The following is a 124105-nucleotide window of genomic DNA, read 5'->3' as shown; positions in this document are numbered from 1 at the left end:
TTAGCTATAAAAGTTGAACATTTTATAAATTTTTAACTACAAAATAATTATTAAATTATAAATTTGATAAATTCTGTCCAAATTTGATCTTTAAATGCTTATAAAAAAAAACTGTGCCTATGTATTTTCAATATTTTTCAACTGCTATTGTAAAAATATATCAGGAGTCTTGTATTAAATTTTTACACTTTTTGGCCCAACAGATAAAACTTTATTGATATTTATAGAAAAAAAAACTAAAAAAATTGAAAACTGAAAATGCCCGTAAACAGCTCAAAAAGTGTCAAAATATTTTCAAAATTGTATGGTGTATAGGAAATGCTAATATAAACATTCAGTGAAATTTTCATGTATCTACAGTTATTCGTTTTTGAATTACAAGAAAATAAGGAAATCGGTACATGAGAAATCGAGTGAATATCTAATGTTGTAAAAATATGAATTTAAAACGCTCATAAAAATTTAATTTGACTTTCTTGTAGACATTTTTTTTTTGATAAAGTTAGACAAACTTATGAGGAATCTTGTATTAGATTTTAAAATCTTAGATTTAAAAAGAAAATTTTTTATGAATTTCTAACTCAAAATAATTTGCAAATTTTCGTGATTTTTCCGTATTTTTTCAAGATTTGAACTTTAAACGTGTATAAAAAAAAACTGTGACTAAGGATTTTTAATTTTTTTCATCTGCCTTTGAAACAATAACCTAGGAGCCTTCTATTAAATTTTCAAGCTTTTTTACCCAACAAATAAAATTTTATTGATATTTATAGAAAAAAAATTTAAAAAAACTGAAAACTGACAATGTCGGTAAACAGTTCAAAAAAAGTCAAATTATTTTCAAAATTGTATTGTGTATAGAAAATGCAAATATAAACAACCAGTGAAAATTTCATGCATCTACGGTCATTTGTTTTAGAGTTACACCAATAACCAAAATCGATTTTGTTAAAAATCGATTTTGCGTAAAAATTCCCGTTTTTCCTTAATTTTTCTTTTGTTTTTCACATCGCTTTTGAAAACTACTGGGAAATTAAAATTTTGACCTCCCCAATGCACCAACGATATTCACTTTCCCATCGAACAAGATACTGAAGTCGAAAATCGAAGCATTATTTCGACTACTTATCGTGTACACAGACACAAAAATAAAAAAATAAAAAAAAAATAAAAAAAAAATAAAAAAAAAATAAAAAAAAAAAACACACATCATTGTAAAATCAATACATTCATCGTTTCACTCAGAATCTAAAATGTAGAATGTAAGAAATTTACATATAACACCGTTTAACGATATTATTTTGTTTTCATAATTTTATTATTCGATGTAGGTACCTATAATCGCGGAATCAATTTCGCGTGGATTCACGGGCAACGCACGTAACAATGTCATATAATACGAGGCACTAAAAATAAAAATAAGACATAAGCATCTAAATATTATAATGTTTTTATTTTAATTATTTAATTTACTATATTGTACACTGTAGGTGGTGCATTCAAAATTAAACTGTACATGAATGTTAATGTTATTTCGAAAATAATTTCCATTTTAATTTTAAATGTTAACCTTCATACATTCGCTTTCTAATTAATAAAATATATTTAATTTCTAGGTAATTTGTCTAGATAATAATATGATTCAAAACCATTTTTACATAGGTCGATAATTTTTTCCTAATTTTAATATTTCATGGTAAATATTCTCACATAAAATTTGAAACTCACTGTATGTAAATTGCTATTGTTAATGTGTTATCATTTATTTTTTAGCTCCGATTTTAACTTCCTAATTTGGAAATGTAGAGCAAATTAATTGTCTGAATCAAAAAATATTTATAACAAAATATTAAATTGTAATTAACAATCTATGACTGACGTAACATTTAAGTATTCTAAACCATCCACTAATAACCATAAAAAATACATTTTTAAAAACTTTAAATTAGGTACTTTAAATTACTCACAACTATACGTTAACTTTTCATTTAAAATCAAATATTGACAGACTATAACTATTGACCTAAAATTCCTAAAATTATCTATCATAATTTTAAATTTGTTTGTTCGTTGATTAATATTATACTATATTTATAATATAGGTTCAACAAGTAAGCTGGAACAAAATATGGATATAATATTAAAAATACAAATTTAGAGTTTTCTTCTGATTTTAGTTTGAATCAAGGTAATCAAATGCATTATACTTTTTATATTATATATTATTATTGTTTAATTTGTATTTACATCAAGTATGATCTACTTTTGTATTATCATTACTCTTCTTTGAATCGATTAGTTTCTTCAATACGTCACTGCAGTTTTTTGCCGTTACATCCCAATTTTGTACTGAGGCTGTAGAATTGTATAATTGTAGAAATTCCAACACGATTCCGTTCGACCAGCCAAAACCATCTTGGATTTTATATTCTCCCGAACTTTTTCCTATTTCACCGCCTGCATCCACTCGGTACTGTCAAAACATTTGGCGAATTAGTATACACGATAACCAACGACAATATGATTTATTTAAATAGGTCTGCAGATATAGTAACAAGTATTAAAAAATGTAAAGTCTACCAGGGGCTAAAATACTATGTCCCCTGAATGATAAATCTGTGTCCCAAGTTGTATAACGTGTTTTTTTAGTTTTGTAGAAATAACAAACATTAATTATTTAATATTTTAATTTACTAATTACCTATTCTGTTAACTTAAGTTAACTACCTACTTATTTTATTTCTATACTATGGACAAGTTTGTTATAAAAAAAAGAAGAAATGATAATGGGGAATTCAAAGTATTCTAAACTGTGTCTATTGAAATACAATATTGTTTACAGTAATACCTATTGAAAAGTTAACTAGTAAGTGAATCGTAATTTATAGAATATTTTAATAATATTATATAATTAGGTATAGGTACTATAGCATATTATAAATATGTATTGTTGTTTATTTTAAGTCTAAAATATGTTAAAATATTAAAAAAATTAAAGTTTAAACTGATGATTCTAATCATAAATAGGATTTTATAGAAATAGATAGTTATTTTGTTTTATAATAATAATTATAAAAGTTACCTCGATAACACACTTACATGGTAAGTGGTATATAAAAGTAGTGGGAGGGGGGATTTTGTGTGTTTCAACCCTCAAAGGTTTTTTTTGATATAGAAAACTGTCAAAGCCCAAATGTAACAGTGAAATTAATAAGTGCGTGGTGTGTCCACTGAAATCAGATGTATTTTAGACCCTACAGTCTACAATTCACCCGAAACCTGCCTATCAGTTAAACCACCTATACCATGTTCAATTACTGTCCTGCAGACCAATTGATATGTTTGTGCACACATTTTTTTAGCAACTTTAAGCATTTGCCTCAAATAGTTATACCCTTATGATGGTTATGTACGTTGTGAATTATTAATATAAATTGATAGTCAAAAACAGCCTAATGAAATGTACCTATATTTATAATAAATTAAAATAATATTGTTTACACTGCACAGTATCCCCTTTCTACCCTATAAATTGTTTTATTCAGCTGTTTCATCAAATCGGACTTACTTTTTCATACATCTTAGAAGTGTTGTAAAATGGAACATAATTTGTGCATAACCATTTGGACGCAAGTTCTGACGCAATTTTTTTCGCGTCTTTATGACCAGTGCTCTCTAACGCCATAACTGTGATGTATTGGAGTGGGGGCCAAGCATTCGGCTGGTCCCACTGTTCATCCGATTTGCTAAGTGTGGTTGGTATGCCGCCAAGAGTCTTCAGTACATCCGCTTGGTTCAAATAGTCAAGCACTCTTGTGACGAAGTATTCGGTTTGATTTTTCGCATAACACCCAGTCCATAATGGTGATATGTTTGTAGGATAAAAATATTTACGTTTGATAATTATTAATTACATCAAAGTCTAACCATACTCCGATTTCTTCATCCCAAAGAACAGCTGTCACTGCTTCGTTCCATTCCAAAGAAATTTTTTCGTATTTCAAAGCCTTTACAGTGTTATTCATCTCTCGGTAAAAATCACTCAATATTTTTGCATTCCAAAACATTAAGGCATTTAACTCTACAGGGACAATTGACCTCGTTTTTGTATTTGTGATGTCTCCTGCAATCATACAATGACATCAGTTATTGTATGCAACTTTTTTGACCACATCGTAACCTAAGACAATACCTATTATCCGATTTAGTGACACTTTATCTCACTCCCCTTTCCCATTTTATAATGATACACACATAAAATATATTTACATATTTAGTACATCGCTCGTTTACCATTGAGTTCAAATATTACATTTTTTAATGCAAATTAGATAAAAAAATAAAAATAAAAATTATAGGGTAACAAAATTAAATCATTTTCCAACCGATGTGGGGAATATTAAAATCATATATTATCTTGATCAGAAATGAAGTACCTTATTATATTTTATATCATTGAGACGTCGTATACTATCAAATTCGGGATCAAGTTTTAATTATGTGTATGACAGATAAAAGTAAAATAAAACTAATATTATGCTTTATATTATTCGTTGTGGACATGTTTCTAGAAAAAATATAATAAATAAAACCTTTACCAGTTGAGTATAATAAACGTGATAATACATTTTAGGTACACATCATTTATGACATAGACTTTAGAAAGTATAACTATAAGTTAAGCCTACTGTAATTCGAATAAATTTTCATACTCTATACATTAAATATATAGTGAATGAAACTATGTTGAAATAGTGCACGAAAAGAGAAAAATATTGGTAATAATGGTAATATTTATAATTGTAATAATGACCACATCATACATAGACATAACATTCTGACATTATATTCTTAATATCTTAGTATTTACGATAGTTCTTTATATAATTGACATTTTATCATATACAATGCAGTATTGTAGTTTTGTCGGTACCTACTAATCAATACTTTAAGCTTTGTTTAAACTTATAAAACAGTCTTAAACCAATAAATTGATTTTATTTTAACAAATAAATTAGATGAAAATATATACCGATGTTAACAAAAATAATGCAACCATCCACCGTGATCCTATATTCGTGATATAATTGGTGACTAACAAGCTGCTTAATAAGCTTTAGTTAAAAATATTGTAATATACAGAAAAGCCTATTGAAGGCGACGAAAAATGTATAAGCTATGCTTTACATTTTATTTATGACGCGCAATTATATATATTATATACATTTTTATCCAAGCTTAATTCGTCATCTGCGTTAATTTACATGCCAACTTCACTCCCATTTTTAGAAAATTTAAAAATGTTCAGAAATACAACTATATGTACCTACAAGTTTTATAATATATTTTATCATTAAAATTGTTCATTAAATTAGTGATATCTTATTATTTTTTAAAACACATGATATTTTTGAAATAAAATAAACTGAATTATAGACAAATATTTTTATTTCTATACTTTTTGTTTATATTTTCTCCCACTAAAACGCTTTAAATAAATTAAGGAAAAGTGGTCTTAAAAAGAAAAACTTTTTCGTAAAGACTGAAGAGTATATATTTTGTTTCAAATTTCATAATGTTTAAGTAGTTTTTATCGTAGTAGGTATATATTAGCAAGGCTGGGGATTTACGAGTTAAAGTTAAAATTAAGTTAAAACGTGAAGTTAATTTTAATTAAATTAATTAACTTGTTAATTTTTTTTTTCAAATTAACTTTTAACTTAATAAGTTACCTTTTTTTCAAGATTAACGTGTTAATTTCAAGTTGATTTTATTTCAAAAGTATCTAAATTAAGTTAATTTTTGTTCGAAGAATAATGACAATTTTGAATGGGTTTTTACTTTGATGTATCATTTTAAATTCTAATAAAGCATATTATGTGTCTGGAATTTTTTATTTTTGATTAGCAAATTTTAACTTTACACTTCGCTAAGTTTTTTTTTTCAAAGTTAACTTTTAACTTAATGAGTTAACGAAAAAAATACGAGTAACTTTTAACTAATCCATCTCAATTTAAATCCCATTGAAGTAATATTAACATTATGTAACTACATTAAGAACCGCTACAAAGATATTTGTTATCTCCATCTTACAAGTATGTAGGTAAAATTTCAAATTTACGCTCAGCAGATCACATGAGTTATTTAAATTTTATATATATATTTATAAATATATATTCAGTTTTCAAGTGAGTTATAAGCATTTATAATTTACACCATCTTATATACGCATAACTTGTTAAAAAAATTAACCATCTTAAAAACCTACACACAAACACAGATAATATTCTTTCCATCAAGTTTAATAGTAGGTCAGTCACCCTTATTTTTAAACTAACGAAGCTAAACGTGATCTGCTTACGCACTTTTAAGACGGAAACAACAAATGGCTGTGTAGCTGTGTGAGACTCAATATCTCAAACTTATTTCTGTTTCCTCCGAGTTTGACCATAACGAGATTTATACAATCTACACACTTACCGCTATATATAGCTTCAACTCATCAAGTTAAGTTAATTTAAGAAGATGTAAGTAAAGTAAAGCTAAAAACAACTAATATATTTTTTGGACGATTTTGGATTTTAGACGAATTAACTTAGATGAAATTAATTTAAATCATAATGTACTTATGATTTGGGCCCATATAATATGAGACATAGCCGCAAGTAGTATTTACAGAGAATTTAGGGCCGGTAGTTGACAAATCAACTATTCACTTAACTATTCCCCCAATAATTAAATAAGTGGTCAGCTAAAATAGTATAATTATAACTGAACCTACAAGTTATAGTACTTAGTTATATTAATATATTTTATAATTTTCCATTTTGGATAATATTTTCGATTTAAATATCTACATATTTTTAAATATTATTTTCCTATTAGTAAATTTTAATTTTAATCATTCCAAGTAATGTGTGTGTGTGTAATATGTGTGTAATGGCGACAAGAACACTACCTAATTAATATTTATAGGTACACGAATACGCAGTAGGTACATATTAGATCCATATTATAATGTACGAAATCGGAAATTGTATTATATGACTATACATTTTAATTATTATTATATTACATTTTTATATCAATAAATAATAATAATATATAAGTATATGTCCAATGTTGTATTGAATAATCTGTGTTAGACCTATGTTCATAATTTTACAACTATTATTTAAATAATAAATATAATAGGCGGCCAAAGTTATAAGCTACCTATTTTGTTTGTCTCATGAACCAGCTAGGATCATAAATTAGTAACACCCACTATATAGTCACTACCCTGCAACTCGTACTATTGTAAATTAACTTACCTATACGACTATATTATACTATACATACCTAATAATATATAGTAATACCTATTATATATCAATAGAAAATAATTATAAATCTGCACAAATCATTAATATTCTTGGACATTTTTATAAATTATAATATTTCATAACGCAACAAAATTATAAATAAATGGTTAGTATACAATTAATAATTTAAAACAATTAATTAATAAAATAAGCTCGAAGGTAACACGTCAAATTTGTTAAGAATACAATAGTTAAGTTAAAAATTAGTTACAACAAAAATTAACGAATTATTTAACTTCGTTACTATTAACTTAAAATTTTAACTTAATTTTAATTTTTAACTCGTTAAAGTCTTGCCTATAGGCTATAATATGTAATATGATGCTTGGTACGATTTTTAAACTATAGTTGATATACTATATAAAAATATCATTATTTTATTCAAAAGGATTTAGATTTCTATTTATAAAACCCACCTACTCAACAATTTCAAATACGTATATTTCTATAAAAGTAATGTAAATACAAAATTAACAATTTTAAAACCAACATGCATTTTTAATTTATAATATTTAGGTAGTTTTTAAGTATTCCGATTGAATTAATGAATTTAACACTACATGCAAGATTTTTTATGTAAACTAGTTTGGATCAAATTTATTAAATAGTTATAATTAAGTAATAATATGTATAATAGGAAGGCCACAAATGCTCAAATAAAATTTGTAATTATATGAAAGAAAGAATACGATATAATGTTATTTAACATATTTATTCAGAGCTATACATCAAAGGTGATTTGAGAAATGTTCGGAAGTTAATTTGTTTGTGTCAAATGAACATACCAGGTAAGTATTTTTTAAGAAAATAACAAAACTGAGATTTTTTCGAACTTAAATCACTATTTAATAGTAGGTAGGTATTGCGAATAATTTTTCAAACTATAGATTTATTCTACAGGTACCTAACTATAATATTAATGTATTGTTATACACTACCTACACATTTTCCGCACACGCGTGGCAAAATAAAGTGTATTTTGTAAAATAATATTAATGATAGTAAGAATTAAAAAACATATATACATAATATTCGCTTGAGCTATAGATACAAGGAAAAATGTCCGGTAGAGTTATAAGTACATAGAAGTAAGTACGCTGAGCCCAAATCTATTGTTTTAAAATAAATGGCGTTTTTATTTTATTTTGTTGTTACTTTTACAGTATCTAACAGAGGAAACTTTTTTTACCGATAATACGCAGAAAGCACAATTCATTTTGAAAGATTTTAAGTGTCGTTGGAAACATTTATAATAAATACAAAAACTAGTAAGTTATTTACCTTTATTTGTTCCATTTAGGATGAACCAACGGCTCGAAAAGTCCCAACCCGATTCCGCTGCAGCCTTGATCTCGGAGTAAAAGTTTTCTCTTTCACTTTCAGTTTTAAAGAATTGTGCCCTCGTGATGTCTTCCCTGTTATACAAAACATATTTTGAAATGTATAGATATTTACTAATAACCCAAATTACATATGTATGATTCGTAGGCAAATAGGTAGTACCTAATATACACTGTGCCACAGAAAAATTAAATAATTTTAAAATCATAACAAAACGTGAATTATTAATTCCACCCATGCTAGTGTTCAATCAGAAATAATCAGTAACATCAATTAATATTTATAAGCCCATAAATTAAACTTGAGATAACTTCTATGAAATACAAAACTGTATTTACCTGTATGATTCGGGCCGTGGTCCTGTTGAATAATCCCTGTATACTGCAAGCGTGTAATTTTTTCCGTTTTTGCTAATTGTTACGTTGTGCTGTGTCATCCAGTACTGGAATTCAATTTCTAATGCATGAATATTTTCTATCACAAATGTCATGTCATTTGTTGCATCGACATAACTTTTGATCATGGGTGTAATCATAGGGGGCTGAGATCGCTTAGCATAGTAAATTCTACCTCCGTTTGGTACATGTCCAAACGTTTTAATCATTGAGATATAATTACTTATCATACCTTTTGCAGTTATATGCATTTCGCATATTAATAAGCCTCTAATTATCCAGAAAGAGTCCCAATAATATATTTCACGGAATCTACCACCTGGTATTATAAAGGGATTTGGAACGTAGATTAATGAATAATTCGTGGGTTTCAAGCGGACGTCATCTATGATCGTTCTACCGAGTTCTTTCCATATTAGATTTATTTCCTTAGCCCAGCCTTTTAAAACATTATCCTTAATGCTTTCAAGAAATTTTGGATTTTTGACCCAATCAGTAGGAATCCATTTTATTAATTCAGAATCTTCTTTCTCGAAACATGTGTTGATGGTTTCATTCAGTTTGTTAATGTTTGGCTCTTTGCTCCACTCTGTTGAATTGAAGAGTTGTTTAATAACATCATAGTTGCATTTAGTTTTCATGTCCACAAAAGTCTTAGAATCATGAAATAATCCAGACATCTGTACGGTATGCAGAATAGATCCTTGACAGAAAATTTTACTGAAACAAAAATATATTAATATAAATCATTAAATTAAATTAGAATGTTTTTAATTAATCTAATAGGTACTATTAATTTTATCTTAATAATATTCACTGTAACTAAATTTAAATGTCCTTTTTTCAAACTATTAACTACTTTTTTTTATATAAGATATAATATTTTGTCATTTTTGAAGATAATCCGTATTCTTAAAGTTTAAATTTAAGGTATCAAACATAAACTATAAATACAAATTACAAGTACACATTTCATTGAAGGTTTTATCAGGTATTTAATTTCTCAATTTAATAGATGTGAAAATATAAACATCCTTGCATAAAAGTAAGGTGAATTATTAAGATAACTAATTAATTGAAACCACGATTTTTTTCTCGATACATTTTGGTCAGATTAAAGCTTATCTATTTGATGTTTGACATAAAATTAGTAAATAGAACCAATTTTTTTTATTTCAATTATGTGATAGCTATGATTTTAATAAACATCGATATAGCATTATGTAAATTATCTAATGGGGGACGAGGTGGCGATCGGTCTAACGCGACGGATTCGGCATAGCCGGTCCGAGTTCGATCCTCGACCACCGGGTGGCATTTTTCTCCGTGCAAGTCACGGTGTCCGGAGAACAAGTGCCGCCATTCCCCACTCGGGCATGGCAGATACCTACGGGTGCCCAAATTGAAAATTCTGCCAAAACAAATCACGAGTAAACAAAACTACAGTACCCCCCCCCTACAGTACCACAGGCTAATGACCTGAGTAGTCGAAGCCTTAACCCAAATAAAAAAAAAAATTTTAATTAATAAAGAGAAAATAGATTATGAGGATAAAAATCAATGTTTACTGTAGTTCTGAGATTATAAAATAAATGTTCTTAACTTATAAAATGATATATTAATTTAAATAAATATATTTATATGTATTATATTTAAAAAAATTATTAGTATGGTCATATACACGCGTTTAGAATTGTTGACAATGTCGTATTTTCCATAACCCATTTATTGCCGAATTTCAAAATTCTTCTCATAAATCGTAAAGCTTAAAAATAAAACTAATAAATCTGTTCAATTTTACATTTTATTTTTTTTTGTGTTGGTAATTACCTCAAATAATAATATAAAGAGGTATATAATTATACATGTAGTACAAAAACTTTCAAAAACAAAGTGTATTTTGTTTAAAAAAATATCTGGAAAATCTAACTCAATATAGCATTTATGAATTTATGGGTGTAGCTGTGAAGGCTGTAGACCGCCTGAATTTAATAGAACATGTTTAAAAAGTGTTTTATTTATGCATACCATTACGTTATTTATTTCAATTATTATTTTATTATTACTCGTACTTAACTATATTTATCTGAAAAAAATTCCCCAAAAGCATGCCTAATAAATAATTAAAATATACCATAATATACCCAATATATCACCGTCTAAAACATGTTTTATTTATCTTAAGAGGATGTCAGCGCACTATTTGTTTTCTCTCTTTGACCCACGCACAACATAGACAAAACGCATTTGCGCAGAATCGTTTTTTCTAAATGTTTTCAACATTCCGAATGTTTTCAAGCAATCTTACAGTAAAATCACTCATTACAAAAATGATAGAGAATAATATTTTTGAGGGAATGTCATATCGATTTTAGATTGTATTGTTATTTGACTTTGTATTTGAGTTTCAAAATAAACAAAAAAATTTTGTAAATTTTAATGATGTTTAAATTGTTTTGAAACAATATTTAGAGAAAACGATATGACATTTCCTCAAAAATATTATTCTCTATCTTTTTTGTAATGGGTGATTTTACTCTAAGATTACCTAAAAACATGGAAAAAACGATTCTTCGCAAATGCGTTTTGTCATGTTGCTTGTGGGCCAGAGAGAGAAAACCAATAGTGCGCTGACATCCTCTTAAACATTCAAGTTACTCTGTATTTTTTTGTTTGGGTGCATTATCATTCAAAAAATCAATGACAAGTGACAACTAAATGCGCTAAAGATAATAATATGATATAATCACATATAATATAGAGTATAGGAGTGTATCTAATATTATGGATCACTGCAATAGTATATGAAATAATATGATATATTTATATTATAGATAAATAGGTATAAATAAGTAGGTACCTACTATGTATAATCACGCATGATTTATAACGGAAAAAATAAAATGTATAATCTTAATTTATGCTATCACCATTCACCACAATAATGATAATAACAGGTCATAAAATACTTACAAGTATCCAATGTTCTACAAGCTTATTATTATTCTATAATGTGCACACGAGATATTCTACAACACACTCCGTGACTCCGAGGAATGGCCATATATAACATTGAACGTAATTTATAAAATTACTCATTATTAATAAATTTATATCATTGAGTTTAAATGCAGAATGATAATACACCTATTAGATTTTAAATTTTGTTTTAAATATTAAACAAGTTATATACCTAGATGGCTAGGTACGAGTAGAATTTATTCGTTTGTACCCATATTTTGTTATATGAGCGTCTAAAGATTAAATTATAAAGAAATTCGTCAATATTACAAAAAAATTTAATTATTTTGTTGTTAAAATTAATGTATACAAACTTAATTTGTGTAGGTAAGACATTAAAATTGAATACGGATTTCCTCATAGATAGTTCTTTCGAGGACTTGAAACTCTTACGTAGGTTCGTAATATCATTTGACTTAAGGTACACAATAATAGAATTAAAAAAATCATTAGATTAATTTTAAGCTAACTGTTACTTATTAATTATTTATTACTATACTAATTTAATACTATTTTAGTAAACCTTGCTAAAATTCAAAATAATTATTCAGTCATATTTCAGATTATTTTTTGATAATCATTATATTATTTTCAATACAATTAAAATCGAATAAATTGTTTATTTTATATTTTATTAGGTAAGAACCGTTCATTTTATAATTAATAGGTATTAAAATATACACATTTTTATTCATTTATCTGTATTTTTCAATACAATTATTATAAAAGTGTTTTTTATAAGACTGCTGTGCGCTGCAGTTCACATACGCGACCAGTATCAGTTCTTGCGAACCCATTAAAAATAAAAATATGTCCGTATACCAAATAACGTTTAATAAAAAAATTTGCGTCCGCTGTCAAAAAAAATTGAGTCTTTGACCTGGAAAATTTTAATTCTGTAAAAATCTTAAGGTTGACTGACATTAACTTCTAGAACTTAATCGAGGCGTGTTTTTAAATGTAAGTTTCTGACTTAGATAATATAGTTAAGTAAAATTGTGTACAATTTGCACATATTGTTTATTACGATATTTTTTTGACCGACTTTATAGGAACACCTTTAATAAAATACAATATCATTGAAAACATATAACGATATATTGCTGTAATATAATTTTAATTGTTATACTATATAGAGCAGTGGTTCTCAATTTTTTTTTACCGCGACCCAAATTTTCCCCGAAAAATTTTTCACGACCACGTTGGTTTAACTTTTCAAAAAGTGGTTATATAAAACAAAATTTGTTTATTACTTTTATTAGGTATTTATTATTTTATAGGTTTATAATCAATATATTTTTATAAAATAATGTACTTTTAATAATGAGGCGTATTAATACCCATCGTAATAAATAAATATATGACGAATTATTATTTATTACCCACGTAATTTTTGGTACTATATTACTATAATAATATAAGTTTATTTAATAACATAATAATATATTTAATATTAATTTAACATAAATTTCTTGGAATCTATACATATAATTCAAAAAATGTTCACGCCCCATCAAAAATTGACTGAAGACCTATAGTTTGAGAAACGCTGCTATAGAGTATACAATATAAATATATTCATATGAATAACAATTAGATATTTATGTTTAATTTTTTTTGTAAAGATTAATGCCGGATTGCATGAATAATGACTAAACTATTATTGAATTAAAATTGGGATAATTGTTATTTAAACATGATTTAGTGGCCCGTGCAGGTTAGTTGGTTAAATTTTATTGAACGATTAAATTAATCAATATTTCACGAAACCCAGCATAAGAGTTTTTAAAGTGTAATATAAAATTCACCTACCTATATTAAAACATAAGAAAGTAGCGAACATTTTTTAAAATATATTGTATTAAAAACCTTACCTAATTGTATTCTGAAACTTTTGAAACATATCAAACACTTGTCAACGTTGGTATATTATTTTATGTTTTTGTACTTCCGCGATGTTCAATTATTAATATTCTACATTTAAATACTTATGATTATTATTAGTTTTTATCTAGATTACCTATGTTGAAAAATTATTTTTAATCTCACAAGCCTTAAAATCAAAATTGTTCTTAATAAATGTACGTATTCAAAAAACAAATATAATTTTTCAATTATATAATATATTTTATTAAGTTTTAACCATAGACAACCTAGCTCTATCACATAACGTCCAATTGTTTATAGAATGCAAATATTTCAAATTTTCTGCTCCGACAGTCTTAAGAGTAAAATATGATTTTTATTTTTATTTGTTATTGTTACACTTATTCAGGTGTTGATAAAATAAAATAAAATAATTTTTTTTTTTCAGAACTTGGCAATAAATTATTTTTGAATACAAATTATATATTATAAGCTATTATAAGTTTATTACTCATAGCTTATAAATGATAAATATTTAAAATTTTTACATTTGAACATGTGATAAATTTTATAATTATAGAATATCATTTAAGACGGGATTTTTTCACAAAAAAAAATTTTAAAAATGTATTTTATAAAAAATTCTAATTTTTTTTTTTTGTTTTATGACGATTTAACAACAATACATTTATTTAATTTTATATATCAAATTAACTTGTCTTAAGTAAACTGTAATTATTTATATCATTAAATAATTCAAGTATTATTTAAATTAACAATATTATTAATAAGTCCCGATTAACAAACCCGGTAAGTACCATGTCCATGGCGAAAAAATTATAATTGCCATTTATAACATGTATGGTACTTATACCACCAAAAACAAAAAGGATAAAAACTCTAACACAAAATTATTAGGTTTAAAAAATCTTAAAATTGCTCTCCTGTAAAATTTTTACGTTTGTGAATTACAACTGTTACGTCTTACCATCGATATGTGAATTGCTATTTGTACCAAATAAATTAAAATATAACAAAAATATAATTTAAGACCTATTTTACCTGTCACAAGCAGCAGTAGTTGAAACATTTGCCGAAGAACTCCAAGTTCCAAAAGTGAAAAAGACTTGGAATATTATAAAATATTTGGCGTCCATCATTTTGCAGCAGTGTGTACCTTATTTCTGTTGGCTTACTATGTTGACAACCGTGAAACTGACAGCTATCCACAACGTCGTGCGACGCTTTATATAATATGATACATTGATAGGTACCCCACTATATTGTCGTAACTTGAGGAATTCGGTGGGACAATTTTATTTTTTGTCATTCTAACCAAAGATTAGATTTACTATAGGTATCTGTAGTTTAACGTCATATCAGAGCTAAATTTTTAATATTATATTATATCTACATATTTGATAATAGGTAGGTACCAGAGGTGCCTGTATAAAAAAACAATGCTGTAATTTTATGTGGTATCTCCGTTAAAAACATATTTTTACCTATGACTTTAAGTTTTTACATATAGAGTTGTTGACCGAACGTGCTTATTCACATTTTTCGTATGATTGTAAATTTATTCAAATTCTTATTTCGAGAATTTTTTTTTAAATACTTACGAATTTTATACCATTTATAAAAGTTTCTTATGGCGGTAAAAGCTTCATTTTTTACAAATTAAAGCCACAATTTTACACCAAATGGTTGTGAAGCAGATAATTAAAAAAAATACATATGAATATAATTTAAAATATATAAGTAAACACTAGATGGACAGTAATACCTTTTATAATTTATATGTAGGTAATAATATAATATATAATAATCAATGGTACATACGTAATAACTATTAGTATACATAAGATACGAGAGACTTTAACGTAGTTAACTAATCTGCAGCCCCTTTATTTCGATCACTGTCCTCCAAGGGAGTCAAAATCGTAAGTTATCCCACTCAAATCCCCCTCTTTCCAAAATTATTCAAACACCATCTCTCCATCTTGAAATGTAATATACTAATATCTGTATAACTTAAAATATTAAATAAAAAATATGTGGATGACAAATTATAAAAAAACTTTTTAGGTTTCTAAACTTAAGTTTAGAACAACATATATCCCCGTAACCCCGTCCGTCCATTATTGACGGTAACTACAGTTACAATTGTTGATATTAAGATATTAATTTATTGTATAAGTATTTAATATAATATGTAGATTCATACTAGACAATTTAAATTATCGTACAAATATTATTAAGAAACGTGATATTTTAGTTCGTGGTTTTAATTTTTACAAAAAATATATATATAAAATATTTTAAATAAATATAATGTACTTTAAATGTGTTTTTTTTAACAATACACCAAATGTACCTAATATAATTTTTGAATCATAACTGAGATATTTTTTTAGATGTTTAAATATGCTTGTCAACTTCTCTTGGGTGCTACATTGCACTGGTTTCATATCTATGGACCTTCATAACAATAAAATTAATAATTTAAAATTTTTACAACCATATTTTTACTTAATCTGGTGTTGTATCAATCGTAGTATATTCATTGACAAATAGTTTTTAATTTTTGACATACAAATTGTTCTATTAAAATTCTTAATCAACTTAATCTAGAGTTCGAAATATCATGCCTAGTGAAATCAGGACAACAAATAGGCTTCGCTCCCACACCCTCATAAGTGATAAGCCGGATGGCTACTGACAATACACAAATAAATTCATATGATATTAAAATATTTTTATATGTAATTTAATTTAATATTCAATATTAAATCAATACTAATTTTCTATTAGCTACAGCAAATTTGTCAATAATTGTTTTTGTCCCCTAGCTATTCGTTACATCTCTTTCAATATTTATTATTGAAAAATTTAAAAATCGATCTTATTTCATCGTGGTTCTCTGCCAAGTTTTTAATCTCCGCATTGATGAAAACGAACGTTTGCAGGTTTCCGAACTAACAGGTATTGTGAACGCTCCCTGTAGCAATTTATATGTATAGATTTGCGTACACATCTTCAGTGACTACTTGTTTAATATCATCGATATCAAAATTCTCTTTAACTTTAATCAGGCAATTCTTGGAAACAAGCATCTCTGATTTCTAATGTAATAAACACAATGCGTTTAACTCATGTATATTTTGTTTATGGAATGTGCAACATTGATAATAACTGAAATAATAATAATATTTGAATTTGAGATTATAGACGAATTGGAGGTTTTTTTTTATTTAGAAAAAAATGTATTAATTTCTATAATGAATAAAAAATGTGTAAGTCATAGCTTACTTTTTAATTTTTATTTGTACCTATTACGTGGAAGCTGGATAAATATTTGGGGGCCAAGCCCCCCCCCCCTAGCCTCCACCTAATTGCACCTATGAATATGTATTCTGTCATTAAATTAAATATATTCTATAATGAAAAACATACTCATAAAATTTTACACTTCCCTTCCATGTAGTATATCCGTAGAAAGTTTTTAATGTTAAAAGCCAAATATTCACAAAATACCTTGGTTGTATTATATGAGCGATGCATATTTTGTGAAATTAATGTTATTAAATTATAATAAAAATTTATTTTACCATTAAAAAGTAAACAATATACACTAAATTACGTTTTTACATAATTTTATCCATTGACCCTTAGTTTTATATTAATATACTCCTATTTTGTTTGTAAGATAAATTCATATTTTGAATAGTTCTGATTTTCCATGCACTTTTATCATAGATCTAATATTTAAAAAAAATCTTTTGAAATATATCTAGAAAAATAATTGCAGTTATTATTATATTATTGTACCTATGGCATGCCATATTATATTGCTATAAGTATTTTTAAAGTTGAACTTCTTTTCGTAGGTACCTGGGGAAAAAAATAACGCAACGGTTCAGTGTTACGTAAGTAAATAAGTAAGTCCATAGTCAATATCAGGGGTCACTAACTAGTTTCTACGGGGGTCCGTTTAGAAACTTACCAAACTTCCCACGGTCCAAAACATATTTAAATACCCAATGGCTTTTTTACACATTAACAATTAATTGACATTCTTCAGAGTTGTAACATAACGTAGTTTGGAAATTCTTAGATTTCGTTTATTTTGTACATACACGATAATGCAGCGGCACGAGCGTCTAACGTTAATAACGTACATATCAGTCGACTTCTCGGAATTATTTTTTGCACCTATAGGCTTTCAACGTAACGCTCGGTGAAGGAGACACGTATATAATATTATATATGTATATCATACTCACAATATCGGAAAATATTTTCATTCGTAATTTTGTTATATATTTTATAATTACGCAGCCATTAGGGTCCGTAAAAAATGTGTCTGGAGTCCGGATGCGGACCGTGGTCCACCAGTCAGTGATCTATATTGTAGAATATATCTATAGGAAATAATAAATATTAAATTTATTCACAATGATCATAATTCATTGGGCACATCCCATTATCGACCAAAATCATACTCTTCACTTTTCGGGTAATATAAAAAATTTAATATTTACTTTATGTGATATTACATTATAATATATAGAAATTATTAAAAAAATAAGTCGTACTTATACGATTTTTTTATTCTTATCATGGTACATATACCTGCACGGTAGTTCCCGCCGCAATCATACTCGATGACCATCGATTAAATAATTAATGACATCATTATAATATATGTATGTATTTTAGATTCTGGAGCGATGAATGTATTGATTTTACAATGATGTGTGTTTTTTTATTTTTTTTTTATTTTTGTGTCTGTGTACACGATTAGTAGTTGAAATAATGCTTCGATTTTCAACTTCAGTATCTGTTTGATGAGAAAGTGAATCTAGTTGGTACTTTTCGGAGGTCAAAATTTAAAATTCCCAATATTTTTCAAAAGCGCCCGGAAAAACAAAATAAAAATTAAGGAAAAACGGGAGTTTTTACGCAAAATCGGTTTTTGACAAAATCGAATTTTAGTTTTTGGTGTAACTTTAAAACAAATGAAAGTATATACATGAATTTTTCACTGGTTGTTTATATTTGCATTTTCTATACACGATAAAATTTTCAAAATATTTTTATTTGTTTTAAACTGTTTAGAAACATTTTCTGGTTTCCAATTTTGTTAGTCTCTTTTTCTATGAATGTCAATAAAACTTTATTTGTTGGGTAAAAAAACTGGAAAATGTAATCCAAGGCTCCTACTATATTGTTACAATGACATTTGAAAAATATTAAAAATCCTTAGTCACAGTTTTTATTTATAAGCATTTAAAGTTCAAATATTGACAAAATACGAAAAAATCACGAAAATTAGCAAATTATTTTGAGTTGAAATTCATAAAAATTTTCCTTTTTAAATTTAAGTTTTGAAAATGTAATACAAGATTATCTATAAGTTTGTCTACCTTTATCAAAAAAAAAAAAATGTCTACAAGAAAGTCAAATTAAATTTTTATGAGCGTTTAAATATTTATGACATTTAATATTTACTTGATTTGTCATGTAACGATTTTCTTATTTTGTTGTAATTAAAAAACGTATGACTATGGATACTTGAAAATTTCACTGAATGTTTATATTAGTATTTTCTATACACGATTAAATTTTGAAAATAATTTGACTCTTTTTGAGCTGTTTACTGATATTGTAAGTTTTCAATTTTTTTAGTTTTTTTTTCTAAAAATAAAATTGTATTTGTTGTGTAAAAAAGCGTGAAAATGTAATGCAAGGCTTCTGATATATTGTTACCATAGCAGTTGAAAAATATTAAATATATAAAGGCACAATTTTTTTTTATAAGCATTTAAAGTTCAAACTTTGACAAAATTTATCAAATTTAAAGTTTAATAATTATTTTGTAGTTAAAAATGTATAAAATGTTCAACTTTTATAGCTAAGGATAGAAAATTTAAAACAAGGCTCCACGTAAATAGGTCAATATATAAATTTCTTAATACACAGTATAATTTCATCAAATATACTTAGTAATATCATAATAGGCTGACTGACCGATTTCGCTCAGAATCGTTTTTCTTATACAATGATATTATATCAGGTAGGTAGGTACCTATAGTCGTATACAATTATTCAAAAGTTTCGTATTATTGAATATAATTTCTTATTTAGGTTATATGGTATAAAAAAAGACAATATTTAACAGGTTATATTATCAACATAACATAATTGAATTGTGTATTAACGATTACTGATATCAATATGATAAATCGTATAAGAAAACCATACATACTAATATACTATTAATATCATTAATACATTTACAATTAATGTACTCAAATTTGTATGGTAATTTATACTTATGAGGATTCATGTAGTATTTAGGTGTGGGCATCCCGAGTACATCCGTGGTCTAATCGACAAATTATGAGGCAGTGCCCGAGTGTGTCCGTTGTCTTATCGACAAAATATATTGAATAGCCCGAGTGCGTCCTCGGTCCACAGCTATTATGATAAGTACTTATTTTAGATAAAGTAATCGACTAAAAACTTTTAAAACACCGGTCCAACTATCGAATATGATAGTTCAAATGTACAACTATAATACGTTATACCATCTAAGATTTTTGACAACAATTATACAAAAAGCACCAAAATTAAATTAAATGGGAATACTCTATTTGTAAAATTAAACTATATTGCTACACTAATTTAAAATTCAGTAAGTACCATCTACTGAAAAATCAATAAGTATGTATTATTTTATGCCAATATTTCATAAAATTGAAAAAAAATTTTATACAATATGCAACTTGAAAGTCAAAAATTAAGAAATCAAAAAACTAATTTATTTCTTTTGGAGAGCAGTATATAGGTGTACAATTTTCAAAGAACATTCCGATTCATATACTATCATTGTAGAGTATTGTACTGATTATAGGTATCGCTCATATATAAATACATAAGTCATAAACTCATAAAACATAATAAAAATCGTAGGTAGGTACCTATAGTCTGTAGTATATTATACTATATACCTAATCATAATTTTGGTGATAATATATATTATTAATATACCTACTATATTTAAAATGAAAATACAATTATATTGTCACGCATTTTAATGTGTTCCTATATATAGCCTTGTAAAAAAAATATACTGGCATACATTTACTTATATATTTGTTTATTATGAATATTGTAGATACCTTTAAAATATTGTTATAATATTTTGAACACAATTATAAAATGTAATGAATATAATATACCAATTCTATTTCGGTAAAAAACCTTAAAATATTTGGCTACTAATTGCCATCACTTGCGTCTTCATTTTTAAATTAGGCACAAAATGTATTGTTTGCAATAACGACGAGAGGTCCTAAGGTATATACAATAAGCACACGCTACATAATATACGTACCATCATGGCTAGGTATATATAAATTACGGTATACCTATATAATTACAACTAAAATAATATCAACGCGTATTTCGGTGAGCTAACTATTTTAGTCTCTTTTATTTTCTAATTTATATATTAACTAGCTCTCCGAGCGTCGCTGGGGGAGACCCCAAACCCCCCCCCCCCCCGAGTTGGCGAAGAGTTTTAACCGATGTCGGAAGCTGCAGTGGTCTTTAGGTCTGGCCGTCGGTCTATATGGTATGCAATCCGACTGCATAGGATCGCGGACAGCGTTATTTATTACTGTTACCAAACAAGCAAAAATAAGTAATAAATTACGTGAAAAAAAATTTCAAAAATTTCGGGCATCCATGCAAATCATATAGCCAACGAATTTTTTTGGGTATCTAGCAGGTCAGTCACCTCGAATGACGTTCGCCGTAGTATATAACTACACACAATGCAAACGATATACTACACAAACCAAAAAAACATATTGTATATACCTATCTATGATATATGAACTAATCAATACGTACATATCAATATAATATTACAGTTGTCAGGTGAGTTAACTGGTTGTGGTAATCAAATAGCCACTTTCTTATTTTGGTAATTAATAATTTAATGTAGCATACAAATACTGCTACAGTTACTATATAATATATATTAATAAATAAATAGATCCTCATTAAGTCATATAGTATACATGTATAGGTTAGTTATTAATTTGATTTTATGCTCATGATTAAACATACCTATAGTATAGTCGACTCGACTCGAGCTAGGATATTTTATTATATAATTAATATTTATAAGTTTATTTATTATAATATATACATGTACCTACCTACAGACCGATACAGTGGCTATATCGTGTATATTTATGCCAAATCAAATATATAAATACCAATATAAGGAAGCCACGGCGTGACCGAGTAGGCAAAGTCAAATATAATATAATAATAACGCAGTTTATTGAATCAAAAAAAAAACATGTAAATATATCAATAAAAAAAATCGAGCTTTTCGACGCATGTATTTATGCCTGTATATAGTAAAACTCGACTTTTCTAAAAAATTATCGATAAACACGCGCGACGGCGGCACTCGGTTTGCACGTTATCTCCGCCGGGAACAAAGTACGGAGTCTGTACACTATTATATGGTTTACTATTTAGTATTTAGTACCTAAAGATAGTTATAAATGTATATCTTATGTAGGTACCTATATTCAACCTAACTAGGGAAGAAATTACAAATAGAAATGCGTAGGTAGTATAGATGATTATATTTTAGATTAATTGTTTGTAAATTATTTAGTGATTTCCGATAAAACGTGTATAATATTAAAGGTATATGTTCTTCGATGGTTTATCAAAATCAATAATATTTTTGAAAGTACGTTAGTATATTTAGTATAGTTCAGATGAATAATACTTATAATATTATAGTAATATTATAGACGAGTCATATACCTATCGAAATTGAGTACCATTTTATAATTAATTATGGTAATGATTTTTACATACGCTTAAAGATGAATACTTAATGTACCTACTTAGTAAGTAGTAGTAACTTTTAATAGATATATATACATATAATATAATTGTAATTATTATAATACACAGTGATATTTTAATTTTTATGTGAGTTATGATATTTTTTAAATATTTATGTTTTGCATGCTTATAAATTGCTTCATTAATTATCAAAAAAAAAACCCTTTAGAAAACACAGATAATTTACACCCTTTTGTGTTTAATAACTAATCAATTCACTTTAATATAAGAGCAATATAAAAGCTAACCACACGAAATTAGAACTTACCAGTTCCTAGAGAATATCTAAGAACCGAAATCTTTTTTAGTGGAACCATTATATTTTTCATAATCGGAATCCATTTACAAAAACAATAATTTTATTGGTTTTAGGAAATAAATGAAAATTTTCTTTAAATTTAGTTTTATTTTAACAGGTGTGCATTTATCATACCTACATATTTTTTTGTTATAATAACTATAGTTTTTACTTTTTTAGCTCCAAATAATCACGTTATACTACCGACAGTAATATTATTTTTATCTATAAAAATATCATGGGTTGTAATTCTGCACTCGTAACATATCGAACGTGGGTACGAAAAACAATAATGTGTTTTTCCAACGAGTCAGTTTGTAATACCTTCAAGTATTAAGTTATTTAGGTGATTATTTGTTTTGCTCAAAATACGGGCTTATCAACAAAATGCGTTATCGAATGATTTTAGTTTAGCCTTACCTACTTCCTTGGAGGGTATATATATAGAAATAGGCTGAAGTAATGCGTATGACCAAAACGTTCAAATTACGAAAACAATAAATTATAATGTACAAATTCCATTATTATGAAATATCGTAGTAAACAATTGATCTAGATTATATAGAGACGTATAATTTTTTATATAGTAATTTTAATTTAAAATGTGGACACAATAAATTGTCAATTATATTTAAACAGATACCAATGGTTTTTTGTATTAAATGAGTTACCAGCGTTCTTCAGCACAATTTGTCGTAGTTTATATTTTCGCATATAATATTTAACCTATCCAATGAATCCCGGTATAATAATAAATTATAATATATCACTTCAAGATAGTAATACACTAATACCTATGAGGTACCCACCGGCCACCAAATTAGATTCAAATGTGTTGTTCGTTTATTAATTCATCGTATATAGTTTTTACAGTGTGTTTTGATAGAGAAAACTCAAATATATCAACAATTTGTCCGATTACGTCAAAAAGACTCGTGGCTGCCTATAATTTAGGCCAGAATCCGAGAAAATGGTGCATTGGTGTTTCTTTTGACCAACAGAGATTACTGTTGTACTTGGTTCACCAACATAACTATAGCGTGACTATATATTGTTGACACCAGGTCTATAGCTCAGAAAGTCACATAGAAACTGGCAGACGTATTTCGACATGCCTATAGGTAATGGTGGACGTTGGTGGGTGTTAGTGAAGTCTACTGATGAAGTATACAATATTTATTGGCTGATTGTACAATAATTATTATTTACGATGTATTAAGCAGTGGCGTGTAACATAGGGTCCAAGTGTTGCTCGGGCAACACCTTAAATATGGGTGAGTGGGTATTGATACATGAAAAAATAGATCATTTTATAGTGTCAGTATGACAGTATTATGAGGGATAGGTCTCCTAAAATTATTTGAGCAGCACCAATTTCTTTTATGATACACACCACTGGTATATTAAGTGTCGCTTGCCTGAAAGGCGTTTGTGACATTTTCACCATCTGATGCCTGTAAACCCATTTCGTGTGAGATCGTATGATTGGCGATATTCTAAAGTACTTCTATTAATTTATCAGACATGAAAAGAACATAATAATATGGTAACATTAATAATCGCAGTAGCTCAACGCTAAAACTGGCAATGCTGTTAAGTTATTACGTATTTTAACATGACCATAATATATATTTTAAATTTTAATATTATATTAATTCTACTCGGAATTTGGTCGTATTTCCCTATTTACGTACAAAACATACTTGAATATTACTAAATTTTTTAATAATCGCACGTAGCCTGTTATCAATTTATATAAATACGTGAAAAAATATTTCGGCATTCGAGTGTAAAACCTTGTACCTAATCAATATAAGCATACACATTATATGAACGTTTAATTATATCAACAAAACAAATAAAAAAAAATTCATTATAAATAGTATTACTATATTTACTACCTAGACATCTAGCTGTTATCAACTTATAAGTTATAAGTTAATATCTATGCGGCTATGCACCATGTTAAATATATTTAAAATTGTATTGTTTAATATAGTAAATAATATTATATTTAAAATATTATGATTTTATGATATATTGTTATTAGGTGTAGTACGTATCTATTTGCAGCACACTTTGTATAAACATTTTATATAGCGCTACCACAGGTCGACAATGTATACCTAACCGCCGCTAGTAAAAATTTTCCAAACAACTAAAAATATATAAATTACTTAAATAACAAATAACAATATCAAAAAACATATCTTAATGAAATAAACTTAATAAATACCACAAGATGTTTAGATGAATACATTTTAAGATATTACCTATTTAGATCACAAATTTATGCACTCCGTAAATTACTACAGTAATTAGGTAAATAGGTACATGATATAAAAATATACCATTATAATACCTTTAGATATAATATAATATTATAAATGCAATATTTTCAGAATATAATATTGATTCAACGTAAATATTTTTAAAATGTCATTGTGTATAGTACCTAAATAATATAAGATTTATATAGTATTACAATTTATAATAGCGCAAGAAGAAGTATCCTTCATTATTCATTTTTATTATAACTATTAAATAATTCAATAGTTGGCTCTTATTTACTGGAACGATTAAATTTTCTAATTAATACCAAATCCACCAGAAATCAAGAACGTTTTTTAATCAATAATATTTCTAAAACGTACTCAAAATTATCACCTACAAATATAGGTACTCATGTCTATAGGAAACACTATGGATATTAATTTTAGTTAATAATTAATTATGGTTGTACAATTATATACCTCATAATATGTTCTTTTTTATAGATACAATTGAATGTAAATTTTATATTATTCGTACCTAATCCTATTGTATCTGTGTCACTACACAATTTTATATATATTATTTTGTAAATGGAGTTTTTTCCGTCAATAAAGATAATAATAATAATAATAATAATTATAATAACATATTATTATTATTAGTTTTTTTTTATTATTATTATTTCTACACTACTAAGTTGTATTTGTAGAAACTTGAAACTTGCAAAGATAGATATTACTTATTAGTTACATAAATTGAATTTCTAACGAGTGGTTAATTAATATTTAGTTATAACTTTAAGTGTTTAAAGTTAAAGAAAAACCTAAATAATACGACATATGGTAAATAAGTAAATAACCTGCATACTCAATATTATATTAAATAGTTACTAATAATTTGCTTACCTAATTAGAAATAGAAAATAAATAAACATTTTACATGTTATATAACAATCTAAATTACTATAGTAATTACTATATTAAGTACTACCGATACCTCAAACGTAATTGAATTGGACTAAAAGTAGGTATTTGTTTTAAATGGTCGTATTCAACGTTTCTTTCTCCAATAAGTACAAAAACAAAAGTAAAATTTAATGAATGAAATTGAAAAATTGTATAAATTGTTTTATAAATGGGTAAAATCAACGAAATTGTAATACAATTGAAAAAATCTAAAAATTGCACTTGAAAATGTGAACTTTATTATTACCAACTAATTTTTTATATTTTTAATTGTTTTTAAAATATTAAATTATTTATCTACATGCTGCTTTTATAAATACCTACTAGAGAGTAGAGGAGGGTCGAGCTGTTCGAAGTTCAAAAATCAAACCAAACTTTAGGTGTTCGGTTGGAGTTTGAAAGTCAAACCAAGTTTTAAAAAAACCAAACCAAACCGAACTCGAACAAAAAAGTTTGAAAATCAAAATAATTCGAAAATTAAAATAGTTTGAACTCAAAAAATGTACGAACAAGCTGCAGCAAAAAATTCTAACATGTCAAACGTTTTGAACTAAAAATGTTCCTGGTGTTTATTGTTGTGTTTATTTTATCTTTATTTTGTCTATTTCTATATAGTTATATACTATGTGCTTAAATTTTAAATATTATAAAAGTAAAATTAAAACCACGATATTGTCCGGGCATTGATTATTTCTTGTGCCATTGAATTTTTTTTTTTTTTTTTTTATCAGGGTTAAGGCTTTGACTACTAGGTCATTAGCCTGTGGTACTGTAGGGGAGGGTACTGTAGATTAGTTTACACGTGTGTGTTTGTTTTGGAAGAATTTTTAATTTGGGCCTCCGTTGGTATTTGCCATGCCCGGGTGGGGGATGGCGGCACTTGTTCTCCGGACACCGTGACTTGCCCGAAGAAAAATGCCGCCCGCGACTGAGGTATCGAACTCGGGTCGGCCACTCTATCCCCCACCATTGAATTATTTATAGACTTGGATAATTATTTTGGTTTTGTACTATTTATAATTCATAATTTATATAATCGAAATTCGTAACACGCTGAACAATATTAAAAGCTAATATTAATATTGATTATAGTTATTCATAAAATTAAAATATGTTTATCATTAGTATTTATTATCATTTATATGACTGAAATCATTTTATTACATTTTTTAATTTTTAAAACATTTGGTAAAACCTAACAGTTTTTACTCTACACAAAAGAGATGGGTATAAATGTATAATACTATAATACTTTAATTCTAAAATCTAAACTAAAGTGTTCGAACCGATAAGACTTCAATTCAATTAAAATTTGAATAGTATTAAATTGGTTATTACTTATTTTAGTTTGACATAATCATAGGCGTGCGCAGACTTAAATTCCAGTCGAACTTAGGCAATTATAGTGCCCTAATATTTTGACAGCGTCCATATTTTTTTTTTAACACATCAACTGAATGTATTAACCTATTAATGCCTATAGTACCTAGTACCTACTACCTACTATAGTTATTGTATTTGCATAAAGGTTTAATGTTTGTATAATGTTTTTGTTAGATTAATAAAATGTAGATAACGGTAGATACACACAATTTTTTTTGATTTTATTATACTTTCACGACAAACAAAATTTCCATGATCTCTACGAACATATTATTATAATAAAATATATACGCACATTTTACTATGTCCTTACAAAGTTTCAGGTCGAGCATGGGCTTGACCGGCTCGCCCAGTGCGCACGCCTATGGACATAATAACTCACCAGTGTTCAGAATAGGTAATCTTATTAATTTATCTATATAAACTATAAAGAGAAAGATAACTATAATATACTTATAACTTATATGTAAATATAACATAATACATATATTATATAGTATACTTAAACCTACTCATACCTACGACTATAAAGTATAAATCTTTCATATGCCATTTAATTCAAAAGTTTATTATGGGATCAGTTTGGTAATGAAATATAATAGTACTGGTGTGGTCCGATGTTGAATAAAACTATCGGTTCGAGTTCGACATCACACTAAAAAGTTCGGTTCGAGACCATATTTTTGAGTTCGACCCATGACCCACCTCTAATACCTACTAAATGTATAATGTATATAGTTTCAATATTATAGGTAACCGCTCTGCTGAACTAAGAAGGTACTACAGTAGGTGTGGAGTGTATCTCGTAATTGAATAAGTCACTATAATGTATGTATTAATTATAAATTCAATAATAAATCATTGCTCACGAGCAACAATTTTGAGCAAAGATGCTATATTTTATTAACTACTAAATTATTTCATGATATATTATTTACATTGACATTAAAGTAATTTATTTTATTATTAGTGTTGGTGGTTGATAGCTGTCGCAGCTGAACACAATTAATAATATTATGTATAATAATATGCCAAATAAGCTAATTTCGCCAAGATCAGGTCAAGGTCGCGTTTCACGACCATCGATGTCCCGCGCGCCTTTCCTGATCCACCGGTCATTGCCGTATGTTGATTAGCAATATATATAATAATATTATTATATTATCACCACCAACCTTAATATTATTATAATAAGCACCGGTTTATTGTTTTATTATTATTTGAATTATTAGCGTATTTATACCATTGAGATTTCGTGCAACAAAAATTTACTATTTTATACTTATTACTTACACTTTTCACTTCCCATCGTATTGTGATATTTTCACTTTCACTTTTTCCGTTCTCGTATAATATGCAGTCCACTATCATCGCACTGCCGTACATCGCCGCGGGTCAGTAACCGTACGCCGCGGGTCAGTAACCGTACGCCAGCAACAGCCGGCAATACCTGACGACGCCCACTACTCCGTCGATCTGTCACGGCTGCTCAAACCTTGGTTGGTACTGTATTGAGTTTATGTAAAAGTTAATGTAAGCTTTTAACTTTAAATTTGCAGATGCAAATATCTAACTAATTATTCTCTAATCTCTATTAAATATGTAACTGATATTGAGTCTCTATATGTACCTACATTGTTTTAAGTTGTACCTATATAGGTAAGTAGTGGAAATCCAGCAATGAGTGATATTTAGAATTCACTGTTTTATGCCTAAATGATTGGTGCTATATTTTATATAGTTAATGAAATGGTGTTACAGCTTAAAGATTTATTTGTAAATAGTAAAATAAGAATGGATTCCTATTGTATAGTATACCCGTCGGAGGGACGTGACCGCGTCATCCAAAGGCGTGAAGGAGCCGCCCTCGCGACAGTTGGCTAAAGGTGTAAAAACCCCCGAGGGAATGGTCTTATACTCCCCGTCACACAGTGGTTAGTAATGTATAGTATACCTACCATAATATTTTATAGGTCGAGAGTGAACATTTATCTGGAGTGAGTGCGTGCTAAAGGTATAGTATAAAAGATGTCTGTCCATTATTCCAGGCCGCGATCCATCTTTTAGTAGGAACGAAGGAGTGGTCTATCTTTTATTACCTATCTATATGTTTTATACCCGCCCACTTAAACGGCCGATAAACAGATGCACGATGCGTATTAATTCGTCTCTAATCTATTTGTAAGCCTCGCTATAGGAAGTATTCAAATGCAGTCTCGGTTACGGGCTACGAACGTCGATGGCTGGTGCGTGACGATGCCACTTCTCCGTACTATGCCACGCCCCGGAATTTGATGACCACGTAAAATATTCTTTTTTCTACGCGTTCGTTAATGTGAACGATTGTTATAATATATTATTATGACATTTATAATTTATACATTGGTACCTAATACGTAAAATATAATAATATATAAGTATACTTATTATACACATATTACCTATATATTGTGTAAGCTGTACGCATATTTGTAAAATATTCAAAGATTATAATATTTTATTTTATTAACATATTACCATTGATTATAAATAGGTACTATTGATCATGTAATATAGATATAATAATAGTATATAGTAATAATGTAATACCGTTATATAACTGTTCGGGTTTCAATGAACTGCTTCAAATTTCGTTTTTTTTTTTATTTTTAAAATATACTTCTGAAAGTTTCCGCTTAGTTAAGGTAAGTAGGTAGTAGGTACTGCATAGTAATAAGATGCTGAAATTTGTCGTATCCTACACCAATGCCCAAAATTATTATGGATTATCCAAATAGATGACCATGTAAAAAAAATTTAACAAACACTTAAGTTTATAGGTCAATGTTTAATCAGCAGAATTTTTCAGAACGACGATAGACAACGCAAATTATATGTATACAATATTATAAGCGTAATATAATATTATTAAATTAAAACGGTGATTTTTACCAGCTAGATATAGTTACCTACATTTAGCGTTAAGCATCACTGGTGATACTGTAGTATAAGGATTAAAAAATAAAAAATCAAGACTTTATAATTATATAATACAGTAAAACTTCCGTTAACGGTAACCTCTATGTAATGGTCAATTTTTTTGGTCCCGTCGAGTGTTATCCTAGTGTTGTCCTACCTCTGTAGGACGCAGTAGTTGATTTGAGGGGGGGGGGGGGCGACGTGACGACCCCCCCTAGGGCTTTATTTTTTTACTTGAATTATAGCACTGTAAGATATAATGAATATGAAATTCATAAGTCATAAATATAACTTCAAACTTAATAAATTATATAAAAAAGGTATTTTTTTTTTAATATCTTGTCAATTATATTGTTATTTGATTATCAATACAAATTATCAAATTTAAATAACAAGATTATGTTCAAAACAAATTTGAAATTGGTTATAACCATAGATAATAAAAGAATATTTTTTTGGTTATAACCACAATTGACTATTACTAATATGTATATATTGAGATTCTATGATACCAATTCGCCCTCTCCTTATAAATGAGCTTCAGATCCGCTACTGGTAGAACGGATACCTCTAAATAGCGGTCATTATTTACAGTCCCTTCGGCGACTGTTATATGGAAGTTCTACTGTATATAATATTTCTATACTTAAATAAAAACACAGGATAACTAGTGGCGATGGTCGTATGGAATGGGGGTAATTCAATATTTTAATATACATATACACGCAATCCTTTTACTTACACAGTTTCACGCGACACATGCAACACATAAAGTATAATATTCAACACCTCTCCGATCAGACGTTTAGTAAAAACAAAACAATCAATTATCATCGGCGCCAGACGACACCGTTGTAATTCATATACCTACATAATATTATATTGTATTATACTATAAAACCCCCTCGGCCTTCAAAAATTATACGATCAAGACATTCGGTAAAAGTAACACAATAAATGACCAGTGACACCTTTGTCACACATCACAAAATAAAATAAAATCATAAACACATCAATACTTTAACATTACGTATTAATCGATGAATATCAAAAAAAGGGATTACATAAATATCATTCTATAATATAAGGATCATACAGAATCGTCGTGTCAGACGGTCTTTTACACAAGAGGATCCGATGCACACGTCCATGCTAGTATATGCACTTCGACAATATTTTTTGCGATTCAAAGCGAGTGCGTTCATATATTATGTAGGTATGTATATTGAGTTATTCTAGCATGCGGCATGAGTGTAAGACTGTATAATTCTCGCATTATCGAACAAATTCACCTATATATTTACTTTTTGCAATATAAGGTTCTACACTATTACTATCATCGTATTATAGGCCAGATATAGTATTATTACACAGTTATACAATTATCTATTTAGAATATATGTGTAATAATAAATGCTCATTAACTTAAATTGCATTTGGTTGGCGAATTGACATTTGTACTCTATTGCTACGAATGTAAGAATTTTGAGAGCATACGCGCGATTATAGTCACGTCCCAAATCATAGATAACAAGTTCATATAATACTGGTGTTCGAATCATATCAATATCATACATAGAAAAAAATATCCCTTAATATACCTCAGTGGTGATCAAACGGGGGGGGGGGGTGGGGGATAGATCCCCTTCCATGAATTTTTTTCAATATTTATAACAATTTATAATTAATTATATTCTATAATGCATTAAACTGCGTTCTATTTTTTTCTTAAAACAAATTGTCAACTATTGTAAATTTCGACAGAATGACAGAAGATGTTTATACGTGTTTATATGACGTGACTATATTATTATCTAGACTCATATTTAGGAACAGTAGGAACTAGGATACTATTATTATTATTAATATTTAGTTGTTTACACAAAATATAATTTGGGAATTATCCCACTCGATGATCGAGAATTCTCAATAACAACCAGCTCTACACTTTCTCAGAACATTGGCCCATACGGGCGATAGCGCAATCGGTAGGAATATTTTACAATATTACGTAGCTCCAGCCCCAAGTCATTAGTTGGTTGAAAACTTGAAACATCGATTGCTTATTATTTGTCATAACCAGGGCTCGGAACTTTATGCGCTAAAAAACAATGAAATATGTGCTACGTATGCACTAAAAAAAACGCAAATATGCAGTATACTATGCAAATATTATTATTTTATAAAAAAGATATGTTTTAAAGTATAATTATAAAAAAAAAAATATTTTTGAATCATAAATATTTTATTTAAATTTTTTTTTTTGATGACTTGAAGCTGTTATGCTGAATCTATTCCCAGAATCCTAAATTCCTAAATTTAAAAAAAAATAGAATTTATCAAATACAGCGATTATTAAATAATGTTAGGTATTAATATTGGTATTTATCCAACATATTTACAACATTTTCATAGTATTTACAATAATAAAGTAGGGCATTGATCCAGGTACCCTAGCTGGTTATGATTGGTTCTGGAGATAAAGGGATCTCCGGTGCGCAATTTTTGAAAATTTTTATACGTGATGGTGCTTTTTTAAATATTTTTTTTACGTTGAATACGATATTATGAACAGTACCAAACTGATTTCGTACTTCCTTCGATACTCTATGGAGGCCATGAGCAGCACATGTACCATTTTAGAGTACAGTGCGTTCAAAGTTTTCCCACAATTTATATCATATACGGTACTATTTATTTGTAAATCATTTAATTTACAATATTCAACAACTTGTTTATAATTGATTTCTCGTACACTTTAATATAAAATGCATTTATATACTAAAAATCTTTAAATATCCAAAACCATATAAATTTTATAAAATATACAAAAATATACAAAATACATTTTTGTATTTCAATAGTATGGTTCATGAAACGAATTTGTATGGAATCAGACTTGAAATATGCAGCTTCCTGAGAAAGATGCAAATGCATACAGTTCCGAGCACTAGTCATAATTCATAATAGTCATAATATTTAGTTTATTAATTATCACCGTGATTCGTCTTTGTTCTTTCGTACACGTGTTTTCTACTGTGTGTCCGTGTAGACGTTTAGTGCACTAAAGTGTAATACTATATTATACGCCATACGGTCGGTGTCTTTTGTAATATTGACTATTTTGTCTATTTTACATTTTCACAACTACTATGTCTAATAAAAGAAAAATTACTACTAGTAGTAGCTATTTTGATGCAAATTGCTCTACTTCTAAACGCTCCGCGGATGAAAAAATAAGTTAGATCACTAATATCGTTACAGAAAATCAAGTTGTGGACTTAGCGGTAATATTTTTACTATGGCTGTTCATTGTGGGGTTATAAATATAACATCCAACGAAGTACTGTACGAATTAGCAAAATAAAACAAAAAAAAGATTTACTAATATAGGTAATCAAAATATTGTTAATACTATAATATATTTGTAAAGTCTGTATACCTAAGTTATAAATAAAGTTTGTATATACCATATTTTTATAAACTGATATTAGACATAACCATAAATTATATTTTTAATGATAAAATAATACATGTTGAAAAATCAGCCATATCCCTCCTCCCACCACCCCCCGCCCTTCACAAAATCATTCGACCGCCACTGATATACCTAATAAGTGTTAAAAAAATATACAAATCAAAACACGTAACATATACGTATATACGCCGCAATGACATCGGGCGTCGAACTCAACCCCGTATCCACGAATACCTATTATTACATACTCAGGTAAATTAATTATAATATTTCATAATATGTTTTTATTTATACATCATTATAAGATATGAAATATAATAAAGTATATAGTAGAATAATATTATACGTATCTACCCTATAGACTAATGAAATAAAATCACTAATCAACGTTAAATAAAACCAGAACGAGTAAACACATACCTATTTAATATGTTCATCCATAATATATCATACATTTTATTACGTAAACCAATATTAATTTATTATACCGTTTAACACATAAACTTTAGTAGCAGAGCTTGTCGTGGGGTCATCAACATCCCCGTCCATACAATATTGCACGTAGAATATCACCTTATACATTTACACATTTACATTTACCCAATACACTTCATTTTTCTATAATTGTTATTTTTCCATTTCCGTTTATCTTATGGTATTTTTATTCTAGGATATCTAGGATAAGTTCAAAATATAATATAGTTTATAGAATATATACCATTATATACCAACATATTATAACTAGCTACCAGGTTATAACTCATAAGTAGGTATAGTTTATACAAACGATCTGGCAAAATCAACAGAGTGGTTCAAATTGTTTGCACACCTTGGCTAATACGAAAAAAAATCAATATATATAAATATTTATGTTATTTTTTTGAAAATATGTATTGAAATACGTAAAATATTATATAAATGTTATTTGTTTGTAAATATGTATTAAAATACGTGAAATATTAAACAAAAAGTTTTATTTAACATTTATTTTTAAAATTATAGTCATAATAAGGTGGGTAAGTGGTTACCGCTCTGCTGAACATTATGTGCCGTGTGGGTCGCTGTAATGGATACCTATGTTAAATGTTAATTCAATGATATAAAATCATTGTAAGTATACGAAAAACGATTATTACCATTGATTGTAGCTATTATAATAGACTAACTATTGTGCAGATATTCTAAATAAAATGTATTGTAACGTTTAGTTAAGGTTCAATTAAGGTCATTCGTGTATATTAATCTTAAATTTATATTATATTATCGGGTATAGCCGTATAGGTAATGCGCCGCGCGTCAGTGTGCGACACCTCCAACACCACCGTCCGCACACTCTACCACCTCTGGCCGCAATCAAATTTTCGTAAATTAATTATATTATTAACACTATGTATATTACTGACCTCCCACCAATTATTTCGAAGACCGACGACCGGCTAACGACGGACGTCGGTTTACATACTCACTCCTCTTCTCTACCTGCCACCTACGGTGACACATGGGCGCAAATTATTATTGTATATCAACGTTTTTCTTATGAAAACAAAGAGTAGCGATCGTTGAAGTTTTCTCGGCAAGGCCCGTGGGAAGAACGTTTGGTGAAAAATAATGATCAGAAATATATCGATATCGACGGTTGTCTGATCCCTTTTTTTATACTATGCACGTACTATTATTTTTTATGTATCTGGCCGGTACAATCCATATAGTGAATTATACATTTATATATAATATACGTTCTAAGCGAACGACCGGTACAGCCTAGAGGAGCTGTTGGGGATCATCATTTATTCTTACTAGAATTATTACTAAAAATATCATCGTTTGGTCAAATTTTACGATTGTCTTTGTTATTTTATAAGTCCGAGTTTTACGCCCGTTAAGCTTTCTAGAGACCAACTTAATATATTTTATTTACGATTTACCTAAATATTGTGTATTGAGTTCTATTGTGTAATTATTATTACTGCAATACCTGTGGTTCCATCCTTTTGTCCCGGGGCCTCTCATTATATTATTACAGTATAAGAAATCCACGATGCTCCGGCCCTTCGGCTCGTGGTTGGCAACCTTGCTCAAAGCGGTGGGCAACCACATGACTCTCGACTCATGAGCAATATGTCTTGAGTTGTCACAGACCTTGCCAGGATTTTCAAAAAACATACAACGAGTCTCAAAATATAATTTCCTAATATATATAGTAATAATAACATTTGCTCATAGACCACTTATAATGGCATCTGTATATAATATATTATATACAATTTTTCCGATCGCGTAATTAATGACGACGAGAATATGATATTATTGTAACATAAAAGATTATAACGATACCATCGTGTTCGGTGCAAACTATTTAAGTGCGCACGCTATAGCCACGGCATTTCCGCAGCTTTTCATTGAGAATTATAATGATTATAAATTAGGTATAATATTATATTATATTAATACTATATTATAATATTATCCGCTATGCATTATGTCGTGAATATTAGAAAACACAGTACGTCATACTTACGTGCTGGATTGTACAATATAATTGTTTTGCCCAAACGGAATAATGCCTGCTTTTTTTCAGAAATTAATCCACCCAATAATATTGGTCACGGACAATATTTCAACCTCCACATTGATTGCTATAGTTGTGATGGCGTATATTTGCGTCGCAGAGTTGATGTGAACCCGTACTGTCGTCCAGCGTCTACTGCTGTCGTTGAACGGGTGCTGGAGTGCGGTTTCTTCGATGCGGTGGTGATTTTCTGTATTGTTTAAATTAATTTAAGTAAACTGGTACCATGTACATGAATGTTGTCTCTCGAGTAATAACCAATATGTCTCGAGTTGCACAGTATATTATAAAAATAATGTAGGTACCTATATTTTTTTTTTAATTTTGTGCCTCCTGACCTGGGTCAGTCTCGCTAAGTCTTTGCTACAGTTCAGCGTGTCATAATTATACATACTACATAGGTAATCGGTATGAGTATATACCTACATTATAATATACAGTATTATCAACAAGATTATTTTAAGTGGTTTTTTGTTATTATTTAGTATTATTTTACCGTAAGTATTTACGTTTTTGGTCACGCGTAATCGAAATAATTGTAACTTAATTTCGTTGCAATCACAATTTTCTCTCCACAGCTAAATCGACCATAAGTCATAACATTAAACATATTATGTTCTTCCGGCATTCTGTATTTTTTAAACTGCAGTCCTTGGTGTTAGTATTGTTGGGCACGTTCTCAGTAGTCACTATACTCACGATATAGCCTATTATAATATTATACTATAGTCGGTAACATACGGTTTCACACTTCCACCTTCTTCATCGATATGTCCTGACATTGTCGTATTCGTCGATTTTCAATCGATCGTTTTTGATCACATATAACTTGTATTATTCGTGAGTATAAAATATATGATATAATAATATAATATACATTATTATACATTACGTCCATAATTGAATATATTATAAATAATATTATCTATACATAATAATCAATAATAATACGTAAAACATTAACACACCATATTTTGTATTAAGCATAGTGTATATTATTTTCACTATTGTTATAATATAATACAATATATGTATTGTATATAAATATAATATAATACATGCCATTATATATTATATTATAATATTGTTATTAACTTTTGAGTCAATACTTTCTTATCATAGATCGATCCAATTTGGCAATTATTCTATCCAATACTATGAAATGATGATGACAGCTATAGTAAATCTAATAATTTAGGTAGTTGTGTTAAAATATTTCATTGCCAAATTTAAGTCTAAATGCAGCTATTTTTTTATATTATCATCAATATGTTACGGATTGTTATTTATAACATGTATATGTATATACGAATTAATACGTGATAAACGATAGTTACATTACCAGCTATATCGTATTTCATAAAACAAAATATGTACCTATATAGATAATAATAATATCAAATATCTCTTAGATTTTTTCGTATCAGAATAAAATACGCACCACAAGAATAACCTTGATATAAATATTTCATATATACTATCACTAAATATCCGCTAATCTGTGTAAACCACTTATCGTTCGTCAAGGCTCACGCGGCGTTCGAAACTGTCGTTTTTTAAGGTTTAGTTTCTACGTATTTTCAATAGATTGTATATTCGTAAAAACTAAAAATTATGTTATGGCAAAGCGGTCGGCTATACGGGTACGGTGGACCTAGCTCGCAAATGGCATAAGTTCCAGTGACTTTTCGGGGTTCCGTGAGGAGAGTGTCCGATAAGGCACCCGACTGGCGTGCAGCTACCGCATGGTCCCAAAATTCTTACAGTGCTAACCCGGATGCGATTATTCGGTAGCGACAATGCCATGGAACTACATACGAATCTATTCGAAACGAAAACAAAAAAAAAAAAAAACATTTCGTCCGTCCGTTGTGGACGTCGTATTTTCTTCCCGGAATTTATAAAATATTATATTTTATTATAATATCTGAATTTCCATAATAAATATAAATATAAATATAATATAATATAATATATTATAATTATAATATAAATAAAAAAAAATAATAACAATAAAAATAATAATAATATAAATATTATTATTAATTGTGACGTTAAAAAAACATAAACGCGTACGTTCAAATCACCTATAGGGTATAGTATATACTGTGTGTCCGTGTTGTCCATTTATTATGTTAATTATTCTTATAAGTGGCTTGTTATTTTATTTTTCAACTAAATAAAACAATTAATGTGTCATAAGCAAATGTATATGACACATTTATATTTAAATTTAAGTTTACTATCCCCGTGTGCAAAGGGTGAATTTGAATGCGATAACGCGATGTTATTGGTCATAGACTTATAGTGTATATACATTATGTTGATGTGTTCATAATAAGACAAATAAAATAATTTATATAATATTTAAATTTTTATTTAAATTTTTAAAAAAAAATTCTTTCTACTTAATTCACAATGCAGTGGTAATAAGCAATAACATGTTTGTGTATGCCAGCTAAATTATATTAAATCCAGAAATGTGTACTGATTTATTTTTATCAAAACTCATTATGTAGGTACAGAGTAGTGTATACAGCGTGATTGAACAAATTAACATATTAAAACAGATTGATATAGGAGTTACACAATATACATTTAAACAAAATTGTATGTGATATGTGCTATGAAGGGCATTTAAATCCAAGCCCTACTTAAAATTTATAACTATTTTCCAGCCCACAGGGGTGGGTTATAAGTTAGAATCGATAAATATATAATATATGATGCAAAAACATAATCAGGCAGTCTTTGGTGTAAGGTATAAGTGTCAAAAATTACATTTTTTGCTAAAAGTATGATCAGAATCAAACATTTTTATATTTTTATATTTTTTTGATACACATCACGTAAGTCAACTATAACAACTCATATTAGAGAATTTGTTTTGGTCTAAACATTTTAAGTCACATCATATTGGGTACAAAAGTACAAAACACGTATGACTAGTTAATATTTGAGAATCTGACATAAATAATTTTAAAATGGTCTGAATATCTTAAGTCAAGTTATTATTGTCATAGTTATTATATGTTTATAATTTTAAATGCATGCCCTGTTAGTGTAGGTCATATAATATAATAATCCAACTAACTTAAGTCGCTCAAAAACCACGAATAATTTTACGAATTTTACGAACGATTTTAAATTTCTACATAAAATTTAAGATAAAAGTATAGGTACATAAATACATGTATATGACATCATTATCAACGATTTTGAATGATTTTTCAATGTTTTGTTTTCTCTTTCTGAAAACCAGGTGTTTTTGACTTACGTAATTTATACCATATACATCAAATATATATTCATGAGGTTGAGCTCAGGTAATAAATTTTCAAAATATTTTATTTCTATTTCTTCTAGTAGCAAATACGACAAACCGAAAAAATACGTACTTAGGTACCTACCTATGTAATATTACATCAATCTACCAAGAAATTTATGTTTTTATACTCGTGTATAATAATGCACTTTTACTAGTATTCGATATAACCAATGGTTGTCGGGCTGAATTATCTGTAGAACATTGTTACCTACATAGTTTTATTGTGTACGTCATCGACGATAGTTATCTTCTAAAAAAACAATACAATAAACTGGCAAGTAATAACAGCTTAGTAAAATATAATATTTATCAATAAGAAGATAATAAGATATATCGTATATCGTTTAAACACGTAGTACCTATATTATAGTGCACACGAGTGATTACTATTATATAAAATTGTGTGTGGTCTTAAAAGGAAATATTTAAAAAGTGTGCAAACTAATTATTGCCTTTCTGACAGCCGTAAAATGATCTGCAGGCTGTGACGACCAACTTCACGCTAAATCTAGTAGCGCACTAACACAATAGTAAAAGTATTTGTGTTTAACTATCGTCTATCGGATGAGCAAAAAACACGATAAATATGTGATTTTGGTTAGGTTAGGCGATTAAGTGAGCATATAGTTTTAATATTATACAAAAAAAATACAGACACATATAGGTACAATCAATATTGAAAACACGCAGATCCATCCAAAGATGACAAACTTTGTAAAAATTTAAATTTTAAATACTTATTGAAAAATAATGTAACTGCCTATGTGACCAGTTCTGGCGCAGTTAAAATTAAATGTTATCGTAACTACGACAATCACAATATTATGTTTCTAAACAAACGACGGCGGCGCACGGGTCTGTACCTATTATCATAACCGTGGTGTCCCACGATGTCATTCACACAGTGGCGCAACTAGGGCTGAAATGTTTGGGGGGCTGTAGCCCCCCCTGACATTACATGAAAAGTAACCCGTGGAGGCGATATGTGTTGTTATATATATGTTCACTTAAAAATATAAAAAAATCAATTATTTATTTACTCAAGTATTTAATTTACCTTATTTTTTAAGATTTATATTATAATTTTCAAACATTAACAATGATATAATATTTTGCTTAATACATTTATATTAAATATTATAGTATATCCCTGAAATAAAGTATTACGTTTCCTAATAATATTTTACGATATGTATATAATAATAATTATTATTAGAAGTACCTAGATTTTACAAGTTTTACTTAATATAGGTAGATACAATATTTAAAAGATTATAAAATAAAAATATTTTGAATGATCGATATAAGTAATAAGTAATATATAATAATAATATACCTGATAAGTAATCTTTTAAAAGAACTATTAACATATGTTTTTTCAAATCGTGATATAAAACAAAACAATATTATTGTTAATTTTTGAATATTATTTATTATATATTATTTTTTTTAATTAAAAGTATACCTATGATATATAAGTATAACAATTTATTTGTAATTAAATATTAATAATGTAATAATTACACTAATTACGTTTTAAAAATGCCATGTGGTTGTCAGTATAATATTGTTGTCTGGGGGTATTTTTCCTAGGGTCGGGGATTTTTTTCAGGGGATTTTTATTCCGCTATTACCTATCTCAGTGTTATAGTTCATATAGTGCATATAGGTATACTGTAAAATTATGTGTAATAATCTTACCAAATACAAAATAATTTATATCATACCGACATAAATTGTTTCCTTAAAACGAATACAAGCATACAGATTATGATGTTTACCACATATTTTATCATAGGCAATATAAAAATAAAGTTTAAATAAAAATTAAAAAATTAAATAATAAATTACCTTTTTTTCAAAAACAAGAAAATAAGAAATACAGTTTAATTTTCAAAGATTTGTTAATATTTTAGGAAAGAATTGAATAATTTATTTTGAGGAGGTTATTTTTTGGAGGGCTAAGCCCCCCTCCTTTTTGCGCTTATGCCTTCACAACCATATTAATTATTATATATATAGTTATATAGATAATATAATATAATAATATAGATAATATAATATAATAATATAGTTAATATAATATAGATAATATAACATAATAATAAATAAGTCACCAGTATCTATAACGCGAAAATGAACATTTTGATATTTAGGACATTCTGTTTCAAAGGTACTTATCAATTAAATAACAAATAAAATGAATGATAAAACTCCTTGCTAGATTGAGTGCACATAATGCATGCAGGCTGTCTCATCCACAGTCCGAAAAACGGCCTATTTTTTAGTTAATATAGGACTTCCTTATCTTATCCACACCCACTCAAACGGCGACTAACCAGATGCATGAAGCATTTATTCGTCTCTAATCTATTTGTAAGGCTCGCATCCCAGCTTACAAATTCAGTTATTCCTATGCCACACCCGAATTTTAATAATCACGCAAAATCTTATTTTTTTCTCCGCGTTCGTTAATGTATACCTTTATATTTATATAATGTATATTATAGTCGTAATATAGGATGTAACAGAAAGAACTGACAAAAAAAAAAATTGATACTACTTAAACGTATGACAAAAATTGATAAAACTAATGATTAGTAAATAGTTTAAGAAATATACCCATGATGTTAGCAAGTTTCCAAAAAAAATATTTTTAAAAATGTTATTGCGTTTCAAATTAATTTAATCAAAAAAATTTGTTATTTTAAAACATAAGCTACTTAACTTAGATAAATGTTTTTACCATCCAAATTGTTCTTATAAACAGATTCATAAATTGGCTATTTTGAATTTATTCAAAAAAATTTATACAAATTAAAAATTGTTATTTTCAGTAATAAAAAATTAAAATAATTTTTTTTTATTATACGTGTAATGCAAGTGGCCATAAATTATATATAAAAAAAAAATTAAAAAATATTGATTAGAACAAAAGTTATTCTAAGTAACACCCTGTATTATTATAAAATATCAATGCACTTATAAGTTATAAGTATAAAAAATAAAATATACTAGTATCAACATTGTAAAATCGGGCGATGACTATAGATAGTTATTACGTACTAGCTATCCCAGCCGTGTCAAGGATTTTTTTTTTTAAATTTATTTGTAAAAAATTGTATAATATACCATATTTCTACTATTTATAATAGTAATATTAGCAACTAACTATAAATAAACAATAAAGTATTATTTTTTTCGTGAGTTAAAAGAAAAGTCACGTTTGAGATATACGACCCTTTTACATAGAAATAGGTATAGCCGTATAGGGATTGAAAAAATAAACTATAAACACCATCTAAGTTTTAAGGAATCTATTGGTATAACTTTTTATTAAAATCGGTCTAGTAGTTTTTGAGTCTATTAACTTCGGATAAACATACACGGGTTAAAATATAGCTTTCAAATTTCAAAATTTTAAATGAAAATTATTATATCAAATATAAATATAAATATATATTATCATTGATTATAAATACTTAGTATAGTATATACACATGTTGCCACAGGTTATACAATGTATTATATGACATTATGACATTATATTATATTACATTGTATAACCTGTGGCAACATGTGTATATACTATACTAAGTATTTATAATCAATGATAATATATATATATATATATATATTTGATATACGTCCCGTCGTTCAGTATAATAATTGTTGTAGTTCCTATATTCAAAAATCGTTCTTAAATTATATCGAGCAAACGGAAAGATTCATCAATAAAAGAAAAAAGATTCATTATATTTTGATAAAATGGAAAAATGTTCGCAAAGAAAAGCCACATTAATTTTGTAAGCTCCCCAGCTTATATAAAACAACATTTTTCAAAAATCTTACTCAAATTTATGAAAAATGAAAAAAGAACTTGCCTCTTTTTGAAAACAAAAACGAAAAATTACATATAGGCATGGGTCTTAAAAAAAACAAGAAAAAAAAATATTAATTTATAACATTTGTCTTGTTTGATTAGACAATTTACGTGCCAATATGCCCCATTAGCGTTATTTTGGAAGTGGCAAGGTGGGCATTTGTCACTATCTGATTTTAAAAGCAGCCCGATGTGTCGGTGTCCGGTTTTCCATTATATCATAGCGCAAAAACAAACCTTTATTTTTAGGAAAATATTTCATTATGTTGGCTCACTTGGTTCTAACCAATTATTGTCATAATGCGATAAATTAGTAATTACTAATTAATAGTTGGAATATAATATAGACGCATATATGCGTGGACGTGCATGAAAGTTGGTAAGTACCTACCTATATGTGTGTGTGTTTTATGAAATGAAATGAAACATAATTATTATTAATATGTTCTTGCGAGCGAATCAACCGGTCATCTGTTGTTTTATAAGTTACCTATGTTTGGCTGATCAAAAATGTTGCTCCTCTATTAAAAACTAAAATGACGCTACTGTGCATCCAATTATAAGAATACCAATACGAAGATCGAGTAGGTGATTTGAACACTCGCGTGTAAGTATCTGTATAATATAATATTGTGTTAGTCATAAAATATGATTATTATTTATTAGCAGGGATCGGGACTTATCACTTATATCATTTTCTTATTATTATGGTTATTGACACAACATGAAGCAGAGTGTTATGGAAATGTATGTAATATTACAACCCGTTCGATTCACAAATTATGAAATTTGAAAGTGTTTTTTTTTTTTAAAAATATGCTTATTCCCAGTTTTTTAAAAATTATTTTTACTTTTTTGCATTTCTTTGCATGATTATGATTTATGATGATACACGCCACTAACAAAAACCTAGATATTTTAGTTAATTTCTGTTTTTTTTGTTTTTATTTAAGCTATAATCTATTCCCCGTAAGTTGACCCACTTTTATTTTTGTGCACACGGTGTACATGATGTATTGAATATGTTGTGACAATATTATAGTTCACTACGTATACACCGTGGTGTTTCGCGACATGAGACTGTATAACTACAGAAGTGAGCTATATTGTCACAACGTTTTCACCATCATACTCTTGCAGCGTGCGCAAAAAAAAAGTGGGTCAACTTACGGGAAATAGAGTATAGAACTAAAAATAATTGTTCTCCTATACCAAAAGCTTACCGTGTATACCAATCAATCACAGAAAAGTATTTGGTAAAGAACTCATGAACTTAAATAAAAAGTTTAGCATGATTTAAATATATTATTAATTTATTCTTATTAATTTTATTTATGTCTTATAATTTATAAACATTACCTACATAAAAATCATTATTGTATAAAACTATTAAAACTTTATAGATTTAACTACAAATTGTATGTTTCTATATGGGATATTGTCAAAACGGTGCGCAAACGTATAAAGTTGTTATACTTAAATTTATAAATATTTACTATTGATCTCAGTATCTCACTGTATATAGGTACATGTTCATTTATTACGTTATATAAATTCAATATTTTTTCATGAACATTTTTTTGAGCTATTTATAGACATTTGACATTTTAGGTTCTAAGCGTATCAATAAATATATTGGTTTTATACAATGATGTGTGTGTTTTTTTTCTGCCTGTTGTCAACTTTTAGGGTAGTAAAAATGCTCCGATTTACTATAGTAAGTACTTACGCATCTTTTCTGATATAGGAAAGTGAATCAAGTTATTGCATTCCGGAGGTCAAAATTGAAAATTCTCAGTATTTTTTGAAATTGTCAAATGGGGGAGGGGAAAATTCTGCAGCCCCCAAATGAAGCCACTGATAAACTCATATACCCTATGAGATTGCTATTTGATAGCTAAATAATCGTTAAAGCAGGTTGAATAGGATGGTACCGACTTAAACCGACTATAGTATTATTATTATTTATTGACTATTATAATAGTTAGAAGTGAGTAGTGGTACTGGAGAAAAGGGCGGGGCGTGCCGCGTGCCGAACGGCCAATACTGCGGTCTGTAATCTAAATAATGAATAATGCTGAAAGAATATAGTGATGACCGAGATGACTGTGCCGAGAACATTATAATTGCAACTTAATATATATTTAAGAACGGCGTTCGTGAAAAAGGGAATATGTAAATATTTTTATAAAGAAAAATTATAAGATACCTACCTACATTTATTTTGTACATCATTTTACATCGGTACGGCTTTAATACCATTATAATACCAAACTCTATTGTCTATATAATCTATATTATTCATAAATTACGATAACTGCCGATCCCACCTTGTTCACGTAGTTTTTTGTAATAAATATTATTAAATAATGATATGCTAGCAGGTACCTACAAAATGTATTACAATAATGAATAAACATACAATTTTTTAATTACAGAGTACCTTTGTAATGGAGTCTGGCAGAAATAAATGCAAGCTCACCGTGAGTGCCAAACAACTTTGGGAATTGAACATATATTATGTGACTTACACAAAGCTTTTGTACACTACTTCAAAATTATTGAATTGCCTCCATGGCGTATGCAACAAATGTATTGATTTGGGTTTTGACAAAACAGGTAAGGTGTTCTTAATATTCTGCTTATCGGCTTATCTATAATATGTATTATATACATAGTTTTAAATTTTAATCATTAAAGACATAAGACAATATTCATCATATACCTATACAATATCAATGATTATAATATGTAAAGTTTGGTCAACAATTTTAATATTATGTACCTACCTAATTGCAATAGTTTTAACTCGTGTAGCACTAATGTAAGCTGACGGAGTATAGATTATATGAAATTAAAATGTTGAAAAAATTCCGAAAATTTGTTAATTATTTTTCAGTTAGAAATTTATAAAAAAACTTCTTTTCATAGGTGATAGGTAGCTAACATTTAAAAATTTAATAGATGATTCCCTACAGATAACAAGTGTAGGTAACCTTAACCTTAATAAACACGTTACCGGAAAGTAATATTAATTTGTTATGAGTATTTGAATTTAACAGTTTTACGATAGTATACCTTTTTAATGGTAAATTAACGAATTCCAATCAATCGATTTTTTTCAATTTATCAATTGATATTTTACAATACAAAAACAAATAAACTCTTGAAATGTTCACCAAATGTTTATATTAGCATTTATTTTTTATATTATTTAGTTTGATTACTTAGTTCTTACGATAATTACAATCACATGCCCGACAACTACTGTAAAGCAGAGCGGTATACCCACTTTTCCACCTTTTTGTTATATTGGGTGCAGTTTATTTTGAATAGTATTCTATATAATATTATCAATCATGTATTCTAAATATACCTGCAGTACATAGGACATACCTACAACCTATTTATTACGGATAATAAATATGTCATTAAAGAACATATTTTATTAAGTAGATACTTATAATATAATTCTATAAAAAAGTATAACTCTTATTTATGGAATTATGTCTATAAATAACTTTTTGAATACATCAGTTGATCGTCATGATCTATTTAATTTGCGTGTGAAATATTAAAAACACATTTTGAAGCAATGGTTTCGAATACAAACTTTTTTTTTGTTACAAATAATAATATATAGTTATACCTACAACCTATGTCTTATTATATGAATAATATCAAAGACTGAAGGATGCATTTTTGTATGAATAAAAAATATAATATTTAGAATACTTCAATGCAATTAATTGTATTCGAGTTCAAAAAATGCATAGAATTACTTATATTTGATTTACTTTATAACGGTAGTACAAGTTTGTTTATCATGTTTTTTATTGTTTATATAGGTCAATTCGTATGCGATTGTGGAGTGGTAACTGACATTTCAAAAAGACTTAAATTGTACATTATTTTGTGAACAATTTGATGAAGTTATCATAAGTTTTATAATATATATATTATATACCCAGCTTGTACTTACCTATTGTATACTGAGGGTACGTGTGCAATTTAATGGAAAACAATGGCCAGTAGTGGAGGGGTTACTTAATTAGGTAACATTTTAACACGCAGTTATAATAATTACATTTGATGATTAATTGATTTATTGACATCATTTCAATACCTCTTGGCGATACAGCATTAAGTCACACCCTCTCCACCACTCACAAATTGCACCTGTATAAAATATTAACTAAATAAATATACTATTATATTTAATACCTATATTAATATAAGTATGGTTTTAATTTTTCATTCATATTATGTTTTAAGAGTATTTTAAGAAATAATTATATAGATGAGTACCAAAAAGAAGAGTATGGTCAATACACTATATCGAAAGTCCCATGTCCAAATTGCGATGATGTAAGTACAAGTACCTATATATGAATAAGGAATTGTAATATATCTTTGTTTTTAATAAAACACAAATCACGTACAATTACGTTTGACGCAAACGGGCAAACGTCTAATCCAAAATATAATATGTAACAATATTTTTTTCTTTTTATAAAAATGCGTTAACTGTTTTAAGAACTAATTCAATTCTCAAAAATATTATAATAAAAAATACCAATTATAGGTAATCTAATTGAAAATATGTTGAAAATATTTTTCGTTAAGTATATTTTTTGTATAATAATTTATGTTTATTTTAAATGTTTTAAAAATAAATCTTATAATGAGTCGTAACTTTATTGTAATATTGTCATAATATAATTCAGTTTTATAATTATTTACGTTACAGAAATACATTGAGGCATATTGTACTAAATGCAATAACCGCATTGTGCACTGTGCCAATATTAGTGATAGAACTCACCGTTGTAAAACTAAAAGCAAAGTTATGGAGGAGATCCGTTCAAATTTAATCAAAAATAAAGTTAACTTATGGGTTGGTTAAAATGTTTATAATTCAATATAATTAGTTTTTTTTTTAAACCCTATAGTATGCACTTCGACAATATTTTTTGTTATATTGTTTGAATTTTTTACGAATAATATATACCTATATATTTTTTTTAACAGTGAAAAATCAAATTTTACGAATTAAGTAAAATCATGCTTAGCGTTAAATATAAATACGTTAAGAACGCAGAAGTGTGAAATAAAAGAAGAAATACAGAAAAAATTTGTTGAGTAAGCATATCACCTAATGGATAATTCAGTAAAATGTAGACAATTTTAATATTAAGTATGAAATATGAAATATTCGCACTTACATATTATCATATTATTATCTAACTACTATAACCTAACCTACGTAGGTACCCCAGTAGGTACTTGAGTAGACATACCTAACCTATATTATTACAAAATATATTTGAAAAAAATCTAGGTACCTATGGGTATACCCATTTAAGCTCTAATAGCAATTTTGAATTTTCTCAACGTAGGTAATAGATTGTGCGTAAACTAAGATTTATATTCTGCCCTCAAAAAGTTATAAAGTGTACATACCAATACGTAACGGCCGGCGGCTAGCCAAAATAACAACGGTATAGGAATTTTATAAAAATTATAATTTAAATACATATAATATAGGTACTTCAAAACCTCATAATTTTTAAATGTTTGTAATTTTTTATTTTTTTAGAAAAATAAATAGGTTAGGTAGTTGTGAATGCGCTTTTTTTCTCGAACAATAAATACATCTACGAATGAAATTATTTACATCGTTCAATGTTACATTGAATGCGACATTTGATTGAACTATTTCACCCATTAATTTTAATAAGGGTTCAGAATATTATAAATCGGTTCTTTCATTAAATTTTTAAGCAGTGAATGTTCATGTTCGATAACCCATTTTAAAAGAACTTTTACATCTTCACTGATACCTATACTGTTTTGAAGTAGTTTGTAGCTGTTGTAGGTACTATAGGTGGTAGGTACACGACTCCAATGTAGCGTATATCTCCATTTTACACCCACTTGTGTAATTATTGAAAACTATAGTAACATTTTGTCCAGTGGCATAATTTTGATTGTGGTGAGGGAATGGGGGTATATCTCAGCAGAGCCTTTTTTTTAAATAACTGTAAACCATTATCACAGTTAAAAGATAAAACTGATAATAACTTACTACTATTACGACTTCTGATATCATTTTTAACTGCTTAAAACGTATATCTTCTTAATATAAACACAGAATAAATTAAAACTATTAATATAATATTGTTAATAATTATTGTTTTTGTAAAATACACAATTTATAATAAGACCTGAGATTTTAATACCATAAAAAACCCAACAAAGAACATATACATACCTGGCTACCTATAAATATTATATATATACCTACCGGCTACCACAAAATAATTTCTAATAATCATGATAGTAATAATAATAATAATAATAAAGATACATCTCACATATAAAAATATAATAAATGATAATTATTGTCGTTACTCGTTCCTATATCGGTTATCGAAAATGATTACCTATACCTGCCTTCCTGTCATTATCGTACATAGACGCGTCTAAATAATCACCCATTCTGTTAAAAATCTCGTTTTTAATCCAGCTGTGCTATTTAGTTATACCTATAATATTATCTTAGTCATATAAATGTATGTTTTAATTCAATAACTTGTATTAATATTAAACACAGCAGTCAGCAGTGTATTAAGACAAAAATTAGTCTATAATATTATATGTATAAACATATTACGAGTACAAATGCATATTATAAACATGTGTCGTGTAAAATATACACTTGTGTATGTGTTGTACAATAACATAAATTATTATCATAATAATAATTATTATAATAGAATGATAATGTAATGTTATGATAATATTATGATTATGACTCGATTTTCATAAGTGTCGATCTTCTAATTAACAAAATAATATTATACGTTACAGGTTTCGTGGCGAATTGAAAATGAGCGAAGATAAAATGATGGGTTATGTGGAATCGTATTATAAAGTAAAGTTGGAGCATTTGACTAAAAATAAATTGCTAATGGAGGAATTGAAAAAAAAATACGATTTCTATTTGTATTTTTCTGAATCTGCTTTGAAAAAGGAAAATAAGGCAGATCTAGACATGACAAAGTACGCGGCCCGCATATCATTTAAATATATGAAGTACATCTAACATTGTAATTTGTAATAATATATATGTAGGTACTGATGTTTAAGGAATTCAATCTCACCTGTGTTTTCTACAAAAATGTACCCATCTGCCAATTGTTCCGACTGTCCTAGTGAAACAATTCTGAAAACATGTTTAAATTAATTGATATAAAGTTTATTAAAAATTACTTTTTCACTTTTTTGACGCTTAAATACTTCAAAATTAAATTTTTAAATTTTAAAATATCGATAATATATTGATCTTAATAATTAACTAACAAATGTTAGAAAGTTGATTTCAAGTAAACGTCTTCTTAAATATGTTTTTAGAAATGTTATCGGATAACTATAAGGTTTCTATAACTAATTGGGAATTATGCCATTAATAATACTTTTAGACAAAAAAAAAACAAAATATTAAATTAATATGACGTGTGAAGTTCGTTATTGATATAGGTAATATCATATTATAATGTATGCCTGCATTATAAACAAACTTCCAGATTGCAATCGGGAGTAATTTATTACAACTTTTTATCGAATAATCACATTTAGGTATCACACAAATGGTAAAGAACTTTGCGTAGGTACAATATAGTGGTTTCTTATGTTTTTTTTTCTACACCACAATAATAAAACGTTAAAATAATAGTACGTACCTACCACATTCATTCGTAAGAATCGCACAATAATGAAGATTGGTCGAGTTCTAATTTTTTGATTTATTACATTATTAGTACATTATTAGCAGTACCTATATTTTAGCACTTATACCAAGAAAATGTATCAACTTTACAATCACGTTATTTTGGCTATTATAATTTACGGGATAATTATATAATTTATTATAGTTTAGTCAACAATCAACTGTCAAGTGTCAGAAAATGTTTCATATAATTGACATTAGTGGATTGGATTCAACTACTACAAATTGTATTGAATTAACAGTTTTAACAGTTGTGTTTGACGATATACCTGCGTAAGTTAATCGAATGTGAGTACTGAGTATACCTACACTATAATATTATTATACTACCTATATTATATAGTATGATTTTTTAAGCATGCTCGCTCTGTTTGTACGCTTAAATTATGCATGTATTCAAATTCTGATTTTTGGAATTTTTAAATATACATTTGAAATTAAAGACCATATTTCGAATATTTTAGATTCTTTTATACCACTTAAGGATGATCCTTTGACAATGCACACTTTTTTTTAAAAATTTGATGTGTCTAAATCAAAATTCGATTAAGTAGTTCTTAAGTTATATGTAACTTAGGGCTGTATTCATATAGCCGATTCTCAAGAATATAATACGGCTCTTAGTATACAAATTATATACCTACTATTATAGTGTCCAATTCATATCATAATGGGTTAAGTAGATACATACCTATGGAGGCTTAGATGATTTTAAAATGTTGGTTATTACTACTGATCTAACAATATAAATAATCTGTAAGAATGATACCAATAAATACTACATAATTATTTTTATCTACATCTATCTAATATTACATATAGTTTATATTTTTATAAAACCATTTTTAAGGATTATTATCCTTAGCATAAACATTTTAATAACTCAAAAACTTTACTCATTAGAATTTCCGCTAAATAAATTGCAAAAAGGGGAGTTTTCATTTAAAAATTAGATGTTTGTATTGTCTCAAGACATTCCTTAAGTAAGCAGTTGGTACAAAAAATGTCAGAAATTTAATAATATTATGGTCTTAACGGATAATTAAAAATTGTAAAAATAAGAATTTGAGTAAATAACAAAAAAACCAAGGAAATCTAGCTTAAAAAATCACCTGTATATTTTTTAATACCTTATGTATTCTATATTTAAAAACGAAAAGTCTAAAATGCTGTCAATATTAATTGGTTGATAAATGATAATTTAGTTTATAATATTGACTATATATTATTTTGTAGTCGTTAAAAGAATTGCAATTTATAAGCCACAAAAATATATAAAAGCTTCGGGATCTTTCAACAATGTTTCTACAATATGTCAAAACATTATGCGCATATTTTTCCAGAAAATTGTATTATTTATTTATTATTAATCGTTAACTATTTTACTAACCACCTATTTTAGGTACTAATAGAGAAAATAAATTACCAATTTAAATATGGCTACAATATTAGGAATTTAATTGACATTCATAGAAAAAAAAACTAAACATTTTGAAACTAAAATGTCCGTTAACAGTTCAAAACAAATCAAAATATTTTGAAAATTTTATCGTGTATAGAAAATGCTAATATAAGCAACCGATGGAAATTTCATGAATATACGTTTATTTGTTTTGGAGTTAGGTACGACAAAAATCGATTTTGAGTAAAAATGCCCGTTTTCCCTTAATTTTTATTTTGTTTTTCCCAAGCACATATTTTGAAGGGGTGATGGGGGAGATTCCCCCCCCCCTAAATCCCGTTTACAGTCCATCTTAGTATGTCACTTATAACTTTAAGATTCTTAAAAATTGTATGATCTACTATTTTAGATTCTGAGCGGAGCGAGGAAGCTAGTGGTTTGGTGTTTATTTATTTATTTATTTTTTAGCAGTGCTTCGATTTTAACATACTATTGTTTCTTATTTTTTAGCAAATTGGATTACGATGGTACTTTAGAGAGGTAATTTTTCGATTTTCTCAATAATTATTTAAAACCACCGACAAATTACTAAAAACCGCTAACAATTTTAATTTATAATGCTTTGTGTATCACTATAGAAACGAATAAAAAATTATTATAATATTATAATATCAATTCAACTTACAGGCTATAATAAATAATAATAATATAAAATATCCAGACTGAAAAACCGTCTCCGCTCAGAATCGTTTTTCTTATACAATGATACTATATCATTGAATTCAAGTTAAATACAATTCATTATACATTGACCCACTTGGAACCTACTGTACAGCAGAGCGACATCCACTTACTTAATAAATGTGTATAATAATATTACGTATTTACGATTTAAGATAGTATCGTGATAGTTAAATCATGATAATGATTTACACTGAGATAGATTTGGATTTGGACAGGTATTCCTAAACCAAATGAATTGCCCCCCCCCCCCCCCCCCACAGGCTAGGTCCCTGATACGTGCCTGGTTTTTCCCTGCACTTGTGTAAACTATTGGGTATTTAATTTTGACCCCCCCCCCCCAAAAAAAAAAAAAGTACCAACTAGATTCACTTTCCTATCAGAAAAGATACTATTGAAGAAAATTTAATCATTTTTACTGTTCTAAAAGGGGATCTAGGACATTTTGGCGTGGCCGTTTTGGCATGAAACCATTTTGACTTAAGCCGTTTTGGCGTAAATTTCTCAGGTTATTTATAGTATAAAATAAAAATAAATAAAATACAATTATTTATTATTATTTATTCGATTTAAAAAAATTCAGTTGATTAAAAAAATTTAAAAAATACAATTGACATATTAATAAACTTACTAAAAAAACATTATTATTGTAAAGAAATATTATGTGCTACACCTCTTAAATATGTTAAAATGTCTCGTGTATCTGCTTCTTGAACTATGTTTAAAAGACGTTTGTCTGTATCAATATATTTTTTGAGCTTTTTAGGGGGACTCCTTCCTGATTCCGATTGAAATAAATATGTATCTCTTCCAGCTTGAATCATTCCCATTTCAACAATAAATATTAATTAATTTAATAATTTAATAAAATTCACTACTTGTATAAAAGATTTAAATGTATATAAAAAGTAAAAACTCACTATTTGTGTGAAATATTTATGCTGTATCTAGCTAGGAATATTAAAGGACAAGAAATAATGAAATGATAAACTTATCGCACGGCAGATAAGAAACGACAACGGGTACAAATCATTCAAAACGTAGATAATCGATCTAATCGATAGTATACGTTTTGACTGGTCAACTGGTCAATTTTAACTTTAGTTAAAAACCCATAGGGCACAAGTACAGCATAGTAATATAAACTTATCATTAAATTCCAACAATACGTATACAATAATTACTATCAAAAAATAAAAATAAAAAATATACTTATAATGGTAAATTAGTTAATATAATAACCGTTATAATACGCCAAAACGGCTTCACGTCAAAATGGCTTCATGCCAAAACAGCTACGCTAAAAGGGCCACGCCAAAATGTCCCATTCCGTCTAAAAGGTGATGACAGAAACAAATAAAAAAATAAATAACATACATCATTATAAAATCAATACATTCATCGCTCCGCTCATAATCTAAAATTAACAATAATATACCGTGTATTTTGCACGATTTGCATTTGTGAAACTGATTGAAGACAATATGTTTTTATACATAAAAAACGAACGGTTTTACATTTCTTTACTCAATTTAAATTTTTTTTCATTACTATAGCATTATAGCATAATAAACGTATTAAAATGTCAGATCTGGAATAAATGCAAAAAAGCAATGAAAAAAAAAAACACTTTTACATAATAAAACCCAAAATATGCAAAAACAAATTGGTTTATTTGGAATCAGAATGACATGAAACCAATTTATGGATAAAAATTAGATTTCTATATCATATACATATATAAAAAAGAGCATATTATGCTTTAAAATCCGAGCCTAACTTATAAGTTATTACCTATTTATTACTTATGATACCTAAATAAGTAATCATTATACAAATTTTAATTATCTACCAAATTAGATTAATAATTTTTAGACATGTTATAACAATGATATATTTTATGTATTAATTAAGTAGGTAGTAAGTTATAAGTAGAGCACGGATTTGTATGCATTTGCATATTTATTCTGGTTGATCGTATGATATGCTAAGTGAGCACACAATTTGTTTCATGACATGACGATTTAAACAATGAAACTTAATAACGCATATTTTTGCATATTTTGACATTTTTCTATTTTAAGGGTTTATTTTACAATGTTAATAGTATATTTCATATTTTTAGACTTTTAGTGCATATTTTGATGTTTTTTTAGACATTTTTAAAATATATAGTACCTATTATAATATAAGAAACAAATATCATATTTTTATAGTTTCGATTAATAACAAAATAAATTAATATATTAATATAGGTATACTTGTAGGGATAAACGGATTTCCCAAATATGACCTTAGATCAATAATCGGGGTAATAAAATACATAATAATATAAAGATTTTAAAGACTATTAAATAATTTGTTTTAGGATACATTGTTGATATAAATTGATTCCTATTTTTTTCTTTTAGATTAACTACCTAAAAAAAAAAAGTAGATGAGTATTTATATAGTAGGGTTCGATAATTTTTTTGCTAATTTTATTATGCATAATTTTATTTTTTGTGCATATTTTAACATTTTAGTGCATATATTTATGCATATTTAGGATTTATTTAGCGCATATTTGGTTGGTTTTTAATGCATATAAATCCGCGCTCTAATAAGTTATTAAAAAATATAATAACCATTAAGAACCATAACATTAAGGTCACCGAAAAAATGATTATTAATAATTTATTAAGTATTTATTATAATACTTAAGTAGTGTATTGCAGTCATATATTGATAAACTAAAAAAATAATTTTATTTTACAAACATTTTGACTTAAATATAGTAATATTATGGTAAATGATGATAAACCAAATCCAAAAAATCTCTTTCTTATGTTTTGTGTTATTATTGTTGAAAAATTAGGAATTTTTTTTTATTATACCAGGGATTTTTTATTCAAAATATTAATTATTGACAATTTGTTTCATGTTTGATTACCTAAATATGAATTACCTACGATTTTTTATTTTCAGAAAACTGAAGACATCCCGAAATCTATAACTAATGACAATCTAGTGGATAAGGTGCAAATTTTTCTGCACGTGTTTCTTCACATTTAGATAATAATCTAGATAACATCTATTTGCAAAACCAACTAGAGGACATCGTATTCAACAGTGAGTATTATTATAGTCTGTTCTATTGGCGAGTTTGTATAAATGTAAATGTGTTTGTGAAATTTAATAAATTACGTTGAGTGAATGATTTTCAAATATTTAAATATTTAATTCTGTTATAAAATAATATGATGTGATGTGTTTGAAATTTATTATCAGTGTATTTTTCTTTATATTTTAAAATACTTGAAACTACCCATGATTTCCACTAGGCATAATATATAATATTTTATATTATGATTAAAAATTAATTTTTTTAAGAATCAAGTTTGAAATTGTTTTATTTAAATTATATTATTTTCCCCCATAGAAAATGTGTAATGACAATAATATAATATTATTACAAAAATAATTTCATAACTATATCACAATTACGTAATTTACATTTTTTTAGAAATCAATTAATACTATTATTTTAATATTTTTTATATAGGTACAGCAATAATAACGTTATTTAAAAAATATTATAATTAAGGTACTACTACATAACTACTATAATATTTATACTGTAATTAATTAAAAATAATATTTTATTATTTTTAATGTACTGTATAATAATTTAAGTACCTATAATATTTTTGTTTATAATAATAATATATTTATTTTATTTATATACAATTTCATTACAACATTCTCGGCCGTATGATTTTTAACACTAATATAAAACTTTTCTTTCATTTTATAAACTGGACGCGTGTGACTGTAAAACTATTACTAAGAATAATAGATAATACATGTACAACGATAATATTATTTAACACGATAAACGTACATGAACATTGTGGTCACCGACTACAAGGACGTCAGCCTTATCTAATTTATTTAGGTATGCTGGACAGTAAAATAACGATATTGTACATATTTTGTACAATTTGACACATTAACGAAGTGATGCCAGGGAATGTGTAAAATAACTAGTTTTAAAGTATAAATTAAATACATAACCTACACGTTTAAGTTACTTTATAAATTACCTAGTTATAAACTAACTGATTCAACACTTTAACTGTATAAGTTGTATTATTATAGCTGTGTTAGCCGGTAGTATAACTACAAAAAATATCCGTACAAAAAATATCCGTATGGTTAAAAGATTCGTATGGCTACACATAATACAAAATACCAAATTAAATTCGTATACGAATATAAAATAAGAATATAATATATTATAATATTATAATACGCGTAGTCCGTAATAATAATATGCTATCTTATATTGTTCGTTAATCATTGGGAGGTTTTTTAAATTAAAATTACGAATCAAAAATAGTTTCCACTAAACATTTTTTTAAAAAGATTTATTGCCTTGAAATTTAAAATATAATACACTTTATATAATATACTACAACAAAATAATTTAATCTTAAAAAAACGCAATTTTTTACGTAAAATCAGTTTTCTACAAAGTCGGTTTTCTTTTTTTGTTGTAAGTTGGAACTCAAATACAATTAATTTTTAATACCTATCTAAAATTTTCATCAAAAGGTTACATTAGCATTTCCTATATAATAGGTATATTGTATAATTTTCAAAATATTTTTACTATTTATGAGTTAAATATAGGTACATTATTGATATCAATTATCGATTTTTTTTTGTTTTATTTCTATTACCTTATAATGATAAAAAAAGTTGAAAATCATTTACAAAGTTCCTCTCCTCGTAAGCGGTTATTAAAGATATTTAAAAATATACAAGATAGGTACATAGACATATCTATTTTTTTTTTTTAAAGAATATTTGTTGTTTAAATGTTGACAAAATTTATCAATTTTTATATATAATATGCTTGAACATTTAATACAAAGTCCCTCTAAGTCCCTCTAGTTCATAATGAAACCAAAAATCTAAAAATATTAAAGTTCAGCATTTAGAGTTTCAAATTTGGACCAGATAAGATATTTAAACGAAGAACAAGGATTTTAGTTAAATTGTTGTAATTAAAAAATATTAACTGTGGGGACTTGAAACCTTTAACTATTTTTATTATTATACATAATATTAATGATATTATACTATACGCAATGACATTTTAAAAATATTTAGCCAATTTTAAGACCTATTATTAATATATGTATTAAAATAAATAACTATTATATCAATATATATATCATAAAATATATTTAATACAATAGTACCTACCAATGAGTACATCGTAACCGTGTATTTGATCAAAATTGTTGTTTTGTATGCAATAAGTGAGTACTCAATAAGATAACTCACTTATTGCATACAAAACAACAAATCTAACAGAAATATTATAGTGCCTTACTCAATCCCGAGGTACACTATATCAGTTGTTGAATTCGTCATCAGGAGGTGATATTTTATAAGTGGAACCTCCATACTTAATACTCATATAATCCATGTTGTTTATAACATTGCTGATGATAATTAGGTATGTTGTGAAACTAAAAATGTATTATTGTGGTTTAAAGTTAAAGCTATTAGATACCTAAACATACCTACTCCAAATATTTAAATGAATTATTTATTTAAATTTAAACCGACAAAATCAAAATGTATCTTACTTTCTAGTCCTGTGTTGATTAATATTTTTGTAAAATTTTGGTAAAAGACTAGTTTCAATACTATAATAATTTCTTAAAATTAGTCTAGCTCAAGATTATTGATGTTATTATATTTAGATTACCATATTAATTTTGTTAAATTGCTTACGAGACTACTAGTTTATGATTATCGTTGTTATTTGTATGTTGTAGATCAAAGTAATCCAACACGTTTAACACCGCAGAACCCTGCATACGATCAAGTTGATGTAGAGGCCAAAAAGAAAAAGAAAAAATGAAAATTTAAATTTATTATTAAATTATAAATATTTTATACCTATTTAATTTTTGTTTTGTTAATTTAAATATATAATACCATAATAATGATTTAAATACATTTATGTGGTGAATGTTTACATTGTTTTTCTGAAGCAAACTTTTCAATATCGAAATTTTGAGACTCATGATCTATTTAGCGGTATTTAGTGTAACTCTAAGAAAACCGTACCGTAGATAAATGAAAATTTCACTGAATGTTTATACTACCATTTTTGATAGACAATACAATTTTCAAAATATTTTGACTCTTTTTAGCTATTTAAAAATTTTGAATTTATTATTTTTTTTTTTTAAATATTGTCTACCAACATTTTTTTGCTTGGCTAAATACTTAAAAATCTTATACAAGGTTTCTCACAAGTATTTTTTAGTGGAGATTAAACAAAAAATTGAACGTAAATCAACAATATTTTTTATAAGTTATTAGACATTGGATACCTATACCTATTCACCCGTAAATTAACAAAATCTCGTGGGAATTTTCTTATTTTATTGTATTCACTATTCAAAAACTAATCACCGTAGGTACCTACTTGAAATTTTCACAAAACTATTTTATTTTATTATTTTCTGTACATGAAAATTGAAAATAGAAAATTAAAATTAACTATTAATAGAAATATTAATTTTTTTAAGTTTTATTTCTATAATTGTCAATGCATTTCTAGATTTACTTATCTAGACAGAAGACACCTCCCTACTATTCAGCCACTTACCCACTTGAAAACTTGCCAACTTTTTTATATATAATATTAGTGCGGGGGCACTACCTTGTGATTTACCTTAAAAACTATAAATATATAGTCTTCCCCCCCACAATGAAAATTCCTTTCTACGCCACTGGCCATACGATTATTGAACGAATTTATTATTTAAGAACAATGACATTTCTGTATGGGTAGTAGGTACTTACTACTTACCAACCTACAGAATAACCTTAAGATTGTATGAAGTTGAAAAAGTTGTTTGAAAATGTAGCAAGGGCCAGATAAAATTGATTGAATGGTAAATAAACAAATTTGTGTAACTGTAATTTCATATTCGGTGGGTACCTACACTTTGTAAAAATATAATTTGTCAACACATATGTTGTACAGCACATTGTCAACAAATAATGGATAAAATAATGATCTTGGAAGCATGAAAAAATTTGGAATTTGGAACTAAAACGATATCTAAACAAAATAAGTACCTAGGTTACCTACGTTATAATATAATTATTATAACATAGTATATACCTATTGCAATACTGCTGTTATTTGTTATTCATTTATATTACCAAAAATGATAGAAATGATAACAAAGTTGTAATGTGACAAACTATACGTGTTTCGGGCATAATTCTAGTTTAGCAACCTATCGATTTTCAAATTTTTTTCCCCCCAAATTGTGTGTTTTAGGGTGCTTTATAAGAATGTACAAAAAAAAAAGCCCGGACAAATTTAGTTTTGAAGTTAATGATCGGAAACTTTAAAAACTTCATTTTTTGGTAAGTAGTAGATTAAGTACTCAATTTAGTTTAAACAGTCTAAACAGCAAGCGTGGCAATTAGCATGTGAGTTACCTGGCTAAATTTTGAATTTGGTCGAGGGATAATTTCGATTTGCGGAGCGGAGCGACGGCGCCGAGGAGCGTAGCGACGAGTGCCGCAACACGCGTATAGGCATGCCCATTGCCCATACTTCTAAGTATGTTAGGTAAAAATATTCAATTCTAAGTTTTTTTTTTTTTTAAGAAAATGGGCGTAACGAAAAAATTAAGTTTTTGAAGTTTCCGATCAATAACTTCAAAACTAAATTTGTCCGGGCTTTTTTTTTTACATTCTTAGAAAGTACCATAAAACACACAATTTGGGAAAAAAAAAAAATTTGAAAATCGATAGGTTGCTAAACTAGAATCGTTCCGTTTTCCTATCTCCGCACCTATAAGTTTATTTGTGAATTTTAATAAATAAATGTAATTTAACGTAATTACGAGCGTCGAGCACCCCACCATCATCCGGTCGTCATCGCGATAGCCGACGTTTGTTTTGTTATTTTTTCTCTACTCTTATGTCTGTATCCAAACACACAAATAACCACCAACACGTTTTTCTTTCGTCTTTTTATTATTGTTTTCTCGTACGGCACCATCTATTTTGTCATGGCTGGACGTACATTCGTTCGAAGAGCGAAACGTTGCAAAGTATTATAATATTCTTTATCAATTATAAAAAAAATATTTCAAATCATCTTATCAATAAATTATCAACACACAAAATGATAGTGAACACCGAACCTGCATGATACAAGAAATATAATATCAAAAAATACATTATTGAGATTTGACAATTTATATAAGTTAAAACATCGATGACGAGTAGGTAGGTAATGAATGACGTGTTTCTTTGTTTTTTAAGCCTCCATAGTTCAGGCTTCAATAAACATATTTTTAAGCAATGTTTGCTAATCAAATAGTAGTTAAAACAGTAAAAATGTATAACTTAAATATTTTAATTTTAAACAAATATGATACTGTACTGTATTGCCGAATCTATATATTATGGTAAGATACAATATATATTATGTCTTATAGTGTTTTTTATTAATACATATATATTATACTTAACATAATTATACTGATTATTCTGTTTAAGGTGCCAGTATAGCATGCGACACAAAATTAGCTAAATTGATAACATATAAAAAAACACTAACTGTTTACCTATATCAAGTAAAAAACATTTGGATTCAAAATACAATATAAAATATAAACATACATGATTTAAAAGGATCTAGATGTCACTGTTAAAGGTTAATTATTATAAATGCATGAATAGTTATGAATTATAAGTTATATTAAGGGTTTTCAAATTTTCCGCAATTCTATAAAATTTGAAAATTAAATTTTGTATTTTAGTTGCCACCTCAATTATATTATAATTACTTTTCTACTATTCTATTACCCAATACCTATTTAGGGGGGATTGATAGAATGTATTATATCGAGAAAAAAATGACTTCACGGTTATAACTCTCAGACTTTGTAGAATTGTCGGATTTTGATGACTATTTTTCATCTGAAAGAAGAAGACTTGCTACAGCCCGCATCGATCTCTTATTTTGTATTAAATTACAAGTAATTGTATTAAAATATTTGTAAAAAATGCTTTATATCTTATATTTTTTTAGACATATTATAAAGTTTGAAAATAAAATATTGAAAAACAGAGATCGATGCGGGCTGTAGAATATCTCCCTCTAGCAATTATGAAATTTGGTTGATTCCACAAGGCGGTATCTTTATTCCCTCAGAGTGTATTTTTGAGGACAAAATGATATCGGCACCAGGCGTCTTAAGTAAATTAAAAACATTATAATTTCACATTAGATTTTAAAAATCTACAAACAATTGTCAAAACATTTTACTCAACACAAAAATTTTTTTTTTTAAATAAAGTTTTAGTATTTTTCTTAAATTACTTATAATTAGCATTTTAGTAAATTATCTTAGATTGTTGAGAAATGAGGACTTAAACAAAGTATTGTCATTCTTAATTTGTTAGTTTGATGGCAGATAAGATTTTAAAAAGCTATAACTCAAATGTTTTAATTTAAATACAATACTGTTCAATGATTGGTAGCTAAATCTATTAATTTGCTATACAAATAAATTATGAGATTATTATAGGAACATGATAGGTATTTGAATACCTAACTATATTAAATAATGTTAAGGGCGATCACTGGATGTCTTACCTACTCGCATGTGTCAATGTAATTTGCTTATTATACATCAAGCCATTGATTGAAAAATATATTCTCTTATTTTAAAAGCAAAACAAAAAACTAAAATATACAAATAATTGTTACAACCTATTACTCAATTAATCATATATAATTTTTTTTTGTAATTAATACCAATACTTTTACAATTACCTTATGATAGTATTTTAATTTATTTAAATTTTGTCGATAATAGTATGACAACCAAAAATAAGGTGTTCTATTAGAAGCATTATGCGTAATTTATTATTTTAAAAGTTGTTTAAACAGTAGAATTCTATAACATAACTTAATTTTAATTTTTTTCAGTTCTTTACTGCAATTACTGATTTTATAATACACAAATAAGAGCTATCTTATTGTTTATATTGTAAGCTAGTAAGTTACTAATTGCTGTCAGCTGCTAGGTTTGTTATATCTGTTTGCATTAAGTGCAATGTAAACAGATACAGCCAACCTAGCAGCCAAGGCTGGGCATTAACGAGTCAAAAAGTTAATATAGTAGTATACCTACAGTACATACAATACAATTTGTGTGCTTAGTTAAACATTTAATAATTTATATGGGATACTCATAGTAGTATACCTAGTGCTCATAGTAGTTAACTTACGTATATCAACACTATATATTATAATTTATAATATATATGTGAAGCAGTCAAGGCTAGGCATTAACTAGTTACTTTTGGCTTTTCATTAACTTAACTGTTAACTTACTAAATTTCTTTCTTTATTAACGTGAAATTAACAAGTTAATTTTTCATTTTAAGAAGTAAGTTAAGTTAATTTATTTTGTTTTTAATTTTATAATATATCATTATTTCAGTCAATTTTGTTTTCATGTCAAAAAATATGTATCGGAAATTGTTTAAAGTTAAAAATGTATATCATTCGAATCTATATAACTTTTATGGAAATACTGTATGAAGTATTAACACTATATCCTTTAATTAAGTTTTGGGTTGGAAAAAAATTAAGTACCCTAGCATTTTATAAACAAATTAACTTTTTTTTAACTTAATAAAAAGTAAATAAAAAGTGTGTATTAACTTTTAACTTAACTGAGTTTACCTATAGTTAAATTAATTTTTTGTTATTGGTGCATATTAATTTGACTGAGTTAAAAAAAATCATAAACTCGCCCAGCCTCGCTACTAGCTGACAACAATTAGTAGCTTCCAAAATTAACAATAGGACGGTCGTTTTAAATATAATGCTGCGATGCTAAAAAAATTATTATATAATCCATTATAATTTAAGAATCTGTTTATTTTACGGTGTCAATATAAAATACAACACAACCTTGTACTGTAATAAGCTTCCAAACCAATAAAAACAATTGATTAAAAATTCTAAAAAAAAATGTTGGATTCAAATACCAAAGTATACTGAAGCATGTAATATACTAGTAATTGAACAAATTGTCTTCATTAAATGTTTATGTAAGTAATTCATGATGTGTAATGTGTTAGAAAATGATTTATTGTGTGTAGTTGGTATTTAATAAAATATTTTATCTGGTCGATTTTAATCAACTACGTACTAATGAGGAATACGATTACTTTTCTACTTTTTGTTATATTTTTATTTTTGAAATATAATATTCAATTTATTCAAATTACTTATAATAGTTTTTTTAAAATAAATATGTTTTTGGGCTGGATACACGATAAAATGTTAATAAATGATTTTAAAATATACCAGTGGTAGGTAATGTAGCATTAATTTGAACTGTATACCTAATATATTTTTAGACTACAAAATAAATTCCAAATTCAGGTCAATGTATTGAGACAGATATTAAATAATTGCATGATGATCAGTCTCTAAAGAGTCTTAACGTACTAAGATTTTCCTTATTAGTCTCAATTTAGTTTAAGTATAGTATTTAATTTAATAGTTATGTATATTTTTCAATTTTTGTTTATTTTAGGAAGTGCAGTTCTTAGCCCTAATACTAAACTCAATAAATGTGTTGTAATGGACATTAATGTTATGGAATACCTATAAATACCAACATGTTCCTACACATCTCAAATAAAAAGTAAGCAGTTAATATATTTTGTTAAAAAATAACAATCGTAAAATCAACCTACCGTACCAACCTTACTCCTACCACAGTTCATAACCCCTACAACAGCTAATGGCCCTAGTTGCCGAGCTTTAGTTCAATAATAATAAAAAAAAAAAATTATTTTAAATATAGTCTTGCATTGAACAAATTATTCAATTGAGTAGATGAGATATATGGGGATTTGTAGTTGTATAATTCAGGTAAATAATCATCCCTGCGACCTGAAGTTATACAGCTTTATAAAAAATAAAATTTCAAAATACTCATTAATATGGTTAATGCCCTTTTAATTTCCACCACACCATAAAGTCAAATGCTCCTCTGATTTTAAACAATTTTATCTTTGAGGCATTAATAAAGGAAAAATGTGATAGCAATATTATTAGGTACTTATATATTTTATTTAATCTATTTACAGTTGAATTATGATAAGTCTCATAAACATTCAAAACAGAATAATAGTCAAATTTTATTTCTTTTAACTTTTTATTTAAATTTTAAATAATCTCTAATAAACAAATTGATTATAGGTAGGTAGTTGTATTGCTTAATTAAATGTATACAAATACACTACTTTGAAATCATTTTAATTTTAAATGTTTATGGATTATTTATTGATATAAAGATGATCATAATAAATTATAAATTAGTTGAAATATATGTTTAAACATGGATGTATAATAAAATCCGCACAGTCATTCTGTTAATACCGTTATTTAATTTTTACCTTTGATAAATATACACTAGGTGATTATTTTATTATGAACCAATTGTTGGCGCATAAAAAGTTCTAAAGTTGAGATGAGCGGTGTATTGGACCAAAATGTTGTGGGGTAACCTCGTGTGCTCTTCAAAACTTAAAATACTTGTAACTAATAACTTATTATAATCTACTCGTCCTAAATTCTATTTTGTGTATCATGGGATGGGCAGTATCTAAGATACGTATCTTGTATCTTGTATCTCGATACAATTATATGAAGTATCAAGTATCTTGTAACGAGATACATTTTTAGACTATGTATCGAGTATTTCACAAAATAATTTTGTTAAAAAATACTCGATACTTTAAAAAATTAATTTTTTATTAATTTTTACTGGCCTATTTACCAACCGTGACTGTTTGACTATGTTTTAATATAATACTATAATATGTGTAAAATAATATGCACTGTGAATTTAAATTTATAAATCCATAATTTAATTGCAGTGCAACTTGCACGAAATTATTTTTCAACCTATTAGTCATATTAAGTTATATCTGTGTACTGGGACGCATCACACATACACGTTGAATGGGACTTTACGTCTTTAAAAATATGATATGATACCTATCTATAATTTATTTTTATCATTATTTATTTATTTAATTTAACGATTGACTTATTATAATATATTTATACTAATATTTGGAATTTTAAATTTAAATGCATTTGTCTAGATTCATAACCTATCTAATTGTGTATAAATAAAATTTAAAAAAAATCCTATGCGTCATAGGCTTTGACTAATTTTTTCTAATGTATCGCGTATCAAGTATCTAAATACTTAAAATGTAGGTATCGAGTATCTAGTACCTACCTCGATACTCCAAATCCAAGTATCTAGTATCTAGTATCGATTTTTGAGTATCTTGCCCATCCCTGCGTGTTTTCAAATACTTCTGCTTTGGAATATGAAAATAAAACTGTATGTTGTCATAGTTAAAAATTATTCTTTTTTCAAAAACATTTATATTTTTTAAAATAATGAGTGTTAAATGATAAAAGAATTACCCGGTATAATATTTAATTGTGTATGTTTTGTTAAAAGTTTATTTATTCTTGTTCTTAACGTCATGTTTATGACATTTTTTTATAATAGGATATTTTTTATAATTTTTATAATACATTGTGTAATTTTTATTAAAATCGGTTTTTCAATGAATATTTTTACATTTCTAAATATATTTTTTGTTGTGATTTCATTTGATGCAAAAAGGTGCAGTTTATTTAATTTCAATTTTATGCCAGAGACAGAATGACAGGAACAATTACATATTTTTAAATTTTGTTTCTATCGTGGTTTTCACATTTTTATTACCTATTTAACGATAAGATTTTTATTTTTAAATTGTAAAATAAAATTACTTAAAACATGATTTAAGTGGCCTGTATCTTATTTCTAAGCAAATCACTCATGAGTCAACTACATTATGACATTTACATAGTACCTTTATATAGTACCTTTTACAACTAGGTTCCTATTGCACTATGGTTCTATTATAGCCTTACTTTATATGGTAGAACATTAAAAGTAGAAAAATGGACACTTTATAATATTATATAGGTATATAAAGTATATAATATAAATTAGTCTGAAGTCATAAACTCATAACCAATTATATTAAACGTGTTATAATTTGGTATATCTAAGTAGGTAACGTAGGTCTTAGATTCTACATAGGAGGGAATGGTATCTTACTAGGTACCTAACAGTTATAATTGTATCAATATAATATAAATACTCGTATATTTCCCAAGCGTGGTATTGAAAGTAATCATTTTTTTTTTTGTTGAATTAATTAAATTAATTTTAAATTTAAATTTAATAATAATATATTACAACTTATTGTAAAAATAATGTTTAAATCACATCATCCTTTATAAGTTAGGTATAACATAATATATTATATAGAATGTAACAGCAAAACCTGACAAATGAAATAACTTTTGTTCTAATCAATAATTTAACATTTTTTTTATATATATAAGAATTTTGGGTTACAAGTAGGTATCTACTATAGAGTAGTATCTAGAACATGACATTTTTTTTTTATATAAACTGACAATTTTAAATTAGAAATATTCAAAATTACCAATTTATTTGTAAATCTAATTTTTAGATAACGTGACTGTTTACTTTGGAATTTTGGTCTACTAAATGAACATTAAACAGTCTACAGTCAATATGAGTCAAATACTAGACTGTCATTCAGACGATGTTTTACGAACCCCACGCCGCCGCCTCCGTGAATGATACACGTCGCGCGTAATGCGCTGCGGCGGCGACCAACCAAATTTTTGAAAAAGCTCTTCGTCATGCACAATAAATTAGAGCTTATCCTGATTCAGATTATTATATTTTGTTTATTTCTGTACGTTTAGCTCGTTCTCGAGAAATAGAGTGGACAAACATACATAGGGCCGGCTCAGGCGAAAATAGTGAACTAGTCAAAACCAAATTTTGCCGCCCCTAACAATATTATATTATCAGTATTTTGAAAATGCCGCCCTCTTTTAAAGTTACAACACAACATTTTTTTTTTAATTTTAAGTTTACTGATGTTTTATTGTGGTAGAAATAATAAAAATATTTTTGTAAAAATCCGAAGTCAAAAAAATTATTATTTATCCAGATAAGTCAGAGCGGACAAGTGAGCGACCGCCCATGTTTTACGTGTAAAAGTAGTTTGATTTACATAATAATTTTAATAACTTACGATAGTATTTCAGAATTTTGTTTTTCATAATCCTAAGTATATTTATGTGCTTAACACGATGGTGTGATTTAAAATTCAATATATCTTGTATATCCCTGCAACAAAAACACTCCGATAAACACCATGTGAGAAAAAAAATGGCTTCAAAATTTGTATTATAATTTTATAGCTAAGTCTTTGAACTATAGATATCATTTATGTTAAAATAGTCTGCTAAATAATTTAATTTAGCTTGGTGACTTTAAAAGACTTGGTTATAGTAATATACACTGTACATTTTTCAATGATAGTATACCTACCTATAGCGAGTATATGTACTCATTATGCAATAGTATTTTGAAATTTTTAACTTACGTCACCAAGCTAAGTTCAATATTATTCAGCAGATTATTTTAACATAAATTATATCTATAGTTCAAAGACTTAGCTATAAATATCACAACTTTTAAAGCCGATTTTGTATACCTACTTATCGTTTTTTTTTACACGGAGTTTGGCAGAGTGTTTTTATTGGAATATCACATATTTTTTGTTGATACCTTATTATTTGTATAAATCATTGTTACGCGACTAGAAATTAGTAATAACGTGCTTTAATTTTAATAATATGATATCGTGATTGAGAGTGAATGTTGCCGTAGTATGATCAGTAGTGGGAAGGATAAGCGGTGGATCGGGGGGACAATATTATATTTTATGATATTTACGTTGCATACCTATAGGTACAAAAAATCGGACTTAAAAGTACTTGAACATTTTTGGTTGTTACTTTTAAGCCATCCAGGCAATCTGCTTGCGAGTTCCTATCTGCACAATATTTCTGATCGATTAATATCTTATATTATTATATTTATTTTAATTTTGTATCTATTTAATCGCCAAAAAGCATATATTTTTTACCAAAACAATTATATAAAGATTGTACCTAAACATCAATACATTATTTTATTAATATTAACTTAAATAAATTTAACACAAAATAATTATATCTCATGATTGTTAATACCTGGATTAATACTGTTGAGCTCGTACCTTCTTAATTTCAGCACTCAAATGTTGATAACGTTTTAGAACGGTCCTTTTATGTGAAAAGATTACACCACTTAAGGAAAAGATGATTTTATTAAAGAAAGATTTCGGAAAGTTAACGTCTGTTAACTTCGACGTTCGGTTTTATATGATGTTCTGTCTAATTTATTGATGATAGTCAACACAGTATTGCTCTACTCGTCTAGCGGGGGGCACGGGTCGGTGACCCGGTGACGGGTTCTGTCTGTGTATATACCAGAAGGGTTGTGTCAGCACATTCCCGTCCTCGCTGGGCGATTAGTTCATGGAGTTATTGCGCATAAATGTATAATTATATATTATAATAAATAACGCTTAATATATAGCCATATAGGTGTACTATACATTATAGATATTATAGCATTACATTACTATAGTAATGGTATTACATGATTAGCAGTGGTTCCTAACAATACCTACCATGTTTAAGATTGGACTCTAGAATTATAGTTACGAATTTATGATATAGATATATTATAGATAATTGACCTACTGAAAAATATTGGAATTTTAAAATCATGTACAATTTATTATGCGCTAATATTCCTTTTAAAAAGTCAATGCTAACTTCCAAGTCATTTTTATAACTTTTATACGCTTTTAAAATTATATCTGATTATACTTTATATTAGGTTTTGTTGTGACTTCCTGCCGGGTTGGGTTAAGGGTTCAAGGCAGACCTTTTTCTCGTCGCTGGTCCCGAGGTTACTCATCGAAATTTGTATATAATTATATCTAATCTACAGTCCACTTTCCTATATTATGTTTTAAGCACTGCGTGTTTTTGGTTATAGTGTAATCTATTTTATATGAATAACTTCTATCGTGGTATATCCCTATTAACTTACGAAATTATTAAGAATTATCTTAACATTTTTTGATAATCGCACGTAGCGACCGTTATAATTGTATACATAACACTCAAAACAATTTAACCATATAAAATGGTTGGTATAAAAATATTGAAGAGTAACTAACTATAATCAATTTTAAAATATTTGTAACTATAAACATAGGTCATATAGTAATGTCAAATTGTCAACCATCAGAGTTACTGTATTTTTTCATTTTTCAAAATAAACAAAAAAAAAAGGTGGGTAAATGGAAGTCGCTCTACTGTACAGTAGGTTACAAGTGGGTCACTGTAATGTATGGTATTAAATTTGAATTCAATGATATAATATCATTGTATTTGTATAAGAAAAACGATTCTGAGCGAAAACGGTCAGGCAGCCTATGATATTACCAAGTACATTTGATGATATTATTGTGAATAAAGTAATTTATATATTGACTTATTTACGTGGAATCTTGTTTTAAATTTTCAATCCTTAGCTACAAAAATTGAAAATTTTATAAATTTTTAACTACAAAATAGTTATTAAATTTTAAATTTGATACATTTTGTCAAAATTTGAACTTTAAATGCTTATAAAAAAAAATTGTGCTTATGTATTTTTAATATTTTTCAACTGCTATTGTAACATTATATCAGGAGCCTTGCATTAAATTTTCACGCTTTTTTACCAAACTAATAAAATTGTATTGATATTTATAGAAAAAAAACTAAAAAAATTGAAAACTGACAATGTCCGTAAACAGCTCAAAAAGAGTCAAATTATTTTCAAAATTTTATCGTGTATAGAAAATGCTAATATAAACATTCAGTAAAATTTCCAAGTATCTATAGTAATTTGTTTTTTAATTAAAACAAAATAAGAAAATCGTTACACGAGAAATCGAGTGAATATCAAATGTTGTAAAAATATGAATTTCAAACGCTCATAAATATTTAATTTAATTTTCGTGTAGACATTTTTTTTTTTGATAAAGGTAGACAAACTTATGGATAATCTTGTATTACATTTTCAAATCTTAGATTTAAAAATAAAAATTTTTATGAGTTCTCAACTAATTTTCGTGATTTTTTCGTATTTTGTCAAAATTTGAACTTTAAATGCTTATAAAAAAAAATTGTGCTTATGTATTTTTAATATTTTTCAACTGCTATTGTAACATTATATCAGGAGCCTTGCATTAAATTTTCACGCTTTTTTACCAAACTAATAAAATTGTATTGATATTTATAGAAAAAAACTAAAAAAATTGAAAACTGACAATGTCCGTAAACAGCTCAAAAAGAGTCAAATTATTTTCAAAATTTTATCGTGTATAGAAAATGCTAATATAAACATTCAGTAAAATTTTCAAGTATCTATAGTAATTTGTTTTTTAATTAAAACAAAATAAGAAAATCGTTACACGAGAAATCGAGTGAATATCAAATGTTGTAAAAATATGAATTTCAAACGCTCATAAATATTTAATTTAATTTTCGTGTAGACATTTTTTTTTTGATAAAGGTAGACAAACTTATGGATAATCTTGTATTACATTTTCAAATATTAGATTTAAAAATAAAACTTTTTATGAGTTCTCAACTAATTTTCGTAATTTTTTCGTATTTTGTCAAAATTTGAACTTTAAATGCTTATAAAAAAAAATTGTGCTTATGTATTTTTAATATTTTTCAACTGCTATTGTAACATTATATCAGGAGCCTTGCATTAAATTTTCACGCTTTTTTACCAAACTAATAAAATTGTATTGATATTTATAGAAATAAAACTAAAAAAATTGAAAACTGACAATGTCCGTAAACAGCTCAAAAAGAGTCAAATTTTTTTCAAAATGTTATCTTGTATAGAAAATGCTAATATAAACATTTAGTGAAATTTTCAAGTATCTATAGTAATTTGTTTTTTAATTAAAACAAAATAACAAGATATCGAGTGAATATCAAATTTTGTAAAAATAAGAATTTCAAACGCTCATAAAAATTTAATTTAATTTTCGTGTAGACATTTTTTTTTTCGATAAAGGTAGACAAACTTATGGATAATCTTGTATTACATTTTCAAATCTTAGATTTAAAAATAAAAATTTTTATGAGTTCTCAACTAATTTTCGTGATTTTTTCGTATTTTGTCAATATTTGAACTTTAAATGCTTATAAATAAAAACTGTGACTAAGGATTTTTAATATTTTCCAAACGTCATTGTAACTATATAGTAGGAGCCTTGTATTAAAATGTCAAGCTTTTTAACCCATCAAATAACATTTGATTGATATTTATAGAAAATGTCCTTGAATTGTACACTGTTTTAAATGATTAACAAAACGTTTAAAACAAATATTTTTAATTTATGTTTTAAACATAACAACCCTGTCAACCATATAATTTAGTACAAGTATTATAGTACATATTATACATGTATAGTTAAATTAAAAATCTTGTCATTTTTGAACTAAAAAAGTTTGCATAATTTTGAGATTTTGATGAGTTTTGTCTATATGAGATTTGAACATTAAATCCTTATAAAAAAAATAATGACTACATATTATATGATATATCTTAAATATTTTTAAGGGGGATGGTGGCTCTAAGCTATTGGATTTTTCATGCATTTAGACCTATATGAGCTGAAAAAAAAATAAATATACTAGGTATTCTAGTATTCCAATTTTAATTTTGAATACTAATTATTTGAATATTATGTTTGCCTCTTTTCTTTGTAGGGAAACTTTTAAATGTTTTATCTCATTGGCCCTTTAAAGTACCTATACCTAGTACCTACATATAGATATTCATTTTTATAAGTTATGTAGGTAATTTCTTTTGGAACTGCAGTACATAAACTTTCAAAAATATCGTAAATCTATCTCCTTTACCTATACCAAACATAAAAATTAGAACAGAAGTTAATGAATTCAATTTTTTTTTCAAAATTAAAATTAGACTAAAACTATGTTGATTTTTTGCCAGCTTATTAGCATAATTTATTGCCGCGTACTCACGTAAGTACAAAAATATTTTCGATGACATGTGCCGCTTTAGATGTGCGTACGTGTGTCGTGTTCTATAATATTATAATGTAGTCGCCTCGTCCACCCGCAACTGCAGTATGGGTAAGGAATCCACACTCACAAAAATAATCATTAATAATAATTTACGAGTTAATACGACTGACACAGTGGCCACGGGGGACGAGATGATATAGCTGTCTAAAGTTTGCCCCTTATACTATATAGCCACTATAAGAGTCGACGCGGCTCTAAACGATTGAATTTTTCATGCATTTAGACCTCTAAGCTGGTGAAAAATAAACATACTGATACTTCTAGTAGTTCAATTTTAATTTTTAATACTGATTTCAACTCGTTAGCCTCTTTTCTATGTTTTGTAGGAAAAACTTTTTAATTTTTTTGTCTTATTAGCACTTTAAAGACATTAAAGTGCAAGTTAATTTTGAGAAATTAAGTAAAGTAATTTGGAACCGTAATACGTAAACTATCCAAAACGTCCAAAATCTGTTTCCTACAAATCACAGAAAAGAGGCTGACGAATTCAAATATTTTTTCACAATATAAATTGGATCACTATAAGTATGTACATTTTTGCCAGCTTATTAACATTATTCACTGTCGTCTGCAGTGAACAAAAATATTTTTCGAGAGTGCTTTCGTTGACTTGTGCACGCGCACGCGTACGTGTGCTATGGAACATGGTCGTGGCCGTTCGCCCGCACACGATAAATATGAAATCTATTGTTATTGATACGAGTTCGAATATCTTCGAAATAATAATTTTATGTTTTACACATATAGAACCGCACTCACACTAATAATCAATTATGACTAACATAAAGATTACAGGCGATGAAGACAAGATTATAAATTGTCTAAATATTGTTTTAATAAGCCACGAAGAGGCGCCTTAACGTATAATAATTTTATTTTTATTAGCTTCTCACCATAAGTTATAGGTAATATAAATATCTTAATATAAACGAGGTCGTTACGATCGAAAAAAATCGTTCGGTGGTCCGGTATAAATCATATAATATCAGCTATTGAAGTAAAGTAGGATAAAATTATAAAAAGCCCCACAACAATTGGCGTAGTTGTCAAGATACATACAAACTTAGGTTTTTATTTTTTGGCGTTGGTATGATATTTAATATAGATTTATTTATAAGACCAACGTATAGACGTAGACCGCAGTTATTATCTTACGAAATACCTCCTCTCTCACGACACCCAAAATTATTGATTTATGATATTATTTATATTTATATATCATATTATAATATATATATATTTATTTATTAAGTATTAAACGGGCAAGGCCCTGTTACAATATACGACAACATTACAATCATTATGATAATGTATAACAAAAAATTGGGAATCATGAACTAAGAAGTATATATTTCTTCTTAGTTCATGATAGGAATATAAAATTAATAATGTTAATAATAGGTAATAATAGTACTAATCATAGACATATAAGTAAACATGTCTATGGAAATGTGATATGCATGAGCGTCACGGTTCTTTGCTTAGTTGTTAATATTTTTTAATATTTTTGTAGTGTGCAGTGCAACGACATATTATCTTGTTAGTATATTATAATGTGTTAATTTGTACGCCAAATAATTTATAAAGATATTAATTATTACCTAATTATTATTATTATTACGAGCTATGAGATATGACAAATTACACAATACATTATACGAGTAGACACTTGTAAATTTGTGGCAACTACATTTCGAAGCATATACCTATTAATCATTCAATTTTTTTTTGTTGTTATTTTTACTAATATAGCGTAACATTGGTATTAATGTACTAATAGTGTAACATTGGACGATTCCGATAACATCACGTTTATCTTTATTGTCACTCGTATATTGTTTAATGATTGTTTATATTAGATACAACTGATTTTGAAAAAGCAGCGATGATCTCTATTTCAATTGAATTTGGACCCGGTGCAACTTTACTGAATTTTCGGCAATTATTCATTATAAAATTTGAAAATTATGTTTTATGTTTTATTTGCCACCTCAATTGTAATACTTTTCACTAATCTACTGTCAAATACCAATTTAGGAGGGGGTACGGTATGTATTATAATATTATATTCTACAGCCCGCATTGAACTCCGGATTTTTTATTTATTTTAAATAATAATGTAAAATTGTTTTTAAAAAAAAATCTTAAAATTGTCTTTCTTAGACCTATTTTAAAAGTTTAAGATTAAAATATTGAACAACTTTACAACGGAGTTCAATGTGGGCTGTAGTCGTTTAGTCGTGATACCGATACGATTTCTTATTTTTTTTCCAGACGAATATGCAAACAAAATATGATTAATTAGATTAGACTATATGGATTTGTTTGTAACATTATCCTATTGTTTTAGATAATATATAATTACGAGTTTTCAATAAGCACAAAAATATAACCCCTTATTTATTTTTCTGTGTGTATGTTCTATATCAATGGGTTTGAAGCAATTATTTTGACAAATCCATATGCTTTTTCGCATTTATTATGGTCAATCGTCTCTTATTATTAAGTTTTGATATCCACTCCCATTTATTACAAGAAAGTCGTCTTGGAAGTTTTATGGTCTTAATTATCTGAGTCGTTAACTGTACTACACATACGTATAATATTATATATAAAGGAATTACACTTCAAATCAGCACCTATATTACCTATATATAATAATGATATCTTACGCCACTCGGTCAGCTGAATATAGATACTTTAGCCACATTATTGTGTTGTTTTTTATACACTTTTAATAAAATAATAATATGTATAATAATAAATAACAATTATGAGAGAAATCCAACCACAAAAAATTGACACTGAATAAGTGTCATATTTCATAATAATATGATTTGTCTCAAACACGGGTCAATGACACCTAAGTTATATGTACGTAACATATATAGTCACACGATAGCGACGGAAATGATAATATTATATTGAAATATATGCAACTATGAGTGTACGAGTGCAATAAAAGAATTAGTGCAGTTCAAGCATTATAAGTTATAACAATTTAACTAATTATTATACATAGTACCTAACTATATATTGTATATTTCCAAAATATGAAATTATAACTCATATTATTATAATATTAGTATATATACCTATAGCCTATAATCGCAATGCGTATACTCCATTGTATTCGGTGATAGCTATCAGCGTAATTTATTACGTGGGAGAATTTGTCAATTTCGTATGGGAAATTTATATACCCACCCATAAAACATTTATAATTACGCCACCGGTAGCTTTAGAGGATGTCAGCGCACTATTTGTTTTCTCTCTCTAGCCCACGCGCAACATAGACAAAATGCATGTGCGCAGAATCGTTTTTTCTATGTTTTTTAGTAATCTTAGAGTAAAATCACTCATCACAAAAGAGATAAAGAATAATATTTTTGAGGGAATGAAATATCGATTTTTCTAAATATTGTTTCAAAACAATTTAAACATAATTTAAATTTACAACATTTTTTGTTTATTTTGAAAGTCGAATACAAAGTCAAATAACAATAAAATATAAAACCGATATGTCATTCCCTCTAAAATATTATTCTCTATCTTTTTTGTAATGGGTGATTTTACAAAAACATAGAAAAAACGGTTCTGCGCAAAGACATTTTGTCTATGTTGCGCGTGGGTCAGAGAGAGAAAACAAACAGTGCGTTGACATCCTCCGAAATGGATTGTTTATATTGTATAATTGCATGTAAATTATATTACTGTACCAATTCGGAAACATTTTAAAACGATTTTTCTATTTATCATTATATTTTCACTCTGTTTGGTCCGTATTTTTATGGACCGGACCGGACCAGTGCATTTTAATTTAGGGTGACCGCTGACTATATTTAAAAAAATCAAATACAGGATAACAATACTATCATATTATTATATTTTAATAATTTAATAATTAATATTTTTAAATTAATAAGTATTTATTTTATTTTTTTGTTGTCCGATAAGATAACGCTTGTGCACGGCATATAGAGGTATAATTGAGCTATTGTTAATATTTATTTATTTCGAAATATGCTCACATTTGATAATGAGCTGGTCGCGCCGATCGGTAAATATACTATTATACGTACGGTTTACGTCGTCGACAACAATGTGATCCAATTACTAATGGTAAAAACAAAAATACAATTGAAAAGTATAGATTTTTATATTATTCTATTCAATAATGTCATTTCAAAAATTTCAAAAATTATAAATTAACAGTAAGGCAAAAAACGGGATTAATATAGGACAGACTTGAAATTACGGGACAAAAGGCGTCCTGAGATTAGTTTGTCAGGACAACAATACACAAAGCCGAAATAGAGGATAATCCTGTATAAAACAGGACGTATGGTCACCCTATTTTAATTATGATTTATGACCAAGACTGGACTGGATCTTTCTATATTTAAACGGTTGAAAAATACTGAGTTCGGGACGTTTTAAAACAATAGAATAGATACTATTTTTACACAAATATTATGTTGGCCGAATCATAATCATTTGAAAAACAAAATAAATTAAAATGAAATATATATCATTTTTGTTTATTAATTTTGAATATAAATTTTCACAATTTATTAGGTTGTTTTGAATTTTTATTTTTAAGGCAAAATGGCTGTTTCCCTGTTATTGTACAAAGTCCTCCCGGCCGACGAAAATTCTTCAACCAGCCCACGGTCTGGATTGCCAAACATGACTCGGATACTCAATGTATTTTGTCCGAGACCGCTGACCAGCTCCATCAAGTCTCAACCCGAGGAAGCATACCACACCGGCACCTCGTTTTCGACCGTTTTTTCATCGTATCCAATATATTTTGATGCCATCGTATAGTACAACCATAATTACCTGAACAACAACAATAAGTGCCCAGGCGGGCGTAGCAGCGACAAACGACAATCCATTGGATACAAATCAATTCACCTGTTGTCAAGTATACTCTCCCGTATACCTTCCCATTTTTTGCAACGCGGTCCGTTGTATTCAAACAAATATTAAAATATTTTTTCTTACAGAAAACTATACAAATGAATCATATTTTGCGCAATGCACGAGTATCCATTGGAGCCTAAACGCAAAAATACCATAATATTAGCTGTCATGTTAAAATATATCCAGATTTATCCTCATAATCCCCAAATTGTATTATATACAAATGTATTTGCCATGTTGCCCCCAATTATCATATTCCCATGACTGATATTTTATATTATTATTATCCCCCCCCCCCCACCAAAAAAAAAAACCTATTATATTATTTGTTGTTTTGATGCCATGTAAAATAAAACCACTTAATTACCTTTAAGAAAACTCTCTTTTTATTATTATTGGTGTCACCTATTCTCAGATATAATTAATATTATTAATTTCAAATAAAGTCACTACGCAGAAAAAAAATAAAGTACTTTGTCTTAAAAATTTCTTATGTAAATTGACCTGACAACTAAATTATGTTTCTTCAAAATTCAAACAATGTTAAAATTTTAGTAATAATATTATAATAACATTTTTTAAAGATTCATTAAAATTATGATAAAATTATTATGGTAAAAAAATTATGTTTCTATTCATAACATTATAAGCAAAATATAGCTTTCTAACATTTCCACTTAAACATTAATGTTTTAGATATTTTAATAATGTACTAATATTCAGAAAACATTTTCACAAGTACAAAGAAATATAAAAATCAAATATTATATTTAAACAATAAGTTGTAAGTTTAATTATAATATATCATTCTTGTTGATTAATTTTTAATATAAATGAACACAATTTAATTAGGTTGTTTTGAATTTTGAATTTATTTTTAATGCGAAACGTCGCATGTGTCAAGGCAGTTGTGTTATGTTTATAACATATTATGTTTTTTCGGAATATTATTGTACTTGATGTTCGTTATAATTGGCAGTTGCATCTGAACAAATTGTTTATAACTTTTATTTAATTTAAATGTTTAAATATATTATTTGTTGTAGTAAACAATATGGTATTATAATTTATATTTTATATTTATTTTACACAGATGACATTTAATTTATATTAGACATTATTTATGTTATACACAGATAAAATTAAATTTATAGTACCTACACATTTTAAATAAGTTACATTCCTCCATCAAGACTACAATATGCAATTGGAGTTAATTAAATTGGTAAATTTAGTACCATTATTGTGATTTTCTTTATTAGTAATTTTTAATTAAGGCACCCGGTGCTGGCTATTTATTAAGGAGCAAATTATTGGCAACCTAATTGACATATCGTTACGTAGTCGCACGATCTCGTGAGTGTGTACTGTGTGTTTGTGTATTAGTGTAGATGGTTACGCCCACGCACTCGATAGTACATGTCAGGAGGTGATAAAATATAGTTGACCGTTTAGGGTATTTCAGCGGACAATAACAACTTCACAGGAATATGCATAACTCGTGGACAACTGAATATTTTCAGATAATTAAATTCCATCTAGAACACAAAAACAAATTAATTAATTTCAATCAGAAAAGGGTTGATCTATTATTTATTTTTTCCTTAAAAAAATTAATACTATGTGAATAAAAACCATACAAGCAGCTTGGAAGGTTATATTCTTATGACAAAATACATATATAGTATCATAGTCTTATCTTAATATTATGCTAAATACCATGTTTTATTAAAACGTGATCAATTTAGATTTGTATTGTGTTTAACAGAAACTAATCATCATCTAATCCTCTCAAATTATTTGGATTTATATTTTAATTATACTTCTGCATAATAATTAATTAGAGTTAAAAAGTAAATTTGATTTTCAATTATATGAGTAATATTCTAGTAAAATAACGAGAGTATTATTTTAATTTAAGAGAGTTTTTTAATCAAAAATATAAATACATACAACACAACATCCTAAAATTCTAGAAAAAAATAAACATATTGACTTTCGAACATACCTAATTATTATGGATCAATATCGACATAATCGACATACCGTAGGTATCCGTCCAGTTACCGGCTTACCTACCACTCCACAACGGTTTGATACATTATTTAGGAAGGTCATAAATTTCGGAAAATGTACAGTCGAAAGTATAAATTCCGGAACGTATATTATGTCCGGAATATAAAAAAACGTATAATTCTGGAATATTTTAATTCTGAAACGTCTTCATCCGTTCCGATAAACCTGGAATGTACTTGTCCAGACCGTATTGTATGACCGGAATCTAAAAAAACATAACACTGTATTTGTCCGGAATGTATGTATTTCCGGATTTTTTATTCACGTATAATCCCGGAAATTATTTATCCGGACCGTATATCCCGGAAACTAAAAATCTATGACGGATCGATAATATGGAATTTCAAAAAAATTAAGAGGATTTCGACTTTACCACCCAGCACTTTTTGGGATCCAACTCTAAAATTTAGTAGATTGGTGTATTTCGGTGGTGGATGTTTGTCTATCATCCCTTCGGGCAACGGACAGGATAGTGTAATTTTAGTATTTTACTGTATTCGATTTGAATGCAATGATTGCATTCAATAAAAAACGATTCTGAGCGGACGAGGGAATTTTTTTTATTTAATTTTATTCGTTTCTACGGTGATAAACAAAGCGTTTTAAGAACAGCTTAAGAACGATTTATATAAATAGGTAAATTATATAATTATAGTTATAATTTATAATTAAGAAATATCATAAAAATGAAAAAAATATAAAAGAAAAGAAAAAGCTCATAAGTCGCTCAAATATTTTGAAAATTTTACCATGTCTAGGTATGGACAATATAACTAAACAACCCAAATTTCAAGTTTTTACGAATGTTTTTAACCGAATTACAACAAAAAAACTCCCAAAATTAAAATGTCTATAAATAGCTCAAAAGGGCTAAAATTTTCCGAACTTTAAACCGTAAGGAACAAAATCTAAAATACAACAAAAAATATCTCCTGTCATTTTCATTTGAAGTATATTTATGGTAGAAAACGTCGTCCGTAATTATTTAATATTATAAAATCGTGAAATCGTACGTTTTTTCTCCTTTAACCGCTTTCATTTCGAGTAGCGTTTCGATCGTTTATTATTTTATGACATCTATTGTCTATTTATGTTATGCATAATAATATAATATTATATACGAATACCGGAATACAGGTACGTTGTATAGGTATTCAGAACTTCGACTCTTTTAAGTTATTTTCTACTAGACATTTGCTCTGTGTGATTAAATAATTTACATATACATATTCATATTATATTATAACACATTAACTGTTCACTACAAATATTAAAAATGAAATTGGTAGGGCTTCTAAAATAATTGGAAATCATAAATGGAAAATGAGTGCTGTGGTTGACATATTACTATAGTCTATAGTATCTATATTATATGTATAATATTGTGTATTTGTGTAATTTAAACATTTTTGTATGTTTTTTTGCCAGTATACATATGTTGAATGCCATTTTAAATGTATAATACCTACCAAGGGTTAAGTATATTTCTTTTTTTAGATTCTGAGTGGAACGATGAATGTATTGATTTTACAATGATGTGTATTTTTTTAATTTTTTTTTTTTGTGTCTGTTATCACGGTTTGGGGCAGTAAAACTGCATCGTTTTCTTGAACAGTATCTATTGTTCGATGGGAAAGTGAATCTAGTTGGTGCATTCGGGAGGTCAAATTATAAAATTCTCAATAGTTTTCAAAAGCGCTGGGAAAAACAACATAAAAATTAAGGAAAAACGGGAATTTCTACGAAAAATCGGTTTTTGACAAAATCGATTTTGGTGTAATTTTGAAACAAATTAACGTATATACATGACATTTTCATTGGTCGTTTATATTTGCTTTTTCTATATACGATAAAATTTTCAAAATATTTTGATTTGTTTTGAACTGTTTAGGAACATTTTCTGTTTCTAATTTTATTTGTCTTTTTTTCTATGAATGTCAATAAAACTTTATTTGTTGGTTAAAAAAGCTTGAAAATTTAATACAAGGCAACTACTATATTGTTACAATGACATTTGAAAAATTAGCAAATTATTTTGAGTTGAGAATTCATAAACATTTTTGTTTTTAAATCTAAGATTTCAAAATGTAATACAATATTCCTCATAAGTTTGTCTACCTTTATCAAAAAAAAAATGTCTACAAGCAAATCAAATTAAATTTTTATGAGCGTTTGAAATTCATATTTTTACGATATTGGATATTCACTCGATTGCTCTCATGTAGTGGTTTTGTTATTTTATTGTTATTCAAAAACGTATAACTGTAGATACATGAAAAATTTTCGAATTTTATGAATTTTTGTAATATTAGCATTTTCTATACACCATACATTTTTTTTAAATAATTTGACTCTTTTTGAGCTGTTAACGGACATTGTCAGTTTTTTAGTTTTTTAGTTTTATTTTTTATAAATATCAATACAATTTTATTTGTAGGTTAAAAAAGCGTGAAAATGAATGCAAGGCTTCTGATATATAGTTACAATAGCAGTTGAAAATTATTAAAAATACATAGGCATAATTTTTTTTATAAGCATTTAAAGTTCGAATTTTGACAAAATTTATCAAACTTAAAATTTAATAATTATTTTGTAGTTAAACTTTTATAGTTAAGGATTTAAAATTCAAAACAAGGTTCCACGTAAAAAAGGTAAATATATAAATTACTTTATTCACAAAAATATCGTCAAATATAATTAGTAAATAGGCTGTCTGACCGTTTTCGCTCAGAATCGTTTTTCTTATACAATGATATTACATCATTGAATTCAAATTTAACACCATCCATTAAAGTGACCAACTTGTAACCTACGGTACAGCAGAGCGACATCCACTTACCCACCTTTTTTATTTTGCTTCCAATATTTAAATTATTATAGCTCAGCAGTTATTATGCTCAAGACTTAGAGAGAAAAACATAAGTGAACAAAAGGTTAGGTATAATTGTATAAATATACCATAACATTATGAAGATAATTTATTACAATTAAATGTAAATATAAACTTATTTAAAAAAAAAAAATGTATTAAAGTACTGAAATATTTTACAATTTTAAATTTTATGACATTTTCAAACACTACCTACATTATACCCTGTACTTAAGAAGATGCTACACAGACATTTGTTGCTTCCGTCTTACAAGTGCGTAACTAGCACATTTCAAGCCAAGCAGATCACGTTTCGCTCAGTTGGTTTAAAAAATAGAGTTAATGGACCATTTATAGAATTTATAGGTACGATTATTATCTAGAGCATCGCACTGGCTTTTTTATTATATTTAATTTTTAAAGCTAGCTTTGAGTTACAAACAATTTACAAAAAGCATTAACTGATATGCATTTATTGATATATTGTGAAACACGGTGCTATACCTATAGACATATTGTCATGCTATGTTATGTTAGAGTTGTTAGACACATTATTATGTAGACAGATAATTCAATATCTTTAAAAACATATTTACAATATATATTTGATCAGTTGTCATAAGAATGCATTTCAAATAATTATGCTATAAAAATATTATAAATTATAAAATTATTGAGTTGTACAAAAAAATGCTACATTCAACATTTAAAAAACCTAAAATGGCTAACCTTAGGCCATGACAAGCCTTTAATTTTAATCATAAATTCAGGGATGTTTATAAATTCTAAGTCACTGTCTGGTGTAATACCTTGCTTTATTTTAGTAAGTGCCCTAGAAATGTTGTAATGCAACAAAACATACAGGGTCCTTATCATGTCCCGCGTAGGCACGATTTGTATGTGTGCAATATTACTGAACTGCGTTACAACTTATAATTTATTGTTTCGGGTTTCACGGTAGACAATGAACATTTTCACGATACGGTACAAATAACTGAGTTAACCTATAGGGCTAAAATGCACTTTACCACCACATGCAAATTTTTTGATTTTGTTTTTTTTGGAACATACTTGTTTTAATTATTTAAGAACAATGGTACAATCATAATTTGTCGGTAGGACTTGGTTTTGAAGTTATGGCCTTTGGAAGTCAGCAATTTTGCGTTTTTTACGCATGAGCGCAACGCTACGTTTATCGTGTCTTTTTATCGTTGTCCGAGCGCAGCGTAGCGAGGGAGTGCAACGCTATCACATTATGTGCTTTTTAACATCTTTGTTTAATATCGAGGCCTCCCCAAGGTGGTTTTACACAGCAAATTGGGGGATATTTTTGATTTTTTTGTCCGAGCGCAGCGCTGATCGGGCAAATTGTGATTTCACCATCATTCTTAAGTCGTTAAAATACGTATAAAAAAATTTGAAATTAACTATAGGCGTTGCGCGCGACATTAAAGTAGTGTGGCGCGCATGCGTATAAACGTAATAACCCAAACTTTGGATGGCTATGTTACGTACCCACGTATTAATTAATCATATATTAACTATGTACAGCGCGCCGCACGTTTCTAATAATATTTGACACTATAACTAATAAGGCAATTAGTATAGTATAACATGCGGAGGTCGTTGCAAAATCGTAGAGAAAACAATTAAAGTATAGAAGGTGCCGTCACATACGTATCTTTCCTGGAAAGCCAACGCCCATACGCAGGATACGAGTCGACCAGCATACCAAATACGAGACCCGAACTCTGTCTCATGACCGAGCTTAGCCACTACTACAACCACCCACTCCAAAGGACACAATCATATATATAGAAGCCCAGGACAAGAGCTCTTCAGACGGTTAGGGATCTTCAGAGTCAGGTCGTAACACCACTCACAGTTTATATTCTATCTTTATATTATAACATTGTATTTTTGTACTACGTTAATAAACATTCATCATACCTAGTACATCACGTATTCTATTTCTGCGTTGATGTATATATCGACGTCGGTTAGGACGTAACAGCTATAACTTTTAAAATAATGGTTTACGACAAATTCTGATTGCACCATTGTTCCTAAATAGTTAATATAAATAAGTTCCGAAAGAAATAATCGAACAATTTGAATGTGGTGGTAAAGTACATTTGCTCCAGGAAATCGACCGTATGATTTGTGGGCAATGCGGAGCGGTGTTGATGACAAAATTTGATTTTGTTGATAAATGATAGGACGTCGACGATGATAACAAAAATAACGGTAAGTTTTTCTATTATTCGAGTACTTAGGTAGAAGAGGAGTTTCCAACATAATAATATAGTATTCAATATTAGTTTGTATTTTATTCTATTCCAATTATTGCTCATTGTCAACTGGTAATTTTAACAATAATTGTATTAACGCAGCATTTACTTAAAATGTTGCGAAAAGTATATTCCTATTTTATAGGCTTTTGCAGGGATTAACTATATTACTCAGTTGTATTCTTATTGTTCCATTTGTTTCATAAAATATAGCACATCTAGGCATTTAGCTCATAGGAATTAAGTTGATAATATTTAAATAAAATCGTAAGTAAGTTTACACATGATAATTAAGGAATGGTCGATTTGTGCAGTTTTCAATTGTTTTTTATTTTAATATTTGGTTCTAGGTCACTTTGTATGGTCGACCAATAAAAGTGCAAAACGCAGACACTTTTTATGGTCGGGTATAAAGGTACATTGCTGATTGCGGATACTTTGTACGGTTGGGTAAAAATGTTCAATTCAGACCGCAGACAGTTTGTACTATTATATACATAAAACATAAGTAGAGTAAATACAAGTTATATATCTAAGTAGTAAGTATAAATAATGTCAATTATTAAAATGTAAAAATTAAAAATTAAAACAAAAAGTCAATTAAAAGTGTTTTAAAATATAGTATATGAACAACAGTCATAATAATCAGTTTTTTTAACAAACTGGTTAGATAACAGCCAAATATTACTTGGTGCTATAATATATTTTTAATTAATTTAGAAACTTGATGACCTAAAAATCTTGAAATTATCAAAATAATCAAACATGATTATAAATTATAATAATTGTATTACATTATTACCAAATGTTATGTTAAAAAGTAAATTAAAAATGTGTACAGTATGGCGAAATGACAAGTAAAAATTACTTTTGATAGGTAATAATTCTCTCCTATTTTGAATGTATAAGATAATTAAATCTACCAAATAATATTTAAGCTTAATAACATGGTCTGTTCATGACTTCTGACATGTTTGTATTAAATATAATATATTAGTATAAAGTGTCCGTGTTCTGCAATTTAAAGTTTTACCTGATCGTGCAAAGTGTCCGCGTTCTGCAATCTACCTTTTTACCTGACCGTACAAATTGTCCGGGTTATGCATTTTAAACAATCAACCGTACAAAGTGTCATTTTACCTAAATATTTGTATGCTTACATATTATAACAAAATAATTGGTTGTTGCTATTTGTTTCCATTAAATTATTACTTCCTCTCACTGTTTACACTGTTAATATTTTAATATTTAACTATTTAAAATAACTATTTAGGTAAATGTATTATGATGTTATGAGAAATAATGAATTTTATACAATTATTATTTTGTTGTAGATAATTAAAATGTTGAGATACAGAGGAAATAAATTAACACTTAATACCTATTGTAAAATAATTGGATTCATTTCCTAAGGTTTAAGAAGAAATTTATGAACCATCTGTCTATAGTAATGTTACACGTAAGATCATCATAAAAACATATTTGAACAAATTGTTACGTTAATATTATGTACTTTTAAGTTTTGGTATTAATTTGTATTAGCTGTAATTATTAAATTGTTTGAAAACTTGTAATATTATTATGATTTTCAGTAACAGTTAGGATTATGGTTATTGATTTCTAAAATACAATATGTTTTACAAGAACATTATATATACAGATTTGTACCAGACACGGACTATGAATCTAAACTTCCAATTAACATAGATATTACTGTTACATCAACTTGTGATAGTAAGATATTTGTTGTTTTTAAAACACGATAGGGTTTTTAATTAAATTTGTTTTTATCTTTTTAGGTATAGGTGCTGATATTGTTGATACAACAGGACAAAATATGATGTTATTTGGAGAATTAAAAACTGATGATACTTGGTGGGAAATGACAAAAGAATTGACACAACATTTCGAAAAAAATGTGTGTATTCAATGCATATTTAAGAGAAGAATATAATTCAATGAATGACATATTATGGATTTTTGATAATTATAATACATTAAAAAATAAAATATCTGTTAAGTGAGTTAAAAATTTATTGATACTGTAAAAATAATATAATAATATATATACCTGGTTACATAAACAATTACTAAATATTGAATCAATCAATAGTGAGCTAATGTTCCTTTAACATAATTTAGTGGCCCATGAAATACAATGTTAAAATACAATTTTTATTATTGCAAAACAATGTTCATAATCACTATTTATTGTTGGAAAATTTGTTAAATAAGCTTAAAGTAATATAATATAATATAATTATTGTGTATAAACTATAAACCATTTTAGAATATTATGATTGTATATTAATTATTGTTGTATAATATTAGTAGGGGAACCTAATGATCAAATCATTAAATCCTATTGTACAGAATCCTCTACTTGATGTAGCTTTAAATTTACAACAAATAAATGCTTGACAATATAAATAATAATTTAATGATCAAATAAATAACTAAAAAATGTTTTACTTCATTATAAAAACAACAAATTAATGCCTCGTAAGTTGTAACCAAATTTTTGTTCAGAATAATCTACATAATGCTGTTAGTCATCAATAATTACACTCTTCGCTAAGCTTTTGTAGATTAATTATATTAATGTGTTCTTCTAATAGCAATACTAAACTATTTATATCCAATATCCAAACCGAATGAATGATAGTTTTTTTAATAATTTATCTCATGTTTATAAGTAGGTACTACAGGAAATCTATTTGTTTGCTTCAAACTTGCTTCAAGCTTCTGGAATTAGATGATCATATTCAAACAGTTGTCCGTGATATTGGAAAACATGGGATGGATATAGAATATGAGTTGAGTATGGAAATTGGAAGCCCTGTGCATGGACTATTGATCGATTCTTAGCTTTCCGAAGAACTGTATTCATTATATTGGCATGCAGAAATTATTTCTGAAGCTTCCTCCTTTATACGCAATAGAGAATGTAAAATCTATATACAATATAAATCTCATTAAAAAAAAATTATTCTTAATATGCATAAATTTAACAACTATTTCAATTATCTTGATAGTGCTGGAGGACAATGTGCCATAGACTTATCAAAAGTGAAACTAGACAAGACATCTTCGGGTAAGATTTGTGTGTCCATGTATTACAACAAAACTGCATGCATCAGGATGAACTTGAAGTATCGTAGTCTTGACGGTTCTTGTAATAACTTGAAACGTTCCTCCTCGGGAAAAGCATCCACGGCTCTATAAACGTTTGCTCTTAATAACTATATGGATAGCTTTAATGGTAATTATTATAACATTATAATTTACCTTTGTGCGTATCTAGTGATGTAATCTCATTTACTGTCCAAACAGAAGTTTTCGAAGATTCTTTTTCGTCTTACAAACCAAGTCCTAGATAGCTGAGGGTTGAATTTGTCAAAGACGAGCACTCACCAGATTACTTCAAAACTATGGCAATGGCGTACTGGACGATTTTTGTAGGCCATGATTAATCTCACGCGGAAATTTCTAGAATGAGTAGGATTAACACATAACCATATATATTGATTAATCGTAATTAATGAATGTAAATTAATATTAAATCCTTAGTGAATAGTAATAAGTCCGTGAGCTGTTGTTCAAATAGCCGGAAGGAGCTCATGCCTCGAGACATACACCTCGAGTTGTGCTTGCAAGTAGTGATACCGGGTAAAGATCCATTTTTCAGAAACCATATTCGTTTTATGAACTACGGTCGTTCGGTGCCAGCTGTGTGTTCCGATTGTACTTTTGACCCAAGGAACAAGTAAGAGTCATATAAGATAATTCCATAACCATAAACGTATATTTATGTTGGTTATAATACTTAAAATTACATCAAAATATGTAAAAAAAAATTGGAATATGTAAAAACCGCTAAACAATAAAAATAAATATAAAAATCTTATCTCTTATCTAATTATTAAAACAATGTGAAACTACATAATATTGTCTAAGATTTAAAAATGTAAAATGGCGACAATTTGGTCATAAAATGTTTTTGCATTGACTGAATGAACGTTTTACATCGACTGACATAATGATAGCATACTTCATATTAACTATATCAAGTGGTGTAAGATCAACATTCAATAATTCTGTTGGATTTAGTCCTTAGAGTATATCTCTAATTGTTTTTAAATTTTACAGTCCTTTTCAGTCCTTTCAGTGCATATTAACTTGACTGAGTTAAAAAAAATCATAAACTCGCCCAGCCTCGCTACTAGCTGACAACAATTAGTAGCTTCCAAAATTAACAATAGGATGGTCATTTTAAATTTAATGCTGCGATGCTTAAAAAATTTTTATATAATCCATTATAATTATTTAAGAATCTGTTTATTTTACGGTGTCAATATAGAATACAACACAACCTTGTACTGTAATAAGCTTCCAAACCAATAAAAACAATTGATTAAAAATTCTAAAAAAAAATGTTGGATTCAAATACCAAAGTATACTGAAGCATGTAATATACTAGTAATTGAACGAATTGTCTTCATTAAATGTTTATGCAAGTAATTCATGATGTGTAATGTGTTAGAAAATGATTTATTGTGTGTATTAATAAAATATTTTATCTGGTCGATTTTAATCAACTACATACTAATGAGGAATACGATTACTTTTCTACTTTTTGTTATATTTTTCTTTTTGAAATATAATATTCAATTTATTCAAATTACTTATAATAGTTTTTTTAAAATAAATATTTTTTTGGGCTGGATACACGATAAAATGTTAATAAATGATTTTAAAATATACCAGTGGTAGGTAATGTAGCATTAATTTGAACTGTATACCTAATATATTTTTAGACTACAAAATAAATTCCAAATTCAGGTCAATGTATTGAGACAGATATTAAATAATTGCATGATGATCAGTCTCTAAAGAGTTTTAACGTACTAAGATTTTCCTTATTAATCTCAATTTAGTTAAAGTATAGTATTTAATTTAATAGTTATGTATTTTTTTCAATTTTTGTTTATTTTAGGAAGTGCAGTTCTTAGCCCTAATACTAAACTCAATAAATGTGTTGTAATGGACATTAATGTTATGGAATACCTATAAACACCAACATGTTCCTACACATCTCAAATAAAAAGTAAGCAGTTAATATAATATTTTGTTAAAAATATTTATAATTTAATTTAATTTGACTTAGTGAGTAATAAATTTATAATTTAACTTAATTAGTTACAATATATATTTTAAATGTAGTCTTGCATTGAATAAATTATTCAATTGAGTAGATGAGATATATGGGGATTTGTAGTTGTATAATTCAGGTAAATAATCATCCCTGCGATGTAAACATACTGCTTTATAAAAAATAAAATTTTAAAATATTCATAAATATGGTTAATGCCCTTTTAATTTCCCCCACACCATAAAGTCAAATGCTCCTCTGATTTATAAACAATTTTATCTTTGAGCCATTAATAAAGGAAAAATGTGATAGCAATATTATTAGGTACTTATATATTTTATTTAATCTATTTACAGTTGAATTATGATAAGTCTCATAAACATTCATAACAGAATAATAGTCAAATTTTATTTCTTTTAACTTTTTATTTAAATTTTAAATAATCTCTAATAAACAAATTGACTATAGGTAGGTAGTTGTATTGCTTAATTAAATGTATACAAATACACTACTTTGAAATCATTTTAATTTTAAATGTTTATGGATTATTTATTGATATATTGATGATCATAATAAATTATAAATTAGTTGAAATATATGTTTAAACATGGATGTATAATAAAATCCGCACAGTCATTCTGTTAATACCGTTATTTAATTTTTACCTTTGATAAATATACACTAGGTGATTATTTTATTATGAACCAATTGTTGGCGCATAAAAAGTTTTAAAGTTGATATGAGCGGTGTATTGGTCCAAAATAATGTGGGGTAACCTCGTTCTACTCTTGTGTGCTCTTCAAAACTTAAAATACTTGTAACTAATAACTTATAATCTACTCGTCCTAAATTTTATTTTGGGTATCATGGGATGGGCAGTATCTAAGATACGTATCTTGTATCTTGTATCTCGATACAATTATATGAAGTATCGAGTATCTTGTATCGAGATACATTTTTAGACTATGTATCGAGTATTTCACAAAATAATTTTGTTAAAAAATACTCGATACTTTAAAAAAATTAATTTTTTATTAATTTTTACTGGCCTATTTACCAACCGTGACTGTTTGACTATGTTTTAATATAATACTATAATATGTGTAAAATAATATGCACTGTGAATTTAAATTTATAAATCCATAATTTAATTGCAGTGCCACTTGCACGAAATTATTTTTCAACCTATTAGTCATATTAAGTTATATCTGTGTACTGGGATGCATCACACATACACGTTGAATGGGACTTTACGTCTTTAAGAATATGATATGATACCTATCTATAATTTTTTTTTATTATTATTTATTTATTTAATTTAACGATTGACTTATAATATATTTATACTAATATTTGGAATTTTAAATTTAAATGCATTTGTCTAGATTCATAACCTACTTAATTGTGTATAAATAAAATTTAAAAAAAATCCTATGTGTCATAGGCTTTGACTAATTTTTTCAAATGTATCGAGTATCAAGTATCTAAATACTTAAAATGTAGGTATCGAGTATCTAGTACCTCGATACTCCAAATCCAAGTATCTAGTATCTAGTATCGATTTTTGAGTATCTTGCCCATCCCTGTGTGTATTCAAATACTTTTGCTTTGGAATATGAAAATAAAACTGTACGTTGTCATAGTTAAAAATTATTCTTTTTTCAAAAACATTTATATTTTTTAAAATAATGAGTGTTAAATGATAAAAGAATTACCCGGTATAATATTTAATTGTGTATGTTTTGTTAAAAGTTTATTTATTTTTGATCTTAACGTCATGTTTATGACATTTTTTATAATAGGATATTTTTTATAATTTTTATAATACATTGTGTAATTTTTATTAAAATCGGTTTTTCAATGAATATTTTTACATTTCTAAATATATTTTTGTTGTGATTTCATTTGATGCAAAAAGGTGCAGTTTATTTAATTTCAATTTTATGCCAGAGACAGAATGACAGGAATAATTACATATTTTTAAATTTTGTTTCTATCGTGGTTTTCACATTTCTATTACCTATTTAACGATAAGATTTTTATTTTTAAATTGTAAAATAAAATTACTTGAAACATGATTTAAGTGGCCTATATCTTATTTCTAAGCAAATCACTCATGAGTCAACTACATTATGACATTTACATAGTACCTTTATATAGTACCTTTTACAACTAGGTTCCTATTGCACTATGGTTCTATTATAGCCTTATAGATCACTTTATATGGTAGAACATTAAAAGTAGAAAAATTGACACTTTGTAATATTATAAATTATAATATTATATTGGTATATGAAGTATATAATATAAATTAGTCTGAAGTCATATACTCATAACCAATTATATTAAACGTGTTATAATTTGGTATATCTAAGTAGGTAACTTAGGTCTTAGATTCTACATAGGAGGGAATGGTATCTTACTAGGTACCTAACAGTTATAATTGTATCAATATAATATAAATACTCGTTTATTTCCCAAGCGTGGTATTGAGAGTAATCATTTTTTTTTTGTGTTTTTTGTTGAATTAATTAAATGAATTTTAAATTTAAATTTAATTATAATATATTACAACTTATTGTAAAAATAATGTTTAAACCACATCATACTTTATAAGTTAGGTATAATCTAATAAAATATATAAAATATATCTGTCCAGTTACTGGCTTACCTACCACTCCACGACGGTTTGATACATTATTTAGGAAGGTCATAAATTTCAGAAAATTTACAGTCGAAATTCATAGGCAGATTGTGTATTAAGAGATTTTAAATATCACAACAATATTGAGTTCTAATGGCACAAGTGTAGAACAAATTGGATAACAAATGTATTCTCTCCTTCAGATCTTTTACTGTTACCAAAATAGATATAATTATTTATAATAATGTATTATACCTACTCAGTATTTTATAATTTGCAATAAAACATACATTTGGACCACTTCTTGAACACCTTCTTGAATTACTGTTTGAAGCAATCACAATAAAATAAACAGTTTATAGTAGTTAAATTGAAAATGTTATGGATTTATTTTGTGTTTAATTAACAGAATATATTTAATAATATATTAACTAAATATAAGCAAATATGAATTCTTGCAGTTTACACTATACTATACTAATAACTATCAGGCACGGCACTAGAACTATTTCCAGGGGATGCTCAGTGGAGCGGACACATTTTGTACATGGACTAGGGTTTTTTAAAAAACTACAGTGATTACTCAGATAAATAATTTAATTTATCTTATCATAACATAGCTATAGCCTATAGTAGGGCCCTCTTTTAAATTGTTATAAAAATCAGTAGTTTTTATATCCTAAGTTCTAAATAGAATTTAATATAACCTTTGATTAATTAGTTAACAGTTTCTTAATATCAGAAAGCTATCGGAAATTCTATGACCTGTTAAAAATGTTCTCCTAGGTTTTTTTAGGCTATAAAAATAAATTGTAATATAGGAACACATCCACAGTCCATTGTCTATCGGTATGTTACCGCTAATCGCTATCAAGTAGGCCTATATTTATTACTATTACAGTTAAAAACACTCAGTGGCGTCATTTCAGTTTTTAATAGAGGGGGCAAAAGTTTTGACCAGACCAAATGGGTAACTTAAAAAACAACTACTCGCAAGCACATATTAATATATTATTATGTTCCTTTTCTTTCATTAGACACAAACATGCATACCTACTTTCACGCATGTCCACACATATCTACATATGTAATATATGTACCTATTATGTAATATATATTATCCACACAATATGTATTTATATTAAAAATAATAAATGTAATCCAACTATTAATTACCAATTGATCATTGGGATAATAATTTCTTAGTACCTACACAAGATAATAATTGTCTATAAATATAGGCATGTTTTTGCGCTAATATAACACAATAATGGTTAATCGAAAACCACCGAGCACATCGTGACATCGTGCAGCTTTTAAAATCAGACGGGGGCAAAATAGCCACGCCATAACCGCGTGTAAAGGGGTTTGATATTGGTAATTTATTTTTTGGATTAGAATTTTACATTGTCCGTTGTTACAAAATACTAAATAGAACCACTAGTTGTAGGATTTTGAAATAGCTGGAGACAGTGCTCGAAATGGAAAATTTTACGAACCGGAACGCTCATAAAATTAATATGCGGATTATAATATTGTTTTAATTATTTCAATTCGTGTTTACTTAACAATACAATATAATAAGTTAAAAAGATACAAATAATATGAGTAATTTTAAGCTTAAAAAAGGTGGGTAAGTGGATGTCGCTCTGCTGTACAGTAGGTTACAAGTGTAATGGATGGTGTTAAATTTAAATTCAATGATATAATATCATTGTATAAGGAAAATGATTCTAAACGAAAACGTTCAGACAGCCTATGACATTACCAAGTATATTTGATGATATTATTGTGAATAAAGTTATTTATATATAGCCTATTTACGTGGAACCTTGTCTTAAATGTTCAATCCTTAGCTATAAAAGTTGAACATTTTATAAATTTTTAACTACAAAATAATTATTAAATTTTAAATTTGATAAATTTTGTCAAAATTTGAACTTTAAATACTTATAAAAAAAAATTGTGCCAATGTATTTTTAATATTTTTCAACTGCTATCGTAACGATATATCAGGAGCCTTGCATTAAATTTTCACGCTTTTTTACCCAGAAATACAATTTTATTGATATTTATAGAAAAATGGAAACTGAAAATGTTATAGTGTATAGAAAATGCTAATATAAACATTCAGTCAACATTTCATGTACCTACGGTCATTTGTTTTAGAGTTGCACCAAAAACCAAAAACCAAAAAATTGAACTTCTCTCTATATTAAGTATATTATATTTTGTCGAAAGAAAATTTTATAAAATTTAATCCTCTAGATTGGGTTACTGTCGATTTTTACGAACCGGAACTCTTAAATTTTAATTTTCACCAACCGGAACCGACGCAAAGTTTATATTACGAACCGGAACGCCGTTCCGGTGCGTTCCTGTCCATTTCGAGCACTGGCTGGAGACACATCAGTACATCACACATATTAATATATTATATATTTTTATATATTTATATCCAAATTAAATCAATATTTATTTTTGTCAACAAGAGTCCACACCTAAGGGCAAGTAAACTGTGTTTTTGACGTGTAAGTAACTAAAATTGATCATAGAAAAAGGGAAATTTTATTTCACTTTTGAAACAGGCCAAGACACTAAATTAAAACTGATAATAATATTATAATTGAGTTAATAAATAATATATTGATAATCCACAGTGGTTAAAAATAAGTGGATCGATAGGACAACTTTCATTTGTAGAGTTTAATATCAGAGTTTAATTTGTATAATAATATATTGCCCATCGATTTTAATCATTAGAAAATTCGAGATCCAGACGTTATTGCTGCTTGCAGAGTTGCAGATAATGATATGTATTTTTAATGTATTTTTTATTGTAATTAAAAAAATATGGTGGATATAAATTAGTGAATGAATAAAAATAAAACGATAATCAAAATTACAATGTTTTATTTTTAAGTAATTCAAAGAGACCTAATATTAAATATTGAAATCCATTGTAATACTTACCTTATATTGAAACATACCAAACTGTAATAAATATCCCGACACACAAAACGTGCCTGTTACCTTTTTAGCGATATAATATTTTAATATTTATATATATTATTTAGATCAAGCTTAGAATTTGTTTAATAATATAGTTACTCAATTGTGTCTCCATTTTAGCCATGGAAGTTTAATGTAATATAATAAAAATTTAGTCGCGTCGAATTATTTTTATATGAATTATGGTGTGTTGTGTGTAGTGATGGGCAAATTCCCGAGAATATAGTTTAGGAATTTCCCGGGAATATAATAAGTTTTAGAATATTGATCATAGGTTTCAGTTTTAAATTAAACTTATGGTTGTAAATGATCCAAATGACAGCTCTTTATTGATATTATGTCAGTTTAGATATTTATTCTTTAAAAAAAGTTATTAAGTAATTATAATTTAATTTCTTAATTAAAATCTGTACAATGATCACAAAATAAACGATCCAACTTTCATTTATATATGTTGAAAAAATAAAAATAAACATACTGAAATTTAAATACTGAATATTATAAAAATAATACATTTTTTTTTTAAAGAAATTTCCTGAGAGGTTGGGGAATATTCCGGGAATATTCCTAATATAGCACATGTCTAGTTATGTGTAATTCACACAGAAACAGAATCTCTTCGTGTGTCATTTTGCTGTCCTCCGTTAGATATTCACATACGTCATATGGGGGTTATATTAATATTATTATTATCATAATCATCAATAGTAATATTGAATGGCCAGCCTTACTGGTTTATTTTTCGGATCGTCTATATAAACCGATCGATGTAACACATGCAGTTAACACTCGTTTATAAAGAGCCTTAAAACCGGTCTAATATGTATTCTTGATTTCTGACAACAATTCAAAACTCGGCGTCTTGTTTTCGCACACCTGATGACCGAAGGTCAAAAACTACCAAACAATAAAAACTGGTAGCCGGCGCCACAAACACCTCGTGCAAACCATGTAGGTAAGACTTTCGGTTCGAAAAAAACGGGCCAGAATACCGGTTGGCTAAAAAAGTAATAAGAAAGGTCTAATACAAAACCCGCTGGTTTTGTTTTCTTACCTGTAATGGGATATGAAAACTTCGCCAGTGCTAAGTCCTTGCTTATCTATAACTAAATAATATATCTCAACTAAGTAAACTCAAATATTCAAAATGAAAAGAAATTATGGTGTAGGAGACACTATAAATAGTTATTATGGTGGATTTTTATTAGTCTTAATAATTAGAATATCTGTAAATTGTATCACATAATTTTAGTACACAGTTCAAACAGTCCCGGTCCAATGGATTTCGGAGCCAAATATTTACTTTATTTTCTAACAGACTTCCTTTTTTTATACTAGTTAGTATATTTTAATTAAATTATGAAAGCAAAATAATATTATTATACTATTTATACTATGTTATACTATATAGTATAGCTCTATTGAGTACCGTCAACGGTCATCATCGACCACAGATATATTATATTATATATCTGTGTCGTCGACGATAAACAATTTTTCAAGTAGGTACCTATCTACGTGGTAGTATTTATAATCAATGGTAGTACTGATTAATTTTTCATATAATTAAATTAAGAATATACATAGGCGTGCGCAGACTTAAATTTCTGGTCGAGCTTAGGCAATTATAGTTTCCCAATATTGTGATACACTACACCCTAATTTAAAAAGGATATCTTACAACAATAATGTGTTTTAAATCATCCAATATTAACTGCAATTAAATTGTATATTTTAAAATATTATTACTAACCCATAAGATGTAATTTTTATAATATTCGTTATGCACCTGAATAGATTGACAAGTAGAGAAGGATATATCAATATACATTACCTATACAGTTATAGCAACGTTCACAAAACATAAAACTAGGGAAATTGAATAAAAATATTTTTTGTCACGTCTGCGTCGTAAGTTTAATACTCGATGAGTGTTGAAGTAATCGAAAATGATTTTATTGCCCCTCCGGCGGACAGTAACTGTCAAATCATGTAAATCATTTACTGCTCCAAAAAGCGATGACAGACACACCAAAAAAAAAAAGACATCATTACTATAGAATACTATTGATTTTATTATAAAATTAATAATATAATAATTGACAACAACTGAAATTTGTAAAAATTTGAATTTCAAAAGCTCATAACAATTTTATTTGACTTTTTTATAGACATTTTTTTTGTTGATAAAGGTAGATAATCTTATAAGGAATCATGTATTACATCGAAATACTTGGATTAAAAAAGAAAAATTTTGTACAATATAGTAGGGGCCTTGTATTAAATTTTCAAGTATTTTGAATCAACAAATAAAGTTTTATGACATTCATAGAAAAAAAGTGAGTAAATGGATGTCGATCTGCTGTACAGTAGGTTACAAGTGTGTCACTGTTAAGGATGGTGTAAAATTTTAATTCAATGAAATTTATCAAATCAATTATTATAGAGACCCCTTGCGGAAAAAGGAAAATAAGTACGGTCTATTGTGTTTTGAATAAAAGAAATAAAATAGGCGGAAAAATCTGTTGAAGTACGTTAGTATATGTTGTCGGTAATACGTTGGTTCCTTCTAAATTAGAAGGACTCAAGTTTTTATATAACATGCACTATTTGGTTTAAATAAATGTATACTCATCCACTGTTCATTTTTAAAATGTAAGAAGGTAAAATTGCTGAAATAAAACTCAATCACTGTTTTAGATCAGAAACAAGTTTATTGATACACGCGAATGGCGGTGTTATAAATTAGAAAAATTCTACTGTCACTTCAGCACAGATTCCTTCGTTGTCTAACCTATCTACATTTAAAAGTTACTAAAATATATTTTCACCTATACTACCTATATTATATTAAATATAATTATATTGACGACTGTCTACATTGTAGACTCAACAATATAATATGACAACAATTAATACATGTGCCAACCTAAAAATTGATAATGTACACAAGAATATATTATTATGTCGATTGCTGTGCTTTTGTTTCTAAAGAGAATCATCGCATATAGCCTACTTATAATTATTAATTTGTATGAACCTACGTTTTTTTTTTAGTTTATATACGGAAGGCCGAATGATCAACGCAAGTCTTTCACTAAAGGAACATTACAACCGACCAACTGCAGGTTTACTATTCAATTACATGGATCAGCTTGTCAGAGGGCTATCTACGCAGAATACACAAAAAATTGATATGCTATTTACTAAAACGGTAGGTTTTTGAAATACAATCAATATAACGCAATGACATTACATTACATAATCCTTTTAACAGACTATATTATACGTTTAACTTTTATAATTTAACATTAGTGATTTGAATTTTTTTTCAGCTTACAAATTACTTATACAGTGTTTATCCAAACCACGCGTTTGGAATGGACATCGTCAGCTTGGATATACAACGAACCCGCGATCATGGTATACCAAGCTACACAGAATTTAGAAAATATTGTCGACTAAAAGCTATCAGAAGTGTACAAGATTTATCCAAGATCATGGTTGAAGGCGTAAGTTTAAAAATATATTAAATATTAAATAATGATATAGTACTTAATTTATTCCTGTATATTATAATATTTAGTCAACTGATAGACTATTGAAGCAATACAAACATTGGAGAGATATAGAGCTTTTGGTAGGTGCATTGTTTGAGAAACATGAAGAAGACTCAATGGTTGGCCCAACGATGAGATGTATCATTAGAGAACAGTTTATAAGAACTAGAATGGCAGATAGATATTTTTACGATTTACCAAATATATTCAATGAATGTTAGTATATCTGAAATATTTTTAATGAATGATCCTGATTTTAACTATTTTTTTATAATATTTAAGATCAACTGACAGAAATCAGAAAAGTGACGCTTGCCAGAATCTTTTGTGATAACAGCAATAATGTCACAATGATGCAGAAAAAAGTATTTTTGATACCTGCAATGGCTGATTTGCAACTCTGTAATTCCCAATCAATTCCAAAAATCAACATCAATCACTGGTCAGAGATGGTCGATACATTTAAAAAATAACTTTAAATTTAATAATCAATAATCAGTGGAAGTACCTTCACTGGATGGTTTGTTCCCTCAAGTAACTCAAGCCATTGCATTTAATTTTATTTAAAAAACATACATTAGGCTTATTGTACTTTTTTTTAGTATAGATTGTATAAGTTCTAGATTAAAAAAAATAATCAATAATCAGCCTTTAATCTAACCTTATTTTCATTTTACCTATATAATTTATCTTGTCTTTAATAAATATTTTTAAATTAATTATGAGTCTAAAAGTTGCTATGTTACGCACTTGTAAGACGGAGACAACAAATTTCACTGTAACGGCCCATTATGGCCAAAAAAATAAAAATATTTTTGTCTGTCACAGAAAAGTTATAGTCAGGCCAAAATACAAACATGATAAATTTTAGGTATGTATACTCTGCAACACCTCAAATGATGGCTCTGCTTTTGCCCAAATACCGATTTTTATGTTTCACATAAACTACACCATATTAATATGACAATATGAACTAGAATATAGCTTGCCAGAATCTTTTGTGATAACAGCAATAATGTCACAATGATGCAGAAAAAAGTATTTTTGATACCTGCAATGGCTGATTTGCAACTCTGTAATTCCCAATCAATTCCAAAAATCAACATCAATCACTGGTCAGAGATGGTCGATACATTTAAAAAATAACTTTAAATTTAATAATCAATAATCAGTGGAAGTACCTTCACTGGATGGTTTGTTCCCTCAAGTAACTCAAGCCATTGCATTTAATTTTATTTAAAAAACATACATTAGGCTTATTGTACTTTTTTTTAGTATAGATTGTATAAGTTCTAGATTAAAAAAAATAATCAATAATCAGCCTTTAATCTAACCTTATTTTCATTTTACCTATATAATTTATCTTGTCTTTAATAAATATTTTTAAATTAATTATGAGTCTAAAAGTTGCTATGTTACGCACTTGTAAGACGGAGACAACAAATTTCACTGTAACGGCCCATTATGGCCAAAAAAATAAAAATATTTTTGTCTGTCACAGAAAAGTTATAGTCAGGCCAAAATACAAACATGATAAATTTTAGGTATGTATACTCTGCAACACCTCAAATGATGGCTCTGCTTTTGCCCAAATACCGATTTTTATGTTTCACATAAACTACACCATATTAATATGACAATATGAACTAGAATATAGCTTGCCAGAATCTTTTGTGATAACAGCAATAATGTCACAATGATGCAGAAAAAAGTATTTTTGATACCTGCAATGGCTGATTTGCAACTCTGTAATTCCCAATCAATTCCAAAAATCAACATCAATCACTGGTCAGAGATGGTCGATACATTTAAAAAATAACTTTAAATTTAATAATCAATAATCAGTGGAAGTACCTTCACTGGATGGTTTGTTCCCTCAAGTAACTCAAGCCATTGCATTTAATTTTATTTAAAAAACATACATTAGGCTTATTGTACTTTTTTTTAGTATAGATTGTATAAGTTCTAGATTAAAAAAAATAATCAATAATCAGCCTTTAATCTAACCTTATTTTCATTTTACCTATATAATTTATCTTGTCTTTAATAAATATTTTTAAATTAATTATGAGTCTAAAAGTTGCTATGTTACGCACTTGTAAGACGGAGACAACAAATTTCACTGTAACGGCCCATTATGGCCAAAAAAATAAAAATATTTTTGTCTGTCACAGAAAAGTTATAGTCAGGCCAAAATACAAACATGATAAATTTTAGGTATGTATACTCTGCAACACCTCAAATGATGGCTCTGCTTTTGCCCAAATACCGATTTTTATGTTTCACATAAACTACACCATATTAATATGACAATATGAACTAGAATATAGCTTGCCAGAATCTTTTGTGATAACAGCAATAATGTCACAATGATGCAGAAAAAAGTATTTTTGATACCTGCAATGGCTGATTTGCAACTCTGTAATTCCCAATCAATATCTATAAAAACTATATCTATAAATATTTATTTTTTGTTAATACTCATAATTTATGCAATATTTAAAATTATTATTCTATTTTAATTTTTATTCATCGAATAAAATATATATTATTTTCAATGCAAATCGCAAATTGAATGCAACTTAAAATGTAACATGAAATACATTTCCTAAAAAAATATGTATTTAATCTTTAAAGTATATTATAATTTTATTTTAATCTTCATTATCATAATAATAAAAAATAATATAATAGTAATTACAATATAAGATATTAATAATATGTTTAGCAGCTATAGTTGAGAATAAAATAATATATTTATTCATATTATAGTAAAACAAATGAACGCTTGCAATCACATTTTACAACATAATATATATGCTATAGACTATAATTATAAGTATATATTATATATCATGTGATACGAAAAATTTAAATTAAATTACAAACTTGAAACTATACGTCATATAGAACCAAGCGAACATGATATTTTATGACATTTATAATTTTGTGTATATTTTTTTATATTGACAGGTATGTGAATGCTCAATAAGGAATATAATATTATAGGCTATAATATTATATTAGGTACTAATTGCAATTAAAAAGCATACCTATATAGTTGCTGTAATAGTTGGTGGATATATATTTTGAACGTAAATATATATACACGTTATAATTAAAAGGTACTTATAATCGACTTAATTATGAGTCTATATTTAATATTTAATAAATTACACACGACACAAATACGTAGTACATATTAGATCCTTATTATAATGTACTAAATCGGAAATTGTATTATAATATGACTATACATTTTAAAATTTCTTAACATAAATTTTAATTAATATTATATTACATTTTTATATCAATAAAAAATAATTATATATAAGAATATGTCCAATGTTCTGTTGAATAATCTGTGTTAGACCTATGTTTATAATTATGACAATGTGGTATCACCCGTATTAGACAATACACGGTAAACCAACTATACGCCTTACCCTCGTATTCTCTAGTTAATGACATTCTCTAATGTTAATGTACGATGGTATGCGCTTGTCAATTCTTAGTTCGTTCCTATCTAGTTGAAATGACTCAAAGATTACATATACCTTGCCACCTTGGCACTATTCAGTTTAATAAAACTTCATTGACACATATGGTACGTACATCCCGGCGCTGTTCCTATAAAAGGTAAGAACGTAAGAATGACTAAAATAATGTTTAACTTGGGTTTTCAGGTCGGAAACACTTTTATTGTATTAAAACACACATAAATAAAACACTTAGCAAATTCAGATCACCTAGCCCGTACTACGATCGGCGTTTCACATGCAAGTCGTAGCTACGTCCTCGCCGAATCACTCAGCGACACTGGGTGCCGTGCCTGCGCGTACGGCGGTGTTATATAGAAAATGAAATATAGAAGGTGAAATAAATCGTCTTGAATATCTAAAGTCAATTTCCTTTAAATTTATACCTACAAAATTTTAAAATTTTTTAATATTTTATAATAAATAATATATTATAATTGGGTTATATTTCCGTTTCTTATAAGATTTAATATTAAGTCTCATAAATTTGAACGTGGAAATCGGCTCCAAATAATTGATAGGCTAACGTTTTTATTATTCGTTTTATAATAATTAAATGCTCCTGCTCGAACACCATAAATTATATAATACACACACAGCACTACCGTTAAACCGGTTTGTGAATTCCTGATTTCCGATAATAATACAAAACTCGGCGTCTCAGTGTCGCATTCCCCTCGACTAAAATTACAGAGAAAAAACTGGTCACCGCTACTCATGACTCCATGGTTGGGAGGGGGTGGGGGTGGACCCAATACGATCGTCGTTCTCCCGATATCTCAATGGCCGACAGTTGAAACTAACCACAAACATCGGTGCATCGACGACGATTCCACGTGACACCGACTCCACGCGCCAAGATAACAGGCAGACTTCCAGTTATTAAAAGTTATTTAACTCATCGTTAAACGTAATTGGTTAAATAATTGTAATATTCGGATGAGTATTTTCAGTGTTTAACGACACAATTAAAACAAAGTAAATGACACGATAACAGTCAAAAGATAAGAATCTGTACATTAAACAATATAATTCAAGTTATGGTGAGTACCTACCAAACATTTATTTAAAGGTAAATAAGAAGGTTCTCCCTTATAAATTATAACAACATTCATCGTTAAAATTTAAAAATAATATCTGCATTGATATTATATTACCATACATATTTAAATTTTTTTGATACTATAGCGTTCCTTGCTTAATAAAATTGTTTATTTTCAAATATATTTTTTTTAAATGTTCAACTCGTTGATCAAGTGTTAAAATTTAAATCGATTGAATAATTAAGTGTCCAGAAAATATTCGATCACCTATACAATTTTTTTCAAATCCTAAATTCGATTTATCATAATTATTGTAAGTCTAGCTTAATTGCTTATGGTGTGAAGGATCTATAGATAAGGATCATATCAATTTGTGAGTATCATGTGTGGCTGCGTTATCAATAATGTAATGTGTAGTTTTTGATAATTTAATCATAATAATAGTAGGTACTATAATATATTATATAGGTACTATATTATTACAGAGTTTACGTTTTATAATAACATACAATATATGTAATGTATAGTGTAGCCGGTAGTCGTTAATTTATATTACTTTGTTCAATTCGTTATATAATATTCAGTGTAGGTATGGTGTTCAAAATTTATCTTGACTTTTCTTTTGCCCAGAATAAAAATTGTGTTTCGAAGCAGTATATTATCAGGTAGGCAATCTTCCTGTGGTAGACCCCGTGCTGATTTAACTCTAAAGTATCAAATAATACTAAGTTTTATATAATACGGTGGATTAATATAATCAATTATTACATAACCCTAACCTAACCTGACCGTACCTACTAAAATCCGATGAATAAAAAAAACCAAATTTAACCCTTTTTAAACTAGTCTATATCGTTCCCAGAGGTCTAACAAACATTCATTTATATATAAATATATATATATATATATTACCGTAAATGCCCGATCACTGGATAAACCTTTTTGTGCTCAGTAAATGCTGAAGTTCTTAATTTTATTCGGGCTTTTACTAAACACGTTGTGTACATCCTAGGATATACGAATTGACTTAGTATAAGCTGATCAATACACGACACATAACATTTAAGCGATAAGCTACGTAAAATTTATAATTATATATACTTTTACAGAAAAAATTATTTTTGAGTGAATTCTATATAACAGCTCTTTTAATAGGTAAAATATATAAAGTAAAAGTTATAATTGATAATAAAATATATTTTTTTAAATTATTACAGTTCATATAATTAGCAGAATGAGTTCCTCGATATCTATACATCTGTGGATTTGTATTTTGGTATTCTTACCATCATGTTACAGAGGTCGAGCTGAGTTCTACTTTAAAGGTATAAACCATAACTATACCTTCAGTTTTGATTATTTTTCATACGAAAGGATATCAATGATTTAATGTTCTGTATAGATGATGGTTTGATGATAAAAAGAACTGACTGGTACAAACATCTCAAAACCAAAGAATTAGATGATCATATTAAAACATTTGTCAGCGATATTGAGAGACGTGAGGAGGATAAATTATGGTTTGGGTTAAATATGGATATTGGAAGCCCGGAGCATGGACTTTTGATCGATTCTCAGCTTTCCGAAGAACTGTATTCATTATATAGGCATGCTGAAATTGTTTCTGAAGCTTCCTCCTTTATACGCCATAGAGAATGTCAAGAGTATATACAATATAAATCTCATTAAAAAATATATTATTAATATGCATAAATTTAACGACCATTTAAATTAACTTGATAGTGGTGGAGGACAATGTGCCATAGACTTATCGAAAGTGAAACTAGACAAGACATCTTTGGGTAATATTTGTTTGTCCATGTTTTACAACAAAACAGCATGCATCGGGATGAACTTGAAGTATCGTAGTCCTGACGGTTCTTGTAACAACTTGAAACGTTACTACTCGGGAAAAGCAACCACGGCTTATAAACGTTTGCTGTTTAATAACTATATTAACAGTTTTGATAGTAATAATTATAACATTATAATTTACCTTTGTGCGTATCTAACGATGTGTTTTCATTTACTATCCATACAGGAGTTAAGGAAGAGTATTTTTCATCTTACAGACCCAGTCCTAGAAGGCTGAGCGTTGAATTTGTCAAAGAAGAGCACTCACCAGATGACTTCAAAACGATGGCAATGGCGTACTGGACGATTTTTGTAGGCCATGATCTATCTCACACGGCAATGTCTAGAATGCGTAGGATTAACAAAAAACCATATATTATATTGATTGATCGTAATTAATGCATGCAAATTAATGATAAATCCTTAGTGATTAGTAATAAATCCGTGAGCTGCTGTGCAGAAAGACGGTTGCAACTCATGCCTAGAAGCATATACCACGAGTTGTGCTTGCAAGTTATGATACCGGATGGAGATCCATTTTTCCGTAACCCTCATCGTTGTATGCACTACGCGCGTTCGGTGCCAGCTGTGCGTTCCGATTGTACTTTTGGAGTCAGGGAACAAGTAAGAGCCATATAAGATATAAACGTATATTTATAAATATATAAAATTACGTAAATACTTACCAACTTGGTAAATTTATATACTGTCATTATAATTATAATTAAAATTTTAAAAGGGAATCTATCTACAAAATAAGAAACGGTGTCTGTTTGCAGTTGTGCACATTTTTGATACCCCTATTTAGTGTTGAGAACTAACTTTTCAAATTCCCCTATAATCATAGATAATTTCAAATTGAACGTAACATGGTTATTTTTCGCAGATGAACCAAGCTACTCATTATTTAGATGGGTCGATGATATACGGTTCGTCGGCGAAACGGACGTGGTCGTTGAGGACCAACTTGGACGGCCAACTATTGACAAGCATGGGCTGCGATAACAAGAACCATGGCGACCAGCTACAGCCGCAGTATATGCCGCTGGAAGACACAGAATCAATCGCCTGTCAGTATGGCAGCGGCACGTGTTATAGAGCTGGTGACATCCGGGCAAATGCGCTTCCCCAATTGACGGTCATGCACACATTGTGGATGAGGGAACACAACCGGTTGGCCAAACTACTGTCCCACGTCAACCCGCACTGGGACGACGAACGTATTTTTCAGGAGGCCAGGAAAATCGTTACGGCATCCATTCAGCACATAACTTACGCTGAGTGGCTGCCAGCGCTGCTCGGGGAAAACTACACCAGGCGGAACGGGCTTGAGCTGCCGACAAAAGGCTACAGTAACGCGTACAACGAGACCACCGACCCGAGCGTCAGCAACAGCTTTGCGACCGCAATATTACCATTCGCCAATTCCATGTTAAGCGACACCATCAGGTTCGTGCAAACCTGGTATAAATATATTATTATTATTATCGTGTATATGTAGGTTTTTTCGGGTTGAGGATTTGATATACATAAACTATGAACAATTCTAGTAATTTAAAAACATTTAAAATCAGTGTGCAAATGCAAGAACAGGGAGGGGGTCACTGAAAATTACCTGAAAACATAGATTAAATACAACAGATAAAAAAACTTATAATTGAAACTGTCCGTAAAAAGCTCAGTGTGTCAAAATATTTATACAGGGTGCGTCTTATGTCATTGTACGCGGGTTTTTTTTAACGATTATGGATTGATGACATAGGGTTCGTTAAAACGAAAAAATACGTGTTTCTTTATTTTTAACAGGCAATTTTTTTTATAATAATTTCAAAATTGTTAAACACGCAGGTATACCAATAGCAAAATCAATTTAATTTTTTCAAATGACAACTAGTATATTTTTTAATGGATTATGGTAAAGCTTTTTTTTTCTGAAAATGTTGACGGTCAAATCATCAAGTTTGGTTCTCTAGTAGACATTCTTTTCGATAAAGGTAGAAAAACTTATGAGGAATCTTGAATAAAATTTACAAATATTAAATTTAAAGAGAAAAATGTTTATGTATTTCTTACTCAAAATAAATTGCACATTTTGTAGATTTTTACGTATTTTGTCAAAATTTGAACTTTAAATAATTATGAAAATAAATCTTGACAATTTTTTAGTACTTTTCAACTGTCATATATATATATTAAGAACCTTGTTATAAATTTTCAAGCTTTTTGACCCTACAGATAAAATTTTATTGACATTCATAGAAAAAAAAATATCAGTTGTTCTTGCTGTTGTCAGTTATATTATTAAATTTATAATCATTATTAATGGCAATAGTATTCTATATAGTTATTATGTTTTTTCTTTTTTTTTCTTTGTGTCTGCCTTTTGGGGCAGTAAATATGGTTTGATTTTCGACTTCAGTTTCTTGTTCGATGGGAAAGGGAATTTAGTAGGTGTTGGGAATTATCTAGATCATATTATTTGATATAAATTATCTTTTAAAGTATCTAGGTAATTAAATATTAAATATTACGATTTATCTAATGTTTAGCTTAGATAAAAAAAAGGGCTTATCTAGATAAATATTATAGTACCCCTACAAAAATATAAAACCAATGTTATTAAAATTCTAATATAATATAAATTATTTATAAAATTAGAAGAATATATTTCATGTTATTATTGCCAACGACGGTATTACGATCAAGGCTGGTCATTAACGATTTTAAAAGTTAAAGTTAAGTTAAAAAGTTAATTTAATTTTAACTTTTTAACTTAACTAGTTACTTTTGACTTTTTATTAACTTAACTGTTAACTTACTAAATTTCTGTCTTAATTAACCTGAAATTAACGAGTTAATTTTTCATTTTAAGTAGTAAGTTAAGTTAATTATTTTGTTTTTAATTTTATAATATTTCACTATTTCAGTCTATTTCGTTTTCATGTCAAAAAATATGTATCGTAAATTGTTTATAGTTAAAAATATATATATCATTCGAATCTAACTTATATAGACATACTGTATGAAGTATAAACACTATATCCTATAATTTAGTTTTGGGTTGGAAAAAAATTAAGTACACAAGCGTTGTATAAACAAATAAACTTTTTTTTAACTTAATAAAAATTTAACAAAAAGTGTGTATTAACTTTTAACTTAACTGAATTAACTTATAGTCAAATAAATTTTTAATTTTTAACTTTTTGTTATTGATGCATATTAACTTCACTTAACTGAGTTAAATAAAAAATCATTAACTTGCCCAGCCTTGATTACGATAATACGAGAACCTGTGTGTGGGCATCATGCACTATCCATCGTTCTCTAGTCTCTACTAACCATAATGAGCATATTAAAATTAATTAGGTATAGGATTATTTCCCCATCCATTTTAAAAATAAATAAAAAAAAACAATAAAAATAAACGTAAAAATATTATATTTATCTAGATAAATGTATTGTTGTATTTATCTTTATCTAGATAAATTACATTTGTGTCATTTTTATCAAGATAATATTTTGTTAAAATTATCTTATCTTATCTATGTCTTACACTGTGTTTACCCAATTGTGTACTTTTTGAACTTTTTTCCCCCATGCCCACCTCCACCCATAATTAAACCCTGGATCCGCCACTGTGGTGAACTCCAGAATATTAGTTTTGACATTTCGGATAATACATAATAATTAGATATTAAAACGACGTAATAATATAAGAGAAAAAAAGAGTAATAAAGGATAAATCGATTAATATTACTTAACGGGTTAATGGTTTTCAATAATATTATATTATACTAATCCTACATCTTTATTAATTGTTTAAATTATGAAACGCTGCCGGTCGTCCAAACCCGTATATAACATCGCACCAATAATAAACGTAATAAAATAAATGGGTAGCACGCACACGATTGCAGTGCGTCGCTTAAACATGCGTAATACGAATATTGTTCGGACGACGCTTCCGGTCGGCCAAACACTGCTCGTGTGTACATGCGTACATGTATATGCTCCTGGTATCTGAAAGTAAAAACCCAGTTCGCACACGACCATTATTGTAATAGACAAATGTAAAGTAGGTAGTTTATAACTATTTTACTATTTAAAAAATTGCAATATTTTTTAAAAATGTAAAATTAAGAATATTATACAATTAATTTTCTTCATTTAATTAATTTTAGTAGGGGGTGCGATCGTCCTGTCGTCCAAACCACGAGCAACCACTGCGAAACACGATAGACTGTACCAATTTTTCGTTTACCCTTTGCCCAAGGGGTGTAATTTCAATTTTTTTAAAGTTATATGCTAAAAACTATAGGAAGGACAAAAAAAATGTCTTCTGGCCAATATATATTTATATAAAAATAAACGTAACAATATTATATTTATCTAGATAAATGTATTGTTGTATTTATCTTTATCTAGATAAATTACATTTGTGTCATTTTTATCAAGATAATATTTTGTTAAAATTATCTTATCTTATCTATGTCTTACACTGTGTTTAGCCAATTTTGTACTTTTTGAACTTTTTTCCCCCATATATCCTACAACTTCAATTAAATCATAAATGTATGAATATAATATTTAGATATTGTTCTGATATATAATGCATAGTATCTGATTAGTGACTGATGGCGTATAACATATATTGCAAGCACGATAACAGGACACGATGATCCTTGGAATGACCAGGCGTGGGAATGAATTGATAATTAATTAAACAACGTCCTGTGAAATCCACAGATATGTCGATTGACTAGGGGGGAGTGGGAGAGCAGGAGGCCCTATAAAACCAGACCCGAAACGGCCTGTAGATTAGACGTGTGACACCACAGTACAGACGAGCACCTTCACGAAAGACAACTTAACAACTTTGTCGAATTAGACTTAGAATATTTTATGCAGAAGAATTCAATACACAACTTAAACTTTCAACCAGTCTAATTATTTCGTCAACTCTACCTAAGAAATCCTCTACCAACAGTCTTGCTACCTGCAAATTATAAACTAAGCAGTTATCCCAATTGCTAGTTTATAACAATAGTTTAATAATACATTAATTATTAGGGCTCGGATTTTGTAGCAAATGCTTCTTTTGAGGGAAGTGTGATAGAAAGATAATTCTTTTATATAAATACGTTTTGAATCGTTCTGATTTTAATGAAATAAACTTTTTTTTGCTTTTTTTGCTTTTTTCCATAAAATCTGCTTTTTATTGCTTTTCCCCTATTTGGTTATTTTTTCTTGATTTTTATATATTTTTCTTGAAAACTTAGCTTATTTCTATGTATATTATACGTCTTGGACTATATTAGTATTACCAGAAATTATAAAACCAGTGAAAAAACCAATAATAAATATATAAAAAAATAAATAAAATAATAACTGTCGTTATTGTGCCGAAATAGTTTTATCTACAATTATCTATAGTTGTATTTACGACTCAAGGAAAGAGAAAATTATCTGAATTATACCTACGTATTTTTATAGCACGTGCTAATACTTTAGTTGGCTGGTAAATATCAATCGAAAATAAGTGAGGTATAAACGTATAGTGTTCTAAATAATTTCTTTAATCGTCAAAATGCCAAAAGTTAAAAATTAAAATTTAAAATTAAAAAAAATAGGTATTGTGTTAGAAGCAAAACAAAAGTTAGAGGAAGCTAATGGCGAAGTAGAGAAATTGATTTTAGAAAAGTGCAATCATGTTTTTTCAAAAAATAATGGTTAGGCAGAACTTCAAAAAGTCAATAGTATTCATAATGGCACTGCACTAAACGTAAATGTGGAACAGTATGATACAAATGATTTAGTTTATATGAAATATGCACCGATTACATCGGTTGACGTGGACGTTGACGTTTTCTATGTATACAAATATATTAGCACCCAATAGAATGAGTTTCAATGAAAGTAACTTGACTAAATATATGGTTGTGAATTCCTTTTTTAATATTTAATTTTATGTGTAATTGAAATTTGCTTTTTTAGAATTAAATTAATAAATGCTTTTTTGGTTTTTTTAAGGATTTATTTTGCTACAAAATCCGAGCCCTATTAATTATAATATCGCATAACCATATTTGACGATACTTAAGGGGTCTTTACAGCGACATTTGTTGTCTCTGTCTTATAACAACTTATGTTACGCGACAGTTATTTGTATTTTAAAATTGTAAACTGTTTGAACATCTTAAAATATTCATAACTCGCTTTAAAATTAAAATATAATGAAAAACCTATATCATTATCTAGATCTTAACTTTAAATTTCATAAGATCTTATTTTTGAACTAACGGAGATAAACGTGTTCCACTGAGCGTAAAATTTGGTATGTTACGCACTTGTAAAATAGAAAGTATATAAACTAAAAAGAATAAGTATTTGATAATCCTATTTTAGTTTAAATACAGCTACTTTAAGAAAGTATTTAAAATAATTGATCCAAGTTCTTTTTTTGAAAGTATTGAAAATACGTATTTTAGTACTCACTTATAGGTACATAATAAGTATAGTATATAGTATCCATAATAATTGCATCATTGTTATTGGACATTTGGACCAATTATTTACACTGAAACGTTACTATTGTGTTGCATACTATTGTTATCATACAGTATATTTAATTATTCGTTAATGGTTGGTTTCATATGATTATAATATAGGGCATACACTCGTTATCAAATAGTATTGTTATAGACTATAGTTGTTACGCATAGTGTTATAATGCAGTAAAGCACAAACGCCAAATTATATTATGTGACAATTAATATTTAAAAAATAAGATACTTCATGTTTTTGACTATTTGAGTATCTTATAATATAAGGTGGTATAGGTCAGTGGCATAATTATAAATTGTTAATGAGAGTTGGGGAGGGGTCACATAATTTTCGCAACACAAGGCTACATTTATAATATGATCCAGTAAAAATATTTAATATCGTTTTATAGTGAATTCACTAAGTACATAATCGCTATCAACTAGTATATTTTGATTTTGTTCAACAAATATTTAACTAAGCTATTTACGGTTATTTTTAATTGATTGATGTAAATAAATAAATAACTGTTATAATATTATGATTGGCCCCATGTAATTATTCCATAATATTTAGGATTGATTGTGCAAGTGATTGATACATATACTAAACGTTTTATTTTAAAATTATATGCGTGTCTAACTTCGTTAAAGATGTAAACAATCTTTGGATTGTGATTGTTAATGTTTTAATGTAGTGATTACGTTTAAATTTTATTATCCTTCTATGATTTTTCTTCATAACGTTTTTGTTTGATATTATTTTTTATTTTTTTTACCAACCATCACAAATATTTTTTCTATTTGTAATCGCAATACCATTCTTATCAATTAATTTATTAATTATGAATGCTTTATTCATTTTTTACATATTAGGTATAATTTTATTATTCGACGTACCTATAATCGCGGAATCGATATCGCGGGGATTCACGGGCAACGCACGTAACAATGTCACATAATAGGTACGAGGCACTAAACAATAAAATAAGACATAAGCATCTAAATATTATAATGTTTTTATTTAAATTATTTAATTTACTATATGTGTAGACTGTAGGTGGTGTTGTTAAAATGTATATGAATGTTAATGTTATTCCAAAAATAATTTCCATTTTAATTATATTGATACCTACAAGTTATAGTACTATTATAATTTTCCATTTTGGATACCTGATTTAAATATCTATATTTTTTTTAAATATTTTTTTCCGACGAGTAAATTTTAAGTTTAAACATTCCAAGTAATTGTCTAATGGCAACAAGATCTTTATTATAATATACTAAATCGGAAATTGTATTATAATATGACTATACATTTTAAAATGTCTTAACATAAATTTGAATTAATATTATATTACATTTTTATATCAATGACAAATAATTATATATAAGAATATGTCCAATGTTCTGTTGATTAATGTTTCTAAATAGAATCTTCACATATAGCCTACTTATAATTATTAATTTGTATGAACCTACGTTTTTGTTTAGTTTATATACGGAAGGCCGAATGATCAACGCAAGTCTTTCACTAAAGGAACATTACAACCGACCAACTGGTTTACTATTAAATTACATGGATCAGCTTGTCAGAGGGCTATCTACACAGAATACACAAAAAATTGATATGCTATTTACTAAAACGGTAGGTTTTTGAAATACAATCAATATAACGCAATGACATTACATTAGATAATCCTTTTAACAGACTATATTATACGTTTAACTTTTATAATTTAACATTAGTGATTTGAATTTTTTTTCAGCTTACAAATTACTTATACAGTGTTTATCCAAACCACGCGTTTGGAATGGACATCGTCAGCTTGGATATACAACGAACCCGCGATCATGGTATACCAAGCTACACAGAATTTAGAAAATATTGTCGACTAAAAGCTATCAGAAGTGTACAAGATTTATCCAAGATCATGGTTGAAGGCGTAAGTTTAAAAATATATTAAATATTAAATAATGATATAGTACTTAATTTATTCCTGTATATTATAATATTTAGTCAACTGATAGACTATTGAAGCAATACAAACATTGGAGAGATATAGAGCTTTTGGTAGGTGCATTGTTTGAGAAACATGAAGAAGACTCAATGGTTGGCCCAACGATGAGATGTATCATTAGAGAACAGTTTATAAGAACTAGAATGGCAGATAGATATTTTTACGATTTACCAAATATATTCAATGAATGTTAGTATATCTGAAATATTTTTAATGAATGATCCTGATTTTAACTATTTTTTTATAATATTTAAGATCAACTGACAGAAATCAGAAAAGTGACGCTTGCCAGAATCTTTTGTGATAACAGCAATAATGTCACAATGATGCAGAAAAAAGTATTTTTGATACCTGCAATGGCTGATTTGCAACTCTGTAATTCCCAATCAATTCCAAAAATCAACATCAATCACTGGTCAGAGATGGTCGATACATTTAAAAAATAACTTTAAATTTAATAATCAATAATCAGTGGAAGTACCTTCACTGGATGGTTTGTTCCCTCAAGTAACTCAAGCCATTGCATTTAATTTTATTTAAAAAACATACATTAGGCTTATTGTACTTTTTTTTAGTATAGATTGTATAAGTTCTAGATTAAAAAAAATAATCAATAATCAGCCTTTAATCTAACCTTATTTTCATTTTACCTATATAATTTATCTTGTCTTTAATAAATATTTTTAAATTAATTATGAGTCTAAAAGTTGCTATGTTACGCACTTGTAAGACGGAGACAACAAATTTCACTGTAACGGCCCATTATGGCCAAAAAAATAAAAATATTTTTGTCTGTCACAGAAAAATTATAGTCAGGCCAAAATACAAACATGATAAATTTTAGGTATGTATACTCTGCAACACCTCAAATGATGGCTCTGCTTTTGCCCAAATACCGATTTTTATGTTTCACATAAACTACACCATATTAATATGACAATATGAACTACCCACACAGCCTTTGTCAATCAAAAAATTGTATAAATATTAAATTTGATATGGATTTAGATATTTAAATTTAAAAGTTAATGAATTATTGATAAAATATTTTAATTTTTACGCTGTAACCAAAACATTGTAAAGTTATGAATAAATATTGGCTCAACAATATTTAATTTTTAAAGATGATTAAAAATTGAATAAATCTTAAAACTCATAATTTATTATTCAATCTTTATTATTAATATTCTACCTTTATTTTCTATTCATTGAATAAAATATATATTATTTCCAATAGTAATTGGAAATTAAATATATCTTATAATGTAACATTAAATAATTTAACTATATTAATATTTATTTTTTGTTAATAGGTACTCATAATTTATTAAATATTTATAATTATTATTCTATTTTTATTTTTTATTCATCGAATAAAATACATATTATAATTTTATTTTAATCTTCATTATCATAATAATAAAAAATAATATAATATCGATTACAATATAAGATATTAATAATATGCTTAGCAGCTATAGTCGACAATAAAATAATATATATATTCATATTATAGTAAAACCAATAAACGCGTGCAATCACAGTTTACAACATAATATATATGTTATAGACTATAGTTATAAGTATATATTATATATTAGTGATACGAAAAATTAAAATTAAATTACAAACTTCAAACTATACATATAGAACCGAGCGAACATGGTATTTTATGATATTTGTAATTTTGTGTATATTTTTTTATATTGACATGTATGTGAATGCTCAATATGGCATATGCCATATAATATTATATGGTATAATAAAATATTAGGTACTAATTGCAATTAAAAAGCATATTATATAGTTGCTGAAATAGTTGGTGGATATATATTTTGAACTTAAATTTATATACACGTTGTCATGTTATAATTGAAAGGTACTTATTAATCGACTTAATTATCATACACGCCCACTGTCAATATATGTATATTATATATTAACAAATATAGGTATGTCCGCCTCATAGAATGTGCAGACGTAGCAATTATGTATAGTGAATATAGAATTATTCATCTATCACTATTCATTATTAATATAATGCACTTAAAACTAATAGTGCCTAATAAGTTATTTTAATTAACTTATTCAATATGTCATAATGCACTGCATAGACGATAGACCTATAATAAACTAATGGACATCGCATAGAGGTTTTGCCCGTTACTGTGGGCCGAAACATAATTTATATAACCCAAAACATGCTTTTTATCTCTTATAAGTTCCATGCTCATATGTTATGTTGTCTGTATTAACCATGGCAGGGTGTTAGTTTACAGGTCTATGATTCACTGACAGTATACATTGTATAATCTGCTGATACGACTCAATAGTACTAATAACTATTATTTCGAAAAATATCCTTAATATGGCTCAAGAACATGGTCTGTTGTCTGTCACTACAATAGTACCTACAATAATTTACAAAATTGCTACGGCCTAAAAGGATTGAAAAACTGTCATCATTTCGTACCAGCTATTAATATAAATATATAATAATAGCTACATACCCAGTGCTTATTATATTATTATTGTTACCGAGTAAAATCGCATCTAAATATTATAATGTTTTTATTTTAATTATTTAATTTACTATATTGTACACTGTAGGTGGTGCATTCAAAATTAAACTGTACATGAATGTTAATGTTATTTCGAAAATAATTTCCATTTTAATTTTAAATGTTAACCTTCATACATTCGCTTTCTGATTAATAAAACATATTTAATTTCTAGGTAATTTGTCTAGATAATAATATGATTCAAAACCATTTTTACATAGGTCGATAATTTTTTCCTAATTTTAATATTTCATGGTAAATATTCTCACATAAAATTTGAAACTCACTGTATGTAAATTGCTATTGTTAATGTGTTATTACTTATTTTTTAGCTCCGATTTTAACTTCCTAATTTGGAAATGTAGAGCAAATTAATTGTCTGAATCAAAAAATATTTATAACAAAATATTAAATTGTAATTAACAATCTATGACTGACGTAACATTTAAGTATTCTAAACCATCCACTAATAACCATAAAAAATACATTTTTAAAAACTTTAAATTAGGTACTTTAAATTACTCACAACTATACGTTAACTTTTCATTTAAAATCAAATATTGACAGACTATAACTATTGACCTAAAATTCCTAAATTTATCTATCATAATTTTAAATTTGTTTGTTCGTTGATTAATATTATACTATATTTATAATATAGGTTCAAAAAGTAAGCTGGAACAAAATATGGATATAATATTAAAAATACAAATTTAGAGTTTTCTTCTGATTTTAGTTTGAATCAAGGTAATCAAATGCATTATACTTTTTATATTATATATTATTATTATTTAATTTGTATTTACATCAAGTATGATCTACTTTTGTATTATCATAAATCTTCTTTGAATTGATTAGTTTCTTCAATACGTCACTGCAGTTTTTTGCCGTTACATCCCAATTTTGTACTGAGGCTGTAGAATTGTATAATTGTAGAAATTCCAACACGATTCCGTTGGACCAGCCAAACCCATCTTGGATTATATATTCTCCCGAACTGAGTCCTATTTCACCGCCTGCATCCACTCGGTACTGTCAAAACATTTGGCGAATTAGTATACACGATAACCAACGACAATATGATTTATTTAAATAGGTCTGCAGATTTAGTAACAAGTATTAAAAAATGTAAAGTCTACCAGGGGCTAAAATACTATGTCCCCTGCAAATCAAAGTGTGTCCCCTGAATGATAAATCTGTGTCCCAAGTTTTATAACGTGTTTTTTTAGTTTTGTAGAAATAACAAACATTAATTATTTAATATTTTAATTTACTAATTACCTATTCTGTTAACTTAAGTTAACTACCTACTTATTTTATTTCTATACTATGGACAAGTTTGTTATAAAAAAAAGAAGAAATGATAATGGGGAATTCAAAGTATTCTAAACTGTGTCTATTGAAATACAATATTGTTTACAGTAATACCTACTGAAAAGTTAACTAGTAAGTGAATCGTAATTTATAGAATATTTTAATAATATTATATAATTAGGTATAGGTACTATAGCATATTATAAATATGTATTGTTGTTTATTTTAAGTCTAAAATATGTTAAAATATTAAAAAAATTAAAGTTTAAACTGATGATTCCAATCATAAATAGGATTTTATAGAAATAGATAGTTATTTTGTTTTATAATAATAATTATAAAAGTTACCTCGATAACACACTTACATGGTAAGTGGTATATAAAAGTAGTGGGAGGGGGGATTTTGTGTGTTTCAACCCTCAAAGGTTTTTTTTGATATAGAAAACTGTCAAAACCCAAATGTAACAGTGAAATTAATAAGTGCGTGGTGTGTCCACTGAAATCAGATGTATTTTAGACCCTACAGTCTACAATTCACCTGAAACCTGCCTATCAGTTAAACCACCTATACCATGTTCAATTACTGTCCTGCAGACCAATTGATATGTTTGTGCACACATTTTTTTAGCAACTTTAAGCATTTGCCTCAAATAGTTATACCCTTATGATGGTTATGTACGTTGTGAATTATTAATATAAATTGATAGTCAAAAACAGCCTAATGAAATGTACCTATATTTATAATAAATTAAAATAATATTGTTTACACTGCACAGTATCCCCTTTCTACCCTATAAATTGTTTTATTCAGCTGTTTCATCAAATCGGACTTACTTTTTCATACATCTTAGAAGTGTTGTAAAATGGAACATAATTTGTGCATAACCATTTGGACGCTAGTTCTGACGCAATTTTTTTCGCGTCTTTATGACCAGTGCTCTCTAACGCCATAACTGTGATGTATTGGAGTGGGGGCCAAGCATTCGGCTGGTCCCACTGTTCATCCGATTTGCTAAGTGTGGTTGGTATGCCGCCAAGAGTCTTCAGTACATCCGCTTGGTTCAAATAGTCAAGCACTCTTGTGACGAAGTATTCGGTTTGATTTTTCGCATAACACCCAGTCCATAATGGTGATATGTTTGTAGGATAAAAATATTTACGTTTGATATTATTAATTACATCAAAGTCTAACCATACTCCGATTTCTTCATCCCAAAGAACAGCTGTCACTGCTTCGTTCCATTCCAAAGAAATTTTTTCGTATTTCAAAGCCTTTACAGTGTTATTCATCTCTCGGTAAAAATCACTCAATATTTTTGCATTCCAAAACATTAAGGCATTTAACTCTACAGGGACAATTGACCTCGTTTTTGTATTTGTGATGTTTCCTGCAATCATACAATGACATCAGTTATTGTATGCAACTTTTTTGACCACATCGTAACCTAAGACAATACCTATTATCCGATTTAGTGACACTTTATCTCACTCCCCTTTCCCATTTTATAATGATACACACATAAAATATATTTACATATTTAGTACATCGCTCGTTTACCATTGAGTTCAAATATTACATTTTTTAATGTAAATTAGATAAAAAAATAAAAATAAAAATTATAGGGTAACAAAATTAAATCATTTTCCAACCGATGTGGGGAATATTAAAATCATATATTATCTTGATCAGAAATGAAGTACCTTATTATATTTTATATCATTGAGACGTCGTATACTATCAAATTCGGGATCAAGTTTTAATTATGTGTATGACAGATAAAAGTAAAATAAAACTAATATTATGCTTTATATTATTCGTTGTGGACATGTTTCTAGAAAAAATATAATAAATAAAACCTTTACCAGTTGAGTATAATAAACGTGATAATACATTTTAGGTACACATCATTTATGACATAGACTTTAGAAAGTATAACTATAAGTTAAGCCTACTGTAATTCGAATAAATTTTCATACTCTATACATTAAATATATAGTGAATGAAACTATGTTGAAATAGTGCACGAAAAGAGAAAAATATTGGTAATAATGGTAATATTTATAATTGTAATAATGACCACATCATATATAGACATAACATTCTGACATTATATTCTTAATATCTTAGTATTTACGATAGTTCTTTATATAATTGACATTTTATCATATACAATGCAGTATTGTAGTTTTGTCGGTACCTACTAATCAATACTTTAAGCTTTGTTTAAACTTATAAAACATTCTTAAACCAATAAATTGATTTTATTTTAACAAATAAATTAGATGAAAATATATACCGATGTTAACAAAAATAATGCAACCATCCACCGTGATCCTATATTCGTGATATAATTGGTGACTAACAAGCTGCTTAATAAGCTTTAGTTAAAAATATTGTAATATACAGAAAAGCCTATTGAAGGCGACGAAAAGTGTATAAGCTATGCTTTACATTTTATTTATGACGCGCAATTATATATATTATATACATTTTTATCCAAGCTTAATTCGTCATCTGCGTTAATTTACATGCCAACTTCACTCCCATTTTTAGAAAATTTAAAAATGTTCAGAAATACAACTATATGTACCTACAAGTTTTATAATATATTTTATCATTAAAATTTTTCATTAAATTAGTGATATCTTATTATTTTTTAAAACACATGATATTTTTGAAATAAAATAAACTGAATTATAGACAAATATTTTTATTTCTATACTTTTTGTTTATATTTTCTCCCACTAAAACGCTTTAAATAAATTAAGGAAAAGTGGTCTTAAAAAGAAAAACTTTTTCGTGAAGACTGAAGAGTATATATTTTGTTTCAAATTTCATAATGTTTAAGTAGTTTTTGTCGTAGTAGGTATATATTAGCAAGGCTGAGGATTTACGAGTTAAAGTTAAAATTAAGTTAAAACGTGAAGTTAATTTTAATTAAATTAATTAACTTGTTAATTTTTTTTTTCAAATTAACTTTTAAGTTACTTTTTTCAAGATTAACATGTTAATTTCAAGCTAATTTTATTTCAAAAGTATCTAAATTAAGTTAATTTTTGTTCGAAGAATAATGACAATTTTTGAATAGGTTTTTACTTTGATGTATCATTTTAAATTCTAATAAAGCATATTATGTGTCTGGAATTTTTTATTTTGATTAGTAAATTTTAACTTTACACTACGCTAAGTTTTTTTTTTCAAAGTTAACTTTTAACTTAATGAGTTAACGAAAAAAATACGAGTAACTTTTAACTAATCCATCTCAATTTAAATCCCATTGAAGTAATATTAATATTATGTAACTACATTAAGAACCGCTACAAAGATATTTGTTATCTCCATCTTACAAGTATGTAAAATTGTAAATTTACGCTCAGCAGATCACATGAGTTATTTAAATTTTATATATATATTTATAAATATATATTCAGTTTTCAAGTGAGTTATTAGCATTTATAACTAACATTTATAACCATTTTATATACGCATAACTTGTTAAAAATTTTAACCATCTTAAAAACCTACACACAAACACAAATAATATTCTTTCCATCAAGTTTAATAGTAGGTCAGTCACCCTTATTTTTTAAACTAACGAAGCTAAACGTGATCTGCTTACGCACTTTTAAGACGGAAACAACAAATGGCTGTGTAGCCGTGTGAGACTCAATATCTCAAACTTATTTCTGTTTCCTCCGAGTTTTAACATAACGAGATTTATACAATCTACACACTTACCGCTATATATAGCTTCAACTCATCAAGTTAAGTTAATTTAAGAAGATGTAAGTAAAGTAAAGCTAAAAACAACTAATATATTTTTTGGACGATTTTAGATTTTAGACGAATTAACTTAGGTGAAATTAATTTAACTCATAATGTACTTATGATTAGGGCCCATATAATATGAGACATAGCCGCAAGTAGTATTTACAGAGAATTTAGGGCCGGTAGTTGACAAATCAACTATTCACTGAACTATTCCCCCAATAATTAAATAAGTGGTCAGCTAAAATAGTATAATTATAACTGAACCTACAAGTTATAGTACCTAGTTATATTAATATATTTTATAATTTTCCATTTTGGATAATATTTTCGATTTATATATCTACATATTTTTAAATATTATTTTCCTATTAGTAAATTTTAATTTTAATCTTTCCAAGTAATATGTGTAATGGCGACAAGAACACTACCTAATTAATATTTATAGGTACACGAATACGCAGTAGGTACATATTAGATCCATATTATAATGTACGAAATCGGAAATTGTATTATATGACTATACATTTTAATTATTATTATATTACATTTTTATATCAATAAATAATAATAATATATAAGTATATGTCCAATGTTGTATTGAATAATCTGTGTTAGACCTATGTTCATAATTTTACAACTATTATTTAAATAAT

The 124105-nt window shown here is 27.4% G+C and overlaps 4 protein-coding genes, 1 long non-coding RNA gene and 1 pseudogene across 8 annotated transcripts in view; 4 read left to right on the top strand and 2 right to left on the bottom strand.

Moving 5' to 3' along the window:
* Positions 1-3553: 3553 nt before the first annotated feature.
* On the bottom strand, positions 3554-15096 carry LOC132937349 (trehalase-like). The gene is given in 5 exon segments (XM_061004171.1): positions 3554-3898; positions 3900-4123; positions 8646-8779; positions 9044-9820; positions 15050-15096. Coding segments are annotated over 4 exon segments (1440 nt in total). The 5' UTR covers positions 9781-9820; positions 15050-15096.
* Positions 15097-36971: 21875 nt separating this feature from the next.
* Positions 36972-53231, top strand: LOC132948944 (uncharacterized; annotated as a pseudogene).
* Positions 53232-62136: 8905 nt separating this feature from the next.
* On the top strand, positions 62137-80505 carry LOC132934810 (uncharacterized). The gene is made up of 4 exons (XR_009663085.1): positions 62137-62508; positions 62600-62756; positions 65662-65772; positions 78877-80505. It is a non-coding gene; the product is annotated as an uncharacterized LOC132934810 (long non-coding RNA).
* Positions 80506-85641: 5136 nt separating this feature from the next.
* Positions 85642-102153, top strand: LOC132935272 (peroxidase-like). 3 transcript variants are annotated; one of them, XM_061001762.1, is made up of 12 exons: positions 85642-87897; positions 88031-88172; positions 88238-88458; positions 89138-89385; positions 89474-89700; positions 89775-89936; positions 90009-90204; positions 91435-91545; positions 100304-100460; positions 100582-100758; positions 100833-101022; positions 101089-102153. In XM_061001762.1, exons 8-12 carry the CDS (start codon positions 91520-91522, stop codon positions 101277-101279), a joined length of 741 nt encoding a protein of 246 aa, XP_060857745.1. In that variant the 5' UTR covers positions 85642-87897; positions 88031-88172; positions 88238-88458; positions 89138-89385; positions 89474-89700; positions 89775-89936; positions 90009-90204; positions 91435-91519; the 3' UTR covers positions 101280-102153. The 3 variants fall into 3 exon arrangements, with proteins under 3 accessions (XP_060857745.1, XP_060857743.1, XP_060857744.1); XM_061001760.1 differs by having other exon boundaries at positions 89772-89936; XM_061001761.1 differs by having other exon boundaries at positions 89135-89385; positions 89772-89936.
* A 1933-nt stretch (positions 102154-104086) lies between these two features.
* Positions 104087-116916, top strand: LOC132935271 (peroxidase-like). Of its 2 annotated transcripts, XM_061001758.1 has the most exons (12): positions 104087-104413; positions 104493-105388; positions 106606-106713; positions 106791-107052; positions 107132-107358; positions 107430-107594; positions 107670-107866; positions 108129-108691; positions 115279-115432; positions 115554-115730; positions 115805-115994; positions 116061-116916. In XM_061001758.1, the coding sequence occupies exons 3-12, from the start codon at positions 106623-106625 to the stop codon at positions 116249-116251; spliced, it is 2217 nt and encodes a 738-aa protein (XP_060857741.1). In that variant the 5' UTR covers positions 104087-104413; positions 104493-105388; positions 106606-106622; the 3' UTR covers positions 116252-116916. The 2 variants fall into 2 exon arrangements, with proteins under 2 accessions (XP_060857741.1, XP_060857742.1); XM_061001759.1 differs by lacking the exon at positions 104087-104413 and having other exon boundaries at positions 104662-104680.
* A 3583-nt stretch (positions 116917-120499) lies between these two features.
* The window catches only part of LOC132937080 (trehalase-like), an 11206-nt gene continuing 7600 nt past the window's right edge, over positions 120500-124105 (bottom strand). The window contains exon 4 of the mRNA XM_061003908.1: positions 120500-121068. Within this exon, the coding sequence (XP_060859891.1) occupies positions 120500-121068 (569 nt within the window). The remainder of the gene's footprint in view (positions 121069-124105) is intronic.

This window comes from Metopolophium dirhodum, chromosome 1 (assembly GCF_019925205.1).
Source record: "Metopolophium dirhodum isolate CAU chromosome 1, ASM1992520v1, whole genome shotgun sequence".
Taxonomy (NCBI): domain Eukaryota; kingdom Metazoa; phylum Arthropoda; class Insecta; order Hemiptera; family Aphididae; genus Metopolophium; species Metopolophium dirhodum.
The sequence above is the reverse complement of the archived record's forward strand: the minus strand, read 5'-3'. Positions and strand labels throughout refer to the sequence as shown.

Bases quoted from the DNA above. Each gene is read 5' to 3' on its own strand.
- LOC132935271 (XM_061001758.1), top strand. From the start codon at position 106,623: ATGAGTTCCTCGATATCTATACATCTGTGGATTTGTATTTTGGTATTC. The intron at 106,714-106,790 runs GTATAAACCATA...TGTTCTGTATAG, and splicing joins AGCTGAGTTCTACTTTAAAG to ATGATGGTTTGATGATAAAA. The intron at 115,995-116,060 runs GTTAGTATATCT...ATAATATTTAAG, and splicing joins ACCAAATATATTCAATGAAT to ATCAACTGACAGAAATCAGA.
- LOC132935272 (XM_061001762.1), top strand. From the start codon at position 91,520: ATGTTCCTACACATCTCAAATAAAAA. The intron at 91,546-100,303 runs GTAAGCAGTTAA...TTTTTTTTTTAG, and splicing joins CTACACATCTCAAATAAAAA to TTTATATACGGAAGGCCGAA. The intron at 101,023-101,088 runs GTTAGTATATCT...ATAATATTTAAG, and splicing joins ACCAAATATATTCAATGAAT to ATCAACTGACAGAAATCAGA.